We start from the raw sequence: 139,763 nt of genomic DNA, 5'->3' as shown, positions 1-139,763 counted from the left end.
CGCTCCCGACGGGCATTTCCGGAGGCGCTTTTCCCGCCTCAAATGGCCCCCGAAGCGCAGCGCTCGCCGTCCTCCCGCTGGAGGCAGCCGGGAAAGCGGCAACAATGAAGGAAAGAGACTTCTTTTTGCCTCAGAAATTGAGGAATCGACTGCTTTTTGCAGAGAAGTTGGAGAAAGCGGCTCCTTTTAGCAGAAGAATTAGGGAAAGCGAATCCTTTTTCCATGGCAATAGGGGAAGGAGAGTGCTCTGTTAGAGAAAGTGAGGAAAGGGGCTGTTATGTTCACAGAAAGTGAGGAAAGGGACTGCTTTTTCCACTTCATAATAGAAAAAGTGCGTCCTTTTTTCACAGAAATGGAGGAAAACCACTCCTTTTCAGAGAAAATGAATAAAAGAACTCCTTTTTGGGGAGAAAATGCTGAAAGCGATTTGTTTTTGTCAGAGAAATTGAGGAATCGAATGCTTTTTGCAGAGAAATTGGAGAAAATTGGAAAAATTAGCAGAAAAATTAGGGAAAATGAGTCTTTTTTCCACAGAAATGGGGGAAACAGAATGCTTTGTTAGAGAAATTGAGGAAAGGGGCTGTTTCTTTCACTGAAAGTGAGGAAAAGGGCTGTTATTTTCACAGAAAGTGAGGAAAGGGACTGCTTTTTCCACTTCATATTAGAGAAAGTGCCTCTTTTTTTTTTTTGCAGAAATGGAGGAAAGCGACTCCTTTTCAGAGAAACTGAAAAAAATAATTTCTTTTTTTGGGGAAAAATTGCTGAAAGCGACTTGTTTTTGTCAGAGAAATTGAGGAAACGACTGATTTTTGCAGAGAAATTGGAGAAAGCGGCTCATTTTTTCAGAAAAATTAGGGAAAATGAGTCCTTTTTTCACAGAAATAGGGGAAAGAGAGTGCTCTATTAGAGAAAGTGAGGAAAGGGGCTGTTATTTTCACAGAAGGTGAGGGAAGGGATTGCTTTTTCCACTTCGTATTAGAGAAAGTGCCTCCTATTTTCACAGAAATGGAGGAAAGTAACTCCTTTTCAGAGAAAATGAAAAAAAAGAACCTCTTTTTTTGGGGGGGAGAAATTGGGGAAAGTGACTGCTTTTTTTTTCTCAGAAATTGAGGAAAGGGACAGTTTTCAGAGAAATCCAGTGAAGCAACTCCTTTTTTCAGCGGAATTGGGTCGCATGAACACTCGGAATGTGGCCCACAGCCCATGGCAGCCCTCAACTGGGGCTGGACCAGGGGCTCCCGAACGCTCACTGCCAAACTCCTTGGCAGGGAACCGTACTGGTGGGAAGGTGGTGGTGACACTGTCGGTCTACCCAGAACCGATGGCCAAGGGAACAGAGAGGGGCAGCTCCGTGACACCAGAAAGCTCTCGTGTGGAGCTAGAAAGGAGCACTGGGTCATCAAGTCCAACTATTCCTCACACCCCCTAAACCGTGTCCCTCAGCACCTCATCCACCCGTCCTTTAAACACCTCCAGGGAAGGTGACACAACCATCTCCCTGGGCAGCCTGTCCCAGTGCCCAATGACCCCTTCCATGGAAAATTTTTTCCTGATGTCCAGCCTGAACCTCCTGTGGTGGAGCTTGAGGCCATTCCCCCATGTTCTGTTACCAGGAGTCCTGTTACTCTTTCAAAGACTTTGCTGAAATCCAAGAAGACTACAGGAAACACACAGGAGAATCTCTGCTACTCAAGCCATGCATGAGATAGCAGAAAGTATATCCAGGAAGCTGGAAAGGAGCAGATCTACGGAGTCGGGTGGAGGTGCACCTGCGGTTTTTTTGCAGTATAAGCAGCATGGAGCTGGAAGGAAGCAGCTCTATGAACCTCTGTGTCGGGGACAAGCCCGTCTTCTCTGGTCCTCCAACTCATTCCCAGGGTGCAGTACAGTCAGGAAGGTGGTGGCTGTGCTGGTGCTACCTCACCTTAGGCATGGGCACCTCAACAGAGACGGGTCCCCAGCAGCCGGGCACCATGGACATGGCAAGTGGCCAAGCATAGCCGGGGCCGTGCATCGTAGCATGGAGTTGCAAGGAAGCAGCTCCAGGGAAACACGGAGGAGAATCTCTGCTGCTCACGCCATGGCTGTGGGAGCAGAAAGTATATCCAGGAAGCTGGAAAGTAGCAGATCTATGGAGTTGGGTGGAGGCAGACGTGTGTGTCTTGGCAGGATAAGCAGCATGGAGCTGGAAGGAAGCACCTCTGTGAACCCAGGCAGGAGCATCCCTGCTGCTCCAGGCGTGGGCACCTTGGCATGAGATGGGTCCCCAGCAGATGAGGACCACCACCGCAGCGAGTGCCCAACCAGACGAAGAGCCATGCATCATAGGATAGTGTTTGCAGAAGGGCTGCGAGAAGCTCTGTAGCTGCCTCAAGGATTGCTGCAGACACTGCTGTGCACACCTCTTCTCCCAGCACCCGCCAGTCTCCCAGGACCCTGTGGACAACACCACCCAGACTGCGCCAAGAGGCAGGAACTCAAATTCCAGGGTCCTCCACAATCTCTGCCCAGGGTGCCCTATTATCAGGACGGTGATCACCGTGGTCGTATACGTGGACCCCACCTCAACCCCCATGACTGATAAGGGGCTGGTGGTTAATCCGGGGTCAGATCCTGGCAAACACCCTTTCGGAGTGGCCACTGGGAACAGAGGTGAGCGCATCGCTGTAGATGGGGATCACAGGGCACAGAGCCTTGGGGACATGCAGATGCCCCACAGCAGCCCCACACACAGCTCAAACCCAGGCAGGAGCATCCCTGCTGCTCCAGGCACCACGATCCCACCAGAGAGGGTCCCCAGCAGCAGGTGCCGAGGAGAAGGGCTCGTGGCCAGGGAGACACGGGGCTGGGCTGGGCAAGGAGAGTCTGGAGCCACCTCACCTCCTGCTGGAGATTCTGATGCTGCCCCTGATCTCTGCATCGTGAGGGTCAACCCCAGCCCCTCGCCTGTCTGCCTCCCCTGAACCCATCCCCATGCTGAAAATCCAGTTTCACTGAATCCCAGCCCCTCTGTGCAGACGGAATTCTACCAAAGAAAAGAAAAAACTGATTGTAATGACTATTTCTCCCTCATTTTGTTACCAGCATTTAATTAAACACATCATTAATTCAAGGCATTTGTGAACTCTTCTATTAAATCACAGAGTCATGGGATGGGTTGGGTTGGAAGTGGCCGTGGTAAGAGAGAGAAGAAGCCCCATGGTGCTTGATAGGAGCAGCTGCATGGAGTTGGGCAGTTGTGGACATGAGGATCTCAGCAGGAACAGCGTCATGGAGCTGCAAGGAAGCAGCTGCACGGATGCAGGCAGGAGCATCCCTGCTGCTCCAGGCCTGGGCACCTCAGCAGAGATAAAGAGTAGACAAACAGAAAAGAACTCACAGGAATGGTTAACAGCTTTTTCTATGTATTTAATGTGGTCTCCAAAGGTCACTGCCACACATTTGTGACCTAATGACGTGATGTCACCATGGGGACACTGCACCCATCACCCCTGACTGCCAGGTCTCAGGAACAGGGGCTCTGCCTGCCCTGTGATGTCACAAAGGAGGGCTCGGCCGGCCACAGTCAAATAGGGGCGCGTGCCCCCAGGAGCTGCAGTCGGCGCTGAGCGCTGCACCGGGCAGGTTGAAGCCTCAGCCTCTCCTGCAGCAACAGTGCTGAAGATTTAGCAAAGCTGTGGCCATGGACTGCATGAAGGACCTGAACGTGAATGATGTGATCATTACGACGATGATGGTGACCTATTTGGTCTTCCGTCGCATCGGGCGATGCCTCAGGTTTCCCTGCGTAAGTCTGCAGGTCGGTGACAGCGCTGTGGCGTGGGGTTGCATCTCGTGGCGTGGGGTGGCGTGGGGCGCTGTGGCATGGGGCCAGGACATGCTCCCATCTAACCCAGCTCCTGTGTGTTCTGCAGAGCCGGAGAAGGAACCCAAAGATGTTAGGGCGGAGAGACCAGCAGGACACCAAGAGGACGCAGAGTGGTGAGAGTGCCTGGCATGAACACCCGGAATGTGGCCAACAGCCATTGGCAGCCCTCAACTGGGGCTGGACCAGGGGCTCCCGGACGCTGACTGCCAAACTCCTTTGCAGGGAACCGTACTGGTGGGAAGGGGGTGGTGACGCTGCCGGTCCACCCAGAACCGATGGACAAGGGAATAGAGAGAGGCAGCTCTGTGCCACCGGAAAGCTCTCGTGTGGACCCAGAAAGGAATAGACGCCTGGAGATGGAAAGAAACGGCCACAAAGAAACACAGAAGAGAATCTCTGCTGTTGAAGCCATGGATATGATAGCAGAAAGCATATCCAAGAGGCTGGAAAGGAGCAGATCTACGGCATCGGGTGGAGGCGGATATGTGGAGTTTGGCCAGGTAAGCATCGTGGAGCTGAAAGGAAGCAGCTCTGTGAATCCAGGTTGAAGCCTCAGCCTCTCCTGCAGCAACAGTGCTGAAGATTTAGCAAAGCTGTGGCCATGGACTACAGGAAGGACCCGAGCGTGAATGATGTGATCATTATGACGATGATGGTGACCTATTTGGTCTTCCATCGCATTGGGCGATGGCTCAGGCTTCCCTGGGTAAGGCTGCAGGTCGGTGACTGCACTGTGGCGTGGGGTAGAATCTCGTGGCGTGGAGTGGCATCTCGTGGCGTGGAGGGGCTTGGGGCGCTGTGGCATAGGGCCAGGACATGCTCCCATCTAACCCAGCTCCTGTGTGTCTTGCAGAGCCAGAAAAGGAACCCAGAGATGATAGAGCTGAGAGACCAGCAGGACACCAAGAGGACGCAGAGTGGTGAGAGTGCCTGGCATGAACACCCGGAATGTGGCCCACAGCCCATGGCAGCCCTAAACTGGGGCTGGACCAGGGGCTCCCGGACGCTGACTGCCAAACTCCTTTGCAGGGAACCGTACTGGTGGGAAGGGGGTGGTGACGGTGATGGTCCACCCAGAACCGATGGCCAAGGGAAAAGAGAGAGGCAGCTCTGTGCCTCCAGAGAGCTCTCGTGTGGACCCAGAAAGAAGTACACGCCTGGAGATGGAAAGAAACGGCCACAAGGAAACACAGAAGAGAATCTCTGCTATTGAAGCCATGGATGTGATAGCAGAAAGCATATCCAAGAGGCTGGAAAGGAGCAGATCTACGGCACTGGCTGAAGGCAGACGTGTGAGGTTTGGCCAGATAAGCAGCGTGGAGCTGAAAGGAAGCAGCTCTGTGAATCCAGGCAGGAGCATCCCTGCTGCTCGAGGCACGGGCAGCAAGCAGCCTGGGACCACCACCACAGCGAGTGCCCAACCAGACAAAGAGCCATGCATCGTAGGACGGTGCTTGCAAATGGGCTGCGCGAAGCTCTGCAGCTGCCTCAAGAACTGCTGCAGACACTGCTGTGCACGCCTCTTCTCCCAGCACATGCCAGTCCACCAGGACCCTGTGGAGGACACTACCACGACCACTCCACCAGGCAGCAACTCAACTTCCAGGGTCCTCCCCAATCTCTGCCCAAGGTGCCCTATTATCAGGAAGGTGATCACTGTGATCATCTACATGGAACCCACCTCAACCAAAAAGACTGAGAAGGGGCTGGTGGTTAATGGGGCACCAGCTACGGGGAAGCAACCTTTTGTGGAGCGGCCACCGGGCACAGAGCTTGAGCAGATTCCTGTGGATGGGGAGCACAGGGCACACAGCCTTGGGGACAAGAAGATGCCCAGCAACAGCCTAACACACATCTCAAACGCAGGCACAAGCATCCCTGACCAGCAGGACACCAAGAGGACGCAAAGTGGTGAGAGTGCCTGGCATGAACACCCGGAATGTGGCCCGCAGCCCTGAACTGGGGCTGGACCAGGGGCTCCAAGATGCTCACTGCCAAACTCCTTTGCAGGGAACTGTACTGGTGGGAAGGGGGTGGTGATGCTGCCGGTCCACCCAGAACCAAAGGCCAAAGGAAAAGAGAGAGGCAGCTCTGTGTCTCCAGAAAGCTCTCATGTGGACCCAGAAAAGAGTATACGCCTGGAGATGGAAAGAAACGGCCACAAGGAAACAGAGAAGAGAATCTCTGCTGTTGAAGCCATGGATATGATAGCAGAAAGCATATCCAAGAGGCTGGAAAGGAGCAGATCTACGGCATCGGGTGAAGGCGCATGTGTGGGGTTTGGCCAGGTAAGCAGCGTGGAGCTGAAAGGAAGCAGCTCTGTGAATCCAGGTTGAAGCCTCAGCCTCTCCTGCAGCAACAGTGCTGAAGATTTAGCAAAGCTGTGGCCATGGACCACAAGAAGGACCCGAGCGTGAATGATGTGATCATTATGATGATGATGGTGACCTATTTGGTCTTCCGTCGCATGGGGCAATGGCTCAGGCTTCCCTGGGTAAGGCTGCGGGATGGTGACTGCGCTGTGGCGTGGGGTGGCATCTCGTGGCATCTCGTGGCTGTGGCATAGGTACAGGACATGCTCCCATCTAACCCAGCTCCTGTGTGTTCTGCAGAGCCGGAGAAGGAACCCAGAGATGTTAGGGCGGAGAGACCAGCAGGACACCAAGAGGACGCAGAGTGGTGAGAGTGCCTGGCATGAACACCCAGAATGTGGCCCACAGCCCATGGCAGCCCTCAACTGGGGCTGGACCAGGGGCTCCCGGACGCTCACTGCCAAACTCCTTTGCAGAGAACCGTACTGGTGAGAAGGTGGTGGTGACGGTGACGGTCCATCCAGAACCGATGGGTAAGGGAAAAGAGAGAGGCAGCTCTGTGCCTCCAGAAAGCTCTCGTGTGGACCCAGAAAGGAGTGGATGCCTGGAGATGGAAAAAAGCGGCGGCAAGGAAACACAGAAGAGAATCTCTGCTGTTGAAGCCATGGGTGAGATAGCAGAAAGCACATCCAAGAGGCTGGAAGGGGGCAGATCTACGGCATTGGCTGAAGGCAGACATGTGAGGTTTGGTCCGATAAGCAGCGTGGAGCTGGAAGGAAGCAGCTCTGTGAATCCAGGCAGGAGCATCCCTGCTGCTCCAGGCACCACTACCCCACCAGAGAGGGACACCCAGCAGCAGGTGCCTACAAGAAGGAATCGCGGCAAGGGAACCACGGGGCTGGGCCGGGCAAGAAGACTCTGGAGCCGCCTCACCTCCTGCTGGAGATTCTGATGCTGCCCCTGATCTCTGCATCGTGAGGGTCAACCCCAGCCCCTCGCCTGTCTGCCTCCCCTGAACCCATCCCTGTGAATTCCAGTCCCTCTCAGCAGACAGAAGAACAGATATGATAACTATTTCTCTCTAATTTTTTTTACCAGCATTTAATTAAACTTCTCATTAATCCAAGGCATTTGTGAACTCTTTCCTTAAATCACAGACTCATGGAACGGGTTGGGTTGGAAGGGGTCATGGTAACAGAGTGAAGAAGCCCCGTGGTGCTTGATAGGAGCAGCATCATGGAGTTGGGCAATAGTGGACACGAGGATGTTGGCAGGAGGAACCTCATGGAGCTGCAAGGAAGCAGCTGCATGGATGCAGGCAGGAGCATCCCTGCTGCTCCAGGCATGGGCACCTTGGCATGAGATGGGTCCCCAGCAGATGAGGACCACCACCACAGCGAGTGCCCAACCAGACGAAGAGCCATGCTTCGTAGGATAGTGTTTGCAGAAGGGCTGCGAGAAGCTCTGTAGCTGCCTCAAGGATTGCTGCAGACACTGCTGTGCACACCTCTTCTCCCAGCACCCGCCAGTCTCCCAGGACCCTGTGGAGGACACCACCCAGACCACTCCATCCAGCAGGAACTCAAATTCCGGGGTCCTCCACAATCTCTTCCCCGGGTGCACTATTATCAGGACGGTGATCACCGTGGTCGTATACGTGGACCCCACCTCAACCCCCACGACTGATAAGGGCTGGTGGTTAATCCGGGGTCAGCTCTTGCAAGGACCCTTTTGGAGTGACCACTGGGAGCAGACCAGGCTGCTCAAGGCCCCATCCATCCTGCCCTTGAGCACTTCCAGGGATGAGGTATCCACAACTTTTATCAAGCTATGTGATTCTTTAGATCTAACAGTATTGCAAGAGACTAAAACATCATCCCTCAGCCTGGCCAGAGTCTCCCCCAGTGTCGGTGACGCAGGGGTGCGATGCCCGGCCAGCGATGACACAAAGGGAACTGATAGTCACCGAGTTTGCTCCATCTGCATTAGGGAATGGCTTTAAGTTGGAAGGGGGAAGATTTAGATTGGACATTAGGAAGAAATTCTTGCTGATGAAGGTGGGGCGGCCTTGGCCCAGGTTGCCCAGAGAGGTGGAGGCTGCCTCACCCCTGGAAGTGTTGAAGGCCACGTTGGATGAGGCTTGAATTAACCTGGTCCAGTAGGAGGTGTCCGTGCCCGTGGTGGAGGGGCTGAAACTGGAAGGGCTTTAAGGTCCCTTCTAACCAAACCCATGCCATGATCCTATGATGGGCTCAGTTTTCTGGGGTCTCTGCACCCCAGGGCTCCCCAATCTCCTCCTCCACCATCCACTTGTGGTGCTCCACATCCCCGGGGCAGGACCAGGCTCCTCCACGCCTCTCCAGCCCCTCGCTAGGCAGGGAGGTGGTCAAGGACTCATCCTGCCCTTGGTGGGCTCCTGGACCACCACCATCTCCTTTCACCTCTCTGGGACACGGGTGACACCGAGCAGCCTTGATGCACTTTAATGAACCCTGGGGTCTCCACGCAGGGTCACGTCCCTGGCTTGGGGGGACAGGACCCCCACACACAGCAGGGTCAGCAGATGCTGGGCCACGTGGACCCCATGGCGGGAGGCGCAGACAGGTCCTCTCCAGAGGCATCGCGTCCCCACGCAGCCATGTGTGGTCCTGGGAGTGGAGCACACACCCGTGACGAGTTGCTCCCCGGTCTCAGCCCAGTCCTCCGCTGGTGGCAGGAGCTGGTGGTGGCCACCGCACCTCCCTGGTGTCAACGCCGAAGGGGCTGAGCACCACGCAAGTGAAGTTGGTGTGAAGGTCCCGGGCGCTGAAGGACTCGAAATAGAGGTCACGATGCAAGGCCACCACTGAACCTCGCGGTTCCTCTCTGTGGAGCCAGCAGGGAGCACTCAGCACCAACCCCTTCATCCGTGACACCCCCCGAGCCGGGGGACACCGGTTCTTTGTCCCAGCCGAGAGGTGTCCCCCCTGATCCTGGTACTCACAGCACCATCCCTTCACGCACAGCACCATCTGGATGAAGCTTCTCCACGAAGGAACCGTTCCCCAACCAGTAGAGAAGCGTGAACTCGGGGAAGCCGCTCACCGCCTCGCATGAGACGTTCACGCTTTCTCCTGGAGACAGAGGGGACACAGGGGTCAGAGGGGCTGCGAGGGTCTCTGGTGACTCCGTGGCCACAGGTCCAGCACCCCCTCACAAAGGGGGATGTCCTCCACCTCAACAGCACCCCAAAATCCTGGCTGTTGGGGATGATGTTCCTCACGTGTCCAAGGGGAATGTTCTCCCATCTCACCAGCACCCCAAAATCTTGGCTACTGGGAGGTGATGCTCCTCATTTCTCAAAGCGGAATGTCCTCCTGCTTCACCAGCACCCCTAAATCTTGGCTGCTGAGGAAGATGCTCCTCATGTGTCAAAAGGGATTGTCCTCCCATCTCACCAGCACCCCAAAATCCTGGCTGTTGGGATGATGTTCCTCATGTATCCAACGGCAATGTCCTCCCACCTCACCAGCACCCCAAAAACTTGGCTTTTGGGAGGTGATGCTCCTCGTGTATCCAAGGGGAATGTCCTCCACCTCACCAGCACCCCAAAATCTTGGCTGTTGGGGATGATGTTCCTCACGTGTCCAAGGGGAATGTCCTCCCATCTCACCAGCACCCCAAAATCTTGGCTACTGGGAGGTGATGCTCCTCATGTCCCAAAGGGGAATGTCCTCCCACCTCACCAGCACCCCAAAATCTTGGCTGTTAAAGAAGATGCTCCTCATGTGTCAAAAGGGATTGTCCTCCCATCTCACCAGCACTCCAAAATCCTGGCTGTTGGTGATGAAGTTCGTCACGTGTCCAAGGGGAATGTCCACCCATCTCACCAGCACCCCAAAATCTTGGCTACTGGGAGGTGATGCTCCTCATTTCTCAAAGGGGAATGTCCTCCTGCCTCACCAGCACCCCTAAATCTTGGCTCTTGGGGATGATGTTCCTCACGTGTCCAATGGCAATGTCCTCCCATCTCACCAGCACCCCAAAATCTTGGCTATTGGGATGATGTTCCTCACATATCCAACGGCAATGTCCTCCCACCTCACCAGCACCCCAAAAACTTGGCTTTTGGGAGGTGATGCTCCTCGTGTATCCAAGGGGAATGTCCTCCACCTCACCAGCACCCTAAAATCTCAGGTGCTTGGGGAAAATGCTCTTCATGGGTCGAAGGGCAATGTCCCCCCACTTCACCAGCACCCCAAAAACTTGGCTGTTGGGGATGATACTCCTCCTGTGTCCAAGAGGAATGTCCTCCCACCTCACCTGCACCCCTAAATCTTGGCTGTTGAGGAAGATGCTCCTCATGTGTCAAAAGGGATTGTCCTTCCACCTCATCAGCACCCCAAAAACATGGCTGGTGAGGATGATGCTCCTCCTGTGTCCATGGGGAATGTCCTCCCCCTCACCAGCACCCCAAAATCTTGACTGTTGTGAGATGATATTCCTGGTGTGTCCAAGGGGAACATCCTCCCCCTCACCAGCACCCTAAAATCTTGACTGTTGTGAGATGATATTCCTGGTGTGTCCAAGGGGAACCTCCTCCCCCTCACCAGCACCCCAAAATCTTGGCTGCTTGCCCCTGGCTGAAGTTCTGACTGCGGTCCCACCACCACCACTCCTGCCATGGACCGTGGGGGTCACTCACCCAGTCGAGGGGGGCGTTGCGGTGTCCGCAAGGCGGTGATGCTGGGGCGCTGCAGGGCCATGGCACCTGGGGGAGCAGAGCGGGGTGACGAGGGGGGACAACAGCTGCCCCCACCCCAAGGCTCCACATCTCCAGGATGGGCAGAGAAGATGAGGAGCACAGAGCCACCACCACCACCACCACCTCACTCACCTGTGGGGCAGGAGACCAGGGTCCAGCAGAGCAGGGACAGGAGGAGCCGGGTACGGGGTCCCAGGGTGCCTGTGGGCAGAGATGGGGGTGCATCAGGACCATCCCCCCCTTCAGGATGGGATGTTCCTCCCAGTGTGTCCCCCCCAGCGTCCCCCAAGCCCCAGGTGGTCCCCATACCAGTATCTCCCCCCAGCATCCCACCAGTATCCCCAACATCCCACGTGTATCCCCCAACACCAGTATCCACCCCCAGCATCCCACCAGTATCCTCCCAACACCAGTATCCCCCCAGTATCTTCCCCACCAGTATCCCACCAGTATTCCCCCAACACCAGTATCCCCGTCATCCCACCAGTATCCCCCTGTCACCAGTACCCCCCCATCATCCCACCAGTATCCTCCCCCATCAGTATCCCCATCATCCCACGTATATCTCCCATCACCAGTATCCACCCCCAGCATCCCACCAGTATCCCGCCCATCATCCCACCAGTATCCCCCCATCACCAGTACCCCCCCATCATCCCACCAGTATCCTCCCCCATCATCCCACCAGTATCCTCCCCCATCAGTATCCCCAGCATCCCACGTGTATCCCCCCAACACCAGTATCCACCCCCAGCATCCAACATCACCAGCACCCCCCCAGTATCCCATCACCAGTACCCCCCATCATCCCACCAGTATCCGCCCATCACCAGTACTCCCCCATCATCCCACCAGTATCCTCCCCCATCAGTATCCCCAGCATCCCACGTGTATCTCCCCAACACCAGTATCACCTCCATCATCCCACCAGTATTCCCCCAACACCAGTATCCCCCCGTCACCAGTACTCCCCCATTATCCCACCAGTATCCTCCCCATCAGTATCCCCAGCATCCCACATGTATCCCCCCAACACCAGTATCTCGCCACATCATCCCACCAGTATCCCTCCAACACCAGTATCCCCCCATCACCAGTACACCCCCATCATCCCAAAACCAGTATCCCCCCAACACCAGTATCCCCTCGTCATCCCACCAGTATCCCCCCATCACCAGTACCCCCCCCCATCATCCCACCAGTATCCTCCCCCATCAGTATCCCCAGCATCCCACGTGTATCCCCCCAACACCAGTATCCACCCCCAGCATCCCACATCACCAGTACCCCCCCATCATCCCACCAATATCCCCCCAACACCAGGAATCCCCTTCATTATCCCACCAGTATCCTCTCCCACCAGCATCCCACCAGTATCCCCCCATCATCCCAGCAGTAGTCCCCCAACACCAGTATCTCCTCCAGCATCCCACCAGTATCCTCCCCCACCAGTATCCCACCAGTATCCCCCAATACCAGTATCCCACCAGCATCCTCTCCCAACAGCATGCCACCAGTATCTGCCCCAGCATCCCACCAGTATCCCCCCAGTATTCCACCAGTATCCCCCATCATCCCACCAGTATCTCCACCAGCATCCCACCAGCATCCTCCCCCACCAGTATCCCACCAGTATACCCCCAGTATTCCACCAGTATGCCCCCAAAACCAGTATCCCCCAGCATCCCACCAGCATCCTCCCCCATCATCACCCCACCAGTATCCCCCCAAAACCAGTATCTCCCACAGCATCCCGCCAGTATCCCGCCCATCATCCCACCAGTGTCCCCATCATCCCACCAGTATCTCCCCCAGCATCCCACCAGCATCCTCCCCCACCAGTATCCCACCAGTATACCCCAGTATTCCACCAGTATCTCACCACCACCATTATCCCACCAGTATCCTCCCCCTTCATCATCCCAGCAGTAGCCCCCCAACACCAGTATCTCCCCCAGCATCCCACCAGCATCCTCCCCCACCAGTATCCCACCAGTATACCCCAGTATTCCACCAGTATCCCCCTCTATCATCCCACAAGTATCTCACCACCATCATTATCCCACCAGTATCCTCCCCCACTATCCCACCAGCATCCTCCCAACACCAGTATCCTCCCAGCATCCTCCCCCACCAGTATTCCCCCAGTATCCCCCTCCATCATCCCACCAGTATCCCACCACCACCAGTATCCCCACCAGTATCCCACCAGTATCCCCCCAACACCAGTATCTCCTCCAGTATCCTCCCCCACCAGCATCCCACCAGTATCCCCCCAAAACCAGTATCTCCTCCAGCATCCCACCAGTATCCTCCCCCACCAGTATCCCCACCATCATCCCAGCAGTAGCCCCCCAACACCAGTATCTCCCCCAGCATCCCACCAGTATCCTCCCACCACCAGTATCCCCCCATCATCCCACCAGTATGCCCCCAAAACCAGTATCCCCCAGCATCCCACCAGCATCCTCCCCCACCAGTATCCCACCAGTATTCCCCCAGTATCCCCCTCCATCATCCCACCAGTACCCCACCACCACCAGTATCCCCCCAGTATCCCACCAGCATCCTCCCAACACCAGTATTCCCCCAGCATCCTCCCCCATCTTCCCACCAGTATCCCCCCATTTTCCCCCCAGTATCCCCCCAACACCAGTATCTCCTCCAGCTTCCCACCAGTATCCTCCCCCACTACTATCCCACCAGTACCCCACCAGTATCCTCCCAACACCAGTATTCTCCCAGCATCTTCCCCCTCATCTTCCCACCAGTATCCCCCCAGTATCCCCCCAGCATCCCCCCAGCATCCTCCCCCACCAGCATCCCACCAGTATCCCCCCCAGCATCCCACCAGTATGCCCCCAAAATCAGTATCCCCCCAGCATCCCACCAGCATCCTCCCCCACCAGTATCCTACCAGTATCCCACCAGTATCCTCCCAAAACCAGTATTCCCCCAACACCAGTATCCCCCACCATCCCCCCAGCATCCTTCCCCACCAGTATCCCACCAGTATTCCCCCAGTATCCCCCTCCATCATCCCACCACTATCCCCCCATCACCAGTATCCCACCAGCATCCTCCCCCACCAGTATCCCACCAATATCCCACCACCACCAGTATCCTCCCCAGTATCCCACCAGTATCCCCCCCAGCATCCTCCCCCCCCAGTATCTTCCCCAGTATCCCCCCAGTACCCCCTCAGCATCCTCCCCCACCAGTATCCCCCAGTATCCCCCCAGTACCCCCTCCATCATCCCACCACCACCACCAGTATCCCCCCCAGTACCCCCCCAGCATCCTCCCCCCCAGCATCCTCCCCCCCAGTAGCCCCCCAGTACCCCCCCATTTCCCAATCCCAGTCCCTCCCAGTGCTCCCAGTCCTTACGGGCAGAGCTCGGAGCATCCATGGGGCGGCGACGCTCGGGGCGGCTCCACTTTATGGCCCGGGAGGGGCAGAGCCGTGACTCACCGGAGCCGCCCCGGGGAGGGACCCGGGATGTCCCCAATGTCCCCTGTGCCACGTCCCGTGTCCCCAGGATGTCCCCAGTGTCCCCTGTGCTCCATCCCGTGTCCCCGTGTCCCCAGGATGTCCCCAGTGTCCCCTATTCTCCATCCCATGTCCCCGTGTCCCCAGGATGTCCCCAGTGTCCCCTATACTCCATCCCATGTCCCCGTGTCCCCAGGATGTCCCCAGTGTCCCCTGTTCTCCATCCCATGTCCCCGTGTCCCCAGGATGTCCCCAATGTCCCCTATTCTCCATCCCATGTCCCCGTGTCCCCAGAATGTCCCCAGTGTCCCCTATACTCCATCCCATGTCCCCGTGTCCCCAGGATGTCCCCAGTGTCCCCTATACTCCATCCCATGTCCCCGTGTCCCCAGAATGTCCCCAGTGTCCCCTATACTCCATCCCATGTCCCTGTGTCCCCAGGATGTCCCTGTGTCCCCAGAATGTCCCCAGTGTCCCCTATACTCCATCCCATGTCCCTGTGTCCCCAGGATGTCCCTGTGTCCCCAGAATGTCCCCAGTGTCCCCTATACTCCATCCCATGTCCCTCTGTCCCCAGGATGTCCCCAGTGTCCCCTATACTCCATCCCATGTCCCCGTGTCCCCAGGATGTCCCCAATGTCCCCCGTGCTCCATCCCATGTCCCCGTGTCCCCAGGATGTCCCCACTGTCCCCTGTGCTCCATCCCATGTCCCCGTGTCCCCAGAATGTCCCCAGTGTCCCCTGTGCCACATCCCATGTCCCCGTGTCCCCAGGATGTCCCCAGTGTCCCCTGTGCTCCATCCCATGTCCCCGTGTCCCCAGAATGTCCCCAGTGTCCCCTGTTCTCCATCCCATGTCCCCAAGTCCCCAGAATGTCCCCAGTGTCCCCTGTGCTCCATCCCATGTCCCCGTGTCCCCAGGATGTCCCCAATGTCCCCCGTGCTCCATCCCATGTCCCCGTGTCCCCAGGATGTCCCCACTGTCCCCTGTGCTCCATCCCGTGTCCCTGTGTCCCCAGAATGTCCCCAATGTCCCCTATTCTCCATCCCATGTCCCCGTGTCCCCAGAATGTCCCCAGTGTCCCCTGTTCTCCATCCCATGTCCCTGTGTCCCCAGAATGTCTCCAGTGTCCCCTGTGCCACACTCCGTGTCCCCAGAATGTCCCCAGCATCTCATGAGCCCCCCCATGCCACATCCCATGTCCCCAGGACCCCAGGATATTCCCAGTGTCCCCTGTGTCCCCAAGACGCCTCCAGTGTCCCCAGTGTCCCCTGTGCCACACCCTGTGTCCCCAGGATATGCCCAGTGTCCCCTGTGCCCCCCATGCCACATCCCATGTCCCCAGGACCCCAAGATGTGCCCAGTGTCCCCCATGTCCCCCATTCTACATCCCATGCTTCAGGACACCAGGATGTCCCCTATGTCCCCTGTGTCCCCCATGCCACATCCCATGTCCCCAGGCCCCCAGGACTTGCCCAGTGTCCCCAATGTCCCCAAGATGTGCCCAGCGTCCCCTCTGTGTCCCCCATGCCACATCCCATGTCCCCTCAACCTCAGGATGTGTCCAGTGTCCCCCATGACCCCAAGACATGTCCAGTGTCTCCTGTGCCAAACCCTGTGTCCCCATGTCCCCAAGATGTGCCCAGTGTCCCCCCTGTGTCCCCATGCCACATCCCATGTCCCCAGGACCCCAGGATATTCCCAGTGTCCCCCATGTCCCCAAGATGTGCCCACTGTCCCCCCTATGTCCCCTGTGCCCCCCATGCCACACCCCATGTCCCCATGTCCCCATGATGTGCCCAGTGTCCCCCATGTCCCCAAGACATGTCCAGTGTCCCCACGTGTCCCCTGGGCCACACCCTGTGTCCCCAGGATGTGCCCAGTGTCCCCCATGTCCCTCATTCTACATCCCATGTCCCCAGGCCCCCAGGACTTGCCCAGTGTCCCCAATGTCCCCAAGATGTGCCCATTGTCCCCCCTATGTCCCCCGTGTCCTTCATGCCACACCCCATGTCCCCAGGCCCCCAGGACTTGCCCAGTGTCCCCAATGTCCCCAAGATGTGCCCATTGTCCCCCCTATGTCCCCTGTGCCCCCCATGCCACACCCCATGTCCCCGTGTCCCCAGGACATGCCCAGTGTCCCCCCTATGTCCCCTGTGCCCCCCATGCCACAGCCCATGTCCCCATGTCCCCAAGATGTGCCCATTGTCCCCCTATGTCCCCTGTGCCCCCCATGCCACATCCCATGTCCCCAGGACACCAGGACTTGCCCAATGTCCCCAAGATGTGCCCAGCGTCCCCCCCATGTCCCCTGTGTCCCCCATGCCACATCCCATGTCCTCAGAACCCCAGGACATGACCAGTGTCCCCAATGTCCCCAAGATGTGCCCATTGTCCCCCTATGTCCCCTGTGCCCCCCATGCCACACCCCATGTCCCCAGGACCCCAGGATTTGCCCAGTGTCCCCCATGTCCCCAAGATGTGCCCATTGTCCCCCCTATGTCCCCTGTGCCCCCAATGCCACAGCCCATGTCCCCAGGACCCCAGGATGTGCCCAGTGTCCCCCATGTCCCCAAGATGTGCCCAGTGTCCCCCATGCCACATCCCATGTCCCCAGGACCCCAGGATGTGCCCCGTGTCCCCCATGTCCCCAAGATGTGCCCACTGTCCCCCCTATGTCCCCTGTGCCCCCCATCTCAGGAGGATCTCAGCAGCCAAGATGGGGCTTTCCAAACCCCCTCGAGATCCAGCAGGAGAACCAGGAGAAACCCTTTGGACCATTTCCACGCCCAAACTTTGGCTTCTCGGCAGCTCCTACTGTGCCAATCCCGGCCCAGCGCTCCGTACGGAAAATCCCTGGCAAGTTTCCCGGCAGCTGGTAGCGATGATTCCCGGAAAAGCATCTGGGAAAGGCATTTGAGGACCTCACCAAGCACAACACGGCCCCTTCTTCACCAGGAGCAGAGAAGGGACTTTGGACACACCTCGAATCTGGGGGTCAGTTTTGGGCTCCTCAATCCAAGAAGGACATTGTGGGGCTGAAGAAGGTTCTGGACAGATTGGAGCCATGGGATGAGGTCAACGGGATGAGGTTCCACCATGGGATGGGAACCTCCACACCAACCCTGTGGAGCTCCAGCCCTGGGGAGGAGCATCTGGAAAGGGCTCTGGTGGAGAAGGACCTCAAGGGGTTGGTGGAGAGCGGCTGAACATGAGCCAGAGGTGGCCCAGGTGGCCAAGAAGGCCATCGGCATCTTGGCCTGGATCAGAACCAGCGTGGCCACCAGGAGAAGGGAAGGGATTGTCCACCTGGGGAGGCCACACCTCAAATCCGGGGGTCAATTTTGGGCTCCTCAATCCAAGAAGGACATTGTGGGGCTGAAGAATGTCCGGAGAAGGGAACGGAGCTGAAGAAGGTTCTGGAGAACAAAGGTTCTGAGGAGCAGCTGAGGGACCTGGAGGGGGTTTATCCTGGAGAAGAAGAGGCTGAGAGGAGACCTCAGCACTGTCTACAGCTGAAAGGAGGTTGTGGTGAGGTGGGTGTTGGTCTCCTCTTGTCCTCTCACCCATCGCTTGGGAGAAGAGCCCAACGCCCACCTCAAACTGCACCACAGCAGCTTCAGATGGGACATCAGGAGAACGTTCCGCATGGAAAGGCTTCTCCTGCCCTTGGGAGCGGCTGCCCAGGGAGGTGGTGGAGTCCCCCATCCCTGGAGGCCTTCAAAAGACGCGGAGATGAGGTCCTCATGGCTGTGGTTTCCTTGTGGAGAGGGACTGTTGGATGACCTCAACGGTCTTTTCCAACCGAATGATTCTTTGGTTCCCCCTCGGGGGGGGGAGGAACCGCGTGTCCTGGGCTCTCCGTCCGCCTTCCGGCGTCATCCCTGCTGGGCTCCCAGCTGACTCGGCTCCGGAGAAGGTCAAGCGTTCCTGAAATCGCTTCCTCATCGTCTCCGTGTGCCGGATGAGCGGTTGTTCCTTCTTCCTTCCCCTTCCCGGCTTCCCCCACTGCTCCGCTGATGGAGCTCCATCTCCTCTCCCAACTGCCTTTCCCAACTCCACCGGTGTTTCCAACCCTCTGGAATTGCTCAGATTCTCCTGGAAAAGAGCTCTTCTGCTCCACCACCACCCGTTGGTTCCACCACATCTTAACTCAGCACTTTCCTCCTTCTCCAAACCCCTCTGGTGACTCCACCAGTGTTTCCAACCCTCTGGAATTGCTCAGATTCTCCTGGAGAAGAGCTCCTCTGCTCCACCACCACCAGTTGGTTCCACCACATCATAACTCAGCACTTTCCTCCTTCTCCAAACCCCTCTGGTGACTCCACCACTGTTTCCAACCCTCTGGAATTGCTCAGATTCTCCTGGAAAAGAGCTCTTCTGGTCCAGAACCACCCGTTGGTTCCACCACATTCCAGCCCAGCACTTTCCTCCTTCTCCAAACCCCTCTGGTGACTCCACCACTGTTTCCAACCCTCTGGAATTGCTCAGATTCTCCTGGAAAAGAGCTCTTCTGCTCCATCACCACCCGTTGGTTCCACCACATTCCAGCCCAGCACTTTCCTCCTTCTCCAAACCCCTCTGGTGACTCCACCACTGTTTCCAACCCTCTGGAATTGCTCAGAATCTCCTGGAAAAGAGCTCCTCTGCTCCAGCACCACCCGTTGGTTCCACCACATCCCAACACAGCGCTTTCCTCCTTCTCCCAAAACCCCTGTGGTGACTCCACCGGTGTTTCCAACCCTCTGGAATTGCTCAGATTCTCCTGGAAAAGAGCTCCTCTGCTCCATCACCACCCGTTGGTTCCACCACATCTTAACTCAGCACTTTCCTCCTTCTCCAAACCCCTCTGGTGACTCCACCACTGTTTCCAACCCTTTGGAATTGCTCAGAATCTCCTGGAAAAGAGCTCTTCTGCTCCAGAACCACCCGTTGGTTCCACCACATCTTAACTCAGCACTTTCCTCCTTCCCAAAACCCCTCTGGTGACTCCACCACTGTTTCCAACCCTCTGGAATTGCTCAGAATCTCCTGGAAAAGAGCTCTTCTGCTCCAGCACCACCCGTTGGGTTCCACCACATCTTAACTCAGCACTTTCCTCCTTCTCCAAACCCCTCTGGTGACTCCACCACTGTTTCCAACTCTCTGGAATTGCTCAGATTCTCCTGGAAAAGAGCTCTTCTGCTCCAACACCACCCGTTGGTTCCACCACATCCCAGCTCAGCACATTCCTCCTTCTCCAAACCCCTCTGGTGACTCCATCAGTGTTTCCCACCCTCTGGAATTGCTCAGAATCCCCTGGAAAAGAGGTCTTCTGGTCCAGAACCACCAGTTGGTTCCACCACATTCCAGCCCAGCACTTTCCTCCTTCTCCAAACCCCTCTGGTGACTCCACCACTGTTTCCAACCCTCTGGAATTGCTCAGAATCCCCTGGAAAAGAGGTCTTCTGGTCCAGAACCACCAGTTGGTTCCACCACATTCCAGCCCAGCACTTTCCTCCTTCTCCAAACCCCTCTGGTGACTCCATCAGTGTTTCCAACCCTCTGGAATTGCTCAGATTCTCCTGGAAAAGAGCTCTTCTGGTCCAACACCACCCGTTGGACCAGGAGACCACGAAGGTTCCTGGAGGAACCGGGACAGCGTAAGCCATGAAGGAAAACCCCCAAACCACGTCTCTGTTTCCACGATTCCTCCTTCTCTTTGGTGACACCACCGTGACGTCGTTTCACCGGAAAAAAAGAAACCCCAGAAGGTCCCCTTGGGGACAACGTGACGCGACCACAGAGGAGCTCCTCCGGTGACGGAACCGCAGCCGAGACACCACCGCGGCCACTTCCCCACCCGCCCCCCCGTGACACGGTGACACGCAGCCCCTCGCGCCGGTGACATCAACGGGTGTCCCCTCCCTGTGTCACCCTCAGGGGACACAGTGGGACCTCCTCGATGTCCTCAAACCACCACGACCTCGTGTCCCCTCCCTGTGTCCCTCTGTCACATCACAGCCCCCTCAGAGAACCCCTGGACTCCTCGTCACCCCCAAAGTGCCACATCCTCGTGTCCCCTCCCTGTGTCCCTCTGTCACATCACGACCCCCTCAGAGACCCCCTGGACTCCTCATCACCCCCAAAGCACCACAACCTCGCGTCCCCTCCCTGTGTCCCTTTGTCACCAACAGCCCCTCAGGGGACACAGTGGGACCTCCTCAATGTCCCCAAAACACCATGTCCTCGTGTCCCCTCCCTGTGTCCCTTTGTCACCAACGGCCCCTCAGGGGACACAGTGTGACTTCCTCGATGTCCCCAAACCACCACGACCTCCTGTCCCCTCCCTGTGTCCCTTTGTCACCAAATGCCCCTCAGGGGACACAGTGTGACTTCCTCGATGTCCCCAAACCACCACGATGTCCCCAAACCACCACATCCTCATGTCCCCTCCCTGTGTCCCTTTGTCACCAACAGCCCCTCAGGGGACACAGTGGGACCTCCTCCATGTCCCCAAACCACCACGTCCTCGTGTCCCCTCCCTGTGTCCCTCTGTCACATCACGACCCCCTCAGAGACCCCCTGGACTCCTCGTCACCCCCAAACCACCACATCCTCGTGTCCCCTCCCTCTGTCCCCATGTCACATCACGACCCCCTCAGGGGACACAGTGTGACTTCCTCGATGTCCCCAAAACACCATGTCCTCGCGTCCCCTCCCTGTGTCCCTTTGTCACCAACAGCCCCTCAGGGGACACAGTGGGAACTCCTCGATGTCCCTAAACCACCACGTCCTCCTGTCCCCTCCCTGTGTCCCTTTGTCACCAATGGCCTTTTGGGGACACAGGTGTGTCCTCCTCAATGTCCCCAAACCACCTCGACCTCGTGTCCCCTCCCTGTGTCTCTTTGTCACCAACAGCCCCTCAGGGGACACAGTGGGACCTCCTCGATGTCCCCTCCCTGTGTCCCTTTGTCACCAAACGCCCCTCAGGGGACACACTGTGACTTCCTCCATGTCCCCAAATCACCATGTCCTCGTGTCCCCTCCCTGTGTCCCTCTGTCACATCACGACCCCCTCAGACACCCCCTGGACTCCTCGTCACCCCCAAACCACCACATCCTCGTGTCCCCTCCCTCTGTCCCCATGTCACATCACGACCCCCTCAGGGGACACAGTGTGACTTCCTTGATGTCCCCAAACCACCACGTCCTCCTGTCCCCTCCCTGTGTCCCTTTGTCACCAATGGCCTTTTGGGGACACAGGTGTGTCCTCCTCAATGTCCCCAAACCACCTCGACCTCATGTCCCCTCCCTGTGTCCCTTTGTCACCAAACGCCCCTCAGGGGACACAGTGGGACCTCCTCAATGTCCCCAAACCACCACGTCCTCATGTCCCCTCCCTGTGTCCCTTTGTCACCAACGGCCCCTCAGGGGACACAGTGTGACTTCCTCGATGTCCCCAAACCACCACGACCTCGCGTCCCCTCCCTGTGTCCCTGTGTCACATCACGACCCCCTCAGACATCTCCTGGACTCCTCGTCACCCCCAAAGTGCCACCTCCTCGTGTCCCCTCCCTGTGTCCCTGTGTCACATCACGACCCCCTCAGGGGACACAGTGGGACCTCCTCCATGTCCCCAAACCACCTCGACCTCATGTCCCCTCCCTGTGTCTCTTTGTCACCAACAGCCCCTCAGGGGACACAGTGGGACCTCCTCGATGTCCCCAAACCACCACCTCCTCGTGTCCCCTCCCTGTGTCCCTGTGTCACATCATGACCCCCTCAGACACCCCCTGGACTCCTCGTCACCCCCAAAGTGCCACCTCCTCGTGTCCCCTCCCTGTGTCCCTGTGTCACATCACGACCCCCTCAGGGGACACAGTGGGACCTCCTCCATGTCCCCAAACCACCTCGACCTTATGTCCCCTCCCTGTGTCCCTTTGTCACCAAACGTCCCTCAGAGGACACAGTGTGACCTCCTCCATGTCCCCAAACCAACCATGACCTCGTGTCCCCTCCCTGTGTCCCTGTGTCACATCACGACCCCCTCAGACCCCCCCTGGACTCCTCGTCACCCCCAAAGTGCCACCTCCTCGTGTCCCCTCCCTGTGTCCCTTTGTCACCAAACGCCCCTCAGGGGATACAGTGTGATCCCCTCGACATCCCCTCCCTGTGTCCCTGTGTCATCAACAGCCCCTCAGGGGACACAGTGGGACCTCCTCGATGTCCCCAAACCACCACGACCTCGTGTCCCCTCCCTGTGTCCCTTTGTCACCAACGGCCCCTCAGGGGACACAGTGTGACTTCCTCGATGTCCCCAAACCACCACGACCTCGTGTCCCCTCCCTGTGTCCCTTTGTCACCAACGGCCCCTCAGGGGACACAGTGGGACCTCCTCCATGTCCCCAAACCACCATCTCCTCGTGTCCCCTCCCTGTGTCCCTCTGTCACATCACGACCCCCTCAGACCCCCCCTGGACTCCTCGTCACCCCCAAAGTGCCACATCCTCGTGTCCCCTCCCTGTGTCCCTTTGTCACCAAACGCCCCTCAGGGGACACAGTGTGACCTCCTCAATGTCCCCAAACCACCACGTCCTCGTGTCCCCTCCCTGTGTCTCTTTGTCACCAAATGCCCCTCAGGGGACACAGTGTGACTTCCTCGATGTCCCCAAACCACCACGATGTCCCCAAATCACCACGTCCTCATGTCCCCTCCCTATGTCCCTTTGTCACCAACAGCCCCTCAGGGGACACAGTGTGACCTCCTCCATGTCCCCAAACCACCACGACCTCGTGTCCCCTCCCTGTGTCCCTCTGTCACATCACGACCCCCTCAGACACCCCCTGGACTCCTCGTCACCCCCAAAGCACCACGTCCTCGTGTCCCCTCCCGAGGAGGTCCCTGTGTCCCTTTGTCACCAACAGCCCCTCAGGGGACACAGTGGGACCTCCTCCATGTCCCCAAACCACCACGACCTCGTGTCCCCTCCCTGTGTCCCTTTGTCACCAACAGCCCCTCAGGGGACACAGTGGGACCTCCTCCATGTCCCCAAACCACCACGACCTCGTGTCCCCTCCCTGTGTCCCTTTGTCACCAACAGCCCCTCAGGGGACACAGTGGGACCTCCTCGATGTCCCCAAACCACCACGACCTCGTGTCCCCTCCCTGTGTCCCTCTGTCACATCACGACCCCCTCAGACATCTCCTGGACTCCTCGTCACCCCCAAAGCACCACATCCTCGTGTCCCCTCCCTCTGTCCCCATGTCACATCACGACCCCCTCAGGGGACACAGTGTGACTTCCTCGATGTCCCCAAACCACCATGACCTCGTGTCCCCTCCCTGTGTCCCTGTGTCACATCACGGCACCTTCAGGGGACACAGTTTGACCTCCTCGATGTCCCCAAACCACCATGACCTCATGTCCCCTCCCTGTGTCCCTGTGTCACATCACGACCCCCTCAGACCCCCCCTGGACTCCTCGTCACCCCCAAAGCTCCACGTCCCCTCCTGCCATTCCCGATGGTTCCCACCCTCTCCCATAAAATCAAGCTCCAACGGTCCCTTTGCACAAGAAGGATGGAATGACGGCTCCGCGCTCCGGTCCGGCGCGATGCCGAGGGCAGGGAAACGCCGGCACCAACCTGGCCCGTGCCCAACGCTCCATCCCATTTATTCCATTCCCAGAAGAGCCATTCCCGGCGTGACATTCCGGGTGAGGACCACCTTGGGTTGTTCTTGATGTCCCATCACCGTTAGCACACGGAGAGAACGGCTACGGCCGCCCCTTTGCCGCCTTCGGACAACGGCGCCAGGAAAAAACATGGAAAAGATGGGAGCATCCAAAAGGGCTCCATGAAGGTAGGGAGATGCCACCAGGATGGCTCCGTTCCTCCCTAAAGGATGGGGATATGGCAACCAAGAAGCCGTCCCGCGGTGCCGGGACAGCCAAGCGTTCCCGTTCCCTCTTCCAGAACGCTGAATTCCAGCTCCTCTGGGAAAAAAAGAAGGGTCCGATCCAGATCCTACGTCCCCGTATCCCTTCGTCGGCGCAGAACGTTGGGAAAAGCAGACGGAAAACATTGCCAACCGACATCTCGGCACGGTTGGGGCCGCGCGAAGCCCTTCGGAATTAAAACGGGACAAAGCGTCTCTTTCTTTTCGGGGGCTGTAATTCCAAGTTTTCGATCGGCTCCTTCAACGAATCGCTTTTCCAACCCCCAAAATCCTCGAAGGAGCGATTCCAAGGTCTTCCTCGGCCCCAACGCCGTAGTCTTTTGATGGTGGCCGAGGTCCTGAGGAGGTGATGGAGAAAAGGCAGCGTTCCCGGCTGGTTGGTGTCCCTGTCCTGGGATGGTATCCGCTGGCGGCTCCGTGGATGTCCACCAGGTGCCGTTATTCCAACCCGAGGATGTAGTTGATGCCCTGGACAAGTCCGATGATGACCGGTTGCCAGGCCACCAGGTAACGAAGCCAGTCCAGAAGTTGTCCGTAGAGGACGTGAGGCCTCTCCCAGCTGGGCAGGAAGGGGTTAAAGAGCCGTAGGGGACAAAAGCAGGAGAAGAAAAGCCACCAAAGGTGCCACCAAGGAGGAACCGGGACAACGGTTGTCCAGGAAGGAGGAGATCCAGTTTGGATGCTGCTGGGCCTCAACAAGAGTGTGGGATGGACTTGGGTGTCCCATGGGATGGGGAAGGGGTTGGGATGGAGATGGGTGTCCCATGGGATGGGGAAGGGGTTGGGATGGAGATGGGTGTCCCATGGGATGGGGAAGGGGTTGGGATGGAGACGGGTGTCCCGTGGGATGTGGTGGGTACCAGGAAGGGGTTAAAGAGCCGTAGGGACAAAAGCAGGAGAAGAAAAGCCACCAAAGGTGCCACCAAGGAGGAACCGGGACAACGGTTGTCCAGGAAGGAGTAGATCCAGTTTGGATGCTGCTGGGCCTCAACAAGAACGTGGGATGGAGACGGGTGTCCCATGGGATGGGGAAGGGGTTGGGATGGAGATGGGTGTCCCATGGGATGGGGAAGGGGTTGGGATGGAGATGGGTGTCCCATGGGATGGGGAAGGGGTTGGGATGGAGACGGGCGTCCCATGGGATGGGGAAGGGGTTGGGATGGAGACAGGTGTCCCATGGGATGGGGAAGGGGTTGGGATGGAGACGGGTGTCCCATGGGATGGCGAAGGGGTTGGGATGGAGACGGGTGTCCCATGGGATGGGGAAGGGGTTGGGATGGAGATGGGTGTCCCATGGGATGGGGAAGGGGTTGGGATGCAGCCAATTGTCCCATGGGATGTGGTGGATACCAGGAAGGAGTTAAAGAGCTGTGGGGACAAAAGCAGGAGAAGAAAAGCCACCAAAGGTGCCACCAAGGAGGAACCGGGACAACGGTTGTCCAGGAAGGAGAAGATCCAGTTTGGATGCTGCTGGGCCTCAACAAGAACGTGGGATGGAGACGGGTGTCCCATGGGATGGGGAAGGGGTTGGGATGGAGATGGGTGTCCCATGGGATGGGGAAGGGGTTGGGATGGAGACGGGTGTCCCATGGGATGGGGAAGGGGTTGGGATGGAGATGGGTGTCCCATGGGATGGGGAAGGGGTTGGGATGGAGACGGGTGTCCCATGGGATGGGGAAGGGGTTGGGATGGAGATGGGTGTCCCATGGGATGGGGAAGGGGTTGGGATGGAGACGGGTGTCCCAGGGGATGGGGAAGGGGTTGGGATGCAGCCAATTGTCCCATGGGATGTGGTGGGTACCAGGAAGGGGTTAAAGAGCCGTAGGGACAAAAGTAGGAGAAGAAAAGCCACCAAAGGTGCCACCAAGGAGGAACCGGGACAGCGGTTGTCCAGGAAGGAGGAGATCCAGTTTGGATGCTGCTGGGCCTCAACAAGAACTTGGGATGGAGACGGGTGTCCCATGGGATGGGGAAGGGGTTGGGATGGAGACGGGTGTCCCATGGGATGGGGAAGGGGTTGGGATGGAGATGAGTGTCCCATGGGATGGGGAAGGGGTTGGGATGGAGATGGGTGTCCCATGGGATGGGGAAAGGGTTGGGATGGAGACGGGTGTTCCATGGGATGGGGAAGGGGTTGGGATGGAGATGGGTGTCCCAAAGGACGTGGAAGGGGTTGGGATGCAGCCGGTTGTCCCATGGGATGTGGTGGATACCAGGAAGAAGTTAAAGAGCCGTGGGGACAAAAGCAGGAGAAGAAAAGCCACCAAAGGTGCCACCAAGGAGAAACTGGGACAACGGTTGTCCAGGAAGGAGGAGATCCAGTTTGGATGCTGCTGGGCCTCAACAAGAACGTGGGATGGAGACGGGTGTCCCATGGGATGGGGAAGGGGTTGGGATGGAGATGGGTGTTCCATGGGATGGGGAAGGGGTTGGGATGGAGATGGGTGTCCCATGGGATGGGGAAGGGGTTGGGATGGAGATGGGTGTCCCATGGGATGGGGAAGGGGTTGGGATGGAGATGGGTGTCCCAGGGGATGGGGAAGGTGTTGGGATGGAGATGGGTGTCCCATGGGATGGGGAAGGGGTTGGGATGGAGATGGGTGTCCCATGGGATGGGAAAGGGGTTGGGATGGAGACGGGTGTTCCATGGGATGGGGAAGGGGTTGGGATGGAGATGGGTGTCCCATGGGATGGGGAAGGGGTTGGGATGCAGCCAATTGTCCCATGGGATGTGGTGGGTACCAGGAAGGGGTTAAAGAGCCGTAGGGACAAAAGTAGGAGAAGAAAAGCCACCAAAGGTGCCACCAAGGAGGAACCGGGACAGCGGTTATCCAGGAAGGAGGAGATCCAGTTTGGATGCTGCTGGGCCTCAACAAGAACTTGGGATGGAGACGGGTGTCCCATGGGATGGGGAAGGGGTTGGGATGGAGACGGGTGTCCCATGGGATGGGGAAGGGGTTGGGATGGAGACGGCTGTCCCATGGGATGGGGAAGGGGTTGGGATGGAGACGGGTGTCCCATGGGATGGGGAAGGGGTTGGGATGGAGATGGGTGTCCCATGGGATGGGGAAGGGGTTGGGATGGAGACGGGTGTCCCATGGGATGGGGAAGGGGTTGGGATAGAGACGGGTGTCCCATGGGATGGGGAAGGGGTTGGGATGGAGACGGGTGTCCCATGGGATGGGGAAGGGGTTGGGATGCAGCCAATTGTCCCATGGGATGTGGTGGATACCAGGAAGGAGTTAAAGAGCCGTGGGGACAAAAGCAGGAGAAGAAAAGCCACCACAGGTGCCACCAAGGAGGAACCGGGACAACGGTTGTCCAGGAAGGAGAAGATCCAGTTTGGATGCTGCTGGGCCTCAACAAGAACGTGGGATGGAGACGGGTGTCCCATGGGATGGGGAAGGGGTTGGGATGGAGATGGGTGTCCCATGGGATGGGGAAGGGGTTGGGATGGAGATGGGTGTCCCATGGGATGGGGAAGGGGTTGGGATGGAGATGGGTGTCCCATGGGATGGGGAAGGGGTTGGGATGGAGATGGGTGTCCCATGGGATGGGGAAGGGGTTGGGATGGAGACGGGTGTCTCATGGGAAGTGGAATGGGTCGGGATGCAGCCGGTTGTCCCATGGGATGTGGTGGGTACCAGGAAGGGGTTAAAGAGCCGTGGGGACAAAAGCAGGAGAAGAAAAGCCACCAAAGGTGCCACCAAGGAGGAACCGGGACAACGGTTGTCCAGGAAGGAGGAGATCCAGTTTGGATGCTGCTGGGCCTCAAAAAGAACTTGGGATGGAGACGGGCGTCCCATGGGATGGGGAAGGGGTTGGGATGGAGACGGGTGTCCCATGGGATGGGGAAGGGGTTGGGATGGAGATGGGTGTCCCATGGGATGGGGAAGGGGTTGGGATGGGAACGGGTGTCCCATGGGATGGGGAAGGGGTTGGGATGGAGATGGGTGTCCCATGGGATGTGGAAGGGGTTGGGATGGAGATGGGTGTCCCATGGGATGTGGAAGGGGTTGGGATGGAGATGGGTGTCCCATGGGATGGGGAAGGGGTTGGGATGCAGCCGGTTGTCCCATGGGATGTGGTGGATACCAGGCAAGCCCAAAGGATCTCCTATCATCTCCAGATCCTGGTCTGGAGCCCCTCCTGCGTTCTTCCCCCCTTCTCCCTTTTGCCAAGTGTTGGATCCCCACCAGGAAAAAAGGATACGGATTACTGAACATCCTCTTGAGATCCACCTTCTCTTTGCAGTACGGACACGTCTGCTTCTTCCCGACGATGCACCAACCCCGGATGCAGAACTCGTGAAAGCTGAGGAGCACCACGTTAAGGTGGAACCACCTGAGGCTGAACGGGGTGGGGAGGACACCACCCCGGATGGAGACCATCCATCTCCATAACATCACCAAGACAACGTCCACCTCCTGCATGGGGGCAACCACGGCCCTTTCCTACCAGGACATGGAGGAAGGGCTTCCAGGAGGTGGTGGGAGAAGGACATCACGAGGGCTGTGACCATCTCAAGCGCTGATGGGACATAAACCCTTCCTGATGGTTTCTAAAGGCTACAGAGAAGCTCCTCAACAAGAGGAGAGTCAACAGAACCCTACGGAGATGCATCCAGATGGGAAATATCAGAGCTTTTGAGCACCCATGAAGGTTTCTTCAGGTCAGGAGACCTCAGGAAACTCGACCGCGTGTGTCACCGAAGCTCCTGGAAAGGTTTTCTGGGAATTAACACAACATTTAAGGAATTTCTTCCATGTGGGTTCAAACTCTGCTCCGTCACCACGTGGGAAATAAGGATTCGCCCAACTGAGCAGAGCCCGGAGAAGGCCTCAAGGAGGTGGGTGAAGCGATGAGGCGCTCTACCACAAGAGGAGCGGCTGAGGGACCTGGAGGGGGTTTATCCTGGAGAAGAAGAGGCTGAGAGGACAGGAACCGCTCCGGATCATGGATTTGCTGCTCCAATCAAGACCTGATGTCCAAGACCCACGGCAGAAGAACCCAAGAACCTCAATCCCAGAGCAGATCCAAGGCTGCCAACAACCCCGGTGACCTCGAGAGGTGACCTCGAGAGGACAGGAACCGCTCCGGATCATGGATTTGCTGCTCCAATCAAGACCTGATGTCCAAGACCAGCGGCAGAAGAACCCAAGAACCTCAACCCCAGAGCAGATCCAAGGCTGCCAACAACCCCGGTGACCTCGAGAGGACAGGAACCGCTCCGGATCATGGATTTGCTGCTCCAATCAAGACCTGATGTCCAAGACCAGCGGCAGAAGAACCCAAGAACCTCAACCCTAGAGCAGATCCAAGGCTGCCAACAACCCTGGTGACCTCGAGAGGACAGGAACCTCTCCGGATCATGGATTTGCTGCTCCAATCAAGACCTGATGTCCAAGACCAGCGGCAGAAGAACCCAAGAACCTCAACCCCAGAGCAGATCCAAGGCTGTCAACAACGCCGGTGACCTCGAGAGGACAGGAACCGCTCCGGATCATGGATTTGCTGCTCCAATCACGACCTGATGTCCAAGACCAGTGGCAGAAGAACCCAAGAACCTCAACCCTAGAGCAGATCCAAGGCTGCCAACAACCCCGGTGACCTCGAGAGGACAGGAACCGCTCCGGATCATGGATTTACTGCTCCAATCAAGACCTGATGTCCAAGACCCACGGCAGAAGAACCCAAGAACCTCAACCCCAGAGCAGATCCAAGGCTGCCAACAACCCCGGTGACCTCGAGAGGACAGGAACCGCTCCGGATCATGGATTTGCTGCTCCAATCAAGACCTGATGTCCAAGAGCAGCGGCAGAAGAACCCAAGAACCTCAACCCCAGAGCAGATCCAAGGCTGCCAACAACCCCGGTGACCTCGAGAGGACAGGAACCGCTCCGGATCATGGATTTGCTGCTCCAATCAAGACCTGATGTCCAAGACCAGTGGCAGAAGAACCCAAGAACCTCAACCCCAGAGCAGATCCAAGGCTGCCAACAACCCCGGTGACCTCGAGAGGACAGGAACCGCTCCGGATCATGGATTTACTGCTCCAATCAAGACCTGATGTCCAAGACCAGCGGCAGAAGAACCCAAGAACCTCAACCCCAGAGCAGATCCAAGGCTGCCAACAACCCCGGTGACCTCGAGAGGACAGGAACCGCTCCGGATCATGGATTTGCTGCTCCAATCAAGACCTGATGTCCAAGACCCACAGCAGAAGAACCCAAGAACCTCAACCCTAGAGCAGATCCAAGGCTGCCAACAACCCCGGTGACCTCGAGAGGACAGGAACCGCTCCGGATCATGGATTTACTGCTCCAATCACGACCTGATGTCCAAGACCAGCGGCAGAAGAACCCAAGAACCTCAACCCTAGAGCAGATCCAAGGCTGCCAACAACCCCTCAACCTCAGGACCACCACGAGCACCGAGTTCTCCAGCAGCCACAGCTCATTCCGGAGCTGCCGGAGGGTTGAGGACAACAGGATGAGGTCAACACAAACCTCCCCGATGGGTTCCAGGGAGGAGATTTAGGAAGCGGTTTTCCCAACCGTGACCTTTGTTCAGGTCCAGTTTGGAAACCACCACTCAACCAGGAACGTAAGCGATGCTGGAGGAGATGTCATCTCCAGGGTTGTCAGCACTGGGAAAAACCCCCCCTGGATGATACATCCTCGGATGGGGCTGAGCAAGACCCGAGACTTCCAGTTTCAAAATGACTCATGGCAACCAGCTGAGAAATTCCATGAAAAAGCCTCATGGAGTCACCAGAGAAGGGTTTGGGGGGGAAGGAGGAAGATGCCGAGATGGGATGTGGAGCCACCTGGTGGCATTGGATCAAGGGAGCTGTTTTCCAGGAGAATCTGAGCAATTCCAGAGGGTTGGAAACACCGGTGGAGTCACCAGAGGGGTTTTGGGAGAAGGAGGAAAGTGCTGAGTTAAGATGTGGTGGAACCAACGGGTGGTGATGGAGCAGAAGAGCTCTTCTCCAGGAGAATCTGAGCAATTCCAGAGGGTGGGAAACACCGGTGGAGTCACCAGAGGGGTTTGGAGAAGGAGGAAAGTGCTGTGCTGGAATGTGGTGGAACCAACGGGTGGTGATGGAGCAGAGGAGCTCTTTTCCAGGAGAATCTGAGCAATTCCAGAGGGTGGGAAACACCGGTGGAGTCACCAGAGGGGTTTGGAGAAGGAGGAAAGTGCTGAGTTAAGGTGTGGTGGAACCAACGGGTGGTGCTGGAGCAGAAGAGCTCTATTCCAGGAGAATCTGAGCAATTCCAGAGGGTTGGAAACAGTGGTGGAGTCACCAGAGGGGTTTGGAGAAGGAGGAAAGTGCTGCGCTGGAATGTGGTGGAACCAACGGGTGGTGCTGGAGCAGAGGAGCTCTTTTCCAGGAGATTCTGAGCAATTCCAGAGGGTGGGAAACACCGGTGGAGTCACCAGAGGGGTTTGGAGAAGGAGGAAAGTGCTGAGTTAAGATGTGGTGGAACCAATGGGTGGTGCTGGAGCAGAGGAGCTCTTTTCCAGGAGATTCTGAGCAATTCCAGAGGGTTGGGAAACACCGGTGGAGTCACCAGAGGGGTTTGGAGAAGGAGGAAAGTGCTGAGTTAAGATGTGGTGGAACCAATGGGTGGTGCTGGAGCAGAGGAGCTCTTTTCCAGGAGAATCTGAGCAATTCCAGAGGGTTGGAAACAGTGGTGGAGTCACCAGAGGGGTTTGGAGAAGGAGGAAAGTGCTGCGCTGGGATGTGGTGGAACCAACGGGTGGTTCTGGACCAGAAGAGCTCTTTTCCAGGAGAATCAGAGCAATTCCAGAGGGTTGGAAACACCGGTGGAGGGGTTTGGGGAAAGAGGAATGTGCTGAACTGGGATGTGGTGGAACCAACGGGTGGTGATGGAGCAGAAGAGCTCTTTTCCAGGAGAATCAGAGCAATTCCAGAGGGTTGGAAACACCGGTGGAGGGGTTTGGGGAAAGAGGAATGTGCTGAACTGGGATGTGGTGGAACCAACGGGTGGTGATGGAGCAGAAGAGCTCTTTTCCAGGAGAATCAGAGCAATTCCAGAGGGTTGGAAACAGTGGTGGAGTCACCAGAGGGGTTTTGGAGAAGGAGGAAAGTGCTGCGCTGGGATGTGGTGGAACCAACGGGTGGTGCTGGAGCAGAAGAGCTCTTTTCCAGGAGATTCTGAGCAATTCCTCCCCCCGAGGGGGAACCAAAGAATCATTCGGTTGGAAAAGACCGTTGAGGTCATCCAACAGTCCCTCTCCACAAGGAAACCACAGCCATGAGGACCTCATCTCCGCGTCTTTTGAAGGCCTCCAGGGATGGGGGACTCCACCACCTCCCTGGGCAGCCGCTCCCAAGGGCAGGAGAAGCCTTTCCATGCGGAACGTTCTCCTGATGTCCCATCTGAAGCTGCTGTGGTGCAGTTTGAGGTGGGCGTTGGGCTCTTCTCCCAAGCGATGGGTGAGAGGACAAGAGGAGACCAACACCCACCTCACCACAACCTCCTTTCAGCTGTAGACAGTGCTGAGGTCTCCTCTCAGCCTCTTCTTCTCCAGGATAAACCCCCTCCAGGTCCCTCAGCTGCTCCTCAGAACCTTTGTTCTCCAGAACCTTCTTCAGCTCCGTTCCCTTCTCCGGACATTCTTCAGCCCCACAATGTCCTTCTTGGATTGAGGAGCCCAAAATTGACCCCCGGATTTGAGGTGTGGCCTCTCCAGGTGGACAATCCCTTCCCTTCTCCTGGTGGCCACGCTGGTTCTGATCCAGGCCAAGATGCTGATGGCCTTCTTGGCCACCTGGACCACCATTGGCTCATGTTCAGCCGCTCTCCACCAACCCCTTGAGGTCCTTCTCCACCAGAGACCTTTCCAGATGCTCCTCCTCAGGGCTGGAGCTCCACAGGGTTGGTGTGGAGGTTCCCATCCCATGGTGGAACCTCATCCCGTTGACCTCATCCCATGGCTCCAACCTGTCCCGAACCCTCTGTAGATCCTCTCAACCCTCCAGAAGATTCCACTCAACTGAGTGTCATCTCCAAACTCACTCAATGCAGATCATGGATGGAGAGATGGAACACAATGGGATCCACCACCGAGCGCCGGAGATGAGGACGTGGGACCCAACTCCAAGCGGATGGAACCACCGTCCCCACCACCCTTTGGGCCCGTCCGTCACGCTGGGGGGGCAGGAGAAGACCTCACTCTGGAGGAGAAGGATACACGTGGTTGCAGGAGAGGCGGTAGGTGTTCTCGATGATTCCTTCCTCGTTGACGTCCACCAAGATCTGCTGACCACAAACGGCGCAGACGCTGTCGGAGAGATGCTTGGTGGGCATTCCGGAGGCGCTGTAGAACTGAGGGAGGAGAAGAAGAAGAAGAGTGACCATGAGAAGAAGGTGTCCCACCACCCATCGGTGCTGCTGAGCTTTAAGGAGGTGTCCAACCTCTGCTTTTTGGGCTTAAGAACGTCATTACAGTACTTCTCCTGATGTCCAATCTGACCTTCCCCTGATGTCCAACCTGACCTTCTCCTGATGTCCAATCTGAACCTCTCCTGATGTCCAACCTGACCCTCTCCTGATGTCCAACCTGACCTTCCCCTGATGTCCAACCTGAACTTCTCCTGATGTCCAATCTGACCTTCTCCTGATGTCCAACCTGAACCTCTCCTGATGTCCAACCTGACCTTCTTCTGATGTCCAACCTGAACCTCTCCTGTTGTCCAACCTGAACCTCTGGTGATGTCCAACCTGATCTTCTCCCGATGTCCAATCTGACCTTCCCCTGATGTCCAACCCGACCTTCTCCTGATGTCCAACCTGACCTTCCCCTGATGTCCAACCTGAACCTCTAGTGATGTCCAACCTGAACCTCTCCTGATGTCCAACCTGACCTTCCCCTGATGTCCAACCTGACCCTCTCCTGATGTCCAACCTGAACCTCTCCTGATGTCCAACCTGACCATCCCCTGATGTCCAACCTGACCCTCTCCAACCCAACCCATCCCATTCCATGATTCGAGGACACAGTTGGCTTTTTGGCCTCCAGAGAACGTTGGTGACCAACGTTCAACTCCCCAAAATCCCAAATTCCCAGATTTTGGCCTCCAGGGAAGCTGGAGAAGAGCTTTTGGTCCAATATAGGACAATGGGGAAAGGTTTGAGCTGAAAGAGATGAGATCTTGGGAAGAAACGTTCTCCTCGAAGGGTGGAGAGGCCCTGGAATGGGTTGTGAGGAGAAGCAGTGGCTGCTCCATCCCTGGAGGGGTTGAAGGCCACGTTGGATGGGGTTTAGAACCTCTGATCCAGTGGGAGGTGTCTCTGCCCATGGATCCAGATGGGCTTTGAGGTCCCTTCCAACCCAACCCATTCCAGAGGCTCCACAGATGATGTGAGGACTGGAGAACCTCCCGTAGGAGGACACGCTGGGAGAGTTGGGGTTGTTCAACCCGGAGGAGGCTCCATGGAGACCTTCCAGTGTGGAAAAGGGGCTCCAGGAAAGCTCCAAAGGGGCTCTGGATCAGGGAGGGCAGAGATGGGATGAGGGAGAATGGTTTGGAGCTTCAAGAGGAGAGATGGAGATGAGATCATGGGGAGAAATGTTCTCCTGTTTGGATGGAGAGGCCCTGGAATGGGTTGTGAGGAGAAGCAGTGGCTGCTCCATCCCTGGAGGGGTTGAAGGCCACGTTGGATGGGGTTTAGAACCTCTGATCCCGTGGGAGGTGTCTGTGCCCATGGATCTGGATGGGCTTTGAGTTCCCTTCCAACCCAACCCATTCCAGAGGCTCCACAGATGATCTGAGGACTGGAGAACCTCCCGTAGGAGGACACGCTGGGAGAGTTGGGGTTGTTCAACCCGGAGAAGGCTCCATGGAGACCTTCCAGTGTGGAAAAGGGGCTCCAGGAAAGCTCCGAAGGGGCTCTGGATCAGGGAGGGCAGAGATGGGATGAGGGAGAATGGTTTGGAGCTTCAAGAGGAGAGATGGAGATGAGACCATGGGGAGAAATGTTCTCCTGTTGGATGGAGAGGCCCTGGAATGGGTTGTGAGGAGAAGCAGTGGCTGCTCCATCCCTGGAGGGGTTGAAGGCCACGTTGGATGGAGCTCGGAGCAACCGGATCCAGTGGGAGGTGTCCATGCTCATGGATCTGGATGGGCTTTGAGGTCCTTTCCAACCCAACCCATTCCATGATTCTACGATGTCTTCCCGTGGTGCCGCTCTGATGGATCGTGGTCCCAACATCTGATGGACCTCTTAGGCTGCAGCGCCAACTGGTGGCCGTCATCATCTCAGCAGCTCTACAGAAGGTCCCACACCAACGTGGAGCTCTCCTGAGGTGTCCCACTGGGAGGAGAAGACAATTTGGACTTCCAATCCTTCCAGGGAGAACCTCCAAGGAGCAGAAGGTCAGAGAAGAAGAGGAACCACTAAATCCAAGACCCTGAAAGACCGCTGCAAAGAAGCACCGTCATCTGCTCCACCACTGTCCAACCTCATGGATTGGGTTTGGTGGAATGGGGGTTATTTTGGTACCAGGTGATGGAGCTCCAGGGTTTGGACCACCAGGACAGGCAGGAACACGACCACCGGTCCAGAAGGACACCATAAGCTGCAGTGAATCCTGGAATCTTGGACTCATTAAGGTCGGAGAAGACCTCCAAGCTCATCCAGTCCAACCATCAGCCCAACTGTGATGATGGAACCTCATCCCCAAGAGCAAAAGGCCATGAGAACCCTTCCAGTGAAGGAGCATTTTGTTCCTCATTGATGTCCACCAACATCTTCTGACCTTCTCCGGGCATTCTTCAGCCCCACAATGTCCTTCTTGGATTGAGGAGCCCAAAATTGACCCCCGGATTTGAGGTGTGGCCTCCCCAGGTGGACAATCCCTTCCCTTCTCCTGGTGGCCACGTTGGTTCTGATCCAGGCCAAGATGCCGATGGCCTTCTTGGCCACCTGGGCCACCTCTGGCTCATGTTCAGCCGCTCTCCACCAACCCCTTGAGGTCCTTCTCCACCAGAGCCCTTTCCAGATGCTCCTCCCCAGGGCTGGAGCTCCACAGGGTTGGTGTGGAGGTCCCCATCCCATGGTAGAACCTCATCCCGTTGACCTCATCCCATGGCTCCAACCTGTCCAGAACCCTCTGTAGATCCTCTCAATCCTCCAGAAGATTCCACTCAACTGAGTGTCACCTCCAAACTCACTCAATGAAGATCATGGATGGAGAGATGGAACACAATGGGATCCACCACCGAGCGCTGGAGATGAGGACGTGGGACCCAACTCCAAGCGGATGGAACCACCGTCCCCACCACCCTTTGGACCCGTCCGTCACGCTGGGGGGCAGGAGAAGACCTCACTCTGGAGGAGAAGGACACACGTGGTTGCAGGAGAGGTGGTAGGTGTTCTCGATGATTCCTTCCTTGTTGATGTCCACCAAGATCTGCTGACCTTCTCCGGACATTCTTCAGCCCCACAATGTCCTTCTTGGATTGAGGAGCCCAAAATTGACCCCCAGATTTGAGGTGTGGCCTCCCCAGGTGGACAATGCCTTCCCTTCTCCTGGTGGCCACGCTGGTTCTGATCCAGGCCAAGATGCCGATGGCCTTCTTGGCCACCTGGGCCACCTCTGGCTCATGTTCAGCCGCTCTCCACCAACCCCCTGAGGTCCTTCTCCACCAGAGACCTTTCCAGATGCTCCTCCCCAAGCCTGGAGCTCCACAGGGTTGGTGTGGAGGTCCCCATCCCATGGTAGAACCTCATCCCGTTGACCTCATCCCATGGCTCCAACCTGTCCAGAACCCTCTTTAGATCCTCTCAACCCTCCAAAAGATTCCACTCAACTGAGTGTCATCTCCAAACTCACTCCATGCAGATCATGGATGGAGAGGGGGAACACAATGGGATCCACCACCGAGCGCCGGAGATGAGGACGTGGGACCCAACTCCAAGTGGATGGAACCACCGTCCCCACCACCCTTTGGGCCCGTCCGTCACGCTGGGGGGCAGGAGAAGACCTCACTCTGGAGGAGAAGGACACACGTGGTTGCAGGAGAGAAGGTAGGTGTTCTCGATGATTCCTTCCTCGTTGACGTCCACCAAGATCTGCTGACCTTCTCCGGACATTCTTCAGCCCCACAATGTCCTTCTTGGATTGAAGAGCCCAAAACTGACCCCCAGATTTGAGGCGTGGCCTCCCCAGGTGGACAATCCCTTCCCTTCTCCTGGTGGCCACGCTGGTTCTGATCCAGGCCAAGATGCCGATGGCCTTCTTGGCCACCTGGACCACCATTGGCTCATGTTCAGCCGCTCTCCACCAACCCCTTGAGGTCCTTCTCCACCAGAGACCTTTCCAGATGCTCCTCCCCAGGGCTGGAGCTCCACAGGGTTGGTGTGGAGGTTCCCATCCCATGGTAGAACCTCATCCCATTGACCTCATCCCATGGCTCCAACCTGTCCCGAACCCTCTGTAGATCCTCTCAACCCTCCAGAAGATTCCACTCAACTGAGTGTCACCTCCAAACTCGCTCCATGCAGATCATGGATGGAGAGGGGGAACACAATGGGATCCACCACCGAGCGCTGGAGATGAGGACGTGGGACCCAACTCCAAGTGGATGGAACCACCGTCCCCACCACCCTTTGGGCCCGTCCGTCACGCTGGGGGGCAGGAGAAGACCTCACTCTGGAGGAGAAGGACAGACGTGGTTGCAGGAGAGGCGGTAGGTGTTCTCGATGATTCCTTCCTCGTTGACGTCCACCAAGATCTGCTGACCTTCTCCGGACATTCTTCAGCCCCACAATGTCCTTCTTGGATTGAAGAGCCCAAAACTGACCCCCAGATTTGAGGCGTGGCCTCCCCAGGTGGACAATCCCTTCCCTTCTCCTGGTGGCCACGCTGGTTCTGATCCAGGCCAAGATGCCGATGGCCTTCTTGGCCACCTGGACCACCATTGGCTCATGTTCAGCCGCTCTCCACCAACCCCTTGAGGTCCTTCTCCACCAGAGCCCTTTCCAGATGCTCCTCCCCAAGCCTGGAGCTCCACAGGGTTGGTGTGGAGGTTCCCATCCCATGGTAGAACCTCATCCCGTTGACCTCATCCCATGGCTCCAACCTGTCCCGAACCCTCTGTAGATCCTCTCAACCCTCCAGAAGATTCCACTCAACTGAGTGTCATCTCCAAACTCACTCCATGCAGATCATGGATGGAGAGATGGAACACAATGGGATCCACCACCGAGCGCCGGAGATGAGGACGTGGGACCCAACTCCCAAGCGGATGGAGCCACCGTCCCCACCACCCTTTGGACACCCGGAACGGGGCAGGACTTTGCGTGGGAGGACAATGCGGTGTGGACTCACCCCGATGGTGGAGGCCATGTAATCGGCGCACATCTCGGCAAAATCCCGTTCCAGCACTCCGTAGTAAAGTCCGTAGAAAAGGAGGGAGATACCAAAGTCCATCGCATCTTCGGGTTTGATTCTACAACGGAAAAGGCCAAAGGAGACGGAAAAGCGTTTTTAAGGAGGAGCGGGAAAAGACGCGGCGCCGGGAAACGGCACTTCCTGCTTTTCCAGGTGTTTATCTCGGACGCTGCTTCTGGGATGCGTCACCTCGGAATGGGAGAATCAGGGAATGGTTGGGGTGGGAAAAGACTGTAAAGCCCATTCGGTCCAACCTCCTGCCATGGGCGAAGGGGCTTCATGGAATCATGGATTGGAATGGATTGGGCTGGAAGGGACCTTAAAGCCCATCCGGTCCAACCTCCTGCCATGGGCGAAGGGGCTTCATGGAATCGTGGATTGGATTGGATTGGACTGGATTGGAGTGGAGTAGAGTGGAGTGGATTGGATTGGAATGGATTGGATTGGAGTGGATTGGATTGGAATGGATTGGATTGGATTGGATTGGAGTGGATTGGAATGGATTGGAGTGGATTGGAATGGATTGGAGTGGATTGGATTGGACTGAACTGGATTGGATTGGAGTGGATTGGACTGGATTGGAGTGGATTGGAGTGGATTGGAATGGATTGGAGTGGATTGGATTGGACTGGATTGGATTGGACTGGAAGGGACCTTAAAGCTCATCCGGTCCAATCGCCTGCCATGGGCAAAGTGGCTTCATGGAATCATGGAATGGAATGGAACGGAATGGATTAGACTGGATTGGATTGGACTGGAAGGTACCTCAAAGCCGATCCGGTTCAACTTCCCACCATGGGCAAAGTGGCTTAATAGAATCATGGAATGGATTGGATTGAACTGGGCTGGACTGGATTGGACTGGACTGGACTGGATTGGAAGGGACCTTAAAGCCCATCCGGTCCAACCTCCTGCCATGGGCAAAGTGGCTTCATGGAATCATGGAATGGAATGGAACGGAATGGATTAGATTGGACTGGATTGGAATGGATTGGACTGGAAGGGATCTTAAAGCCCATCCGGTCCAACCTCCTGCCACGGGCAAAGGGGCTTCATAGAATCATGGAATGGAATAGAATGGAATGGATGGGACTGGATTCGATTGGACTGGATTGGACTGGAAGGGACCTCAAACCCGATCCGGTTCAACCTCCTGCCATGGGCAAAGGGGCTTCAAGGAATCATGGATTGGAATGGATTGGAATGGATTGGATTGGATTTGACTGGACTGGAATGGATTGGATTGGATAGGATTGGAGTGGATTGGAATGGATTGGATTGGAGTGGATTGGATTGGACTGGATTGGACTGGATTGGAAGGGACCTTAAAGCCCATCCGGTCCAACCTCCTGCCATGGGCAAAGTGGCTTCATGGAATCATGGATTGGAATGGAATGGAACAGAATGGATTGGATTGGACTGGATTGGAATGGATTGGACTGGAAGGGATCTTAAAGCCCATCCGGTCCAACCTCCTGCCATGGGAAAAATGGCTTCATAGAATCATGGAATGGATTGGATTGGACTGGATTGGGCTGGAAGGGACCTTAAAGCCCATCCGGTCCAACGTTCTGCCATGGGCAAAGTGGCTTCATAGAATCATGGACTGGAATAGAACGGAATGGATTGGATTGCACTGGAAAGGACCTCAAAGCTCATCCGGTCCAACCTCCTGCCATGGGAAAAATGGCTTCATAGAATCATGGATTGGACTGGATTTGATTGGACTGTATTGAATTGGAATTGATTGGATTGGATTGGAATGGATTGGATTGGACTGGAAGGGACCTTAAAGCCCATCCGGCCCAACCTCCTGCCATGGGCAAAGTGGCTTCATAGAATCATGGAATGGAATAGAACGGAATGGATTGGACTGGAAGGTACCTCAAAGCCGATCCGGTTCAACTTCCCACCATGGGCAAAGTGGCTTCATAGAATCATGGAATGGATTGGATTGAACTGGGCTGGACTGGATTGGATTAGACTGGATTGTATTGGAAGGGACCTTAAAGCCCATCCGGTCCAACCTCCTGCCATGGGCAAAGTGGCTTCATGGAATCATGGAATGGAATGGAACGGAATGGATTAGATTGGACTGGATTGGAATGGATTGGACTGGAAGGGATCTTAAAGCCCATCCGGTCCAACCTCCTGCCATGGGCAAAGTGGCTTCATAGAATCATGGAATGGATTGGAGTGGAGTGGATTGGGCTGGAAGGGACCTTAAAGCCCATCCGGTCCAACGTTCTGCCATGGGCAAAGTGGCTTCATAGAATCATGGACTGGAATAGAACGGAATGGATTGGATTGGACTGGAAAGGACCTTAAAGCTCATCCGGTCCAATCTCCTGCCATGGGAAAAATGGCTTCATAGAATCATGGATTGGACTGGATTTGATTGGACTGTATTGGATTGGAATTGATTGGATTGGATTGGATTGGACTGGATTGGATTGGAATGGATTGGATTGGACTGGAAGGGACCTTAAAGCCCATCCGGTCCAACCTCCTGCCATGGGCAAAGGGGCTTCATAGAATCATGGAATGGAATAGAATGGAATGGATTGGACTGGAAGGGACCTCAAACCCGATCCGGTTCAACTTCCCACCATGGACAAAGTGGCTTCATAGAATCATGGAATGGATTGGATTGGACTGGGCTGGACTGGATTGGACTGGAATGGATTGGACTGGAATGGATTGGACTGGAAGGGACCTTAAAGCCCATCCGGTCCAACCTCCTGCCATGGGCAAAGTGGCCTCAGAGACTCATGGATTGGATTGGATTGGTTTGTAATGGAATGGATTGGATTGGAATAGATTGGATTGGAATGGAAGGGATCTTAAAGCCCATCCGGTCCAACCTCCTGCCATGGGCAAAGGGGCTTCATGGACTCATGGAATGGATTGGAATGGATTGGATTGGAGGGGACCTTAAAGCCCATCCGGTCCAACCTCCTGCCATGGGCAAAGTGGCTTCATAGAATCATGGATTGGATTGGACTGGAATGGATTGGACTGGAAGGGATCTTAAAGCCCATCCTTAAAGCCATGGGCAAAGGGGCTTCATAGAATCATGGAATGGAATGGATTGGATTGGATTGGACTGGAAGGGACCCCAAAGGCCATCGAGTTCTCCCCCCGTGCTGGGAACAGGGACATCTCCAACCAGACAGAGCTGCTCAAGGCCCCATCCAAAGTCCCCTTGAACCCCTCCAGGGATGGGACAGCCACAACTTCCCTGGACAATCGGATCCATTCCCCTCACGGTGAAGAATTTCTTCCTAACGTCTAATGGAAACCTTCTCCCCTCCAATCCAGAGCTGTTCCTTCTCATCCTATCACTCCAGACCTTTGGAAAAGGCCCTCCGCAGCTTTCCCGGAGCCCCTGGAAGCTGCTCTACGGTCTCCTCGGAGCCTTCTCCAGGCTGAACAACCCCAACCCTCTCAGCCTGTCCTCATAGCTCCAACCTTTGGATCATCTTTGAGGTCTCCTCTGGACCTCTTCCAACATCTCCATAAGGTACAACCAGATCCGGCTGCTCAAATCCCGTCCAACTTGGCTTTGGATGTTTCCAGGTATGGAGCATCTCCCACACCTCTCTGAGCTGTGGATGACATCCAAACGTCCAAACCTTGATCTCCACCACCCTCCACAACCTCTGGAAGGAGCAACCACAGGAATTCCCTCAGCTTTGCTTCCAGGAAGCCCTCAATTAACACCTCCGCATCTCCGGAGGTCACCGCTACATCCGCTCATCATTCCAGAGATGGAATTGACCTCTCCAAACACAAAGATGGTTTAGGTGAGGGTCTTCTCCTACCATCCTCCTTGTTGGGGGACCTCTTTGTCAGGGTAGGAAACCCCACTGGTGCCCAGAAGACTCAAAACTGGGGACACAGCTGAGCTGGAAACAGGATTGAGGCCCAGCGGTGGCCCAGAAGGTCAAGGAGGTCACCAGCATCCTGGCTTGGATCAGCCATGGGGTGACCACCAGGAGAAGGGAAGGGATTGTCCCCCTTGGGGAGGCCACACCTCGAATCTTGAGGTCAGTTCTGGGTCCCTCACTCCAAGAAGGACCTCGAGGGGTTGGAGAACATCAGGAGAAGGGAACGGAGCTGGAGAAGGGGCTGGAAAACAGGGGTTGTGGGAGCAGCTGAGGGACCTGCGGGTGAGTCTGGAGAAGAAGGAGACTGAGGGGAAACCACAACGTTCTCCACAGCTTCTGGAAAGGAGATTGGAGTGAGATGAGTGGTGGTGTCTTCTCCCAAGGAACAAGTGATGGATTGGGTTGGATTGGAATGGATTGGATTGGATTGGAAGGGACCTTAAAGCCCATCCGGTCCAACCTCCTACCGTGGGAAAAATGGCTTCATGGAATCATGGATTGGACTGGATTGGAAGGGACCTTAAAGCCCATCCGGTCCAACCTCCTGCCATGGGCAAAGTGGCTTCAGAGAATCATGGAATGGAATGGAATGGAATGGAATGGAATGGAATGGAATGGAGTGACGGGACAAGAGGAAACGTTCTCGAGTTGGAGGGTTTTGGTTGGATATTGGGAAAGATTCCTTCACGGAAAGGATTGTGAAGCCCCAGCAGATGCTGCTCAGGGCAGTGGTGGAGTCCCCCAATCCCTGGAAGGGTTCCAAACCCGTGTGGCCGTCACATTTGGGGACACAATTTAGTTGTCCCACTGGGAGGCTCAGCTGATGGTTGACCTGGATGAGCTCGGAGAACTTTTCCAGCCTTCCCAATTCCATGATTCTACGACCTCAGGTATCACCACCTCAACTGCGATCCTTTCAGAAGGGAGAGGACACCCCAAAATTCATCCCATTATAATTGGGTTTTTCCAGAGCCGCAACCGGCGCCTCATTCCATGGGTTGCGTCTCATCCTCAACCCATGAGGTGGACCACGAAGTTGACTCACCTGAACAATAAGTTAAGCCCGAAGAGCGTGAACATGACGGCCATGTACCCTACGATCCCCGTGGCGTAGCTGATCTTGTATATCAGCAGGAACCATTTATAAACCAACCTGGAAAGAATCCAAACATGGATTTAACGCCACCGTTTCTCTTGGAAGAAACCCAAAGGTCACTTTTCACACCCGGATAACGCTTCGGAGATACTTCACCCACCCAACGCGCGTAGATAAAGAGGTTTAAAGTTCTAATCAAGCTATGGATCCACCACCAGCGTGGGTTGTTCAATGTCCTGAACCTCCAAACTGGGAAGTTTGGGGTATCCAAAGGGTGGGAATGCTGTCGGTGAGGCCACCAACCCACTGCATCCGGTTGCTCCGAGTCCCGTCCAATTTAGCCTTCACCGGTTACGCAGGTTTGGGTTGGAAGGGACCTCAAAGCCCACTCGGTTCCATGGGAGACCTCTCACTGGATCCGGATGCTCCGAATCCCATCCAACGTGGCCTTCAAAACACATTTTAGCTCAACGTGACAATGCCAATGGTCACCACGACATAGAAATGGTGCTCTTGGCCAAGTGGTCGCCCTTCGCTTCACCACCGGAGTCGCATTTTTAAGGCAAAGAGTGACAATTTGGGGCAAAATTTTCCTGTTTTGAGAAACGCGGTGACCGTCGGTGTCACCGCTTCCACACTTTTGGGTTGGAAGGGACCTCAAAGCCCACCCGGTTCCATGGGAAACCTCTCACTGGATCCGGATCCTCTGAACCCCATCCAACGTGGCCTTCAAAACATGTTTTAGCTCAACGTGACAACGCCAATGGTCACCACGGCATAGAAATGGTGCTCTTGGCCAAGAGGTCGCCCTTCGCTTCGTCACCGGAGTCTCATTTTTAAGGCAAAGAGTGACAATTTGGGGCAAAAATGTCCTGTTTTGAGAAACGCGGTGACCGTCGGTGTCATCGGTTCCACACTTTTGGGTTGGAAGGGACCTCAAAGCCCACCCGGTTCCACGGACAGGGCCACTTCCCACTGGATGCGGTTGTTCTGAGCCCCATCCAACGTGGCCTTCAACCCCTCCAGGGATGGAGCAGCCACGACTTCTCCTGACAACCTTTTCCAGGACCTCCTCACTCCTCCCAGGAGAACATTTCTTCCCAAGATCTCACCTCAATGTCCTCTCTTTCAGCTCCAAAGCGTTCCCCTCATCCCATTCCTGACCAAGAATCTCTCCCCACCTTCTCTGGAGCCCTTTTTCCATACCAGAACCCTCTCCTTGAGGCCTTTTCTTCTCCAGGTTGGACAATCCCAACCTTCTCAACCCCTCCAGGGATGGAGCAGCCACGACTTCTCCTGACCACCTTTTCCAGGACCTCCTCACCATCCCAGAAGAACACTTCTTCCCAAGATCTCACCTCAATGTCCTCTCTTTCAGCTCCAAAGCGTTCCCCTCATCTCATTCCTGACCAAGAACCTCTCCCCACCTTCTCTGGAGCTGTTTTTCCATACCGGAACCCTCTCCCTGAGGTCTTTTCTTCTCCAGGTTGGACAATCCCAACCTTCCCAACCCCTCCAGGGATGGAGCAGCCATGACTTCTCCTGACAACCTTTCCAACCCCTTCTCACTCCTCCCAGGAGAACATTTCTTACCAAGATCTCACCTCAATGTCCTCTCATTCAGCTCCAAAGCGTTCCCCTCATCCCATTCCTGACCAAGAATCCCTCCCCACCTTCTCTGGAGCCGTTTTTCCACACCGGAACCCTCTCCTTGAGGCCTTTTCTTCTCCAGGTTGGACAATCTCAACCTTCCCAACCCCTCCAGGGATGGAGCAGCCACGACCTCTCCTGACAACCTTTTCCAGGACCTCCTCACTCCTCCCAGGAGAACATTTCTTCCCAAGATCTCACCTCAATGTCCTCTCTTTCAGCTCCAAAGCGTTCCCCTCATCCCATTCCTGACCAAGAATCTCTCCCCACCTTCTCTGGAGCCGTTTTTCCACACCGGAACCCTCTCCTTGAGGCCTTTTCTTCTCCAGGTTGGACAATCTCAACCTTCTCAACCCCTCCACGGATGGAGCAGCCACGACTTCTCCTGACAACCTTTTCCAGGACCTCCTCACTCCTCCCAGGAGAACATTTCTTCCCAAGATCTCACCTCAATGTCCTCTCTTTCAGCTCCAAAGCGTTCCCCTCATCCCATTCCTGACCAAGAATCTCTCCCCACCTTCTCTGGAGCCCTTTTTCCACACCGGAACCCTCTCCCTGAGGCCTTTTCTTCTCCAGGTTGGACAATCCCAACCTTCCCAACCCCTCCTCGGACGCTCGTGACAGGAGAACATTCGTCCTAACCTCGGTGTCGTCTGGACCAAAGCGTTCCCCTCATCCCATTCCTGACCAAGAATCCCTCCCCACCTTCTCTGGAGCCCTTTTTCCATACCGGAAGCCTCTCCTTGAGGCCTTTTCTTCTCCAGGTTGGACAATCCCAACCTTCCCAACCCCTCCAGGGATGGAGCAGCCACGACTTCTCCTGACAACCTTTTCCAGGACCTCCTCACTCCTCCCAGGAGAACATTTCTTCCCAAGATCTCACCTCAATGTCCTCTCTTTCAGCTCCAAAGCGTTCCCCTCATCCCATTCCTGACCAAGAATCTCTCCCCACCTTCTCTGGAGCCCTTTTTCCATACCGGAAGCCTCTCCTTGAGGTCTTTTCTTCTCCAGGTTGGACAATCCCAACCTTCTCAACCCCTCCAGGGATGGAGCAGCCACGACTCCTCCTGACAACCTTTTCCAGGACCTCCTCACTCCTCCCAGGAGAACATTTCTTCCCAAGATCTCACCTCAATGTCCTCTCTTTCAGCTCCAAAGCGTTCCCCTCATCCCATTCCTGACCAAGAATCCCTCCCCACCTTCTCTGGAGCTGTTTTTCCATACCGGAAGCCTCTCCTTGAGGTCTTTTCTTCTCCAGCTTGGACAATCCCAACCTTCCCAACCCCTCCTCGGACGCTCGTGACATGAGAACATTCATCCTAACGTCGGTGTCATCTGGACCAAAGGTTTCCCCTCATCCCATTCCTGACCAAAAATCTCTCCCCACCTTCTCTGGAGCCGTTTTTCCATACCGGAACCCTCTCCCTGAGGTCTTTTCTTCTCCAGGTTGGACAATCCCAACCTTCCCAACCCCTCCTCGGATGCTCGTGACAGGAGAACATTCGTTCTTACCTCGGTGTCGTCTGGACCAAAGGTTTCCCCTCATCCCATTCGTGACCAAGAATCCCTCCCCACCTTCTCTGGAGCCATTTTTCCATACCAGAACCCTCTCCTTGAGGTCTTTTCTTCTCCAGGTTGGACAATCCCAACCTTCCAACCCCTCCAGGCATGGAGCAGCCACGACTTCTCCTGACAACCTTTTCCAGGACCTCCTCACTCCTCCCAGGAGAACATTTCTTCCCAAGATCTCATCCCCAATGTCCTCTCTTTCAGCTCCAAAGCGTTCCCCTCATCCCATTCCTGACCAAGAATCTCTCCCCACCTTCTCTGGAGTTGTTTTTCCATACCGGAACCCTCTCCCTGAGGTCTTTTCTTCTCCAGGTTGGACAATCCCAACCTTCCCAACCCCTCCAGGGATGGAGCAGCCACGACTTCTCCTGACAACCTTTTCCAGGACCTCCTCACTCCTCCCAGGAGAACATTTCTTCCCAAGGTCTCACCTCAATGTCCTCTCTTTCAGCTCCAAAGGTTTCCCCTCATCCCATTCCTGACCAAGAACCTCTCCCCACCTTCTCTGGAGCCGTTTTTCCATACCGGAAGCCTCTCCTTGAGGCCTTTTCTTCTCCAGGTTGGACAATTCCAACCTTCTCAACCCCTCCTCACTCCTCCCAGGAGAACATTTCTTCCCAAGATCTCACCTCAATGTCCTCTCTTTCAGCTCCAAAGCGTTCCCCTCATCCCATTCCTGACCAAGAATCCCTCCCCACCTTCTCTGGAGCCCTTTTTCCATTCCGGAACCCTCTCCCTGAGGTCTTTTCTTCTCCAGGTTGGACAATCCCAACCTTCCCAACCCCTCCAGGGATAGAGCAGCCACGACTTCTCCTGACAACCTTTTCCAGGACCTCCTCACTCCTCCCAGGAGAACATTTCTTCCCAAGGTCTCACCTCAATGTCCTCTCTTTCAGCTCCAAAGCGTTCCCCTCATCCCATTCCTGACCAAGAATCCCTCCCCACCTTCTCTGGAGCCCTTTTTCCATACAGGAACCCTCTCCCTGAGGTCTTTTCTTCTCCAGGTTGGACAATCCCAACTTTCCCAACCCCTCCAGGGATGGAGCAGCCACGACTTCTCCTGACAACCTTTTCCAGGACCTCCTCACTCCTCCCAGGAGAACATTTCTTCCCAAGATCTCACCTCAATGTCCTCTCTTTCAGCTCCAAAGCGTTCCTCTCATCCCATTCCTGACCAAGAATCCCTCCCCACCTTCTCTGGAGCCATTTTTCCATACCGGAAGCCTCTCCTTGAGGCCTTTTCTTCTCCAGGTTGGACAATCCCAACCTTCTCAACCCCTCCAGGGATGGAGCAGCCACAACTTCTCCTGACAACCTTCTCCAGGACCTCCTCACTCCTCCCAGGAGAACATTTCTTCCCAAGATCTCACCTCAATGTCCTCTCTTTCAGCTCCAAAGCGTTCCCCTCATCCCATTCCTGACCAAGAATCTCTCCCCACCTTCTCTGGAGCCCTTTTTCCATACCGGAAGACTCTCCCTGAGGCCTTTTCTTCTCCAGGTTGGACAATCCCAACCTTCCCAACCCCTCCTCGGATGGAGCAGCCACAACTTCTCCTGACAACCTTCTCCAGGACCTCCTCACTCCTCCCAGGAGAACATTTCTTCCCAAGATCTCACCTCAATGTCCTCTCCTTCAGCTCCAAAGCGTTCCCCTCATCCCATTCCTGACCAAGAATCTCTCCCCACCTTTGGAGCCGTTTTTCCTTACTGGAAACCTCTCCTTGAAGTCTCTTCTTCTCCAGGTTGGACAATCCCAACCTTCTCAACCCCTCCAGGGATGGAGCAGCCATGACCTCTCCTGACAACCTTTTCCAGGACCTCCTCACTCCTCCCAGGAGAACATTTCTTCCCAAGATCTCACCTCAATGTCCTCTCATTCAGCTCCAAAGCGTTCCCCTCATCCCATTCCTGACCAAGAATCCCTTCCCACCTTCTCTGGAGCCCTTTTTCCATACCGGAACCCTCTCCTTGAGGCCTTTTCTTCTCCAGGTTGGACAATCCCAACCTTCTCAACCCCTCCAGGGATGGAGCAGCCACGACTTCTCCTGACAACCTTCTCCAGGACCTCCTCACTCCTCCCAGGAGAACATTTCTTCCCAAGATCTCACCTCAATGTCCTCTCCTTCAGCTCCAAAGCGTTCCCCTCATCCCATTCCTGACCAAGAATCCCTTCCCACCTTCTCTGGAGCCCTTTTTCCATACCGGAAACCTCTTCCTGAGGTCTTTTCTTCTCCAGGTTGGACAATCCCAACCTTCTCAACCCCTCCAGGGATGGAGCAGCCATGACTTCTCCTGACAACCTTTTCCAGGACCTCCTCACTCCTCCCAGGAGAACATTTCTTCCCAAGATCTCACCTCAATGTCCTCTCTTTCAGCTCCAAAGCGTTCCCCTCATCCCATTCCTGACCAAGAATCTCTCCCCACCTTCTCTGGAGCCCTTTTTCCATACCGGAAGGCTCTCCCTGAGGTCTTTTCTTCTCCAGGTTGGACAATCCCAACCTTCCCAACCCCTCCTCGGATGGAGCAGCCACGACTTCTCCTGACAACCTTCTCCAGGACCTCCTCACTCCTCCCAGGAGAACATTTCTTCCCAAGATCTCACCTCAATGTCCTCTCTTTCAGCTCCAAAGCGTTCCCCTCATCCCATTCCTGACCAAGAATCCCTTCCCACCTTCTCTGGAGCCCTTTTTCCATACCGGAAACCTCTTCCTGAGGTCTTTTCTTCTCCAGGTTGGACAATCCCAACCTTCTCAACCCCTCCAGGGATGGAGCAGCCATGACTTCTCCTGACAACCTTTTCCAGGACCTACCTTCTCACCCTCCCAGGAGAACATTTCTTCCCAAGATCTCACCTCAATGTCCTCTCTTTCAGCTCCAAAGCGTTCCCCTCATCCCATTCCTGACCAAGAATCTCTCCCCACCTTCTCTGGAGCTGTTTTTCCATACCGGAAACCTCTCCCTGAGGTCTTTTCTTCTCCAGGTTGGACAATCCCAACCTTCCCAACCCCTCCAGGCATGGAGCAGCCATGACTTCTCCTGACAACCTTTTCCAGGACCTCTTCACTCCTCCCAGGAGAACATTTCTTCCCAAGATCTCACCTCAATGTCCTCTCTTTCAGCTCCAAAGCGTTCCCCTCACCCCATTCCTGACCAAGAATCCCTCCCCACCTTCTCTGGAGCCCTTTTTCCATACCAGAACCCTCTCCCTGAGGCCTTTTCTTCTCCAGGTTGGACAATCCCAACCTTCTCAACCCCTCCTCGGATGGAGCAGCCATGACTTCTCCTGACAACCTTTTCCAGGACCTCTTCACTCCTCCCAGGAGAACATTTCTTCTAAAGATCTCACCTCAATGTCCTCTCTTTCAGCTCCAAAGCGTTCCCCTCACCCCATTCCTGACCAAGAATCCCTCCCCACCTTCTCTGGAGCCCTTTTTCCATACCAGAACCCTCTCCCTGAGGCCTTTTCTTCTCCAGGTTGGACAATCCCAACCTTCTCAACCCCTCCTCGGATGGAGCAGCCATGACTTCTCCTGACAACCTTTTCCAGGACCTCTTCACTCCTCCCAGGAGAACATTTCTTCTAAAGATCTCACCTCAATGTCCTCTCCTTCAGCTCCAAAGCGTTCCCCTCATCCCATTCCTGACCAAGAATCTCTCCCCACCTTCTCTGGAGCCCTTTTTCCATACCGGAAACCTCTCCCTGAGGTCTTTTCTTCTCCAGGTTGGACAATCCCAACCTTCCCAACCCTTCCTCGGACGCTCGTGACAGGAGAACATTCGTTCTCACCTCGGTGTCGTCTGGACCAAAGGTTTCCGAGTGGCTCTGAAGGTGATAAAAGCTGTGACCGCTGAGAAGAACACCCAAACGAGAAGAAACCTCCACCAGTAGAGCTTGATGGTGAAATAGAGGGGCACCACCCACATCTGGAAGAGGGTCACCATCTGTAGGAAGAGAAGAACGACATTTGGAGTTTGGTTTTCTGCTCCTCAGACATCAGAAATGCTCTTCGGTGGTCCTGAGGGGAATCAGAACAGGGTGAAAAAACCATGAGACCAAGGGATGAAGGTCCACCAGGTCAAGAGATGGGTCAAGAAGTTGGGATACACCAACCCCTGTGCAGCTCCAGCCTCGGAGAAGAGCGGCTGGAAAGGTCCCTGGTGGAGAAGGACCTGGAGAGGTTGGTTGAGAGTGGCTGAACGTGAGCTAACGGGTGGTCCAGGTGGCCAAGAAGGCCACCAGCATCGTGGTCTGGAGCAGAAATGAGGTGGCCAAGAGGAGCAGAGAGGGGATTGTGTCTTTGGTGAGGTCACATCTCCAATCCTGGAAGCTCAGGTTTGGGCCTCTCACTCCAAGAAGGTCATTGAGATCCTGTAGGGTGTCCAGAGAAGGGCGACAAAGCTGGTGAAGGTTCTGGAGAACATGGGCTGTGAGGAGCAACTGAGGGACCTGAGGTGGTTCAGCCTGGAGAAGAAGAGGCTGAGGGGAGACCTCAGAGAGCTGTATCTTCTGACCATCTCCAGAGCCTCCATGGCCATCCCGGCTCAGATCTCCATGAGCTGTACCTTCTGACCATCTCCAGAGCCTCCATCCCAGCTCAGATCTCCACGAGCTGTATCTTCTGACCACCTCCAGAGCCTCCATTGCCATCCCAGCTCAGAACTCCATCAGCTGTATCTTCTGACCATCTCCAGAGCCTCCATTGCAGCTCAGATCTCCATCAGCTGTATCTTCTGACCATCTCCAGAGCCTCCATCGCAGCTCAGATCTCCATCAGCTGTATCTTCTGACCATCTCCAGAGCCTCCATCGCAGCTCAGATCTCCATGAGCTGTATCTTCTGACCATCTCCAGAGCCTCCATCGCAGCTCAGATCTCCACGAGCTGTATCTTCTGACCATCTCCAGAGCCTCCATCGCAGCTCAGATCTCCATCAGCTGTATCTTCTGACCATCTCCAGAGCCTCCATCCCAGCTCAGATCTCCATCAGCTGTATCTTCCGACCATCTCCAGAGCCTCCATCCCAGCTCAGATCTCCATCAGCTGTACCTTCTGACCATCTCCAGAGCCTCCATCCCAGCTCAGATCTCCATCAGCTGTATCTTCTGACCATCTCCAGAGCCTCCATCCCAGCTCAGATCTCCATCAGCTGTACCTTCTGACCATCTCCAGAGCCTCCATCCCAGCTCAGATCTCCATCAGCTGTATCTTCTGACCATCTCCATCACCATCCCAGCTCAGATCCAACCTAAACCTCCTGTGGTGCCACCTGAGGCCGTTTCCTCTTCTCCCATCACTCGTTTCTTTAGGAGAAGACACCAACACTCACCTTTCTCCAACCTCTCTTCTGGGAGCCACGAGGTCTCCTCTCAACCTCCTCTTCTCCACACCGAACACCTCCAGATCCCTCAGATGATCCCACAACCCTTTGTTCTCCAACTCCATTCCCTTCTCTGGATGTTCTCCAACCCCTTAAGGTCCTTCTTATCCTGAGAGTTCCAAACCCAAACCCAAGATTCAAGTTGTGTCCTCCTCAGCGCCGACTCCAGAAGGACAATCCCATCCCTGTTCCCATCTTCTCCATGACTCATCCACACCACGATGCCATTGGCCATTTTTTGGCCACCTGAGCTACTCCTCACTCGCTTTTGACCACCACAACGTTCCTCAGCGACGAAATGACGACGTTCCTCAACGCTTATATCCATCCTCGGAGAGAAACTGAGGTTCCGGAGGAGGAACTTACGTTGTAGGAACGAGGATGTCTCTGTTTCCACTGCACCAGAAGAAGTTGGGCCACCACCAACGTGGCGATGAGGATGAGGACCATCTCGGCGTGCATGGCTTCGTGCCCGCGGTGTTTGGCGTGCATCCGTGCGTGCTCCACCCTGCAAGGAGAAGACGGCTGAGGAACACGCGGGCAACGTTCCCATGGAGAACACCTCCTCGTGAGGGAAAACGTTGGAGAGGTGGAACCCAACAAGGATGAAGATGGAGCATCAATCAGAAAAGTCAAGGCCACCATCATCCAGGTCCTCCTGGAGAACAAGAAGACCTCCCACCAACGTTCCTCAAGGAAGGAACGGAGATTGCGTGTCCTACAGATGACATCCAACGGCTCAAAGCGACCGTTGGACACCATGAACGTGTGTTGACCCAACGCTAAACCTTCAACCCCGTTTTAGACCACCGCTTTCCGTTCTCCTTCGCATCCACCGAAGGAAACGTCGGATGAGCGGTGGTGGGAATGGGACAGAGGGAGGAAAATCCCATCAAATGGTTTCTCCATGGGCTGAGCAGCTCCAAACGAAGTGGTTTGTGGAGTGATGCTCCACAAGAACCTGAAGGTTCTTCACAAATCAGTCCAACCTCTCCCACCGGGAATACCGCCCGGAGCAATCTCGGAGACTCACCTCCATCTCTCTTCTGGGGAGAGGTGTGAAAGATCGACCTGAGGAGAAAGCAAAGATCAAAGGCATCAACGGTGAAAGCCCGGGAGAAAGCGGAGCAGCCGAGAACGGATCAATCCATCGCCACCAACTCCCTGAGGAACGTGGTGGTGGGTTCTGAGCCCACGTGGTGGAGAGCTTTGAGGGACCTTCAGGAAGGAGAGCTTTGAGGGACCTTCAGGAAGGAGAGCTTTGAGGGACCTTCAGGAAGGAGAGCTTTGAGGGACCTTCAGGAAGGAGAGCTTTGAGGGACCTTCAGGAAACGTTGGGTTGTACCCACACCGACTGTTCCACCACAAAGAAGACGGAGATGGCACTCGGCTTCTTTCTCTCCTGGTGGCAATGGATCAGTGGTCATAACAGAAGAGTCAACTGAACGACCACCACGTGGGATCGCTCATCGGGAAAGGAAATCATGGAATCATGGAATGAGTTGGGTTGGAAGGGACCTCAAAGCTCATCCAGATCCATGGTCACAGACACCTCCCACTGGATCAGGGGTTCCAAACCCCATCCAACGCGGCCTTCAACCCCTCCAGGGATGGAGCAGCCACTGCTTCTCCTCACAACCCATTCCAGGGCTTCTCCATCCAACAGGAGAACATTTCTCCCCATGGTCTCATCTCCATCTCTCCTCTGGAAGCTCCAAACCATTCTCCCTCATCCCATCTCTGCCCTCCCTGATCCAGAGCCCCTTTGGAGCTTTCCTGGAGCCCCTTTTCCACACTGGAAGGTCTCCATGGAGCCTTCTCCGGGTTGAACAACCTCAACTCTCCCAGCGTGTCCTCCTACGGGAGGTTCTCCAGTCCTCACATCATCTGTGGAGCCTCTGGAATGGGTTGGGTTGGAAGGGACCTCAAAGCTCATCCAGATCCATGGGCACGGACACCTCCCACTCGATCCGGTTGCTCCGAGCTCCATCCAACGTGGCCTTCAACCCCTCCAGGGATGGAGCAGCCACTGCTTCTCCTGACAACCCATTCCAGGGTCTCTCCATCCAACAGGAGAACATTTCTCCCCATGGTCTCATCTCCATCTCTCCTTTGGAAGCTCCAAACCATTCTCCCTCATCCCATTCCTGTCCTCCCTGAATAAGAGGCCCTTCAGAGCTTTCCTGGAGCCTCTGGAATGGGTTGGGAGAACTTTGAGGGACCTTCAGGAAGGAGAGCTTTGAGGGACCCCCAATCCCAGGAACCCCCCAATCTCAGAGATCCCCAATCCCAGAGTCCCCCAATACCAGAGTCCCCCAATTTCAGGGCCCCCCAATCCCAGGGACCCTCAATCCCAGGGACTCCCAATCTCATGGACACCCCAATCCCAGAGACCCCCAATCCCAGGGACTCCCAATCTCAGAGACCCCCAATCTCAGACACCCCCAATCCCAGAGACCTTCAAACTCAGACACCCCCAATACCAGAGTCCCCCCAATCCCAGAGCCCCTCAATCTCAGAGACCTCCAATCCCAGACACCCCCCAATCCCAGAGTCCCCCAATTTCAGGGACCCCCAATCCCAGGGACCCTCAATCTCAGGAACTCCAATGTCAGAGACCCCCAATCCCAGAGACCCCCAATCTCATGGACACCCCAATCACAGAGATCCCCAACCCCAGAGCCCCTCAATCTCAGGGACAACCAACCCCAGAGACCCCCAATCTCAGGGAAGACCAATCCCAGGGACCCCCAATCCCAGGGACCCCCAAATCTCAGGGACCCCCAATCTCAGGGACCCCCAATCCCAGACACCCCCCAATTTCAGGGCCCCCTCAATCCCAGGGACCCTCAATCTCAGGAACTCCAATGTCAGAGACCCCCAATCTCATGGACACCCCAATCCCAGAGACCCCCAATCCCAGGGACTCCCAATATCAGGGACCCCCAGTCTCAGAGTCCCCCCAATCTCAGAGTCCCCCCAATCTCAGGACCCCCAATTTCATGGACACCCCAATCACAGAGACCCCCAATCCCAGAGCCCCTCAATCTCAGGACCCCCAATCCCAGACACACCCAATCCCAGGGACCCTCAATCTCAGGAACTCCAATCTCAGAGACCCCCAATCTCATGGACACCCCAATCCCAGAGCCCCCCAATCCCAGAGCCCCCCAATCTCAGGGACACCCTAACCCCAGACATCCCCAATCTCAGGACCCCCAATCTCAGAGACCCCCAATCCAAGGCACCCCCAATCCCAGAGCCCCCCCCAATCCCAGACACCCCCAATCTCAGACACCCCCAATCCAAGGCACCCCCAATCCCAGAGCCCCCCAATCCCAGAGCCCCCCAATCTCAGGGACACCCTAACCCCAGACATCCCCAATCTCAGGACCCCCAATCTCAGAGACCCCCAATCCAAGGCACCCCCAATCCCAGAGCCCCCCCAATCCCAGAGCCCCCCCCAATCCCAGACACCCCCAATCTCAGACACCCCCAATCCAAGGCACCCCCAATCCCAGAGCCCCCCAATCCCAGAGCCCCCCAATCTCAGGGACACCCTAACCCCAGACATCCCCAATCTCAGGACCCCCAATCTCAGAGACCCCCAATCCAAGGCACCCCCAATCCCAGAGCCCCCCCCAATCCCAGAGCCCCCCCCAATCCCAGACACCCCCAATCTCAGACACCCCCAATCCAAGGCACCCCCAATCCCAGAGCCCCCCCCAATCCCAGAGCCCCCCCCAATTCCAGACACCCCCAATCTCAGACACCCCCAATCCAAGGCACCCCCAATCCCAGAGCCCCCCAATCCCAGAGCCCCCCAATCTCAGGGACACCCTAACCCCAGACATCCCCAATCTCAGGACCCCCAATCTCAGAGACCCCCAATCCAAGGCACCCCCAATCCCAGAGCCCCCCCAATTCCAGACACCCCCAATCTCAGACACCTCCAATCCCAGACACCTCCAATCTCAGGACCTCCAATGCCAGAGACCCTCAATCTCAGGGACCCCCAATCTCAGGAACCCCAATCCCAGATACCCCCAATCCCAGACACCCCCAATCTCAGACACCCCCAATTTCAGGGCCCCCCAATCCCAAAGACCATCAATCTCAGAGACCCCCAATCTCAGACACTCCCAATCTCAGGACCCCCAACCCCAGAGATCCCCAATCCCAGAGACCTTCAATCCCAGAGACCCCCAATCTCAGGACCCCTCAATCCCGGAGACCCCCAATCTCAGAACCCCCAATCCCAGACACCCCTAATCTCAGAGAGCCCCAATCCCAGAGACCCCCAATTTCAGGGCCCCCCAATCCCCCCGTAACCTCAACCCCTCCCCTCTCACCTCCTCCACATCGCGCTCCGCGGGGCCCTCCACCTCCACCTCCAGCACCGCCGCCATTACTGTCCCCCCCCCTTCCTCCTCCCCTCTCACCGCCTTCCGCCCTTCCCGTCAACCACCGCGCGGCGACCAATGAGCAGCGGCAGGGGGCGGGGCTTAGGCCTGAGTGGGCGGGGCTTAGGTCAGAGGTGGTGGGGCTCTGCCGCGGCCTAAGGGACCGCCTGCAAATTCTCATCCCCGCACACGGACGTAAAACCGATCCCTCCGAGTGCGGTGACGCCGTTTTTTTCTCACTGAGTGATTGGATGAGGTCAATGTGCCCGAAACGGTGTTTTAAGTTGCGACGCTCCTTTTCGACCCGTTTTGGCGGTGTCGCGAAGGGGAGAGCACTTGGCAGACGGTCCCTTATAGCGCTGTGCGTGGCGAGAGGGGAGGGGCAATGGCGGAGAGGACTCCGAGTCCCAGAATGCAACACGGTGGCCAAAGAGTAATCGGGGCCGGGGGTGAGGCAGGGACTACAATTCCCGTCATGCACCGCGGCGAACAGCTATTAAAGGGGCTGTGGGAGCGGGATGGGACTACAACTCCCAGAGTGCACCGCGGCGAAGAGGTATTAATGGAGCTGTAAGGGAGGGAGGAGACTACAGCTCTCAGAATGCACCGCGGCGAAGTGGTATTAACAGGGCTGTAGAGGCGGGATAAGGACTACAACTCCCAGAATGCACCGCGGCGAACAGGTATTAATGGGGCTGTAGGGAAGGGCGGGGACTACAGCTCCCAGAATGCTCCGCGGCGAACGGGTATTAATGGGGCTGTAGAGGGGATGGGACCTGTTTGGAGGAGGTGACCCAAAGGTCACAGTGGTGACGTGTCCCCAATGAGGGTGACACGTCCCCAAAGGTCACATCGGACCTCATTTTGGGAGGTTTCTGCCTCATTTTGGGGTATTTTGCCTCGTTTTGGGCCATTTTTCCTCATTTTCGGAGGCGTTTCTCCTCAGTTTTGTTCGTTTCTACTTCATTTTGGCGCTTTTCTCCTCATTTTGGGGGATTTCTCCTCATTTTCTGGATTTTGCCCTCATTTTGAGTGGTTTCTGCCTTATTTTGGGGCATTTTGCCTCGTTTTGAGCCATTTCTTCCTCATTTTATTGGGGGTTTCTCCTCAGTTTGGGTCATTTCTACTTCATTTTGGGGGTTTTCTCCTCATTTGGGGGCATTTCTCCTCATTTTGGGGGTTTCCACCTTGTTTTGGTTTTTTTTTTGCCTCATTTTGGGGTTTTTATCCTCATTTTGAGCCATTTTTTCCTCATTTTGGAGGGGGTTTCTCCTCAGTTTGGGTCGTTTCTACTTCATTTTGGGGCTTTTCCCCTCATTTGGGGGCATTTCTGCTCATTTTGGGGGTTTTGCCTCATTTTGGGCCATTTTTCCTCATTTTTGGTGGGGTTTCTCCTCAGTTTGGGTCATTTCTACTTCATTTTGGGGCTTTTCTCTTCATTTTGGGGCTTTTTTCCTCATTTTGTGGGTTTTGCCCTCGTTTTGGGCCGTTTCTGCCCCATTTTGGGGCATTTTGCCTCATTTTGGGCCATTTTTCCTCATTTTCGGAGGTGTTTCTCCCCAGTTTGGGTCATTTCTACTTCATTTTGGGGCTTAACTCCTCGTTTTGGGGCTTTTCTCCTCATTTTGTGGATTTTGCCCTCATTTTGAGGGGTTTCTGCCTTATTTTGGGGCATTTTGCCTCGTTTTGAGCCATTTTTTCCTCATTTTATTGGGGGTTTCTCCTCAGTTTGGGTCATTTCTACTTCATTTTGGGTCTTTTCTCCTCATTTGGGGGCATTTCTCCTCATTTTGGGGGTTTCCACCTTGTTTTGGTTTTTTTTCCCCTCATTTTGGGGTGTTTATCCTCATTTTGAGCCATTTTTTCCTCATTTTTGAGGGGTTTCTCCCCAGTTTGGGTCGTTTGTACTTCATTTTGGGGGTTTTCTCCTCATTTTGGGGCTTTTCTCCTCGTTTTGGGGCATTTCTCCTCATTTTGGGGGTTTTGCCCTCGTTTTGAGGCATTTCTGCCTCATTTTGGACCATTTTTCCTCATTTTTGGAGGAGTTTCTCCTCAGTTTGGGTCATTTCTACTTCATTTTAGGGCTTTTCTCCTCATTTTTGGGGGTTTCTCCTCATTTTGTGGGTTTTGCCCTCAGTTTGGGCCGTTTCTGCCCCATTTTGGGGCATTTTGCCTCATTTTGGGCCATTTTTCCTCATTTTCGTAGGGGTTTCTCCTCGGTTTGGGTCATTTCTACTTCATTTTGGCACTTTTCTCCTTATTTTCGGGCATTTCTCCTCATTTTGTGGGGTTTGCCCTCGTTTTGGGCCTTTTCTGCCTCATTTTGGGGCATTTTGCCTCATTTTGGACCATTTTTCCTCATTTTTGGAGGGGTTTCTCCCGAGTTTGGGTCATTTCCACTTCATTTTGGGGGCTTTTCTCATTTTGGGGCATTTCTCCTAATTTTGGGGGTTTCCACTTTGTTTTGGGGGCTTTCTCCCTCATTTCGGGGTGTTTTACCTCGTTTTTTGGTATTTTTCCTTACTTTTTGGGGCTTTTCTCCTCGTTTTGGGGCATTTCTCCTCATTTTGTTTGGGTTTCAACCTCGTTTTGAGGCATTTCTGCCTCATTTTGGGTCGTTTTGCCTCGTTTTGTGCCATTATCCCTCAATTTTGGAGGGGGGTCTCCTCAGTTTGCGTCGTTTCTACTTCATTTTGGGGCATTTCTCCTAATTTTGTGGGTTTTGCCCTCATTTTGAGGAGTTTGTGCCCCATTTTGGAGCGTTTTGCCTCATTTTGGATCATTTTCCCTCATTTTTGGAGGGGTTTCTCCTCAGTTTGGGTCATTTCTACTTCATTTTGACACTTTTCTCCTCATTTTGGGGCTTTTTTCCTCATTTTGTGGGTTTTGCCCTCATTTTGGGCTGTTTCTGCCCCATTTTGGGGCATTTTGCCTCATTTTGGACCATTTTTCCTCATTTTTGGAGGGGCTTCTCCCCAGTTTGGGTCATTTCTACCTAATTTGGGGGCTTTTCTCCTCATTTTGTGCGTTTTGCCCTCGTTTTGGGCTGTTTCTGCCCCATTTGGGGGCATTTTGCCTCATTTTGGACCATTTTCCCTCATTTTTGGAGGGGTTTCTCCTCAGTTTGGGTCGTTTTTACTTCATTTGGGGCTTTTCTCATTTTGGGGCATTTCTCATTTTGTTTGGGTTTCAACCTCGTTTTGAGGCATTTCTGCCCCATTTTGGGGCATTTTGCCTCATTTTGGACCATTTTTCCTCATTTTTGGAGGAGTTTCTCCCCAGTTTGGGTCATTTCTACTTCATTTTGGGGCTTTTCTCCTCATTTTGGGGGTTTTGCTCTCGTTTTTGGGCCTTTTCTCCTCGTTTTGAGCCATTTTTCCTCATTTTCGGAGGGGTTTCTCCTCGTTTTGGGTCATTTCTACCTAATCTTGGGGCTTAACTCCTCGTTTTGGGGCATTTCTCCTCATTTTGGAGGTTTTGCCCTCGTTTTGAGGCGTTTCTGCCTCATTTTGGAGTGTTTTGCCTCATTTTGTGCCATTTTTCCTCATTTTTCAGGGGTTTCTCCTCAGTTTGGGTTGTTTCTACTTCATTTTGGGGCTTTTCTCCTCATTTTGGGGCATTTTTCCTCATTTTGTGGGTTTTGCCCTCGTTTTGAGGGGTTTCTGCCTCATTTTTGGGAATTTTGCCTCATTTTGTGCCATTTTTCCTCATTTTGGGGGGAGTCTCCTTATTTTGGGTCTTTTCTGCTTCATTTTGGGGGTTTTCTCCTCATTTTGGGGCATTTGTCCTCATTTTGGGGGTTTTGCTCTCGTTTTTGGGCCTTTTCTCCTCATTTTGGGGCGTTTTGCCTCATTTTGGACCATTTTTCCTCATTTTGAGAGGTTTCTCCTCCGTTTGGGTCATTTCTACTTCATTTTGACACTTTTCTCCTCCTTTTGGGGCTTTTCTCCTCATTTTGTGGATTTTGCCCTCATTTTGAGTGGTTTCTGCCTTATTTTGGGACATTTTGCCTCATTTTGAGCCATTTTTTTCCTCATTTTTTGGGGAGTTTCTCCTCAGTTTGGGTCATTTCTACTTCATTTTGGGGCTTTTCTCCTCATTTTGGGGCATTTCTCCTCATTTTCTGGATTTTGCCCTCATTTTGAGTGGTTTCTGCCTCGTTTTGGGGTGTTTTGCCTCATTTTGGGCCATTTTTTCCTCATTTTTTGAAGGGTTTCTCCCCAGTTTGGGTCATTTCTACTTCATTTTGAGGCTTTTCTCCTCATTTTGGGGCATTTCTCCTCATTTTGTTTGGGTTTCAACCTCGTTTTGCGGCATTTCTGCCTCATTTTGGGTCGTTTTGAGCCATTTTTCCTCATTTTTGGAGGGGTTTCTCCCCAGTTTGGGTCGTTTCTACTTCATTTTGGGGCTTTTCTCCTCATTTTGGGGCTTTTCTCCTCATTTTGTGGGTTTTGCCCTCATTTTGAGGAGTTTCTGCCCCATTTTGGGGCATTTTGCCTCATTTTGGGCCATTTTTTTCCTCATTTTCGGAAGGGTTTCTCCTCAGTTTGGGTCATTTCTACTTCATTTTGGGGCTTTTCTCCTCATTTTGGGGGATTTCTCCTCATTTTCTGGATTTTGCCCTCATTTTGAGTGGTTTCTGCCTTATTCTGGGGCATTTTGCCTCGTTTTGAGCCATTTTTCCCTCATTTTATTGGGGGTTTCTCCTCATTTTGGGTCATTTCTACTTCATTTTGGGTCTTTTCTCCTCATTTGGGTCATTTCTCCTCATTTTGGGGGTTTCCACCTTGTTTTGGGGTTTTTTTTTGCCTCATTTTGGGGTTTTTATCCTCATTTTCAGCCATTTTTTCCTCATTTTTGGAGGGGTTTCTCCCCAGTTTGGGTCGTTTCTACTTCATTTTGGGGCTTTTCTCCTCATTTTGGGGCATTTCTGCTCATTTTGGGGGTTTTGCCTCATTTTGGGCCATTTTTCCTCATTTTCAGAGGTTTTTCTCCCCAGTTTGGGTCATTTCTACTTCATTTTAGTGCTTTTCTCCTCGTTTTGGGGCTTTTTTCCTCATTTTGTGGGTTTTGCCCTCATTTTGAGGCATTTCTGCCTCATTTTGGGGCATTTTGCCTCATTTTGGACCATTTTTCCTCATTTTTGGAGGGGCTTCTCCCCAGTTTGGGTCATTTCTACCTAATTTTGGGGCTTTTCTCCTCATTTTGTGGATTTTGCCCTCATTTTGAGTGGTTTCTGCCTTATTTTGGGACATTTTGCCTCATTTTGAGCCATTTTTTTCCTCATTTTTTGGGGGGTTTCTCCTCAGTTTGGGTCATTTCTACTTCATTTTGGAGGTTTTCTCCTCATTTGGGGGCATTTCTCCTCATTTTGGGGGTTTCCACCTTGTTTTGGGGTTTTTTTTTGCCTCATTTTGGGGTTTTTATCCTCATTTTCAGCCATTTTTTCCTCATCTTTGGAGGGGTTTCTCCCCAGTTTGGGTCGTTTCTACTTCATTTTGGGGGGTTTTCTCCTCATTTTGGGGCTTTTTTCCTCATTTTGTGGGTTTTGCCCTCGTTTTGGGCCGTTTCCAACTCATTTTGGGGTGTTTTGCCTCATTTTGGGCCATTTTTCCTCATTTTGGAGGGGTTTCTCCTCAGTTTGGGTCGTTTCCACTTCATTTTGGCACTTTTCTCCTCATTTTGGGGCATTTTTCCTCATTTTGTGGGTTTTGCCCTCGTTTTGAGGGGTTTCTGCCTCATTTTGGGGTGTTTATCCTCATTTTGAGCCATTTTCCCTCATTTTTGGAGGGGTTTCTCATCAGTTTGCATCGTTTCTACTTCATTTTGGGGCTTTTCTCCTCATTTTGGGGCTTTTCTCCTCATTTTGGGGCTTTTCTCCTCATTTTGTGGGTTTTGCCCTCGTTTTGAGGGGTTTCTGCCTCATTTGGGGGAATTTTGCCTCATTTTGTGCCATTTTTCCTCATTTTGGGGGGGAGTCCCCTCAGTTTGGGTCATTTCTACTTCATTTTGGGGCTTTTCTCCTCATTTTGGGGCGTTTTTCCTCATTTTGTGGGCTTTGTCCTTGTTTTGGGCCGTTTCTGCCCCATTTTGGGGCATTTTGCCTCATTTTGGACCATTTTTCCTCATTTTTGTAGGGGTTTCTCCTCGGTTTGGGTCATTTCTACTTCATTTTGGCACTTTTCTCCTTATTTTCGGGCATTTCTCCTCATTTTGTGGGGTTTGCCCTCGTTTTGGGCCTTTTCTGCCTCATTTTGGGGCATTTTGCCTCATTTTGGGCCATTTTTCCTCATTTTCGGAGAGGTTTCTCCCCAGTTTGGGTCATTTCTACTTCATTTTGGCACTTTTCTCCTCATTTTGGGGCTTTTTTCCTCATTTTGTGGGTTTTGCCCTCATTTTGAGGGGTTTCTGCCTCATTTTGGGGTGTTTATCCTCATTTGGGGCCATTTTTCCTCATTTTCGGAGGGGTTTCTCCTCAGTTTGGGTCATTTCTACTTCATTTTGGGCCTTTTTCTCCTCATTTTGGGGCTTTTTTCCTCATTTTGTGGTTTTTGCCCTCATTTTGAGGGGTTTCTGCCTCACTTTGGGGCATTTTGCCTCCTTTTGGGCCATTTTTCCTCATTTTTTGGGGCGTTCTCCTCAGTTTGGGTCATTTCTACTTCTTTTTGGGGCTTTTCTCCTCATTTTGGGGCATTTCTCCTAATTTTGGGGGTTTCCACTTTGTTTTGGGGGATTTCTGCCTCATTTCGGGGCGTTTTACCTCGTTTTTTGGTATTTTTCCTTACTTTTTGGGGCTTTTCTCCTCATTTTGTGGGTTTTCCCCTCGTTTTGAGGCGTTTCTGCCTCATTTTGGGGCATTTTGCCTCGTTTTGAGCCATTTTTCCTCATTTTTGGAGGAGTTTCTCCCCAGTTTGGGTCATTTCTACTTCATTTTGGGGCTTTTCTCCTCATTTTGGGGGTTTTGACCTCGTTTTGGGGCGTTTCTGCCTCATTTGGGGGAATTTTGCCTCATTTTGTGCCATTTTTCCTCATTTTGGGGGGGAGTCTCCTCAGTTTGGGTCATTTCTACTTCATTTTGGGGCTTTTCTCCTCATTTTGGGGGTTTTGCCCTCGTTTTGGTGCATTTTGCCTCATTTTGGGCCATTTTTCCTCATTTTAGGGGGGAGTCTCCTCAGTTTGGGTCATTTCTACTTCATTTTGGCGCTTTTCTCCTCATTTTGGGGCATTTCTCCTCATTTTCTGGATTTTGCCCTCATTTTGAGGGGTTTCTGCCTCATTTTGGAGTGTTTTGCCTCATTTTGGGCCATTTTTCCTCATTTTAGGGGGGAGTCTCCTCAGTTTGGGTCATTTCTACTTCATTTTGGGGCTTTTCTCCTCATTTTGGGGCTTTTTTTCCTCATTGTGTGGGTTTTGCCCTCGTTTTGAGGGGTTTCTGCCCCATTTTGGAGCGTTTTGCCTCATTTTGGGCCATTTTTCCTCATTTTAGGGGGGAGTCTCCTCAGTTTGGGTCATTTCTACTTCATTTTGCGGCTTTTCTCCTCATTTTGGGGCTTTTCTCCTCATTTTGTGGGTTTTGCCCTCATTTTGAGGGGCTTCTGCCTCATTTTGGGGGCATTTTGCCTCATTTTGGGCCATTTTTCCTCATTTTTGGAGGAGTTTCTCCCCAGTTTGGGTCATTTCTACTTCATTTGGGGGCTTTTCTCCTCATTTTGGGGCATTTCTCCTCTTTTTGTTGGTTTTGCCCTCCTTTTGGGCCTTTTCTGCCCCATTTTGGGGCATTTTGCCTCATTTTGGACCATTTTTCCTCATTTTTGGAAGAGTTTCTCCCCAGTTTGGGTCATTTCTACTTCATTTTGGTGCTTTTCTCCTCGTTTTGGGGCTTTTTTCCTCATTTTGTGGGTTTTGCCCTCATTTTGAGGCATTTCTGCCTCATTTTGGGGCATTTTGCCTCATTTTGGACCATTTTTCCTCATTTTTGGAGGGGCTTCTCCCCAGTTTGGGTCATTTCTACCTAATTTTGGGACTTTTCTCCTCATTTTGTGGATTTTGCCCTCATTTTGAGTGGTTTCTGCCTTATTTTGGGACATTTTGCCTCATTTTGTGCCATTTTTCCTCATTTTTTGGGGCGTTCTCCTCAGTTTGGGTCATTTCTACTTCTTTTTGGGGCTTTTCTCCTCATTTTGGGGCATTTCTCCTAATTTTGGGGGTTTCCACTTTGTTTTGGGGGATTTCTGCCTCATTTCGGGGCGTTTTACCTCGTTTTTTGGTATTTTTCCTTACTTTTTGGGGCTTTTCTCCTCATTTTGTGGGTTTTCCCCTCGTTTTGAGGGGTTTCTGCCTCATTTGGGGGAATTTTGCCTCATTTTGTGCCATTTTTCCTCATTTTGGGGGGGAGTCCCCTCAGTTTGGGTCATTTCTACTTCATTTTGGGGCTTTTCTCCTCATTTTGGGGGTTTTGACCTTGTTTTGGGGCGTTTCTGCCTCATTTGGGGGAATTTTGCCTCATTTTGTGCCATTTTTCCTCATTTTGGGGGGGAGTCTCCTTTTTTTGGGTCGTTTCTGCTTCATTTTGGGGCTTTTCTCCTCATTTTGGGGCTTTTCTCCTCATTTTGGGGTTTTTGCTCTCGTTTTGGGGCCTTTTCTCCTCATTTTGGGGCATTTTGCCTCATTTTGAACCATTTTTCCTCTTTTTCAGAGGGGTTTCTCCTCAGTTTGGGTCATTTGTACCTCATTTTGGGGCCTTTTCTCCTCATTTTGGGGGTCTCTCCCAAAGGTCACAGCGGGGATGTGTCCCCAATGAGGCCACTGAGGCTGACGCGTTCCCCAAAGGTCACCACCACCACATGTGGTCACAGAAGCGTCTCGGGAGGAACCAAACGTGGACACCAAAACCAGGAGAAAAATACAATTTATTTACAAGTAGAAACGCTTTAAAAAGAGGACCTCCGTCCCCTTCGTCCCCTTTGTCCCCTCCTCGGAGGACACTCTGTGATGTTGGGACCTCCTGAGATGTTCAGGAGAAGCTCAAGATTGCTCAGAGGGTTCCTGGTGGCCCAGAGGGGTCGTTGGGAGGTCCTTGGGATGTGTCCCCAGCGATGGTGGCTCTGTCTGTGTCCCCTCGTGGGGGGGACATTTCTCCTCATTTTGGGGCATTTTTCCTCATTTTGTGGGTTTTGCCCTCATTTTGAGGGGTTTCTGCCTCATTTTAGGCCCGGAGGGGTCGTTGGGAGGTCCTTGGGATGTGTCCCCAGCGATGGTGGCTCTGTCTGTGTCCCCTCGTGGGGGGGACTTTTCTCCTCATTTTGGGGCATTTTTCCTCATTTTGTGGGTTTTGCCCTCATTTTGAGGGGTTTCTGCCTCATTTTAGGGTGTTTATCCTCATTTTGAGCCATTTTCCCTCATTTTCGGAGGGGTTTCTCCTCAGTTTGGGTCATTTCTACTTCATTTTGGGCCTTTTTCTCCTCATTTTGGGGCTTTTTTCCTCATTTTGTGGTTTTTGCCCTCATTTTGAGGGGTTTCTGCCTCACTTTGGGGCATTTTGCCTCCTTTTGGGCCATTTTTCCTCATTTTTTGGGGCGTTCTCCTCAGTTTGGGTCATTTCTACTTCTTTTTGGGGCTTTTCTCCTCATTTTGGGGCATTTCTCCTAATTTTGGGGGTTTCCACTTTGTTTTGGGGGATTTCTGCCTCATTTTGGGGCGTTTTACCTCGTTTTTTGGTATTTTTCCTTACTTTTTGGGGCTTTTCTCCTCATTTTGTGGGTTTTCCCCTCGTTTTGAGGCGTTTCTGCCTCATTTTGGGGCATTTTGCCTCGTTTTGAGCCATTTTTCCTCATTTTTGGAGGAGTTTCTCCCCAGTTTGGGTCATTTCTACTTCATTTTGGGGCTTTTCTCCTCATTTTGGGGGTTTTGACCTCGTTTTGGGGCGTTTCTGCCTCATTTGGGGGAATTTTGCCTCATTTTGTGCCATTTTTCCTCATTTTGGGGGGGAGTCTCCTCAGTTTGGGTCATTTCTACTTCATTTTGGGGCTTTTCTCCTCATTTTGGAGGTTTTGCCCTCGTTTTGGTGCATTTTGCCTCATTTTGGGCCATTTTTCCTCATTTTTGGAGGGGTTTCTCCCCAGTTTGGGTCATTTCTACTTCATTTTGGCGCTTTTCTCCTCATTTTGGGGCATTTCTCCTCATTTTCTTCATTTTGACCTCATTTTGAGGGGTTTCTGCCTCATTTTGGAGTGTTTTGCCTCATTTTGGGCCATTTTTCCTCATTTTAGGGGGGAGTCTCCTCAGTTTGGGTCATTTCTACTTCATTTTGGGGCTTTTCTCCTCATTTTGGGGCTTTTTTTTCCTCATTTTGTGGGTTTTGCCCTCGTTTTGAGGGGTTTCTGCCCCATTTTGGAGCGTTTTGCCTCATTTTGGATCATTTTCCCTCATTTTTGGAGGGGTTTCTCCCGAGTTTGGGTCGTTTCCACTTCATTTTGGGGGCTTTTCTCCTCATTTTGGGGCATTTCTCTTAATTTTGGGGGTTTCCACTTTGTTTTGGGGGATTTCTCCCTCATTTCGGGGCGTTTTACCTCGTTTTTTGGTATTTTTCCTTACTTTTTGGGGCTTTTCTCCTCGTTTTGGGGCATTTCTCCTCATTTTGTTTGGGTTTCAACCTCGTTTTGAGGCATTTCTGCCTCATTTTGGGTCGTTTTGCCTCGTTTTGTGCCATTATCCCTCAATTTTGGAGGGGGGTCTCCTCAGTTTGCGTCGTTTCTACTTCATTTTGGGGCATTTCTCCTAATTTTGTGGGTTTTGCCCTCGTTTTGAGGAGTTTCTGCCCCATTTTGGAGCGTTTTGCCTCATTTTGGATCATTTTCCCTCATTTTTGGAGGGGTTTCTCCTCAGTTTGGGTCGTTTATACTTCATTTTGGGGCTTTTCTCCTCATTTTGGGGCTTTTTTTCCTCATTTTGTGGGTTTTGCCCTCGTTTTGAGGCGTTTCTGCCTCATTTGGGGGAATTTTGCCTCATTTTATGCCATTTTTCCTCATTTTGGGGGGAGTCTCCTTATTTTGGGTCGTTTCTACTTCATTTTGGGGTTTTTCTCCTCATTTTGGGGCATTTCTCCTCATTTTGGGGGTTTTGCTCTCGTTTTTGGGCCTTTTCTCCTCATTTTGGGGCGTTTTGCCTCATTTTGGACCATTTTTCCTCATTTTTGAGAGGTTTCTCCTCCGTTTGGGTCATTTCTACTTCATTTTGACACTTTTCTCCTCCTTTTGGGGCTTTTATCCTCATTTTGTGGATTTTGCCCTCATTTTGAGTGGTTTCTGCCTCATTTTGGGACATTTTGCCTCATTTTGAGCCATTTTTTTCCTCATTTTTTGGGGAGTTTCTCCTCAGTTTGGGTCATTTCTACTTCATTTTGGGTCTTTTCTCCTCATTTAGGGGCATTTCTCCTCAATTTGGGGGTTTCCACCTTGTTTTGGGGTTTTTTTTGCCTCATTTTCGGGTGTTTATCATCATTTTGAGCCATTTTTCCTCATTTTCGGAGGGGTTTCTCCTCGTTTTGGGTCATTTCTACCTAATCTTGGGGCTTAACTCCTCGTTTTGGGGCTTTTCTCCTCATTTTGTGGATTTTGCCCTCATTTTAGGAGGTTTCTGCCTTATTTTGGGACATTTTGCCTCATTTTGAGCCATTTTTTTCCTCATTTTTGGGGAGTTTCTCCTCAGTTTGGGTCATTTCTACTTCATTTTGGGGCTTTTCCCCTCATTTTGGGGCATTTCTCCTCATTTTCTGGATTTTGCCCTCATTTTGAGTGGTTTCTGCCTCATTTTGGAGTGTTTTGCCTCATTTTGGGCCATTTTTTCCTCATTTTAGGGGGGAGTCTCCTCAGTTTGGGTCATTTCTACTTCATTTTGGGGCTTTTCTCCTCATTTTGGGGCTTTTGCTCTCGTTTTTGGGCCTTTTCTCCTCATTTTGGGGCGTTTTGCCTCATTTTTCCTCATTTTGAGCCATTTTTCCTCTTTTTCAGAGGGGTTTCTCCTCAGTTTGGGTCATTTGTACCTCATTTGGGGCCTTTTCTCCTCATTTTGAGCCATTTTTCTTCATTTTCAGAGGGGTTTCTCCTCAGTTTGGGTCATTTGTACCTCATTTTGGGGCCTTTTCTCCTCATTTTGGGGGTCTCTCCCAAAGGTCACAGCGGTGATGTGTCCCCAATGAGGCCACTGAGGCTGACGCGTTCCCCAAAGGTCACCACCACCACGTGCGGTCACAGAAGCATCTCGCGAGGAACCAAACGTGGACACCAAAACCAGGAGAAAAATACAATTTATTTACAAGTAGAAACGCTTTAAAAAGAGGACCTCCGTCCCCTTCGTCCCCTTTGTCCCCTCCTCGGAGGACACTCTGTGATGTTGGGACCTCCTGAGATGTTCAGGAGAAGCTCAAGATTGCTCAGAGGGTTCCTGGTGGCCCAGAGGGGTCGTTGGGAGGTCCTTGGGATGTGTCCCCAGCGATGGTGGCTCTGTCTGTGTCCCCTCGTGGGGACGTGGGACCTCGGGGACGCGGTTACTGCTCATGGTGGAAGAGGGGAGGGGACAAGGAAGGGACCCAACGTCAGGGCTGGAGCCACCTCAGAACTTGGTGTCTTTGTGCGCTCGGAGTCCAACCTGGAAGGGAGAGAGAGGAGATGGTGACGGCCAAAGAGTGGAGATGGTGGAGATGGGTCACGGCCACCTCTGAGGGTGGAGATGGGTCACATCCACCTCTGATGGTGGAGATGGGTCACATCCACCTCTGATGGTGGAGATGGGTCACAGCCACCTCTGAGGGTGGAGATGGGTCATATCCACCTCTGAGGGTGGAGATGGGTCATATCCACCTCTGATGGTGGAGATGGGTCACATCCACCTCTGATAGTGGAGATGGGTCACGGCCACCTCTGAGGGTGGAGATGGGTCATATCCACCTCTGATGGTGGAGATGGGTCACAGCCACCTCTGAGGGTGGAGATGAGTCACGGCCACCTCTGATGGTGGAGATGGGTCACGGCCACCTCTGAGGGTGGAGATGGGTCATATCCACCTCTGATGGTGGAGATGGGTCACAGCCACCTCTGATGGTGGAGATGGGTCACGGCCACCTCTGAGGGTGGAGATGGGTCACGGCCACCTCTGAGGGTGGAGATGGGTCACGGCCACCTCTGAGGGTGGAGATGGGTCATATCCACCTCTGAGGGTGGAGATGGGTCACGGCCACCTCTGAGGGTGGAGATGGGTCATATCCACCTCTGAGGGTGGAGATGGGTCATATCCACCTCTGATGGTGCTCCAGATCCCACCACAGGAGCCATGAGAAGCTCCGGATCCCACCATGGGATCCATGAGAAGCTCCAGATCCCACCACGGGATCCATGAGAAACTCCCGATCCCACCACGGGAGCCATGAGAAGCTCCAGATCCCACCACAAGAGCCATGAGAAGCTCCAGATCCCACCACGGGATCCATGAGAAGCTCCCGATACCACCATGGGATCCATGAGAAGCTCCAGATCCCACCACGGGATCCATGAGAAGCTCCGGATCCCACCATGGGATCCATGAGACGCTCCAGATCCCACCACGAGATCCATGAGAAGCTCCAGATCCCACCACGGGATCCATGAGAACCTCCAGATCCCACCACGGGAGCCATGAGAAGCTCCAGATCCCACCACGAGAGCCATGAGAAGCTCCAGATCCCACCACGAGATCCATGAGAACCTCCAGATCCCACCACGGGATCCATGAGAAGCTCCCAATACCACCACGGGATCCATGAGAAGCTCCGGATCCCACCACGGGATCCATGAGACGCTCCGGATCCCACCACGGGAGCCATGAGAAGCTCCAGATCCCACCACAGGATCCATGAGAGGCTCCAGATCCCACCACGGGATCCATGAGAAGCTCCGGATCCCACCACGAGATCCATGAGAAGCTCCAGATCCCACCACGGGATCCATGAGAACCTCCGGATCCCACCATGGGAGCCATGAGAAGCTCCAGATCCCACCACGGGATCCATGAGAACCTCCGGATCCCACCATAGGAGCCATGAGAAGCTCCGGATCCCACCACGGGATACATGAGAAGCTCCAGATCCCACCACGGGATCCATGAGAAGCTCCAGATCCCACCATGAGAGCCATGAGAAGCTCCAGATCCCACCACGGGATCCATGAGAAACTCCCGATCCCACCACGGGATCCATGAGAAGCTCCCAATACCACCACGGGATCCATGAGAAGCTCCGGATCCCACCACGGGATCCATGAGATGCTCCGGATCCCACCACGGGAGCCATGAGAAGCTCCAGATACCACCACAGGATCCATGAGAACCTCCAGATCCCACCACAGGATCCATGAGAACCTCCAGATCCCACCACGAGATCCATGAGAAGCTCCAGATCCCACCGTGGGATCCATGAGAAGCTCCAGATCCCACCACAGGATCCATGAGAAGCTCCGGATCCCACCACGGGATCCATGAGAAGCTCCGGATCCCACCACGAGAGCCTTGGAGCCATTCCAGACCCTATTCCGAGGAAGATTTGGATGGTCTCCGTCTCTCCGGTTGTTCCTACCTTTCCGCGGGGGGATTTTCCGGCGGCTCCGCGGGGTGACCGTCGCGCTCCGACTCGGGGAGAAGACTTGGATTGGTTTTTCCGGGCGACCGCTCGGCGCAATAAACTGCTCCCGATTTGCTTCGGAGTGTTGAGGATACTGAAGGCCAAGGATTGGCGCCTCTCCGCCTACGGAAAAGGTGGAGCCGTGAGGATTTGGGGAGGGGAAAAAAAAGGTCCCACTTCATCCCTTAATCCTGGTTTTTTTTCCCATCTTCTCACCGGATTGGAGGGAGTCGGCTGTTGGCTACGGCGGCGGTCGTCGCGATTCCGGGGGGTTTGGGGGCGCGGGAAGCACGCGGTCGGCTTCTTGGACTGGAAAAGAGAAGGGAAAAGGGGGATGAGAGGGAGAAAGTGGGAATGGGCGGTGCGGGAAAAAGAGGGATCGTCCGATGGGAGAAAATGGGAGTGTTCAAAGAGAGAAAGAGGGAATGTCCAATGGGGGAAAGAGGGATATTCCGATGGGAGAAAGAGGGATCATCCAATGGGGGAAAGAGGGATCGTCTGATGGGGGAAAATGGGATATTCCAATGGGAGAAAGAGGGATCATCAATGGGAGAAAGAGGGATCGTCCAATGGTGGAAAATAGGATCGTCCAATGGGAGAAAAAGGGATCACCAATGCGGGAAAGAGGGATCACCAATGGGGGAAAGAGGGATATTCCAATGGGGGAAAGAGGGATATTCCGATGGGAGAAAGAGGGATCGTCCGATGGGAGAAAATGGGATCATCAATAGGAGAAAGAGGGATCACCAATGGGAGAAAGAGAGATCGTCCAATGGGAGAAAGAGGGATCACCAATAGGAGAAAGAGGGATATTCCGATGGGAGAAAGAGGGATCAACAATGGGAGAAAGAGGGATCGTCCAATGGGGGAAAATGGGATCGTCCAATGGGAGAAAGAGAGATAATCCAATGGGAGAAAGAGGGATATTCCAATGGGAGAAAGAGCGATCATCAATGGGAGAAAGAGGGATCGTCCAATGGGAGAAAATGGGATCGTCCAATGGGAGGAAAGAGGGATCGTCCGATGGGACAAAGAGGGATATTCCAATAGGAGAAAATAGGATTGTTCAAAGGGAGAAAGAGGAATATTCCGATGGGGGAAAGAGGGATCACCGATGGGAGAAAGAGGGATATTCCAAAGGGAGAAAGAGGGATCATCCGATGGGACAAAGAGGGATATTCCAATGGGAGAAAATGGGATCGTCCGATGGGAGAAAGAGGGATATTCCAATGGGGGAAAGAGGGATATTCCAAAGGGAGAAAGAGGGATCATCCAATGGGACAAAGAGGGATATTCCGATGGGAGAAAGAGGGATCGTCCGATGGGAGAAAATGGGATCGTCCAAAGAGAGAAAGAGGGAACGTCCAATGAGGGAAAGAGGGAGATTCCAATGGGAGAAAGAGGGATTATCCATAGGGAGAAAGAGGGATCGTCTGATGGGGGAAAGAGGGATCGTCCGATGGGACAAAGAGGGATATTCCAATGGGAGAAAATAGGATTGTTCAAAGGGAGAAAGAGGAATATTCTGATGGGGGAAAGAGGGATCATCCGATGGGAGAAAGAGGGATCCATGGGAGATCCATGGGGGGATGAGGAGAGGGCTCCATGGGAGATCCATGGGGGGATGAGGAGATTGCTCCGAGGAGAGCAGATCCGGAGTTGTCCTGTGGAGAAGGTGGACCCCTCCATCCTCCCCTTCCTGAACCTCCAACTCTGCTCCGATCCCACATCTCCGTCTGCCGGTGCCGCTTTCGGAGTGACCATTCCTCCCCACAGCCCCACCTCAACATCTGGAGAACATCCGGAGGTCCTCCACAGCCATCGTAACTGCGGGATAACTGCGGAGGAGCTCCCGGTGGCCTCACCTCCGGCGTCTCGGGGCCGTGGTGGCTCTCATCCGACAGACGCTTCCGTTGCTGCCGAGTGGTGACACCTCCGGCGACGCAAGCGGTTCCGGAGGTCCTTCTCCGGGTGGTGGTGGTGGTGGTGGTGACTCCGATGGTGATCTGGGAAGGTTGAACGCTGGCGCGACGCAGCGTCTCCTTCGGATCACCCGTCTTCATCTCCTCATCCGTGATGGTTCCCAAAGAGTCGGAAGGCTGTGGAAGGAACACCAAGAGGTCATCGTGGACCTTTCAGCCTCTCCCATTCCAGGAGAAGACCGACGCTGGGAAAGGTCCACCCGTAGGGGCGTTTCCGTACCCGGATCTCCAGAGGGTAACAGGTCTTCAGGTGAGGTGGACACGAACGGTTGCGTTGTTGAAGCTCCGCGATGCGATTCCAATCGTCCAACGGCTCCGGTTCATCCTGACAGGAGGCCATGAAGATGCTGCTCCGACCTAAACGCGGAGCGGAAATGGGATAAGGAGGGATTTGGGGTGGGAAAAGGACCTCTCAAAGCCAAAGGAGAGACGTCAAAGCCAAAGGAGATCCATCAAAGCCAAAGGAGATCCATCAAAACCAAAGGAGAGACATCAAAGCCAAAGGAGAGACGTTAAAGGTAAAGGAGATCCATCAAAACCAAAGGAGAGACATCAAAGCCAAAGGAGAGACATCAAAGCCAAAGGAGATCCATCAAAGCCAAAGGAGATCCATCAAAGCCAAAGGAGAACCATCAAAGCCAAAGGAGAGACATCAAAGCCAAAGGAGAGACATCAAAGCCAAAGGAGAGACATCAAAACCAAAGGAGAACCATCAAAGCCAAAGGAGAGACATCAAAGCCAAAGGAGAGACATCAAAGCCAAAGGAGATCCATCAAAGCCAAAGGAGATCCATCAAAGCCAAAGGAGAGACATCAAAGCCAAAGGAGAGACATCAAAGCCAAAGGAGAGACATCAAAACCAAAGGGGATCCATCAAAGCCAAAGGAGATCCATCAAAGCCAAAGGAGATCCATCAAAGCCAAAGGAGATCCATCAAAGCCAAAGGGGAGACATCAAAACCAAAGGAGAGACATCAAAGCCAAAGGAGAGACATCAAAACCAAAGGAGATCCATCAAAGCCAAAGGAGATCCATCAAAGCCAAAGGAGAGACATCAAAGCCAAAGGAGAGACATCAAAGCCAAAGGAGAGACATCAAAACCAAAGGGGATCCATCAAAGCCAAAGGAGGACTGATGGGTCCTCCCAAACCCAAGACAGGTCCTCCAAAGCCTACGGAGATCCTCCTGAGGCCATGGTGGGTCCTTCCAAAGACAATAAAGATCCACCAAAGGCTATGGAGATCCTCATGAGGCCATGGTGGGTCCTCCCAAAGCCAAAGGAGATCCACCAAAGCCCACGGAGATCCTCCTCAAGCCATGGTGGGTCCTCCCGAAGCCAAGAGAGGTCCACCAAAGGCTATGGAGATCCTCCTGAGGCCATGGTGGGTCCTCCCAAAGCCAATAGAGATCCTCCAAAGCTGAGGGAGATCCACCAAAGCCTATGGAGGTCCTCCTGAGGCCATGGTGGGTCCTCCCAAAGCCAAGAGAGATCCACTAAAGCCAAGGGAGATCCTCCTCAAGCCATGATGGGTCCTCCCAAAGCCAAAGGAGATCCACCAAAGCCTACGGAGGTCCTCCTGAGGCCATGGTGGGTCCTCCTGAAGCCAAAAGAGATCCACCAAAGCCTACGGAGGTCCTCCTGAGGCCATGGTGGGTCCTCCCAAAGCCAAAGGAGATCCACAAAAGCGTACAGAGATCCTCCTCAAGCCATGGTGGGTCCTCCCAAAGCCAAGAGAGGTCCACCAAAGCCTACGGAGGTCCTCCTGAGGCCATGGTGGGTCCTCCCAAAGCCAAAGGAGATCCACAAAAGCGTACAGAGATCCTCCTCAAGCCATGGTGGGTCCTCCCAAAGCCAAGAGAGGTCCACCAAAGCCTACGGAGGTCCTCCTGAGGCCATGGTGGGTCCTCCCAAAGCCAGGAGAGATCCACTAAAGCCAAGGGAGGTTCTCCTCAAGCCATGGTGGGTCCTCCCCAAGCCCAAAGGAGGTCCACCAAAGCCTATGGAGATCCTCCTGAGGCCACGGTGGGTCCTCCCAAAGCCAAAGGAGATCCACAAAAGCCTACAGAGATCCTCCTCAAGCCATGGTGGGTCCTCCCAAAGCCAGGAGAGATCCACTAAAGCCAAGGGAGGTTCTCCTCAAGCCATGGTGGGTCCTCCCCAAGCCCAAAGGAGGTCCACCAAAGCCTATGGAGATCCTCCTCAAGCTATGGTGGGTCCTCCCAAAGCCAATAGAGATCCTCCAAAGCTGAGGGAGATCCACCAAAGCCTACGGAGATCCTCCTGAGGCCATGATGGGTCCTCCCAAAGCCAAGAGAGGTCCACCAAAGGCTACGGAGATCCTCCTGAGGCCATGATGGGTCCTCCCAAAGCCAAAGGAGATCCACCAAAGCCTACGGAGGTCCTCCTGAGGCCATGGTGGGTTGTCCCGAAGCCGCGGTGACGCACCGTCGCCGGCGCTGCCGCCATGTTGGCGCCGCACGGAGCTGCGGGTGAGCGGCCGATAACCGGGGAGACGCCGTAGAGTGGAATCGTTGGAGTTGTCCTGCGGAGAAGAAGTTTCCATCTTTCCGAGGGATTCCCGGGAAGGGAAGTGAGTGGACGCGGCCGAGCGGAGGCGACTCTTGGCGGGAGCGGCGCGAGGGGGCGGAGCCAGAGAGGTGCTGGAGAAGGAGGAGTTGGCGCTGTCGGGATCGTCCGTCTCGGGATGTGTCTGGAGAGGAGATCCAGAGGGGGAGAAGTCAGGAGGTGGTGGGATGGAGGACCTCAAAGCTCATCCAGATCCCACTCTGTGGTCCATAAATCATCTCTTGGAATCGTGGGATGAGTTGGAGGACCTCAAAGCTCATCCAGATCCCACTCTGTGGTCCATAAATCATCTCTTGGAATCATGGGATGAGTTGGAGGACCTCAAAGCTCATCCAGATCCCACTCTGTGGTCCTTGAATTGGCCTTTGGAATCATGGGATGAGTTGGAGGACCTCAAAGCTCATCCAGATCCGACTCTGTGGTCCATAAATCATCTCTTGGAATCATGGGATGAGTTGGAAGGACCTCAAAGCTCATCCAGATCCCACTCTGTGGTCCATAAATCATCTCTTGGAATCATGGGATGAGTTGGAGGACCTCAAAGCTCATCCAGATCCAACTCTGTGGTCCATAAATCATCTCTTGGAATCATGGGATGAGTTGGAGGACCTCAAAGCTCATCCAGATCCGACTCTGTGGTCCATAAATCATCTCTTGGAATCATGGGATGAGTTGAAGGACCTCAAAGCTCATCCAGATCCCACTCTGTGGTCCTTGAATTGGCCTTTGGAATCATGGGATGAGTTGGAGGACCTCAAAGCTCATCCAGATCCCACTCTGTGGTCCATAAATCATCTCTTGGAAACGTGGAATGAGTTGGAGGACCTCAAAGCTCATCCAGATCCGACTCTGTGGTCCATGAATCATCTCTTGGAATCATGGGATGAGTTGGAGGACCTCAAAGCTCATCCAGATCCCACTCTGTGGTCCATAAATCATCTCTTGGAATCATGGGATGAGTTGGGAGGACCTCAAAGCTCATCCAGATCCGACTCTGTGGTCCATAAATCATCTCATGGAATCATGGGATGAGTTGGAGGACCTCAAAGCTCATCCAGATCCCACTCTGTGATGTGTGAATCATCTCTTGGAATCATGGGATGAGTTGAAGGACCTCAAAGCTCATCCAGATCCGACTCTGTGGTCCATAAATCATTTCTTGGAATCATGGGATGAGTTGGAGGACCTCAAAGCTCATCCAGATCCCTCTTCCCCCCACAGATCCCTCTTCCCCCCACGGATCCCTTTTCCCCCCACGGATCCCTCTTCCCCCCATAGATCCCTCTTCCCCCCACGGATCCCTTTTCCCCCCACGGATCCCTCTTCCCCCCATGGATCCCTCTTCCCCCCACGGATCCCTCTTCCCCCCACGGATCCCTTTTCCCCCCACGGATCCCTCTCCTCCCCACGGATCCCTCTCCTCCCCACGGATCCCTTTCCCCCCCACGGATCCCTCTCCTCCCCACGGATCCCTTTTCCCCCCACGGATCCCTCTTCCCCCCACGGATCCCTCTTCCCCCCACGGATCCCTTTTCCCCCCACGGATCCCTCTTCCCCCCACGGATCCCTCTTCACCCCACGGATCCCTTTTCCCCCCACGGATCCCTCTTCCCCCCACGGATCCCTCTTCCCCCCACAGATCCCTCTCCTCCCCACGGATCCCTTTCCCCCCCACGGATCCCTTTTCTCTCCACGGATCCCTTTCCCCCCCACGGATCCCTTTTCTCTCCACGGATCCCTCTTCCCCCCACGGATCCCTTTTCCCCCCACGGATCCCTCTCCTCCCCACGGATCCCTCTCCTCCCCACGGATCCCTTTCCCCCCCACGGATCCCTCTTCTCCCCACGGATCCCTCTTCCCCCCCGGATCCCTTTTCCCCCCACGGATCCCTTTCCCCCCCACGGATCCCTTTTCCCCCCACGGATCCCTCTTCCCCCCACGGATCCCTTTTCCCCCACGGAACCCTCTTCACCCCACGGATCCCTTTTCCCCCCACGGATCCCTCTCCTCCCCACGGATCCCTCTTCCCCCCACGGATCCCTTTTCCCCCCACGGATCCCTCTCCTCCCCACGGATCCCTCTTCCCCCCACGGATCCCTTTTCCCCCCACGGATCCCTCTTCCCCCCACGGATCCCTTTTCCCCCCACGGATCCCTCTTCCCCCCACGGATCCCTTTTCCCCCCACGGATCCCTCTTCCCCCCACGGATCCCTCTTCCCCCCACGGATCCCTTTTCCCCCCACGGATCCCTTTTCCCCCCATGGATCCCTCTTCCCCGCACGGATCCCTTTTCCCCCCACGGATCCCTTTTCCCCCCACAGATCCGTTTCCCCCCACGGATCCCTCTTCCCCCCACGGATCCCTTTTCCCCCCACGGATCCCTTTTCCCCCCACGGATCCCTCTTCCCCCCACGGATCCCTCTTCCCCCCACGGATCCCTTTTCCCCCCATGGATCCCTCTTCCCCGCACGGATCCCTTTTCCCCCCACGGATCCCTTTTCCCCCCACAGATCCGTTTCCCCCCACGGATCCCTCTTCCCCCCACGGATCCCTTTTCCCCCCACGGATCCCTCTTCCCCCCACGGATCCCTCTTCCCCCCACGGATCCCTTTTCCCCCCACGGATCCCTTTTCCCCCCACGGATCCCTTCTCCCCCCACGGATCCCTTTTCCCCCCACGGATCCCTCTTCCCTCCACGGATCCCTCTTCCCCCCACGGATCCCTTTTCCCCCCACGGATCCCTTTTCCCCCCACGGATCCCTCTCCTCCCCACGGATCCCTCTTCCCCCCACGGATCTCTCCGCTCTCACTTTGCTCATAGTGATATTGATGGTTGTTCGGCGTTGTCCCGAACGAGTTTTACATCCGGAATCCACCGAAAGATCTTTTCCGACTCCGCTTTCCAATCGGGATCTGCTCCGACTCGGAATAGGAGTAAAGCAAAGACTCTCCAAGGATTCCACCTTCCGTGGAAGCCGTTGAGTTTCTTTGGTTCCCGACGGAACCGCCGACGTCTCCGAATGCGATCGGAGCGGTTTCCTGTGGAGGTGGGGAAAACCGGGATAACACCAGTATGGAACTGGGAAGACCGGGAATAGCCGAGGTGGGATCCGGAATGGGTTCCTGGTGGTACCTGGTGGAGTTGAGAGGTTCTGTTTCTTCGAGGCTGAGCTCAAGGCTGTCGGAGCTGAGTTCGCCGACGTTCCGGTGGGATATATCCCGGTTTTCCGATGGGTCTGTAAATCCTTGGAAGTCAGCGAGATCTCGGAGTTTTGCAAAGTCCATCTGGATTGGGAAAAGGAGAAAAAAAAGAGATGGATTCTTATCTCTATCTCATGAAAGACATAAAGGTCTTCTCCTGGATGGAAAACTGCTCCGAAGGGCGGTGGGAAACGGAATTGAATCCACGCAGAGGTGGGACACAAAAGTGATGTCCTCAAAGGGGTGGTGGGGGATGAGGTTCTCCTCAATGTCTTCATCCATGACTTCAAGGAAGGCGTTAATGAGCCGTCGGAAAGTCGGGAAGTGCTACTGAGATTGGGTGGAATTGTGGATCTACTGGAAGGACTCTCCCAAGGGATTGGAGAAAGGTTGGAGTCATGGGATGAGGTCAACGGGATGAGGGTTCCATCACGGGATGGATCCTGAGTTGGGGAGGAGAGGGTGGAGAGGTCTCCGGTGGAGAAGGACCTCACGGGGGTCAAGAAAGTCATGGGAATGGTGGTCTGGATCAGCCCCGGATGGACCACCGGGAGAAGGCCACGGATTGTCCTCCTGAGGAGGTGACAACTCCAGTTCTGGGGGGCAGTTCTGGGCTCCTCAGGACAAGAAGGACATTGAGGGGATGGAGAACGTCCGGAGAAGGGAATGGAGGTGGAGAAGGGGCTGAAGGACAGGAGAGGGGGAGAAGGTGGGAGGAGAGGAGGAGAGGAGGAGAGGAGGAGAGAAGGGGAAGAAGAGGAGAGGAGGAGGAGAGGAGGAGGAGAGGAGGAGAGGAGGAGAGGAGGAGGAGAGGAGGAGGAGAGGAGGAGAGGAGGAGAGGAGGAGGAGAGGAGGAGAGGAGGAGGAGAGGAGGAGAGGAGGAGAGGAGGAGGAGAGGAGGAGAGGAGGAGAGGAGGAGGAGAGGAGGAGAGGAGGAGGAGAGGAGGAGAGGAGGAGAGGAGGAGAGGAGGAGGAGGAGAGGAGGAGAGGAGGAGAAGGAGAGGAGGAGAGGAGGAGAGGAGGAGAGGAGGAGGGGAGACCACAATGGTGTCTACAACGGCCGTGGAGGAGATTACCTCGAGTTGCACCGGAGAAGAGGAGGAAAAGAGGAGAAGAGGAGGAGAAGAAGAGGAGGAGGGGAGGAGAAGAGGAGGAAGAGAAAATGAGGAGGAGAGGAGGAGAAGGAGAAGAAGAGGAGGAGGAAGAGAAGAGGAGGAGGAGAAGAGAAGAGGAGTGGGAGAAGAGGAGGAGAAGAGGATGAGAAGAAGAGAAGAGAAGAGAAGAGAAGAGAAGAGAAGAGAAGAGAAGAGAAGAGAAGAGAAGAGAAGAGAAGAGAAGAGGAGGAGGAAGAGAAGGGGAGGAGGAGAAGAAGAGAAGAAGAGTGGGAGAAGAGGAGGAGGAGAAGAGGAGGATGAGAAGAGGAGGATGAGAAGAGGAGGAGGAGAGGAGAGGAAGAGGAGGAGAAGAAGAAGAGGAGGAGGAGAAGAGGAGGAGAAGAGGAAGAGGAGGGGAGAAAAGGAGGAGAAGAGGAGGAAGAGGAGAAGAGAAGTGAGAGAAGAGGAGGAGAAGAAGAAGAGGAGGAAGAGGAGGGGAAGAGGAGGAGGAGAGGAGAAAAAGAGGAGGAAAAGAGGAGGAGAAGAAGAGGAGGAGGAAGAGAAGGAGAAGAAGTAGGAGAAGAAGAGGAGAAGAGGAGGAGGAAGAGAAGAGGAGGAGGAGAAGAAGAGAAGAAGAGTGGGAGAAGAGGAGGAGAAGAGGAGGAGAGGAGAAAAAGAGGAGGAAAAGAGGAGGAGGAGGAAGAGGAGGAGAAGAGAAGAGGAGTGGGAGAAGAAGAGAAGAGGAGGAGGAGATGAGGAGGAGGAGAAGAGGAGGACAAGAGGAGGGGATGAGAAGAGGAGGAGGAGAAGAGGAGAAGTGGAGGAGAAGCGGAGGAGAAGGAGAAGGAGAGGAGGCTGAGGCTGAGGCCGATGCAGACGCTGCGTCCGCGCGGTGCCCACCTGAGCCGGTGGGGTTGGTCGGGGGCCGCCGCGTCGGGGGCAGCGCCTCTCGGCCTCCTCAGCGCGAAGGACACTGCGCTGCAGCTCTTTGGCCAAACGCTGCGCCTCCACCCGCAGCTCCTCGTTGTCCTTCTGCAGCTGCTCCATCGCCTTCAGCTGCTCCACCAGATCCTCGTTCTGCTGCTTCTTCGCTTCGTAGTGAGTTTTGGCCTTTTCCATCTACGACGACAAAGAGACAAAAGGCCTCAGGAGATCCTGGAGGAGCTCCAAAGTGCTCCAGGAGATCCCTGAGGAGCTCCAAAGTGCTCCAGGAGATGTTGGAGGAGCTTCAAACTGCTCCAGGAGATCCTGGAGGAGCTCCAAAGTGCTCCAGGAGATCCCTGAGGAGCTCCAAAGTGCTCCAGGAGATCCCTGAGGAGCTTCAAACTGCTCCAGGAGATCCTGGAGGAGCTCCAAAGTGCTCCAGGAGATCCCTGAGGAGCTCCAAAGTGCTCCAGGAGATCCTGGAGGAGCTCCAAAGTGCTCCAGGAGATCCCTGAGGAGCTCCAAACTGCTCCTGGAGATCCTGGAGGAGCTCCAAACTGCTCCAGGAGATCCTGGAGGAGCTCCAAACTGCTCCAGGAGATGTTGGAGGAGCTCCAAAGTGCTCCAGGAGATCCCTGAGGAGCCCCAAAGTGCTCCAGGAGATCCTGGAGGAGCTCCAAACTGCTCCAGGAGGTGTTGGAGGAGCTCCAAAGTGCTCCAGGAGATGTTGGAGGAGCTTCAAACTGCTTCAGGAGATGTTGGAGGAGCTCCAAAGTGCTCCAGGAGATCCTGGAGGAGCTCCAAACTGCTCCAGGAGATCCTGGAGGGGCTCCAAAGTGCTCCAGGAGATCCTGGAGGAGCTCCAAACTGCTCCAGGAGATGTTGGAGGAGCTCCAAAGTGCTCCAGGAGATGTTGGAGGAGCTCAAAACTGCTCCAGGAGATCCCTGAGGAGCCCCAAAGTGCTCCAGGAGATCCCTGAGGAGCTCCAAAGTGCTTCAGGAGATCTTGGAAGAGCTCCAAACTGCTCCAAGAGATCCCTGAGGAGCTCCAAACTGCTCCAGGAGATGGTGGAGGAGCTCCAAACTGCTCCAGGAGATCCCTGAGGAGCTCCAAACTGCTCCTGGAGATCCTGGAGGAGCTCCAAACTGCTCCAGGAGATCCTGGAGGAGCTCCAAACTGCTCCAGGAGATGTTGGAGGAGCTCCAAAGTGCTCCAGGAGATCCCTGAGGAGCCCCAAAGTGCTCCAGGAGATCCTGGAGGAGCTCCAAACTGCTCCAGGAGGTGTTGGAGGAGCTCCAAAGTGCTCCAGGAGATGTTGGAGGAGCTTCAAACTGCTTCAGGAGATGTTGGAGGAGCTCCAAAGTGCTCCAGGAGATCCTGGAGGAGCTCCAAACTGCTCCAGGAGATCCTGGAGGGGCTCCAAAGTGCTCCAGGAGATCCTGGAGGAGCTCCAAACTGCTCCAGGAGATGTTGGAGGAGCTCCAAAGTGCTCCAGGAGATGTTGGAGGAGCTCAAAACTGCTCCAGGAGATCCCTGAGGAGCCCCAAAGTGCTCCAGGAGATCCCTGAGGAGCTCCAAAGTGCTTCAGGAGATCTTGGAAGAGCTCCAAACTGCTCCAAGAGATCCCTGAGGAGCTCCAAACTGCTCCAGGAGATGGTGGAGGAGCTCCAAACTGCTCCAGGAGATGGTGGAGGAGCTCCAAACTGCTCCAGGAGATGGTGGAGGAGCTCCAAACTGCTCCAGGAGATGATGGAGGAGCTCCAAACTGCTCCAGGAGATGTTGGAGGAGCTCCAAAGTGCTCCAGGAGATCCCGGAGGAGCTCCAAAGTGCTCCAGGAGATCCCGGAGGAGCTCCAAACTGCTCCAGGAGATCCCGGAGGAGCTCCAAAGTGCTCCAGGAGATCCCTGAGGAGCTCCAAAGTGCTCCAGGAGATCCCTGAGGAGCTCCAAAGTGCTCCAGGAGATCCCTGAGGAGCTCCAAACTGCTCCAGGAGATGTTGGAGGAGCTCCAAAGTGCTCCAGGAGATCCCTGAGGAGCTCCAAACTGCTCCAGGAGATGTTGGAGGAGCTCCAAACTGCTCCAGGAGATGTTGGAGGAGCTCCAAAGTGCTCCAGGAGATCCCTGAGGAGCTCCAAACTGCTCCAGGAGATGTTGGAGGAGCTCCAAACTGCTCCAGGAGATCCCTGAGGAGCTTCAAACTGCTCCAGGAGATCCCTGAGGAGCTCCAAAGTGCTCCAGGAGATGTTGGAGGAGCTCCAAAGTGCTCCAGGAGATCCTGGAGGAGCTCCAAACTGCTCCAGGAGATCCCTGAGGAGCTCCAAAGTGCTCCAGGAGATCCCGGAGGAGCTCCAAAGTGCTCCAGGAGATCCCTGAGGAGCTCCAAAGTGCTCCAGGAGATCCCGGAGGAGCTCCAAAGTGCTCCAGGAGATGTTGGAGGAGCTCCAAAGTGCTCCAGGAGATCCTGGAGGAGCTCCAAACTGCTCCAGGAGGTCCCGGAGGAGCTCCAAAGTGCTCCAGGAGGTCCTGGAGGAGCTCCAAAGTGCTCCAGGAGATGTTGGAGGAGCTCCAAACTGCTCCAGGAGATCCTGGAGGAGCTCCAAAGTGCTCCAGGAGATCCCTGAGGAGCTCCAAAGTGCTCCAGGAGATCCCTGAGGAGCTCCAAAGTGCTCCAGGAGATCCCTGAGGAGCTCCAAAGTGCTCCAGGAGATCCTGGAGGAGCTCCAAAGTGCTCCAGGAGCTCCTAGAGGAGCTCGAGGGCTGTGGTGGGTCCCCGTCCCACCTGTCCTCTGTAGTGTTCGACCGTCTGTTCCTTCTGGAGGAGCAGCGCCTGCAGCTCCGACACCTTCTGGTGGTGCCGCGTGGCCTCGGCCTTCAGCTCCACCTCCAGCGCCTGCAGACGAGGAGACACCGGGACATCAACCAACGGGGAGAGGACATCAACCAATGGGGAGAGGACATCAACCAATGGGGAGAGGACATCACCCAACTGGGAGAGGACATCAAACAATGGGGAGAGGACATCACTCAATGAGATGAGGACATCACTCAATGAGATGAGGACATCACCCAATGGGGAGAGGACATCAAACAATGGGGAGAGGACATCACTCAATGAGGAGAGGACATCAACCAATGAGGAGAGGACATCACCCAACGGGGAGAGGACATCACCCAATGAGGAGAGGACATCACTCAATGAGTTGAGGACATCACCCAATGGGGAGAGGACATCACCCAACGGGGAGAGGACATCAACCAATGGGGAGAGGACATCAACCAATGGGGAGAGGACCTCTCTGAGAGGTCCTCTCAGAGGGGGTTTTGGGGGTTTTTTGGGTCCCTCTTTACCTGAATCTTCTGCCGTTGCGTTCGGGTGTCCTTCTCGTGCTGAGTCAGCGCTTTCTGCAGCTCCTCCACCTGAAAGAGTCCCCACCACCACCGTCAGAGCAGTTCCCACCTCAAACATTTCCTCAGCGGAAACTCCTCCAGAGAAGATGTCCTTCTCCTCCTCCTTCTCCTCCTCCTTCTCCTCCTCCTTCTCCTCCAGGAGGTTCTGGAGTGGAGGTGGGACTCAGGTTGGAACCCGGAGGAGATACAGCGTTCCTCTCTTTGCTCCAGGAGATGATGGAGGACCTTCCAGTCCACCTCAAGAGATGGTGGAAGGACTTTCCAGTCCACTTCCAGGAGATTTTGGAGGAGCTTCCAACCCTTCTGGGGCTCTCCCAACTCCAGGAGATGCTGGAGGAGCTCCAAACTGCTCCAGGAGATGGTGGAGAAGCTTCAGGTCCACCTCAGGAGATGCTGGAGGAGCTTCCAGTCCACCTCCAAGAGATGGTGGAGGACCCCCAAACTCGTTGGTCTCTCCCTTCTCCAGGAGATGCTTCAGGAACCCCTCAACCCATCTCCAGGGGTTCCTGGAGGAGCCTCCAACCCTTCTGGGCTCTCCACCTCCAGGAGATGCTGGAGGAGCTCCAAACGGCTCCAGGAGATGTTGGAGGAGCTTCAGGTCCACCTCAGGAGATCTGGAGGAGCCTCCAACCCTTCTGGGCTCTCCCAACTCCAGGAGATGCTGGAGGACCCCCAAACTCGTTGGTCTCTCCCTTCTCCAGGAGATGCTTCAGGAACCCTTCAACCCATCTCCAGGGCTTCCTGGAGGAGCCCCAAACCAGATGGGCTCTTCCACCTCCAGGAGATGCTGGAGGAGCTCCAAACTGCTCCAGGAGATGTTGGAGGAGCTTCAGGTCCACCTCAGGAGATCTCGAGGAGCCTCCAACCCTTCTGGGCTCTCCCAACTCCAGGAGATGCTGGAGGACCCCCAAACTCGTTGGTCTCTCCCTTCTCCAGGAGATGCTTCAGGAACCCTTCAACCCATCTCCGGGGGTTCCTGGAGGAGCCCCAAACCAGATGGGCTCTTCCACCTCCAGGAGATGGTGGAGGAGCTTCCAGTCCACCTCCAGGAGATCTGGAGGAGCTTCCGGTCCACCTCCAGGAGATGGTGGAGGAGCCCTCTGGGCTCTCCCAACTCCAGGAGATGCTTCAGGAACCCCTCAACCCATCTCCAGAGCTTCCTGGAGGAGCCTCAACCCCTCTGAGCTCTCCACCTCCAGGAGATGCTGGAGGAGCTCCAAACGGCTCCAGGAGATCTGGAGGGGCTTCCAGTCCATCTCCAGGGGTTCCTGGAGGAGCCTCCAACCCCTCTGGGCTCTCCCAACTCCAGGAGATGGTGGAGGAGCCCCAAACTCGTTGGTCTCTCCCTTCTCCAGGAGATGCTTCAGGAACCCCTCAACCCATCTCCAGGGGTTCCTGGAGGAGCCCCAACCCTTCTGGGCTCTTCCACCTCCAGGAGATGCTGGAGGAGCTCCAAACTGCTCCGGGAGATGGTGGAGAAGCTTCAGGTCCACCTCAGGAGATGCTGGAGGAGCTTCCAGTCCATCTCCAGGAGATGGTGGAGGAGCCTCCAACCCTTCTGGGCTCTCCAACTCCAGGAGATGCTTCAGGAACCCTCAACCCATCTCCAGGGCTTCCTGGAGGAGCCCCAAACCAGATGGGCTCTCCACCTCCAGGAGATGGTGGAGGAGCTCCAAACTGTTCCACTGTTCCAGGAGATCTGGAGGGGCTTCCAGTCCATCTCCAGGGGTTCCTGGAGGAGCCTCCAACCCCTCTGGGCTCTCCCACCTCCAGGAGATGGTGGAGGAGCCCCAAACTCGTTGGTCTCTCCCTTCTCCAGGAGATGCTTCAGGAACCCCTCAACCCATCTCCAGAGCTTCCTGGAGGAGCCTCAAACCAGATGGGCTCTTCCACATCCAGGAGATGCTGGAGGAGCTCCAAACTGCTCCAGGAGATGGTGGAGGAGCTTCAGGTCCACCTCAGGAGATGCTGGAGGAGCTTCCAGTCCACCTCCAGGAGATGGTGGAGGAGCCTCCAACCCTTCTGGGCTCTCCCAACTCCAGGAGATGCTGGAGGAGCTCCAAACTGCTCCAGGAGATGGTGGAGGAGCTTCAGGTCCACCTCAGGAGATCCTGGTGGAGCTTCCAGTCCACCTCCAGGAGATCTCGAGGAGCCTCCAACCCTTCTGGGCTCTCCCAACTCCAGGAGATGGTGGAGGAGCCCCAAACTCGTTGGTCTCTCCCTTCTCGAGGAGATCTGGAGGAACCCCTCAACCCATCTCCAGAGCTTCCTGGAGGAGCCCCAAACCAGATGGGCTCTCCAACTCCAGGAGATGCTGGAGGAGCTCCAAACTGCTCCAGGAGATCCTGGAGGAGCTTCAGGTCCACCTCAGGAGATCTGGAGGAGCTTCCAGTCCACCTCCAGGAGATGGTGGAGGAGCCCTCTGGGCTCTCCCAACTCCAGGAGATGCTTCAGGAACCCCTCAACCCATCTCCAGAGCTTCCTGGAGGAGCCTCAACCCCTCTGAGCTCTCCACCTCCAGGAGATGCTGGAGGAGCTCCAAACGGCTCCAGGAGATCTGGAGGGGCTTCCAGTCCATCTCCAGGGGTTCCTGGAGGAGCCTCCAACCCCTCTGGGCTCTCCCAACTCCAGGAGATGGTGGAGGACCCCCAAACTCGTTGGTCTCTCCCTTCTCCAGGAGATGCTTCAGGAACCCTCAACCCATCTCCAGGGCTTCCTGGAGGAGCCCCAACCCAGATGGGCTCTTCCACCTCCAGGAGATGCTGGAGGAGCTCCAAACTGCTCCAGAAGATGCTGGAGAAGCTTCAGGTCCACCTCAGGAGATCTGGAGGAGCTTCCAGTCCACCTCCAGGAGATGTTGGAGGAGCCCTCTGGGCTCTCCCAACTCCAGTAGATGCTTCAGGAACCCCTCAACCCATCTCCAGAGCTTCCTGGAGGAGCCCCAAACCAGATGGGCTCTTCCACCTCCAGGAGATGCTGGAGGAGCTCCAAACTGCTCCAGGAGATCCTGGAGGAGCTTCAGGTCCACCTCAGGAGATCCTGGAGGAGCTTCCAGTCCACCTCCAGGAGATGGTGGAGGAGCCTTCTGGGCTCTCCCAACTCCAGGAGATGCTTCAGGAACCCCTCAACCCATCTCCAGAGCTTCCTGGAGGAGCCCCAAACCAGATGGGCTCTTCCACCTCCAGGAGATGGTGGAGGAGCTTCCAGTCCACCTCCAGGAGATGCTGGAGGAGCTTCCAGTCCACCTCCAGGAGCTGCTGAAGGACCGACGGAGCCACCGGAACCTCTCTGAGTGGAGAAGTTTGAGCACCAATTCCTTCTCCTGATGGAGAAGTGCCCATCCTGGAGAGCCACAACGGAGAGGAGAACCCACCCACGAGGAGAAGGTTACCTGCTTCACGTGGTCTTTCCGGAAGGTCTCCAGTTGCTCCACCTGTGAGGACAAAAGGGAGAAAGGAACGGGAATGTCATCTCCTTTCCTAAACTGAGTGGAAGTCTGGAATCTTCCAGAAGGTCGAGAAGCTCTATAGAAGGTTCTGGAGAGGTTGAAGCCATGGAATGAGGTCAACGGGATGAGGTTCCACCACGGGATGATGGATACATCAACCCTGTGGAGCTCCAGCCTTGAGGAGGAGCATCTGGAAAGGTCTCCGGTGGAGAAGGACCTCAAGGGGTTGGTGGAGAGCGGCTCAACACGACCCAGAGGTGACCCCAAGTGGCCAAGAAGCTCATGGACATCTTGGCCTGGATCAGCGTGGCCACCAGGAGAAGGGATTGTCCACCTGGTGAAGCCACACCTCCAATCCGGGGCTCAATTTAGGGTTCCTCAATCCAAGAAGGACATTGAGGTTCTGGAGAACATCTGGAGAACGGAATGGAGATGGAGAAGAAGTTGGAGAGCAGAGGGGGTGGGAGCAGCTGAGGGACCTGACGAGGGGTGGAGTTTAGAGAAGAAGACTCTGAGGGGACACCTCAACGCTCTCCACAACTGAAAGGAGGTGGTGGTGAGATGAGCGTTGAGGTCTTCTCCTGAGAGGACGCCAAGGAACGGCCTCAAACTCCACCAGAGCACCTTCAGATGGGACATCAGGAGAACATTCCCGATGGAAAGGCTTCTCCTGCCCTTGGGAGCGGCTGCCCAGGGCGGTGGTGGAGTCCCCATCCCTGAAGGCCTTCAAAAGACGCTGAGATGAGGCCCTCAGGGCTGTGGTTTCCTTCCGGAGAAGAACTTTTGGATGATCTCAACCACCTTTTTCAACCTCAACCATTGCACCATCGGCGTTTCCCTCTCCCTCTCCTCCACGGGATGAAGATTCCAAGTTTGCCGAAGACTCAATATCCCCCTTTTTGGTCTCCCTTCCCACCACCCCGGAGAGCGGAGGAACCCCTACCTGAGCCGTCAACTTCTGCTTCTCCTCCACCATCTTCTTCTTCTCCTCCAACGCCGCCGTTTTGCCGCTTTCGTACTCCTTCCTCATCTCCTCCACCTTCTCCGTCGCTTCTCGCCTGCTGGTGGCCACCAATGCCTCGGTCGCCGCCCTCAGCTTCTCCATCTCCTCGGAATGCCGCTCTTCGCTTTCCTTCAACTCAACTTCCAACTTCTTCTCCTCCAACCTTCGCTTCTCCTCCAACAACCGAAGGTTGCTTTGACGCAACGCCGCCAACCGCGACGCCTGTTCGGCCGCTTCCGCCTGCAACCGCTGCACCGTCCGCTCCTGTTCCGACGAACGCTCCCGTAAAGACCTCACCTCCGCCGTCTCCACCTGGAGACGTTCCAACTGCCCTTGAAGAACCTCCAAAGCTCTCGTTTGCTCCTCCGCTTCCTGGCGGTGACGTTTCTCCAGTGCCGTCCGCTCCGCTTGAAGCTCGTGGCAAAGCTTCTTCAACGCCGGTAATTCGCCGGCGAGCGTTTGGGCGTTGAGGAGTTCTTGACGGAGAGCGTTGAGGAGCTGCTCCTTCTGGAGGTACTTCTCCTGGGAGACCTTCACCTCCTGGCGCAGCTCCTCCTCCCGTTCGCTTTGGCCCTGACGGTCCCTCTTGAGGGCTTCGATGGTCAAACGCTGTTTCTCCATCTCTTCTTGGCACCGTTGCACCTCCACCTTCATCAGGGAACACCTTTCGGCCGCTCGCGACGCGGCGGTGGCCATTTCCGTTTGGAGAACCCTCAACCGCTCCTCTAATTTTTTGCTCTTCTCCGATTCGCCGATGATCAACCGCTTCAGCTCTTTGCTTTCGCCTTCTTTCTCCGTCACCTGACGGTGGAGGATGGACACCTCGTGCTCCAAACTCCCCATCAACGTGGTCTTCCTCTCCAGCTCTTGGACGCACTGCGCTATTTGCTCCTTCCAGCTTTCCTCCATCCGCTTTTTCTCCTGCGCTACGGAGCGCAAAGCCACCAATTCCTTCTCGGCGGCGGCCGCGGCGCTTTTACTCTCAACCAACTCTCTCCCTTTCTCCTGCAGCTCCTTCCGAAGGGCTTCCACGGTACCTTCGTGAAGCTCTTGCGCCGACCTCAACGCCTCCAACGTCTTCTGCAGCTCCAACGTTCTTTCCTTCTGCTGTGCCGCTTCCTTCTTGGAAGCTTCCAGCTCCGCTCGCTCTGTCCTCGCCGCTCGCTCCAAGGTGACCACAACCTCTTGTTGCTCCTCACACTTCTTCTCCAGCTCTTCCACGCGCCAACGAAGCCTTTGGCTCTCCGTCAGCTTCTCTTGGGGAACGCCTTCGCTCCAGGTGGATTCCCGCTCTCCGGAAGAGGTCTTCTCCTCCGAATCTTTGAAGGACACATCCTTCGAGCAGGTGGCCTCGTTCCTTTCCATCTCCTTTCTCCAGGAGACCTCGTTGTCCACCTTGGCCGCCCGTGCCGAGGCGAGTTCTCCTTCCAGCTCGCTCACCGCCTTCCGGAGGTCCCTCAACTCCTCTCCCTGCGAGACGTTCACCCTTCGGAGCTCCTCCATCTCCCGTTTCTTCTCCTCCATCACCTCCTGCCATCGGCTCAGCTCTTCCCGATGCAGCGCCCTCTCCACCCTTTGCTCGTTGAGGCAATTTTGGAGCTGCGTTTCCAACTCGGCTTTTCGAGCTCTTTCGGCTCCGCAATCGGTTTTGACTCCTTCCAATTCCCGCTTCAAACGTTCCGTTTCCTCCTCGCTCCGTTCCGAACGGCGACGGTGTTCCCGTAGCGTTTCTTCCAGTCTGGAACCCAACAAAGTCACCTCCTCGGAGAGTTTCTTCACCTCCGCTTCCCGTTCCTGTTGCCGTTGGTTACCGGCGGCGACCGCCGCGCTGAGTTCCTTCTCCGCGTTCCTCAACCGCTCTACGGTGACTTCCAACTCTTGAGATCTCAGCTTCTCCCGGGAAAGCTGTTGGGATATCCCTTCCAGGGCTTCGGTGGCTCTCCGAGCGTCCACCTCCAAGCCGGCCACGCGTTGCGCCGCCGTTTGCTCGGCGACGCTCATTTTTTCCCGCAGGGAAGCGATTTCCACCTTCAGCTTCCGCTCTTCCTCTTCTTTCTCCTCGAGCCGCGCGCGGGCGACGGATAAATCGCTTTGGAGGGCAACCGACTTCTCCTGGTGTTCCACAACGTGGGCTTCCAAGGCGGTTGTCTTCTCCTGCTCGGCTCGCAGCAGCTGCCGGGCTCTTCCGTGCTCGCGGCTCAGCGCTCGGATCTCCTCTTCCAAGCGCTCGCGTTCGCCGTCGTCGGCTCGGGATGAGAAGGAGGTTCCCAACGGCTTTTCCTCTTCCAACGTTTGACGCTTGGCCAACTGTTGCCTTTCCGCTTCCAGCTCGGCAATCCTGGCCGCGTTGACTTCCAAACTCTCGGCCGCTCGTCTCTTCTCATCCTCCAAAATACCTTCGGTATTCCGTAGGGATTCTTCCAGGAAAAGCAACCGTTCCTGTAAGCGACTGTTTTCCTTCGCCAACTTTTCCCTCTCGGCCAATCGCTGTTGGTTCTCCTTCAAACGACCTTCAAGTTCCCGGAGTTGAGCTCTCAACCCTTCGGAAGCTCCGAATTCCAAGATTTTCCCTTCCAACTCAACGATCTTTCGGCTCAGTTCGGCTTTTTCCTGCTCCGAAGCCGTACGGATGGCGTCGTGCGCTCGCGTCAGCGCCTCCGCTTGGTTGCTCAACGTGGCGTTGACTTCCTGAAGGCGTTGGAGCTCCTGGAGAGCAGAATCCCTCTCCCTGGAGGTCTTCTCCAGCCTCGTGGTGGTCTCCTCGAGCTCCCGGCTCGGCGGTGGGATGGTCTGGAGCTGTCGGATCTCCTGTAGGTCCCTTTCCAGCCGCTCGCGCGCTTGGTGGCTCTCGGAGAGGGTGGTTTGGAGGTTGGAGATGACGTTGGCCGAGTGTTGCTTTTCCGCTTGGAAGAGGTCGCGTTCTGCTTTCAGCGCCGCTTCTCGTCGGTCTCTTTCCTCTTCCAAGCGGAGGAGGGCGGCGCGAAGCTCGGAGCCTTCGGAGGAGAGGCGGGAGAGGTCCCGTTGGAGCTCCTCCAGCTGGAAAAGGAGGAGGAGGAGGAGAGAGGGAGGGGAGAGAGATGGAAAAGAGAGGAAAAAGAGAGGAGAGAGAGAGGAGAAAGAGAGGAGGAAGAGAGGAGAGAGAGAGGAGGGAGAGAGGAGGGAGAGAGGAGAAAGAGAGGAGAAAGAGAGGAGAAAGAGAGGAGAAAGAGAGGAGAAAGAGAGGAGGGAGAGAGGAGGGAGAGAGGAGGAAGAGAGGAGAGAGAGAGGAGGGAGAGAGGAGGGAGAGAGGAGGGAGAGAGGAGGGAGAGAGGAGGGAGAGAGGAGGGAGAGAGGAGGGAGAGAGGAGGAAGAGAGGAGGAAGAGAGGAGGGAGAGGAAAGAGAGAAAAGAGAGAGAGGAGGAAGAGAGGAGGGAGAGAGGAGGGAGAGAAGAGGAGAGAAGAGAAGAGAAGAGAAGAGAAGAGAAGAGAAGAGAAGAGAAGAGAAGAGAAGAAGAAGGAGAAGGAGAAGGAGAAGGAGAAGGAGAAGGAGAAGGAGAAGGAGAAGGAGGAGGAGAAGAGAACAGAAATAAACCACGTGCAATCAGAGGTGTTCCTCGAGGCCTCCCCTGGAGCTCCGAACGCCTCCCAGTGCCTCCCAGTTCCCACTTTGTCCGACCAGGCGCCTTTTCTGACCACGCAGGAGCCGTTCCCTCCACAACCAACACTGAAAGGACGGAGGGAGGAGTGACCTCTTCCCAAACCCAACGGGACCTTCAGGACATCACTGGTGACCTCTAAACCCAACGGGACCTTCAGGACATCACTGAGGACCTCTAAACCCAACGGGACCTTCAGGACATCATTGGTGACCTCTAAACCCAACGGGACCTTCAGGACATCACTGAGGACCTCTAAACCCAACGGGACCTTCAGGACATCACTGAGGACCTCTAAACCCAACGGGACCTTCAGGACATCACTGAGGACCTCTAAACCCAACGGGACCTTCAGGACATCACCGGTGACCTCTAAACCCAACGGGACCTTCAGGACATCACTGAGGACCTCTAAACCCAACGGGACCTTCAGGACATCACTGAGGACCTCTAAACCCAATGGGACCTTCAGGACATCACTGAGGACCTCTAAACCCAACGGGACCTTCAGGACATCACCGGTGACCTCTAAACCCAACGGGACCTTCAGGACATCACTGAGGACCTCTAAACCCAACGGGACCTTCAGGACATCACTGAGGACCTCTAAACCCAACGGGACCTTCAGGACATCACCGGTGACCTCTAAACCCAACGGGACCTTCAGGGCATCACTGAGGACCTCTAAACCCAACGGGACCTTCAGGGCATCACTGAGGACCTCTAAACCCAACGGGACCTTCAGGACATCACTGAGGACCTCTAAACCCAATGGGACCTTCAGGGCATCACTGAGAACCTCTAAACCCAACGGGACCTTCAGGACATCACCGGTGACCTCTAAACCCAATGGGACCTTCAGGACATCACTGAGGACCTCTAAACCCAACGGGACCTTCAGGGCATCACCGGTGACCTCTAAACCCAACGGGACCTTCAGGACATCACCGGTGACCTCTAAACCCAACGGGACCTTCAGGACATCACCGAGGACCTCTAAACCCAACGGGACCTTCAGGACATCACTGAGGACCTCTAAACCCAACGGGACCTTCAGGACATCACTGAGGACCTCTAAACCCAACGGGACCTTCAGGACATCACTGGTGACCTCTAAACCCAACGGGACCTTCAGGACATCACTGAGGACCTCTAAACCCAACGGGACCTTCAGGACATCACTGAGGACCTCTAAACCCAATGGGACCTTCAGGACATCACTGAGGACCTCTAAACCCAACGGGACCTTCAGGACATCACCGGTGACCTCTAAACCCAACGGGACCTTCAGGGCATCACTGAGGACCTCTAAACCCAACGGGACCTTCAGGGCATCACTGAGGACCTCTAAACCCAACGGGACCTTCAGGACATCACTGAGGACCTCTAAACCCAATGGGACCTTCAGGACATCACTGAGGACCTCTAAACCCAACGGGACCTTCAGGGCATCACTGAGGACCTCTAAACCCAATGGGACCTTCAGGACATCACTGAGGACCTCTAAACCCAACGGGACCTTCAGGACATCACTGAGGACCTCTAAACCCAACGGGACCTTCAGGACATCACTGAGGACCTCTAAACCCAATGGGACCTTCAGGACATCACCGGTGACCTCTAAACCCAACGGGACCTTCAGGACATCACCGGTGACCTCTAAACCCAACGAGACCTTCAGGACATCACCGGTGACCTCTAAACCCAATGGGACCTTCAGGACATCATTGGTGACCTCTAAACCCAACGGGACCTTCAGGGCATCACTGAGGACCTCTAAACCCAACGGGACCTTCAGGACATCACCGGTGACCTCTAAACCCAACGGGACCTTCAGGACATCACTGAGGACCTCTAAACCCAACGGGACCTTCAGGACATCACTGAGGACCTCTAAACCCAACGGGACCTTCAGGACATCACCGGTGACCTCTAAACCCAACGGGACCTTCAGGACATCACTGAGGACCTCTAAACCCAACGGGACCTTCAGGACATCACCGGTGACCTCTGAACCCAACGGGACCTTCAGGACATTACTGAGGACCTCTAAACCCAACGGTACCTTCAGGACGTCCCCCATGACCTCTCCCTTCTCTTGGGCGCTGTTGTCCCTCATCTTCTCCAGTTGGTCCTCCAGCAGAGAGATCTTCCCCTGGAGGATCTCGATCTTCTCTTCGGAGCATTTCTGAGAAGAAAGAGGTGGGATTGAGTCTGGAGCTTCATTCCAGGTGGCCACCAAGAAAGAGGAGTTCATTCCAAGCGTCCCAACGGCTTTTGTCTCACCACACGTGGACCTTCTCACCTCTCTTTCCATCCCATCATGGATGGAGAGAAGGTTCCTCCTCACTCAACTCTGTCCTCACCATAATGACATCAAATTAAGGGGTTGAAAAGTGTCCCTAAAGTCCAGGTGGGACCTCATCATGGATGGAGAGAAGGTTCCTCCTCACTCAACTCTGTCCTCATCGTAATGACATCAAATTAAAGGGTCATAAAGTGTCCCTAAAGTCCAGGTGGGACCTCATCATGGATGAGGAGAAGGTTCCTCCTCACTCAACTCTGTCCTCATTGTAATGACATCAAAATTAGGGGTCATAAAGTCCAGGTGGGACCTCATCGCGGATGAGGAGAAGGTTCCTCCTCACTCAACTCTGTCCTCATTGTAATGACATCAAATTAAAGGGTCATAAAGTGTCCCTAAAGTCCAGGTGGGACCTCATCATGGATGGAGAGAAGGTTCCTCCTCACTCAACTCTGTCCTCACCGTAATGACATCAAATTAAAGGGTCATAAAGTGTCCCTAAAGTCCAGGTGGGACCTCATCATGGATGAGGAGAAGGTTCCTCCTCACTCAACTCTGTCCTCATCGTAATGACATCAAATTAAGGGGTCAAAATGTGTCCCTAAAGTCCAGGTGGGACCTCATCACGGATGGAGAGAAGGTTCCTCCTCACTCAACTCTGTCCTCACCTTAATGACATCAAATTAAGGGGTTGAAAAGTGTCCCTAAAGTCCAGGTGGGACCTCATCATGGATGGACAGAAGGTTCCTCCTCACTCAACTCTGTCCTCATCATAATGACATCAAATTAAGGGGTTGTAATGAGTCCCTAAAGTCCAGGTGGGACCTCATCATGGATGGAGAGAAGGTTCCTCCTCACTCAACTCTGTCCTCATTGTAATGACATCAAAATTAGGGGTCATAAAGTCCAGGTGGGACCTCCTCACGGATGAGGAGAAGGTTCCTCCTCACTCAACTCTGTCCTCATCACAATGACATCAAATTAAAGAGTCATAAAGTGTCCCTAAAGTCCAGGTGGGACCTCATCACTGATGATGAGAAGGTCCTCGCGGTGTCCTCACCTTCTCCTGGGTGGCCTCGTGCAGATCCCTCTCCAACTGTCCCTGCTTCTCCTGCGACTGCTCCATGGCCGCGTTGTGCTCCTCCGACAGCTCGTTGAGGGCTTCTTGGAGCTGCACCATGTGACTCGCGATCTCCCGCAACTGCCACCGGAAAAAAAGCCGGAAGAGATCCATACATCACCCAGAGGTCTTCTCAACTCCTCTTTCCGACGTCCATCCCACGTTTGGAGGTCCAAATGTCACCATCACCACCCACTTCCTATCATTCCCACCACGGAATTCCTTTTGGGATGAGCTTCTGGAGCTCAACGGAAGGTCAACGCCAGAGGAGGACGTGTTGTGATGTCCACCATGGCGATGGACTCCTTCCTCCGGGTCTCCCTTCCAACGAGGGGTTCGGAAAAGATGGAAAAAGAGGTGGTGTTCCGTACCTTGAAGGAAAGATCTCCGTTCTCCTCGGAGAGTTGGTTGATTTTCCGGTCCATTTGACCTTTCTCCGTCTTCAGGTCTTGGCAGTGGCGGAGGGCGTCGTGCAAGCGGAGCGTCAGGCTGGGAGGAGAAGGAACGGCTCCCGGAATCCGCAGGGTTGGAGAAGACCTCCGAGGTCATCCAATCCCAACCCTCAGCCCAACCTTCTCCCCATGGAAATGGGGTTTTGAAGGCCTCCGGCGATGGAGATCCACCACCGTCCTGAGAAGCTTCTGCTGGAGGAGCTTCCCAACCCTTTCCATGATGGAATTTCTCCCAATATCCAACTTAAACCTCTCCTGGAGGAGCAATTTGAGGCCGATTCCTTTCATCCCATCCCTTATTCCTTGGGAGAAGACATCAAGAACCACCTCGGCACAACCTCCTCTCCAGGAGCTGCGGAGAGCGGTGAGGTCTCTCCTCATCTTCTCCAGATCAAACCTCTCCGTGTCCCTCAACCCCTCCTCTGCTTCTCCCTTCCCACCTCCGTTCTCTTCTCCGGATGTTCTCCAACCCCTCCTCTGCTTCTCCCTTCCCACCTCCGTTCCCTTCTCCAGATCTTCTCCCTTCCCACCTCCATTCCCTTCTCCGGATGTTCTCCCTTCCCACCCCCATTCCCTTCTCCGGATGTTCTCCAACCCCTCCTCTGTTTCTCCCTTCCCACCTCCATTCCCTTCTCCGGATGTCCCTCAACCCCTCCTCTGCTTCTCCCTTCCCACCTCCATTCCCTTCTCCGGATGTCCCTCAACACCTCCTCTGCTTCTCCCTTCGCACCTCCGTTCCCTTCTCCGGATCTTCTCCCTTCCCACCTCCATTCCCTTCTCCGGATCTCCTCCAACCCCTCCTCTGCTTCTCCCTTCCCACCTCCATTCCCTTCTCCGGATCTTCTCCCTTCCCACCTCCATTCCCTTCTCCGGATCTTCTCCAACCCCTCCTCTGCTTCTCCCTTCCCACCTCCATTCCCTTCTCCGGATCTTCTCCCTTCCCACCTCCATTCCCTTCACCGGACGTTCTCCAACCCCTCCTCTGCTTCTCCCTTCCCACCTCCATTCCCTTCTCCGGATCTTCTCCAACACCTCCTGTGGTTCTCCCTTCCCACCTCCATTCCCTTCTCCGGATCTTCTCCAACCCCTCCTCTGCTTCTCCCTTCCCACCTCCATTCCCTTCTCCAGATGTTCTCCCTTCCCACCTCCGTTCCCTTCTCCGGATCTTCTCCAACCCCTCCTCTGCTTCTCTCTTCCCACCTCCATTCCCTTCTCCAGATCTTCTCCAACCCTACCTCTGCTTCTCCCTTCCCACCTCCATTCCCTTCTCCGGATGTTCTCCCTTCCCACCTCCATTCCCTTTTCCGGATGTTCTCCAACCCCTCCTCTGCTTCTCCCTTCCCACCTCCGTTCCCTTCTCCGGATCTTCTCCCTTCCCACCTCCATTCCCTTCTCCGGATCTTCTCACTTCCCACCTCCATTCCCTTCTCCGGATCTTCTCCAACCCCTCCTCCGCTTCTCCCTTCCCACCTCCATTCCCTTCTCCGGATCTTCTCCCTTCCCACCTCTGTTCCCTTCTCCGGATCTTCTCCAACCCCTCCTCCACTTCTCCCTTCCCACCTCCGTTCCCTTCTCCGGATCTTCTCCCTTCCCACCTCCGTTCCCTTCTCCGGATCTTCTCCAACCCCTCCTCTGCTTCTCCAGAGGATCCTTTTGGTGGCCAAAGGTTGGATCTGGATGGGCTTTGAGATCCCTTCCAACTCAACCCATTCCATCATTCTAAGAACCTCTTTATGCCGCGGATAAGGAGGTCCACATTGCCCGGAAAGGTGGGATATACCTCTGGAATCCTTCAAATCCCGCTTGGATGGGACTCGGAGCAACTGGAGAGGTCTCTACTCAGAGCGTTGGACTTGGATGGACCTTTAAAGACCTCTTCCCACCCAAATATTCCATAATTCCACGTTGACTCCACCTCCTTCCTCGGAATACAGCGCCCGGGAAGAAGGAAAACATCGGCCTTCATCCCTATTTTATGCCTTCTTGGAGAAGACATGGACAATACGGAGCCCACGGATGGAGAAGCGACACTTCGGAGAGGACCGGAAAACCCTGGAAGATGATTTACCTCTCGTTCTTCTCCCTCAGCTCCTCCATCTCCTTCGCTTCCGGCTGATCCGCCGATGGATTTTCCCGGAGGAGCGTTAAGCGGTCGATGCGTTGTTGCATCACAGTGATTTGAGCCTCTGGAATGGGATGAGAAAAATTCCATCAAATCCCTTTTTTTTTGGTTTTGAGGTCTTCTTCAACGCTTCCAAGAGCTTCGTTCCTTCTTTTCCCAAAGATCAGGAGCTCTTCCCACCAGGAGCGGTGGGAAAATGAGAGGGAAAAGGGAAGCTGTGACCTCCACGGGAATTCGGGAAGTGCCCAACGTGGAGATCGGATGGAGAAAATCCTCCGTTTTATCGGGAAAAGGACCAAACAGGAGATGTTTGGAGGTCCTCCAACGCCGTTGGAGTCGTCTTAACTCCGATATCTAAAGTTTTCCAACTCAGGGATTTGCGTTGGATTAATGGCCATGAATTCCACCGGAAAAATGAGGAAGAGCTCATCCCAAAACTGCTTCCGAAGGCACAAAAGCACCGAAGCGGAGAGTTCAGTGCATGAGAGGGAGGGAATGATGGATCGTGGAGGTGGGAAGGGACGGATCCAGCGCGGGATGGAGCGTACGGAATGATGGGATGAGCTCAGGGATGGAGCGTACGGAATGATGGGATGAGCTCAGGGATGGACCCTACGGAATGATGGGATGAGCTCAGGGGTGGATCCTACGGAGGGATGGGATGAGCTCAGGGATGGATCCTACGGAATGATGGGATGAGCTCAGGGGTGGATCCTACGGAGGGATGGGATGAGCTCAGGGATGGATCCTACGGAGGGATGGGATGAGCTCAGGGATGGATCCTACGGAGGGATGGGATGAGCTCAGAGATGGATCCTGCGCGGGATGGACCGTACGGAATGATGGGATGAGCTCAGGGATGGATCCTACGGAGAGATGGGATGAGCTCAGGGACGGATCCTGCATGGAATGGACCGTATGGAATGATGGGATGAGCTCAGGGATGGATCCTGCATGGAATGGACCGTATGGAATGATGGGATGAGCTCAGGGATGGACCGTACGGAGGGATGGGATGAGCTCAGGGATGGATCCTACGGAGAGATGGGATGAGCTCAGGGACGGATCCTGCGTGGAATGGACCGTACGGAGGGATGGGATGAGCTCAGGGATGGATCCTGCGCGGAATAGACCGTAGGGAATGATGGGATGAGCTCAGGGATGGATCCTGCGTGGAATGGAGCGTATGGAGGGATGGGATGAGCTCAGGGATGGATCCTGCATGGAATGGACCGTACGGAGGGATGGGATGAGCTCAGGGATGGAACCTGCGCGGAATGGACCCTACGGAGGGATGGGATGAGCTCAGGGATGGATCCTACGGAGGGATGGGATGAGCTCTGGGATGGATCCTGCACGGAATGGACCGTACGGAGGGATGGGATGAGCTCAGGGATGGATCCTGCACGGAATGGACCGTACGGAGGGATGGGATGAGCTCAGGGATGGATCCTACGGAGAGATGGGATGAGCTCAGGGACGGATCCTGCGCAGGATGGACCGTATGGAATGATGGGATGAGCTCAGGGATGGATCCTGCATGGAATGGACCGTATGGAATGATGGGATGAGCTCAGGGATGGACCGTACGGAGGGATGGGATGAGCTCAGGGATGGATCCTGCGCGGAATGGACCGTACGGAGGGATGGGATGAGCTCAGGGATGGATCCTGCGCGGGATGGACCCTACGGAGGGATGGGATGAGCTCAGGGATGGATCCTGCCCGGAATGGACCGTACGGAGGGATGGGATGAGCCCAGGGATGGATCCTATGGAGGGATGGGATGAGCTCAGGGATGGATCCTGCGCGGGATGGACCGTATGGAATGATGGGATGAGCTCAGGGATGGATCCTGCGTGGGATGGACCGTACGGAGGGATGGGATGAGGTCAGGGATGGATCCTGCCCGGAATGGACCGTACGGAGGGATGGGATGAGCTCAGGGATGGATCCTGCACGGAATGCACCGTACGGAATGATGGGATGAGCTCAGGGATGGATCCTGCGCGGAATGGACCCTACGGAGGGATGGGATGAGCTCCGGGATGGATCCTACAGAGGGATGGGATGAGCTCAGGGATGGATCGTACGGAATGATGGGATGAGCTCAGGGATGGATCCTGCGCGGGATGGACCGTGCGGAGGGATGGGATGAGCTCAGGGACGGATCCTGCACGGAATGGACCCTATGGATGGATGGGATGAGCTCAGGGATGGATCCTTCACGGGATGGACCATAGGGAGGGATGGATCCCATCAGAAATCCATGGAAGCCCATCAAACCCGGAACCCCCTCCGCGGCCGCAGGATCGTTCCGTACGCCACTGACCCTTCTCCGTGAGGAGTTTGCGGTTCTCCGCCAGCTCCACCTCCAGCTCATCCCGGTTTTCCCTCTCCACAGCCAATTGCTTCTTCATCCGTCGGAGCTGGAACTGTGGCGTCTGCAGGACGTCTCCCATGGGCGACGACGGCGCTCCGGTGAAAATACTGCCGAGAGGGAAACATTGGAATTCAGGGATCCACATCCACAACATCCCCATCCCACCCCATTCCCGCTCCGCTTCCCTCATCCCAGAAGGAGATCCAGAGAAGGAGAGCTTCGACGCTCCATCTTTTCCTCCTCCTGATGGCATCAACGCCGACGTATCCAGAGGGCACAAAGCCACCACAATATCCCATGGAAAGCATCCACCACCCTTCATCCCGGAACCGGAGCTGCTTTGCCGGGAGAAATTCCCTCAGCGGAAGCAGGAGAAGCATTAATGTGGTCTTCCCGTCCCATCCAGAGCTGGAGAAGACCGGAAGGTGCCTTTGGAAGCATCCGCGCTCGTTAGGGTTGGGTAGAAGGACCTCATTAGAGCCTCGTTCCGTGGCTTCTCGTCACGCCAAGCCGAAGGCGTTGGAATCACGATGGAAAGAAGGGTTGTAGGGAGGATCCGGGGAATTCCAGGCCTGTCAGTCTGAGCTCAGTGCCGGGAAAAGTCACGGAAGAGGTGATGTTGAGTGCCATCACGAAGCACATGGGAGAGAAACGGGTGATGAGGGGCAATCAACGCGGGTTTACGGAAGGGAGATCTTCCGGATGGCCTTCCAGGATGGAATGATGGCACTCCTGGATGAGGGAAAGGCTGAGAACCACCGCCTGAGAACCCTTTCCGTGAAGGAATCTTTCCCAAGATCCAACCTAAACCTCCGCTGACACAACTTTGAAGCCGTTTCCTCTCATCCCATCCCAAGTTCTTGGGAGAAGAACGCGATCCCCACCTCATTCCAACCTCCTTTCCAGGAGCTGTGGCGGCCAATGAGGTGTCCCCTCAGCCTCGTCTTCTCCAGACCAAACCTCTCCAGCTTCTTTCATCCTTTCTCCTGTCCTCCAGCCCCTTCCCCAGCGTCGTTCCGTTCTCCGGATGCGCTCCAACCCCTCAAGGTCGTTCTTGTCTTGAGGGACCCAGAATTGAACCCAGAATTCGAGGTGTGGTCTCACCAAGGGGGACAATCCCTTCCCTGCTCCTGGTGACCACCCCATGGCTGATCCAAACCAGGTTGCTGGTGGCCTTCTTGGCCACTTGGGCCACCGCTGGCTCACGTTCAGCCGCTGTTGACCATCACCTTCAGGTCTTTTTCCATCAGGGAGATCTTCAGCTGCTCTTCCCCAAAGGGAACGGAGCTGAGGAAGGGGCTGGAGAACGTCTGGAGAAGGGAACGGAGCTGAGGAAGGGGCTGGAGAATGTCTGGAGAAGGGAATGGAGCTGAGGAAAGGGCTGGAGAACGTCTGGAGAAGGGAATGGAGCTGAGGAAGGGGCTGGAGAACGTCTGGAGAAGGGAACGGAGCTGAGGAAGGGGCTGGAGAACGTCTGGAGAAGGGAACGGAGCTGAGGAAGGGGCTGGAGAACGTCTGGAGAAGGGAATGGAGCTGAGGAAGGGGGTGGAGAACGTCTGGAGAAGGGAATGGAGCTGAGGAAGGGGCTGGAGAACGTCTGGAGAGGGGAACGGAGCTGAGGAAGGGGCTGGAGAACGTCCGGAGAAGGGAACGGAGCTGAGGAAGGGGCTGGAGAACGTCTGGAGAAGGGAATGGAGCTGAGGAAGGGGGTGGAGAGCGTCTGGAGAAGGGAACGGAGCTGAGGAAGGGGCTGGAGAAGGTCTGGAGAAGGGAATGGAGCTGAGGAAGGGGCTGGAGAACATCCGGAGAAGGGAACGGAGCTGAGGAAAGGGCTGGAGAACGTCCGGAGAAGGGAACGGAGCTGAGGAAGGGGCTGGAGAAGGTCTGGAGAAGGGAATGGAGCTGAGGAAGGGGCTGGAGAACATCCGGAGAAGGAAATGGAGCTGAGGAAGGGGCTGGAGAACGTCTGGAGAAGGGAACGGAGCTGAGGAAGGGGCTGGAGAACATCCGGAGAAGGGAACGGAGCTGAGGAAGGGGGTGGAGAACGTCTGGAGAAGGGAACAGAGCTGAGGAAGGGGGAGGAGAACGTCTGGAGAAGGGAACGGAGCTGAGGAAGGGGCTGGAGAACGTCTGGAGAAGGGAACGGAGCTGAGGAAGGGGCTGGAGAACGTCTGGAGAAGGGAACGGAGCTGAGGAAGGGGCTGGAGAACGTCTGGAGAAGGGAACGGAGCTGAGGAAGGGGCTGGAGAACATCCGGAGAAGGGAATGGAGCTGAGGAAGGGGCTGGAGAACGTCTGGAGAAGGGAACGGAGCTGAGGAAGGGGGTGGAGAACATCCGGAGAAGGGAATGGAGCTGAGGAAGGGGGTGGAGAACGTCTGGAGAAGGGAATGGAGCTGAGGAAGGGGGTGGAGAACGTCTGGAGAAGGGAATGGAGCTGAGGAAGGGGGTGGAGAACGTCTGGAGAAGGGAATGGAGCTGAGGAAGGGGGTGGAGAACGTCTGGAGAAGGGAATGGAGCTGAGGAAGGGGCTGGAGAACGTCTGGAGAAGGGAACGGAGCTGAGGAAGGGGCTGGAGAACGTCTGGAGAAGGGAACGGAGCTGAGGAAGGGGGTGGAGAACGTCTGGAGAAGGGAATGGAGCTGAGGAACGGGGTGGAGAACGTCTGGAGAAGGGAACGGAGCTGAGGAGGGGCTGGAGAACATCTGGAGAAGGGAACGGAGCTGAGGAAGGGGCTGGAGAACGTCTGGAGAAGGGAACGGAGCTGAGGAAGGGGGTGGAGAACGTCTGGAGAAGGGAATGGAGCTGAGGAAGGGGGTGGAGAACGTCTGGGGAAGGGAACGGAGCTGAGGAAGGGGCTGGAGAACGTCTGGAGAAGGGAATGGAGCTGAGGAAGGGGCTGGAGAACATCCGGAGAAGGGAACGGAGCTGAGGAAAGGGCTGGAGAACGTCCGGAGAAGGGAATGGAGCTGAGGAAGGGGCTGGAGAAGGTCTGGAGAAGGGAATGGAGCTGAGGAAGGGGCTGGAGAACGTCTGGAGAAGGGAACGGAGCTGAGGAAGGGGCTGGAGAACGTCTGGAGAAGGGAATGGAGCTGAGGAAGGGGCTGGAGAACGTCTGGAGAAGGGAACGGAGCTGAGGAAGGGGCTGGAGAACGTCTGGAGAAGGGAATGGAGCTGAGGAAGGGGCTGGAGAACGTCTGGAGAAGGGAACGGAGCTGAGGAAGGGGCTGGAGAACGTCTGGAGAAGGGAACGGAGCTGAGGAAGGGGCTGGAGAACGTCTGGAGAAGGGAACGGAGCTGAGGAAGGGGCTGGAGAACATCCGGAGAAGGGAATGGAGCTGAGGAAGGGGGTGGAGAACGTCTGGAGAAGGGAATGGAGCTGAGGAAGGGGCTGGAGAACGTCTGGAGAAGGGAATGGAGCTGAGGAAGGGGCTGGAGAGCGTCTGGAGAAGGGAATGGAGCTGAGGAAGGGGCTGGAGAACGTCCGGAGAAGGGAACGGAGCTGTGGAAGGGGCTGGAGAACGTCCGGAGAAGGGAACGGAGCTGAGGAAGGGGCTGGAGAACGTCTGGAGAAGGGAATGGAGCTGAGGAAGGGGCTGGAGAACGTCCGGAGAAGGGAACGGAGCTGTGGAAGGGGCTGGAGAACGTCCGGAGAAGGGAACGGAGCTGAGGAAGGGGCTGGAGAACGTCTGGAGAAGGGAACGGAGCTGAGGAAGGGGGTGGAGAACGTCTGGAGAAGGGAATGGAGCTGAGGAAGGGGGTGGAGAACGTCTGGGGAAGGGAATGGAGCTGAGGAAAGGGCTGGAGAACGTCTGGAGAAGGGAACGGAGCTGAGGAAGGGGCTGGAGAACGTCTGGAGAAGGGAACGGAGCTGAGGAAGGGGCTGGAGAACGTCTGGAGAAGGGAATGGAGCTGAGGAAGGGGCTGGAGAACGTCTGGAGAAGGGAACGGAGCTGAGGAAAGGGCTGGAGAACGTCTGGAGAAGGGAACGGAGCTGAGGAAGGGGGTGGAGAACGTCTGGAGAAGGGAATGGAGCTGAGGAAGGGGGTGGAGAACGTCTGGAGAAGGGAACGGAGCTGAGGAAGGGGCTGGAGAACGTCTGGAGAAGGGAACGGAGCTGAGGAAGGGGGTGGAGAACGTCTGGAGAAGGGAACGGAGCTGAGGAAAGGGGTGGAGAACGTCTGGAGAAGGGAATGGAGCTGAGGAAGGGGCTGGAGAACGTCTGGAGAAGGGAACGGAGCTGAGGAAAGGGCTGGAGAACGTCTGGAGAAGGGAACGGAGCTGAGGAAGGGGCTGGAGAACGTCTGGAGAAGGGAACGGAGCTGAGGAAGGGGGTGGAGAACGTCTGGAGAAGGGAATGGAGCTGCGGAAGGGGGTGGAGAACGTCTGGAGAAGGGAACGGAGCTGAGGAAGGGGCTGGAGAACGTCTGGAGAAGGGAACGGAGCTGAGGAAGGGGGTGGAGAACGTCTGGAGAAGGGAACGGAGCTGAGGAAGGGGCTGGAGAACGTCTGGAGAAGGGAATGGAGCTGAGGAAGGGGGTGGAGAACGTCTGGAGAAGGGAACGGAGCTGAGGAGGGGCTGGAGAACATCTGGAGAAGGGAACGGAGCTGAGGAAGGGGCTGGAGAACGTCTGGAGAAGGGAACGGAGCTGAGGAAGGGGGTGGAGAACGTCTGGAGAAGGGAACGGAGCTGAGGAAGGGGCTGGAGAATGTCTGGAGAAGGGAATGGAGCTGAGGAAGGGGCTGGAGAACATCCGGAGAAGGGAACGGAGCTGAGGAAAGGGCTGGAGAACGTCCGGAGAAGGGAATGGAGCTGAGGAAGGGGCTGGAGAACATCCGGAGAAGGGAACGGAGCTGAGGAAGGGGCTGGAGAACATCCGGAGAAGGGAACGGAGCTGAGGAAGGGGCTGGAGAACGTCTGGAGAAGGGAACGGAGCTGAGGAAGGGGCTGGAGAACGTCTGGAGAAGGGAACGGAGCTGAGGAAGGGGCTGGAGAACATCCGGAGAAGGGAATGGAGCTGAGGAAGGGGCTGGAGAACGTCTGGAGAAGGGAACGGAGCTGAGGAAGGGGGTGGAGAACGTCTGGAGAAGGGAATGGAGCTGAGGAAGGGGGTGGAGAACGTCTGGAGAAGGGAATGGAGCTGAGGAAGGGGCTGGAGAACGTCCGGAGAAGGGAACGGAGCTGAGGAAGGGGCTGGAGAACGTCCGGAGAAGGGAATGGAGCTGAGGAAGGGGCTGGAGAACGTCTGGAGAAGGGAATGGAGCTGAGGAAGGGGCTGGAGAAGGTCTGGAGAAGGGAACGGAGCTGAGGAAGGGGCTGGAGAACGTCTGGAGAAGGGAATGGAGCTGAGGAAGGGGCTGGAGAACGTCCGGAGAAGGGAACGGAGCTGTGGAAGGGGCTGGAGAACGTCCGGAGAAGGGAACGGAGCTGAGGAAGGGGCTGGAGAACGTCTGGAGAAGAGAACGGAGCTGAGGAAGGGGGTGGAGAACATCCGGAGAAGGGAATGGAGCTGAGGAAGGGGCTGGAGAACGTCTGGAGAAGGGAACGGAGCTGAGGAAGGGGGTGGAGAACGTCTGGAGAAGGGAATGGAGCTGAGGAAGGGGCTGGAGAACATCCGGAGAAGGGAATGGAGCTGAGGAAGGGGCTGGAGAACGTCTGGAGAAGGGAACGGAGCTGAGGAAGGGGGTGTAGAACGTCTGGAGAAGGGAATGGAGCTGAGGAAGGGGCTGGAGAACGTCTGGAGAAGGGAACGGAGCTGAGGAAGGGGGTGGAGAACGTCTGGAGAAGGGAACGGAGCTGAGGAAGGGGGTGGAGAACGTCTGGAGAAGGGAATGGAGCTGAGGAAGGGGGTGGAGAACGTCTGGAGAAGGGAACGGAGCTGAGGAAAGGGCTGGAGAACGTCTGGAGAAGGGAACGGAGCTGAGGAAGGGGGTGGAGAACGTCTGGAGAAGGGAATGGAGCTGAGGAAGGGGGTGGAGAACGTCTGGAGAAGGGAACGGAGCTGAGGAAGGGGCTGGAGAACGTCTGGAGAAGGGAACGGAGCTGAGGAAGGGGGTGGAGAACGTCTGGAGAAGGGAACGGAGCTGAGGAAAGGGGTGGAGAACGTCTGGAGAAGGGAACGGAGCTGAGGAAGGGGCTGGAGAACGTCTGGAGAAGGGAACGGAGCTGAGGAAAGGGCTGGAGAAGGTCTGGAGAAGGGAACGGAGCTGAGGAAGGGGCTGGAGAACGTCTGGAGAAGGGAACGGAGCTGAGGAAGGGGGTGGAGAACGTCTGGAGAAGGGAATGGAGCTGAGGAAGGGGGTGGAGAACGTCTGGAGAAGGGAATGGAGCTGAGGAAGGGGCTGGAGAACGTCTGGAGAAGGGAATGGAGCTGAGGAAGGGGCTGGAGAACGTCTGGAGAAGGGAACGGAGCTGAGGAAGGGGCTGGAGAACGTCTGGAGAAGGGAACGGAGCTGAGGAAGGGGCTGGAGAACGTCTGGAGAAGGGAACGGAGCTGAGGAAGGGGGTGGAGAACGTCTGGAGAAGGGAACGGAGCTGAGGAAGGGGGTGGAGAACGTCTGGAGAAGGGAATGGAGCTGAGGAAGGGGGTGGAGAACATCCGGAGAAGGGAACGGAGCTGAGGAAAGGGCTGGAGAACGTCCGGAGAAGGGAACGGAGCTGAGGAAGGGGGTGGAGAACGTCCGGATAAGGGAACGGAGCTGAGGAAAGGGGTGGAGAACGTCTGGAGAAGGGAATGGAGCTGAGGAAGGGGCTGGAGAACGTCTGGAGAAGGGAACAGGACTGAGGAAAGGGCTGGAGAACGTCTGGAGAAGGGAACGGAGCTGAGGAAGGGGCTGGAGAACGTCTGGAGAAGGGAACGGAGCTGAGGAAGGGGGTGGAGAACATCCGGAGAAGGGAACGGAGCTGAGGAAAGGGCTGGAGAACGTCTGGAGAAGGGAACGGAGCTGAGGAAAGGGCTGGAGAACGTCTGGAGAAGGGAAGGGAGCTGAGGAAGGGGCTGGAGAACGTCTGGAGAAGGGAACGGAGCTGAGGAAGGGGCTGGAGAACGTCTGGAGAAGGGAACGGAGCTGAGGAAGGGGGTGGAGAACGTCTGGAGAAGGGAATGGAGCTGAGGAAGGGGGTGGAGAACGTCTGGGGAAGGGAATGGAGCTGAGGAAGGGGCTGGAGAACGTCTGGAGAAGGGAATGGAGCTGAGGAAAGGGCTGGAGAACGTCTGGAGAAGGGAACGGAGCTGAGGAAGGGGGTGGAGAACGTCTGGAGAAGGGAACGGAGCTGAGGAAGGGGGAGGAGAACGTCTGGAGAAGGGAATGGAGCTGAGGAAGGGGCTGGAGAACGTCTGGAGAAGGGAATGGAGCTGAGGAAGGGGCTGGAGAACGTCTGGAGAAGGGAACAGAGCTGAGGAAGGGGGTGGAGAACGTCTGGAGAAGGGAACGGAGCTGAGGAAGGGGGTGGAGAACGTCTGGAGAAGGGAACGGAGCTGAGGAAGGGGGAGGAGAACGTCTGGAGAAGGGAACGGAGCTGAGGAAGGGGCTGGAGAACGTCTGGAGAAGGGAACGGAGCTGAGGAAGGGGGTGGAGAACATCTGGAGAAGGGAACGGAGCTGAGGAAAGGGCTGGAGAACGTCTGGAGAAGGGAACGGAGCTGAGGAAGGGGCTGGAGAACATCTGGAGAAGGGAACGGAGCTGAGGAAAGGGCTGGAGAATGTCTGGAGAAGGGAACGGAGCTGAGGAAGGGGGTGGAGAACATCTGGAGAAGGGAATGGAGCTGAGGAAGGGGGTGGAGAACATCTGGAGAAGGGAACGGAGCTGAAGAAGGGGGTGGAGAACGTCTGGAGAAGGGAACGGAGCTGAGGAAGGGGGTGGAGAATGTCTGGAGAAGGGAACGGAGCTGAAGAAGGGGGTGGAGAACGTCTGGAGAAGGGAATGGAGCTGAGGAAGGGGCTGGAGAACGTCTGGAGAAGGGAATGGAGCTGAGGAAGGGGCTGGAGAACGTCTGGAGAAGGGAACGGAGCTGAGGAAGGGGGTGGAGAATGTCTGGAGAAGGGAACGGAGCTGAGGAAGGGGCTGGAGAACGTCTGGAGAAGGGAACGGAGCTGAGGAAGGGGGTGGAGAACGTCTGGAGAAGGGAACGGAGCTGAGGAAGGGGCTGGAGAACGTCTGGAGAAGGGAACGGAGCTGAGGAAGGGGCTGGAGAACGTCTGGAGAAGGGAACGGAGCTGAGGAAGGGGGTGGAGAACGTCTGGAGAAGGGAACGGAGCTGAGGAAGGGGCTGGAGAACGTCTGGAGAAGGGAACGGAGCTGAGGAAGGGGCTGGAGAACGTCTGGAGAAGGGAACGGAGCTGAGGAAAGGGCTGGAGAACGTCCGGAGAAGGGAATGGAGCTGAGGAAGGGGCTGGAGAACGTCTGGAGAAGGGAATGGAGCTGAGGAAGGGGCTGGAGAACGTCTGGAGAAGGGAACGGAGCTGAGGAAAGGGCTGGAGAACGTCTGGAGAAGGGAACGGAGCTGAGGAAGGGGGTGGAGAACGTCTGGAGAAGGGAACGGAGCTGAGGAAGGGGCTGGAGAACGTCTGGAGAAGGGAATGGAGCTGAGGAAGGGGCTGGAGAACGTCCGGAGAAGGGAACGGAGCTGTGGAAGGGGCTGGAGAACGTCCGGAGAAGGGAACGGAGCTGAGGAAGGGGGTGGAGAACGTCTGGAGAAGAGAACGGAGCTGAGGAAGGGGGTGGAGAACATCCGGAGAAGGGAATGGAGCTGAGGAAGGGGCTGGAGAACGTCTGGAGAAGGGAACGGAGCTGAGGAAGGGGGTGGAGAACATCCGGAGAAGGGAATGGAGCTGAGGAAGGGGCTGGAGAACATCCGGAGAAGGGAATGGAGCTGAGGAAGGGGCTGGAGAACGTCTGGAGAAGGGAACGGAGCTGAGGAAGGGGGTGTAGAACGTCTGGAGAAGGGAATGGAGCTGAGGAAGGGGGTGGAGAACGTCTGGGGAAGGGAATGGAGCTGAGGAAAGGGCTGGAGAACGTCTGGAGAAGGGAACGGAGCTGAGGAAGGGGCTGGAGAACGTCTGGAGAAGGGAACGGAGCTGAGGAAGGGGGTGGAGAACGTCTGGAGAAGGGAATGGAGCTGAGGAAGGGGGTGGAGAACGTCTGGAGAAGGGAACGGAGCTGAGGAAAGGGCTGGAGAACGTCTGGAGAAGGGAACGGAGCTGAGGAAAGGGCTGGAGAACGTCTGGAGAAGGGAACGGAGCTGAGGAAGGGGGTGGAGAACGTCTGGAGAAGGGAATGGAGCTGAGGAAGGGGGTGGAGAACGTCTGGAGAAGGGAACGGAGCTGAGGAAGGGGCTGGAGAACGTCTGGAGAAGGGAACGGAGCTGAGGAAGGGGGTGGAGAACGTCTGGAGAAGGGAACGGAGCTGAGGAAAGGGGTGGAGAACGTCTGGAGAAGGGAACGGAGCTGAGGAAGGGGCTGGAGAACGTCTGGAGAAGGGAACGGAGCTGAGGAAAGGGCTGGAGAAGGTCTGGAGAAGGGAACGGAGCTGAGGAAGGGGCTGGAGAACGTCTGGAGAAGGGAACGGAGCTGAGGAAGGGGGTGGAGAACGTCTGGAGAAGGGAATGGAGCTGAGGAAGGGGGTGGAGAACGTCTGGAGAAGGGAATGGAGCTGAGGAAGGGGCTGGAGAACGTCTGGAGAAGGGAATGGAGCTGAGGAAGGGGCTGGAGAACGTCTGGAGAAGGGAACGGAGCTGAGGAAGGGGCTGGAGAACGTCTGGAGAAGGGAACGGAGCTGAGGAAGGGGCTGGAGAACGTCTGGAGAAGGGAACGGAGCTGAGGAAGGGGGTGGAGAACGTCTGGAGAAGGGAACGGAGCTGAGGAAGGGGGTGGAGAACGTCTGGAGAAGGGAATGGAGCTGAGGAAGGGGGTGGAGAACATCCGGAGAAGGGAACGGAGCTGAGGAAAGGGCTGGAGAACGTCCGGAGAAGGGAACGGAGCTGAGGAAGGGGGTGGAGAACGTCCGGATAAGGGAACGGAGCTGAGGAAAGGGGTGGAGAACGTCTGGAGAAGGGAATGGAGCTGAGGAAGGGGCTGGAGAACGTCTGGAGAAGGGAACAGGACTGAGGAAAGGGCTGGAGAACGTCTGGAGAAGGGAACGGAGCTGAGGAAGGGGCTGGAGAACGTCTGGAGAAGGGAACGGAGCTGAGGAAGGGGGTGGAGAACATCCGGAGAAGGGAACGGAGCTGAGGAAAGGGCTGGAGAACGTCTGGAGAAGGGAACGGAGCTGAGGAAAGGGCTGGAGAACGTCTGGAGAAGGGAACGGAGCTGAGGAAGGGGCTGGAGAACGTCTGGAGAAGGGAACGGAGCTGAGGAAGGGGCTGGAGAACGTCTGGAGAAGGGAACGGAACTGAGGAAGGGGGTGGAGAACGTCTGGAGAAGGGAACGGAGCTGAGGAAAGGGCTGGAGAACGTCTGGAGAAGGGAATGGAGCTGAGGAAGGGGGTGGAGAACGTCTGGGGAAGGGAATGGAGCTGAGGAAAGGGCTGGAGAACGTCTGGAGAAGGGAACGGAGCTGAGGAAGGGGCTGGAGAACGTCTGGAGAAGGGAATGGAGCTGAGGAAAGGGCTGGAGAACGTCTGGAGAAGGGAACGGAGCTGAGGAAGGGGGTGGAGAACGTCTGGAGAAGGGAACGGAGCTGAGGAAGGGGGTGGAGAACGTCTGGAGAAGGGAACAGAGCTGAGGAAGGGGGTGGAGAATGTCTGGAGAAGGGAAGGGAGCTGAGGAAGGGGCTGGAGAACGTCTGGAGAAGGGAACGGAGCTGAGGAAGGGGGTGGAGAACGTCTGGAGAAGGGAACGGAGCTGAGGAAGGGGCTGGAGAACGTCTGGAGAAGGGAATGGAGCTGAGGAAGGGGGAGGAGAACGTCTGGAGAAGGGAACGGAGCTGAGGAAGGGGCTGGAGAACGTCTGGAGAAGGGAACGGAGCTGAGGAAGGGGCTGGAGAACATCTGGAGAAGGGAACGGAGCTGAGGAAAGGGCTGGAGAATGTCTGGAGAAGGGAACGGAGCTGAGGAAGGGGGTGGAGAACATCTGGAGAAGGGAATGGAGCTGAGGAAGGGGGTGGAGAACATCTGGAGAAGGGAACGGAGCTGAAGAAGGGGGTGGAGAACGTCTGGAGAAGGGAACAGAGCTGAGGAAGGGGGTGGAGAATGTCTGGAGAAGGGAACGGAGCTGAAGAAGGGGGTGGAGAACGTCTGGAGAAGGGAACAGAGCTGAGGAAGGGGGTGGAGAATGTCTGGAGAAGGGAACGGAGCTGAGGAAGGGGGTGGAGAACGTCTGGAGAAGGGAACGGAGCTGAGGAAGGGGGTGGAGAACGTCTGGAGAAGGGAACGGAGCTGAGGAAGGGGCTGGAGAACGTCTGGAGAAGGGAACGGAGCTGAGGAAGGGGCTGGAGAACGTCTGGAGAAGGGAACGGAGCTGAGGAAGGGGGTGGAGAACGTCTGGAGAAGGGAACGGAGCTGAGGAAGGGGCTGGAGAACGTCTGGAGAAGGGAACGGAGCTGAGGAAGGGGCTGGAGAACGTCTGGAGAAGGGAACGGAGCTGAGGAAGGGGCTGGAGAACGTCTGGAGAAGGGAACGGAGCTGAGGAAGGGGCTGGAGAACGTCTGGAGAAGGGAACGGAGCTGAGGAAGGGGCTGGAGAAGGTCTGGAGAAGGGAACGGAGCTGAGGAAGGGGCTGGAGAACGTCTGGAGAAGGGAACGGAGCTGAGGAAGGGGCTGGAGAAGGTCTGGAGAAGGGAACGGAGCTGAGGAAGGGGCTGGAGAACGTCTGGAGAAGGGAACGGAGCTGAGGAAAGGGCTGGAGAACGTCCGGAGAAGGGAATGGAGCTGAGGAAGGGGCTGGAGAACGTCTGGAGAAGGGAATGGAGCTGAGGAAGGGGCTGGAGAACGTCTGGAGAAGGGAACGGAGCTGAGGAAAGGGCTGGAGAACGTCTGGAGAAGGGAACGGAGCTGAGGAAGGGGGTGGAGAACGTCTGGAGAAGGGAACGGAGCTGAGGAAGGGGCTGGAGAACGTCTGGAGAAGGGAATGGAGCTGAGGAAAGGGCTGGAGAACGTCTGGAGAAGGGAACGGAGCTGAGGAAGGGGGAGGAGAACGTCTGGAGAAGGGAATGGAGCTGAGGAAGGGGCTGGAGAACGTCTGGAGAAGGGAATGGAGCTGAGGAAGGGGCTGGAGAACGTCTGGAGAAGGGAACAGAGCTGAGGAAGGGGGTGGAGAACGTCTGGAGAAGGGAACGGAGCTGAGGAAGGGGGTGGAGAACGTCTGGAGAAGGGAACGGAGCTGAGGAAGGGGGAGGAGAACGTCTGGAGAAGGGAACGGAGCTGAGGAAGGGGCTGGAGAACGTCTGGAGAAGGGAACGGAGCTGAGGAAGGGGCTGGAGAACATCCGGAGAAGGGAACGGAGCTGAGGAAAGGGCTGGAGAATGTCTGGAGAAGGGAACGGAGCTGAGGAAGGGGGTGGAGAACATCTGGAGAAGGGAATGGAGCTGAGGAAGGGGGTGGAGAACATCTGGAGAAGGGAACGGAGCTGAAGAAGGGGGTGGAGAACGTCTGGAGAAGGGAACAGAGCTGAGGAAGGGGGTGGAGAATGTCTGGAGAAGGGAACGGAGCTGAAGAAGGGGGTGGAGAACGTCTGGAGAAGGGAACAGAGCTGAGGAAGGGGGTGGAGAATGTCTGGAGAAGGGAAGGGAGCTGAGGAAGGGGCTGGAGAACGTCTGGAGAAGGGAATGGAGCTGAGGAAGGGGCTGGAGAACGTCTGGAGAAGGGAACGGAGCTGAGGAAGGGGGTGGAGAACGTCTGGAGAAGGGAACGGAGCTGAGGAAGGGGCTGGAGAACGTCTGGAGAAGGGAACGGAGCTGAGGAAGGGGCTGGAGAACATCTGGAGAAGGGAATGGAGCTGAGGAAGGGGCTGGAGAACGTCTGGAGAAGGGAACGGAGCTGAGGAAGGGGCTGGAGAACGTCTGGAGAAGGGAATGGAGCTGAGGAAGGGGCTGGAGAAGGTCTGGAGAAGGGAACGGAGCTGAGGAAGGGGCTGGAGAACGTCTGGAGAAGGGAACGGAGCTGAGGAAGGGGCTGGAGAAGGTCTGGAGAAGGGAACGGAGCTGAGGAAGGGGCTGGAGAACGTCTGGAGAAGGGAACGGAGCTGAGGAAAGGGCTGGAGAACGTCCGGAGAAGGGAATGGAGCTGAGGAAGGGGCTGGAGAACGTCTGGAGAAGGGAATGGAGCTGAGGAAGGGGCTGGAGAACGTCTGGAGAAGGGAACGGAGCTGAGGAAAGGGCTGGAGAACGTCTGGAGAAGGGAACGGAGCTGAGGAAGGGGGTGGAGAAGGTCTGGAGAAGGGAACGGAGCTGAGGAAAGGGCTGGAGAACGTCCGGAGAAGGGAATGGAGCTGAGGAAGGGGCTGGAGAACGTCCGAAGAAGGGAATGGAGCTGAGGAAGGGGCTGGAGAACGTCCGGAGAAGGGAATGGAGCTGAGGAAGGGGCTGGAGAACGTCTGGAGAAGGGAACGGAGCTGAGGAAGGGGCTGGAGAACGTCTGGAGAAGGGAACGGAGCTGAGGAAGGGGGTGGAGAAGGTCTGGAGAAGGGAACGGAGCTGAGGAAAGGGCTGGAGAACGTCCGGAGAAGGGAATGGAGCTGAGGAAGGGGCTGGAGAACGTCCGAAGAAGGGAATGGAGCTGAGGAAGGGGCTGGAGAACGTCCGGAGAAGGGAATGGAGCTGAGGAAGGGGCTGGAGAACGTCTGGAGAAGGGAACGGAGCTGAGGAAAGGGCTGGAGAACGTCTGGAGAACGGAACGGAGCTGAGGAAGGGGCTGGAGTACGTCTGGAGAAGGGAACGGAGCTGAGGAAAGGGCTGGAGAACGTCTGGAGAAGGGAACGGAGCTGAGGAAGGGGCTGGAGAACGTCTGGAGAAGGGAACGGAGCTGAGGAAGGGGCTGGAGAACGTCTGGAGAAGGGAACGGAGCTGAGGAAGGGGCTGGAGAACGTCTGGAGAAGGGAACGGAGCTGAGGAAGGGGCTGGAGAACGTCTGGAGAAGGGAACGGAGCTGAGGAAGGGGCTGGAGAACGTCTGGAGAAGGGAACGGAGCTGAGGAAAGGGCTGGAGAACGTCCGGAGAAGGGAACGGAGCTGAGGAAGGGGCTGGAGAACGTCTGGAGAAGGGAATGGAGCTGAGGAAGGGGCTGGAGAACGTCTGGAGAAGGGAACGGAGCTGAGGAAGGGGCTGGAGAACATCCGGAGAAGGGAACGGAGCTGAGGAAGGGGCTGGAGAACGTCTGGAGAAGGGAATGGAGCTGAGGAAGGGGCTGGAGAACGCTCCGAAAGACACAGCGGGCACTGCTCCATGGGATCAACCGTGGTTCATCTTCACGCTTTCTCCTTCCCACCACGGGGAACGAACGCCTGGAGGAGTATCCGACAGATCCAGGAGGTGCCTCTTTGCGCAGGTGACGGCAGATAGCGATCTCCGGAGGTCGTTTCCCATTCCCGCTCCGTATCCGGAGGGTGTTTGTACTCCCAATAAAGGCATCGCTCTCACATTCAGAGCCACCGGGGGTTGAAACCGTTCATCTGTAGAAGGTGCCTGAAGGAGAAATCCACACCGCGGCTCCATCTGTGCTTCCAGGTGCAACGGGAACACATCCATACCTTCGGATTGAAGCTGTCGGCTTCAGCTCCGGCTTCTCCAGACTCAGTCTGAGCTCAGTGCCGGGAAAAGTCATGGAAGAGGTGATGTTGAGTGCCATCACGAAGCACATGGAAGAGAACCGGGTGATGAGGGGTAATCAACGTGGGTTTACGGAAGGGAGATCTTCCGGATGGCCTTCCAGGATGGAATGACGCCACTCCTGGATGGGGGAAAGGCTGTGGATGGAGTCTTCTTGGACTTCGGGAAAGCCCTTTGACAGAGTTTCTCACAGTATTCTCCTCCGGAAACTGTCACCTCCGACCTGGACGGGCGCACACTCTCCGGGGTGGAAAACCGCTGGGATGGCCCAGAGAGTGGTGGACAATGGAGTTCACTCCAGCGGGAGGTGGGGGCCAAGAGGGGTTCCTCAGGGCTCCGTACGGGTCCGGCTCTGTCCAAGGGCGTTATCCATGACCGGGATGAAGGCATTGAGTGCACCCTCAGCGAGTTTGCGGATGACACTACGCTGGGAGGAAGCGTGGACCTCCTGGAGGGTTTTGAGGTTCTCCAAAGGGATCTGAACAGGATGGGATGGATGGGATGAGGTTCAACGAGGCCAAATGCCGGATCCTCCCTTCGGGGCATAAAAACCTTCTGCAGTGCTCCAGACTGGGGGAAGAGTGGCCGGAGAGCCGCACGGAGGAGAAGGACCTGGGGGTGATGGTGGACAAGCAACGGACCACGAGCCTCCGGTGTGTCCAGGGGGGCCAAGAAGGCCAACGGCATCTTGGCTTGGATCAGGAACGGTGGGACCAGCAGGGCCAGGGAGGGGATTCTCCCTCTGCACTCGGCACTGGTGAGGCCACACCTTCAGTACTGAGTTCAGTTCTGGACCCCTCACCACCAGAAGGACGTTGAGGCTCCGGAGAGTGTCCAGAGAAGAGCAACGGAGCCGGAGAGGGGCTGGAGAACGTCTGACGAGGAGCGGCTGAGAGAGCTTTGAGAAGAGGAGGCGGAGGGGAGACCTCAGTGCTCTCCAACTGCCGGGAAGGAGGTTGTGGAGAGGACGGAGAGGGGCTCTGCTCCCAAGGGACAGAGGACAGGACAAGGGGGAATGGCCTCGAGCTCCACCAGGAGACGTTCAGGCTGGACATGGGGAAAACATTCTTCATGGAAAGAGTCATCGGGCACTGGAAGAGCTGCCCAGGGAGGGGGTGGAGGCGCCTTCCCTGGAGGTGTTTGAGGAAAGGGTGGATGAAGTCCTTAAGGACACAGTTTAGGGAGTGTTAGGAACGGTTGGACTCAATGATCCAATGGGTCCTTTCCAACCTGGTGATTCCATGATTCCATGATATGATTCTATGGTTTAAGGGAGCATTAGGAATGGTTGGATTCGATGATCTGGTGGGTCCTTTCCAACCTGATGATTCCATGATTCTATGATATGATTCTATGGTTTAAGGGAGTGTTAGGAAGGGTTGGACTCGAAGATCCAATGGGTCCTTTCCAACCTGGTGATTCTATGGATGATTCTATGGTTTAAGGGAGCGTTTGGAACGGTTGGACGTGATGATCCAATGGGTCCTTTCCAACCTGGTGATTCCATGATATGATTCCATGGTTTAAGGGAGTGTTTGGAACGGTTGGACGTGATGATCCAATGGGTCCTTTCCAACCTGGTGATTCCATGATATGATTCCATGGTTTAAGGGAGTGTTTGGAACGGTTGGACGTGATGATCCAATGGGTCCTTTCCAACCTGGTGATTCCATGATATGATTCCATGGTTTAAGGGAGTGTTTGGAACGGTTGGACGTGATGATCCAATGGGTCCTTTCCAACCTGGTGATTCCATGATATGATTCCATGGTTTAAGGGAGTGTTTGGAACGGTTGGACGTGATGATCCAATGGGTCCTTTCCAACCTGGTGATTCCATGACTCTATGATTTACGGGAGCGTTAGGAATGGTTGGACTCGATGATCCAATGGGTCCTTTCCAACCTGGTGATTCCATGACTCTATGATTTAAGGGAGCGTTAGGAATGGTCGGACGCGATGATCCAATGGGTCCTTTCCAACCTGGTGATTCTCTCATTCTCCACATTCCATGAGGAGCCACATTGAAGCTCAGCAGAGATGGAGCAAACCTTCACTTGGATCTCACCGTCTCCCCTCCGGGAGTTTCAAGGAATCCTTCCACTGCCATAAAGTCGCTTCCCGATCTTCCAAGAGCGCCACGGAAGGACGCGCTCCACTTATTCCCGAATTTTCTTGTCCAGGGAGGTGGTGGAGTCGCCTTCCCTGGAGGTGTTTGAGGAACGGGTGGATGAAGTCCTTAAGGACACAGTTTAGGGAGCGTTAGGAATGGTTGGACTCGATGATCCAATGGGTCCTTTCCAACCTGGTGATTCCATGATTCCATGAAAGAGGGTTCTCCGTGGAGCCGGAGCACAGCTTGACTCCATCTCCACATCCACACGGATGTTCTCATCCTTCTTCCCCGTTTCCTCCTACTTCTCCTCAAGCAGCCAAAAAAAGTTAAGGACTTACTTGTTGGTGTTGGAAGAGGACGCGATCCTCTGGAGCTCCAGGAAGCGCACTTCCCGCTTGTGGGAGAGGAGCGGAGAGTGTTCCTCGGAACTGCTGCCGCCGGATGAAGGCAGCGGCGCTGGAAAACGAAGGAGAAGGCAGTTGTGATGGTTTCGTTCCATCAGAGGGTTTCACAGGGGCTTCCCCTGATCTGGAGGAACCTCAAGGGTGAAGTTCTACGCTTGGGTTGGGACAATTCCCTGCTTTCAATCCAGGATTTGGAGGAGATGATGCGATGGAGAACAACCCCTGAGGAGAAGGACTTTGTGGTGGTGGTCCATGAGGAGCTCCACAACGTCAGCTCAGAGCCCAAAACCCAACCGTGTCCTGAGCTGCGTCGGAAGAAACGCATCCAGAAGGGATAGAGGGGATTCCACCCCTTCTGCTCCGCTCTGGAGAGACCTCATCCGGAGGATCGGGGCCACTTCTGGAATCCTCAACGTTAAGAAGGAGATGGAGCTGTTGGAACGGGTCCAGAGGAGGCTCCAAAGATGATGTGAGGGTTGAAGAACCTTCTGGGCGAGGACAAGCGGAGAGAGTTGGGGTTGATCAACCTGGAGAAGGCTCCGAGGAGACCTCAGAGTGACCTTCCAGGACCTGAAGGGGCTCCAAGAAAGCTGAGGAGGAACCGTTCATGAAGTCTTGTGGTGATGGGACGAGGTGGAACGCGGACAAACCGGAGAAGAGAAGATTTCCACTGGACTTAAGGAGGGATTTCTTCACCATGAGGTTGATGAGACCCTGGAATGGGTATTCCCGAGGAAGTTGTGGCTGTTCCACCCCTGGAGGTGTTGAAGGCCACGTTGGATGGACCTTCAACACCTCATCCATTGGAACATCTCTGCCCATCACAGAAGGATCCGAACTGGATGATCTTTAAGGTCCTTTCCAACCCTTCTCTGAGTCTAAATCCCAGCAGGAACGGCTCAACCCAACGGAGAAAGGTGGAAAACTTCCTTCCATCCCTGTCCTACCGCCTCCACCGCCCCACCCGGCTACGGGAATCCCACCAAACCGCAGCTCCACAGCTTGTGCCGTCAAATTCCAAGCGGGAAGAACCCGGTTGGAATGAGGCAACCTTGATCTCCAAGAAGAGTTTAGCGGATCCGGAAGCGATGGCGGCTTTTAGAGCTCAACAGCTTCAGCAGTACAAAAAGGGATGAAATCCCATGGATTTCTGTCATGGAAAAAAGCTCATCGGTGCCCATCCGGTGCCGCGGGAGCTGGGAAAGAAGCTTCCAGCACTCGGAATAGCAGCGCTCTACGAGGTTATGGATTCGTTGTCCCACTCCGAGGCGGCATTTGGGCACCACATCAGCGAAGATTATGGAATCATAGAATAGTTTGGGTTGGAAGAGACCTTAAAGATCATCCAATTCCACCTTCTCCCACTGGATCAGGTGCTCAAGGTCCATCCAAGGTGGCCTTCAACACCTCCAGGGGTGGAACAGCCACAACTTCCTCGGGAATACCCATTCCAGGGCCTCATCAACCTCATGGTGAAGAAATTCCTCCTGAAGTCCAGTGGAAATCTTCTCTTCTCCGGTTTGTCCTCGTTCCACCTCATCCCATCACCACAAGACTTCATGAACGGTTCCTCCTCAGCTTTCTTGGAGCCCTTCAGGTCCTGGAAGGTCACTTTAAGGTCTCCTCGGAGCCTTCTCCAGGTTGAACAACTCCAACTCTCTCCGCCTGTCCTCATCCAGAAGGTTCTTCAACCCTCACATCATCTTTGGAGCCTCCTCTGTCCGCGTTCCAACACCTCCATCTCCTTCTTCTCTTGAGGATTCCAGACCTGGATTCAATCCTCCAGATGAGGTCTCACAAGAGGTCTCCTGTGCTGTTCCCGGTGTGCCGGAGAGGAGGAAAACATTCCCGGTGGTTCCTATTCCAAGCCCGTGACCCGGGTTGGAGCCACGGCACGAGGTGGTTGCTCACCTTTCTTCTGCAGAAACATCTCCAAGTTCTCATCCAGACTTTCCTCGTTGTCCAGCACAAACCTCAGGATGGACGCCAGTTCCACCTGGGGGGGAGAAGCCAAAAAGTCAGGAGATGAGGCCATTCCCGGTGTCCCGTGGCCACCAGCTCACCCATTCCGGCCATTCCCGATATCCGGTGGCCACCAGCTCACCCATTCCGGCCATTCCCGGTGTCCCGTGGCCACCAGCTCACCCATTCCGGCCATTCCCGGTATCCGGTGGCCACCAGCTCACCCATTCCGGCCATTCCCAGTGTCCGGTGGCCACCAGCTCACCCATTCCGGCCATTCCCGGTGTCTGGTGGCCACCAGCTCACCCATTCCGGCCATTCCCGGTGTCCGGTGGCCACCAGCTCACCCATTCCGGCCATTCCCGATATCCGGTGGCCACCAGCTCACCCATTCTGGCCATTCCCGGTGTCCCGTGGCCACCAGCTCACCCATTCCGGCCATTCCCGATATCCAGTGGCCACCAGCTCACCCATTCCGGCCATTCCCGGTATCCGGTGGCCACCAGCTCACCCATTCCGGCCATTCCCAGTGTCCCGTGGCCACCAGCTCACCCATTCCGGCCATTCCCGGTGTCCCGTGGCCACCAGCTCACCCATTCCGGCCATTCCCAGTGTCCCGTGGCCACCAGCTCACCCATTCCGGCCATTCCCGATGTCCGGTGGCCACCAGCTCACCCATTCCGGCCATTCCCGGTGTCCGGTGGCCACCAGCTCACCCATTCCGGCCATTCCCGGTCTCTGGTGGCCACCAGCTCACCCATTCCGGCCATTCCCGGTGTCTGGTGGCCACCAGCTCACCCATTCCGGCCATTCCCGATATCCGGTGGCCACCAGCTCACCCATTCCGGCCATTCCCGATATCCGGTGGCCACCAGCTCACCCATTCCGGCCATTCCCGGTGTCCGGTGGCCACCAGCTCACCCATTCCGGCCATTCCCGGTGTCCGGTGGCCACCAGCTCACCCATTCCAGCCATTCCCAGTGTCTGGTGGCCACCAGCTCACCCATTCCGGCCATTCCCGGTGTCCGGTGGCCACCAGCTCACCCATTCCGGCCATTCCCGGTGTCTGGTGGCCACCAGCTCACCCATTCCGGCCATTCCCGGTGTCTGGTGGCCACCAGCTCACCCATTCCGGCCATTCCCGATATCCGGTGGCCACCAGCTCACCCATTCCGGCCATTCCCGGTGTCCGGTGGCCACCAGCTCACCCATTCCGGCCATTCCCGATATCCGGTGGCCACCAGCTCACCCATTCCGGCCATTCCCGGTGTCCGGTGGCCACCAGCTCACCCATTCCGGCCATTCCCGGTGTCCGGTGGCCACCAGCTCACCCATTCCGGCCATTCCCGATATCCGGTGGCCACCAGCTCACCCATTCCGGCCATTCCTGATGTCCAGTGGCCACCAGCTCACCCATTCCGGCCATTCCCGATATCCGGTGGCCACCAGCTCACCCATTCCGGCCATTCCTGATGTCCGGTGGCCACCAGCTCACCCATTCCGGACATTCCCGGTGTCTGGTGGCCACCAGCTCACCCATTCCGGCCATTCCTGATGTCCGGTGGCCACCAGCTCACCCATTCCGGCCATTCCCGATGTCCGGTGGCCACCAGCTCACCCATTCCGGCCATTCCCGATGTCCGGTGGCCACCAGCTCACCCATTCCGGCCATTCCCGATATCCGTTGGCCACCAGCTCTCCCATTCCGGCCATTCCTGATGTCCGGTGGCCACCAGCTCACCCATTCCGGCCATTCCCGGTGTCCCGTGGCCACCAGCTCACCCATTCCGGCCATTCCCGATATCCGGTGGCCACCAGCTCACCCATTCCGGCCATTCCCGGTGTCCCGTGGCCACCAGCTCACCCATTCCGGCCATTCCCGGTGTCCGGTGGCCACCAGCTCACCCATTCCGGCCATTCCCGGTCTCTGGTGGCCACCAGCTCACCCATTCCGGCCATTCCCGGTGTCTGGTGGCCACCAGCTCACCCATTCCGGCCATTCCCGATATCCGGTGGCCACCAGCTCACCCATTCCGGCCATTCCCGGTGTCCGGTGGCCACCAGCTCACCCATTCCGGCCATTCCCGATATCCGGTGGCCACCAGCTCACCCATTCCGGCCATTCCCGATATCCGGTGGCCACCAGCTCACCCATTCCGGCCATTCCCGGTGTCCGGTGGCCACCAGCTCACCCGTTCCGGCCATTCCCGGTGTCCGGTGGCCACCAGCTCACCCATTCCAGCCATTCCCAGTGTCTGGTGGCCACCAGCTCACCCATTCCGGCCATTCCCGGTGTCCGGTGGCCACCAGCTCACCCATTCCGGCCATTCCCGGTCTCTGGTGGCCACCAGCTCACCCATTCCGGCCATTCCCGGTGTCTGGTGGCCACCAGCTCACCCATTCCGGCCATTCCCGATATCCGGTGGCCACCAGCTCACCCATTCCGGCCATTCCCGGTGTCCGGTGGCCACCAGCTCACCCATTCCGGCCATTCCCGATATCCGGTGGCCACCAGCTCACCCATTCCGGCCATTCCCGGTGTCCGGTGGCCACCAGCTCACCCATTCCGGCCATTCCCGATATCCGGTGGCCACCAGCTCACCCATTCCGGCCATTCCTGATGTCCAGTGGCCACCAGCTCACCCATTCCGGCCATTCCCGATATCCGGTGGCCACCAGCTCACCCATTCCGGCCATTCCTGATGTCCGGTGGCCACCAGCTCACCCATTCCGGACATTCCCGGTGTCTGGTGGCCACCAGCTCACCCATTCCGGCCATTCCCAATATCTGGTGGCCACCAGCTCACCCATTCCGGACATTCCCGGTGTCTGGTGGCCACCAGCTCACCCATTCCGGCCATTCCTGATGTCCGGTGGCCACCAGCTCACCCATTCCGGCCATTCCCGATGTCCGGTGGCCACCAGCTCACCCATTCCGGCCATTCCCGGTGTCCGGTGGCCACCAGCTCACCCATTCCGGCCATTCCCGATATCCGTTGGCCACCAGCTCACCCATTCCGGCCATTCCCGATGTCCGGTGGCCACCAGCTCACCCATTCCGGCCATTCCCGGTGTCTGGTGGCCACCAGCTCACCCATTCCGGCCATTCCCGGTGTCCCGTGGCCACCAGCTCACCCATTCCGGCCATTCCCGGTGTCCGGTGGCCACCAGCTCACCCATTCCGGCCATTCCCGATATCCGTTGGCCACCAGCTCTCCCATTCCGGCCATTCCTGATGTCCGGTGGCCACCAGCTCACCCATTCCGGCCATTCCCGGTGTCCCGTGGCCACCAGCTCACCCATTCCGGCCATTCCCGATATCCGGTGGCCACCAGCTCTCCCATTCCGGCCATTCCCGGTGTCTGGTGGCCACCAGCTCACCCATTCCGGCCATTCCCAATATCCGGTGGCCACCAGCTCACCCATTCCGGCCATTCCCGGTGTCCCGTGGCCACCAGCTCACCCATTCCGGCCATTCCCAATATCCGGTGGCCACCAGCTCACCCATTCCGGCCATTCCCAGTGTCCCGTGGCCACCAGCTCACCCATTCCGGCCATCCCCGGTGTCCGGTGGCCACCAGCTCACCCATTCCGGCCATTCCCGGTGTCCGGTGGCCACCAGCTCACCCATTCCGGCCATTCCCGGTGTCCCGTGGCCACCAGCTCACCCATTCCGGCCATTCCCGATATCCGGTGGCCACCAGCTCACCCATTCCGGCCATTCCCGGTATCCGGTGGCCACCAGCTCACCCATTCCGGCCATTCCCAGTGTCCGGTGGCCACCAGCTCACCCATTCCGGCCATTCCTGGTGTCCGGTGGCCACCAGCTCACCCATTCCGGCCATTCCCGGTGTCCGGTGGCCACCAGCTCACCCATTCCGGCCATTCCCAGTGTCTGGTGGCCACCAGCTCACCCATTCCGGCCATTCCCGGTCTCTGGTGGCCACCAGCTCACCCATTCCGGCCATTCCCGGTGTCCCATGGCCACCAGCTCACCCATTCCGGCCATTCCCGATATCCAGTGGCCACCAGCTCACCCATTCCGGCCATTCCCGATATCCGGTGGCCACCAGCTCACCCATTCCGGCCATTCCCGATATCCGGTGGCCACCAGCTCACCCATTCTGGCCATTCCTGATGTCCGGTGGCCACCAGCTCACCCATTCCGGCCATTCCCGGTGTCCGGTGGCCACCAGCTCACCCATTCCGGCCATTCCTGATATCCGGTGGCCACCAGCTCACCCATTCCGGCCATTCCCGGTGTCTGGTGGCCACCAGCTCACCCATTCCGGCCATTCCTGATATCCGGTGGCCACCAGCTCACCCATTCCGGCCATTCCCGATATCCGGTGGCCACCAGCTCACCCATTCCAGCCATTCCCGGTGTCCGGTGGCCACCAGCTCACCCATTCCGGCCATTCCCGATATCCGGTGGCCACCAGCTCACCCATTCCGGCCATTCCCGGTGTCCGTTGGCCACCAGCTCACCCATTCCGGCCATTCCCAATATCCGGTGGCCACCAGCTCACCCATTCCGGCCATTCCCGATATCCGGTGGCCACCAGCTCACCCATTCCGGCCATTCCCGGTATCCGGTGGCCACCAGCTCACCCATTCCGGCCATTCCCAGTGTCCGGTGGCCACCAGCTCACCCATTCCGGCCATTCCCGGTGTCCGGTGGCCACCAGCTCACCCATTCCGGCCATTCCTGATGTCCAGTGGCCACCAGCTCACCCATTCCGGCCATTCCCGATATCCGTTGGCCACCAGCTCACCCATTCCGGTCATTCCCGGTGTCCCGTGGCCACCAGCTCACCCATTCCGGCCATTCCCGATATCTGGTGGCCACCAGCTCACCCATTCCGGCCATTCCCGGTGTCCGGTGGCCACCAGCTCACCCATTCCGGCCATTCCCGATATCCAGTGGCCACCAGCTCACCCATTCCGGCCATTCCCGATATCCAGTGGCCACCAGCTCACCCGTTCCGGCCATTCCCGGTGTCCGGTGGCCACCAGCTCACCCATTCCGGCCATTCCCGATATCCGTTGGCCACCAGGTCCATTCCTGCCCCACAATTCCCACCTCGGATCACCCCGGAGCTCCTCAGCTCTCCCCCATTCCCCCCTTCCCGAGGACCCAAAGAGTTGAAGGTATCTCAGAGAACATCCGTGAAGGCCTCTTCCGCTCTTCCCGTTATCCCTAATCCAAAGGGGGCGTTGGAAATCCAGACGGAATTTACCTGCGTCTCATAGTCAAAGGCGTTCCAATCCGTAGGACTTCGGGAACTCATGGAAGTGTGGTAGAGGAGCAGCACGGCCACCTGGAAAGAGGGAGATAAGGATCTCCAAGCGCCCCCGGATCACCGATTCCGTTTGGGAATGACGTTTATCCCTCTTACCTTGGCCAACGCCAATTCCTCTCCATCCAAGAGTTCCTGTGCCGACACCAAATTCTCCGCAGCCGATCTGTGCTTTCCCTGTTCTGCGGAACCAAACGAGATTTCCGATGACTCCGGAATTTCCAACCCTCAATCCCACTTTTCCCATTTAACCCTCCGACTCCTTCTTCTCCTCCACCACCGAATCCCATCTCCGGAAAGTGGGACACGAGGTGGGATATAGTGTTTCCCCTTCCAGCTTTCCCGCTTCCAAGATTCCCGCTTCCATTCAAGGTTTTTCCCATCGGAATTTGAGCAACTTGAGGTCAAGCGTCGGATTAAGAACGTTCCTCAACCTCCGGAGCTTCTTCCCACTAAGTTTTGGTGAAGATTCCCAACGGGAAATTTGCTTTCCCGCAAACTTCCAGAATGGGATTTGGTGGATGGAGCTGAAAGGGCTTTTATTTTTAGGGAAAAGGACAGGAATTTAGGGAATGGAGAACATCCGATTCTTACTTTGGAGGAATCCACGGATGAAGGAGATCCTCTCCGGCAGCGACTTCTCCAGGATCAACTCCACCCCCTCACTCCGATGCCTGGAAAAGAACACGGATCTCATTAACGCTTCCCTATGAGATTAAACCACCGCCTTCGGCAACACGGATACGGTTATCCCGACATCCCAATCCCGACATCCCAATCCCGACGGAGAATCCACTACGTTGGGAATAGAAGGTCCCGACAGCCCTTTGCTCTCCTCCTCATGGATTCGCCGATCAATCGGATCCCCTCGGCTCAACGTATCCCTCACGATTGTCCCTCTTATCCGGTTGCTCCGCTTCTCCGACGCCGCCGTGGAGGGAACGCCGGAGGTGATTCCGGATAATCCGAACGGAAGCAAAAAGCCGAGAGATTAACGAAGGGGGAATGAAATATATCGCAAGTGCCGACGGCTGCGGAGAGGTTCTCCTGACGCCGGGAAGGAGATCCATCCAATTCCATCCCTTTTCCCAATGGGATTTAGGTTGCTCCGAGCCCCATCCAACGTGGTCTTCAACCCCTCCAGGGATGGAGAGGCCACGGATTCGCCGGACAATCGGATCCACCGCTTTCAGTGGATCCAATTTCCAATGGAAATCATCCCCCTTCCGATTTAAAGCCGTTCCGCCTCGTGTTGTCCCTCCGGATCTTTGGGAAAAGCTTCTCCTCAGCTTTCCTGGAGGTCTTGAGGACCTCCTGGAGCCATGGGTTGGGTTGAAGGGATCTCAAAGCTCGTCCAGGACCATCTCCCATGGGATCAGGAGCTCCGAGGCCCATCCAACGTGGTCTTGAGGACCTCCTGGAGCCATGGGTTGGGTTGAAGGGATCTCAAAGCCCGTCCAGGACCACCTCCCACGGGATCAGGAGCTCTGAGGACCATCCAAGGTGGTCTTGAGGACCTCCTGGAGCCATGGGTTGGGTTGAAGGGACCTCAAAGCCCATCCAGGACCATCTCCTAAGGGATCAGGAGCTCCGAGGCCCATCCAACGTGGTCTTGAGGACCTCCTGGAGCCATGGGTTGGGTTAAAGGGATCTCAAAGCTCATCCAGGACCACCTCCCACGGGATGAGGAGCTCTAAAACTCATCCAAGGTGGCTTTAAGGACCTCCTGGAGCCATGGGTTGGGTTGAAGGGATCTCAAAGCCCGTCCAGATCCATGGGCATAGCCACCTCCCACGGGATCAGGAGCTCCGAGGCCCATCCAAGGTGGTCTTGAGGAACTCCTGGAGCCATGGGTTGGGTTGAAGGGACCTCAAAGCTCATCCAGGACCATATCCTAAGGGATCAGGAGCTCCGAGGCCCATCCAACGTGGTCTTGAGGACCTCCTGGAGCCATGGGTTGGGTTGAAGGGATCTCAAAGCCCGTCCAGGACCACCTCCCACGGGATCAGGAGCTCCAAGACTCATCCAAGGTGGTCTTGAGGACCTCCTGGAGCCATGGGTTGGGTTGAAGGGACCTCAAAGCCTGTCCAGGACCACCTCCCACGGGATCAGGAGCTCCAAGACTCATCCAACGTTGTCTTAAGGACCTCCTGGAGCCATAGGTTGGGTTGAAGGGACCTCAAAGCTCGTCCAGGACCATCTCCACGGGATCAGGAGCTCCAAGACTCATCCAAGGTGGCCTTGAGGACCTCCTGGAGCAGCGGGTTGGGTTGAAGGGATCTCAAAGCCCATCCAGATCCATGGGCAGAGCCACCTCCCACGGGATCAGGAGCTCCGAGGCCCATCCAACGTGGCCTTCAAGCCCTCCATGGATGGAGAGGCCACCGCTGCTCTGGACAACCTCTTCCAGGGTCTCCTCACCCTCATGGTGAAGAGTTTCTTCCCGATGTCCAACCTGAATCTTCTCCTTCCGGTTTGAAGCCATTCCATCCTGTCCCATCACTCCAAGCCCTTGGAGAAGGTCCTTCCTCAGCTTTCCTGGAGGTCTTTTCCCTACTGGAAGCTTCTCTCAGGTGTCCTCCAGGCTGAACGTCCCCCAACTCTCTCCGCCTGTCCTCCTACGGGAGGTTCTTCAGCCCTTTGGATCTTCTCCGTGGTCTCCTCTGGACCTTCTCCACCAATTCCATCTCCTTCTTCCGTTGGGGGAATTCCAGAACCGGACACGAGGCTCCAGGTGGAACCTCCTGAGAGTGGAGGAGAGGAGGAGAAGCCCTTCCTTTGTCCTTCTGACCACACTTCTTCTGCCACAGCCCAGGACGGCGTTGACCTTCGATGAAGACACCTTGAGGGCTCCTATTGAGGTTCTCACCTCAAATCCTTCTCCCTCTCCTCACGTTGTCCTCCGGAGATTGTCCCACCCCGAAGGGAGGACACCTGAGGAGGAACCTGAGGAGGTTCCACCTGGAGCAAAAGGGCCTTCAAGAGCTTCTAAACGACCTTTAAGCCAACGTGAAGAGTGAAGTTGATGGAAGGAGACACAACGGGAGGAGCTCCAGCGGTGGTTTTTCCCATCCAACCTTCTTGGCCACCAACTGGAGACTCCGGAATTGCTCTTTGGGATGAACGTCCCATGGGATCCCATCACCGGCGGCTCCGGAGGGACAATGATGACATCAAAGGAGGGTTTGGGGTGGGAAACCTCCTCCAGAGTTCCTCGGGATGAACGTCCCATGGGATCCCATCACCGGCGGCTCCTTACAGGAGGTTCTCCAGCCCTTTGGATCTTCTCCGTGGTCTCCTCTGGATTCACTCCACCAGTTCCATCTCCTTCCTCCATTGGGGGATTCCAGCATTGGATGTAGATGATGGAGAACCTCTCATGAGGTTCTCCAGCTCCTCTTCTCCGGCTTTTCCAGGTCCTTCTGGAGGACATCTCCTCCCTCTGGAGGACATCTCCTCCTTCTGGAGGACTTCTCCTCCCCCTGGATGACATCTCCTCCCCCTGGATGACATCTCCTCCCCCTGGAGGACATCTCCTCCCCTTGGATGACATCTCCTCCCCTTGGATGACATCTCCTCCCTCTGGAGGACATCTCCCTCTGGAGGACATCTCCTCCCTCTGGAGGACATCTCCTCCTTCTGGATGACATCTCCTCCCCCTGGAGGACATCTCCTCCCTCTGGATGACATCTCCTCCCTCTGGAGGACATCTCCTCCCTCTGGAGGACATGAAGATGGAGCCATTGAGCGCTACTCTTGGAATGAACCCATCCATCCCATTCCTCATCCATCCATCCATCCATCCATCCCTCCATCCCTCCATCCCTCCATCCCATTCCTCATCCATCCCTCCATCCATCCATCCATCCATCCCATTCCTCCTCCATCCATCCCTCCATCCATCCCCTCATCCATCCCTCCATCCATCCATCCCTCCATCCCTCCCATTCCTCCTCCATCCTCCATCCATCCATCCCTCCATCCCTCCATCCCATTCCTCCTCCATCCATCCCTCCATCCCTCCATCCCTCCATCCATCCCTCCATCCCATTCCTCCTCCATCCATCCCTCCATCCATCCCTCCATCCATCCATCCCATTCCTCATCCATCCCTCCATCCCTCCATCCATCCCATTCCTCCTCCATCCCTCCATCCATCCATCCATCCCTCCATCCATCCCATTCCTCATCCATCCCTCCATGCCATTCCTCATCCATCCCTCCATCCATCCCATTCCTCATCCATCCATCCCTCCATCCATCCCTCCATCCATCCCTCCATGCCATTCCTCATCCATCCATCCATCCCATTCCTCATCCATCCCTCCATCCCTCCATCCATCCCTCCATGCCATTCCTCATCCATCCCTCCATCCATCCATCCCTCCATCCATCCCATTCCTCATCCATCCATGCCATTCCTCATCCATCCCTCCATCCCTCCATCCATCCCTCCATGCCATTCCTCATCCATCCCTCCATCCATCCATCCCTCCATCCATCCCATTCCTCATCCATCCATGCCATTCCTCATCCATCCCTCCATCCATCCCTCCATCCATCCCATTCCTCATCCATCCGTCCCTCCATCCATCCATCCCATTCCTCATCCATCCATCCCTCCATCCCTCCATCCCATTCCTCATCCATCCATGCCATTCCTCATCCATCCATCCCTCCATCCCTCCATCCCATTCCTCATCCATCCCTCCCATTCCTCATCCATCCCTCCATCCCTCCATCCATCCCATTCCTCATCCATCTCTCCCTCCATCCGTCCATCCCATCCGTTCTCTCTCCAACTTCAAGAGGACGTTGCGATGGACCCCATCGAAGCCTTTACTCCAGTCCAGATGGATGAGGTCCGTCGGGAGCACCTCTTGGAGATGGAGATCCACCGCTTCTTCAGGATCCTGAGGCTCAGGAGAACTCCATGAGCTCTTTCCTCATCTTTTTATGGGAATAAAGAGCTTCTCGGCTTCAGCTCCGAGAAGAAGGTTGGACAGCAGTGGACATCATCCTCGAACCACAGCAACTCCAGCTCAAATCCTTCTTGGGTGGCTCCAAGAGCTCTTGGAGGGAGCGTTTTCCGGCAGATTCCGACTCCGCCACGGAAAGCGGAGCCTTCTCTTTCCTGGCAAAGCTCCGGAATGTCATCTCCATGAGGAACGTTATGAACAGAGCCACCAAAAGACCTCCTGTCTGGTGGGAATCCACCAGGAGGAACCACAAAGGTCCTCTTTCCAAACCCAACGCTTTGCCAGAACCTCATCTCCATCCAACCCCGGATCTTCCGGAGGGTGGAATATCCCAAAATTCCCATTCCCACCTCCACCTCAACCCAGAGGAGAAGCTCAGAGGTGGTGGTTTTGAGGGACAACGGCTACAGAAGACAACGTTTTCCAGTTTGGAGAGCGTTACGGGTTCCGTACTCACAGTTGGTGGATGATCCGGATGAAGATTCCGCAGTCCCGGAGCTGCGTCAGCTCCTGGAGAGGATCCGGAAAGACTTTGGTGCTGTTCACCTGCAATGGAGGGGAGATGGTCAGGAACCGAGGAACTCTGGAGGAGGTTTCCCACCCCAAACCCTCCTTTGATGTCCCACCACTGTCCCCCTCCGGAGCCGCCGGTGATGGGATCCCATGGGACGTTCATCCCGAGGAACTCTGGAGGAGGTTTCCCACCCCAAACCCTCCTTTGATGTCCCACCATTGTCCCTCTGGAGCCGCCGGTGATGGGATCCCATGGGACGTTCATCCCGAGGAACTCCGGAGGAGGTTTCCCACCCCAAACCCTCCTTTGATGTCCCACCATTGTCCCCCTATGGAGCCGCCGGTGATGGGATCCCATGGGACGTTCATCCCGAGGAACTCTGGAGGAGGTTTCCCACCTCAAACCCTCCTTTGATGTCCCACCACTGTCCCCCTCCGGAGCCGCCGGTGATGGGATCCCATGGGACGTTCATCCCGAGGAACTCTGGAGGAGGTTTCCCACCCCAAACCCTCCTTTGATGTCCCACCATTGTCCCCCTCCGGAACCGCCGGTGATGGGATCCCATGGGACGTTCATCCCGAGGAACTCTGGAGGAGGTTTCCCACCCCAAACCCTCCTTTGATGTCCCACCACTGTCCCCCTCCGGAGCAGCCGGTGATGGGATCCCATGGGACGTTCATCCCGAGGAACTCTGGAGGAGGTTTCCCACCCCAAACCCTCCTTTGATGTCCCACCACTGTCCCCCTCCGGAGCCGCCGGTGATGGGATCCCATGGGACGTTCATCCTGAGGAACTCTGGAGGAGGTTTCTCACCCCAAACCCTCCTTTGATGTCCCACCACTGTCCCTACGGAGCCGCCGGTGATGGGATCCCATGGGACGTTCATCCCGAGGAACTCTGGAGGGGGTTTCCCACCTCAAACCCTCCTTTGATGTCCCATCACTGTCCCCCTATGGAGCCGCCGGTGATGGGATCCCATGGGACGTTCATCCCGAGGAACTCTGGAGGAGGTTTCCCACCCCAAACCCTCCTTTGATGTCCCACCATTGTGTCCCTCCGGAGCCGCCGGTGATGGGATCCCATGGGACGTTCATCCCGAGGAACTCTGGAGGAGGTTTCCCTCCCAAACCCTCCTTTGATGTCCCACCAGTGTCCTCCTCCGGAGCTGCCGGTGATGGGATCCCATGGGACGTTCATCCTGAGGAACTCTGGAGGAGGTTTCCCACCCCAAACCCTCCTTTGATGTCATCACTGTCCCTATGGAGCCGCCGGTGATGGGATCCCATGGGACGTTCATCCCGAGGAACTCTGGAGGAGGTTTCCCACCTCAAACCCTCCTTTGATGTCCCACCATTGTCCCCATATGGAGCCGCCGGTGATGGGATCCCATGGGACGTTCATCCCGAGGAACTCTGGAGGAGGTTTCCCACCCCAAACCCTCCTTTGATGTCATCATTGTCCCTACGGAGCTGCTGGTGATGGGATCCCATGGGACGTTCACCCCAAGGAAGAGCAGAGAAGAAGACTTTACCCAAGCGAGGAGAGCGGTGGCTCTCGGGCCGTGGAGAGGCATTGTCCCGGGGCTTCCAGGTCGCTCTCCAGACCTACGGAGAAGAAGAAAAAGAGTAATTAACACCAACCCAACTCATTAATTAATCCACAAAGAGCAATTCCGGAGGCTCCAGTTGGTGGCCAAGAAGGTTGGATGGGAAAAACCACCGCTGGAGCTCCTCCCGTTGTGTCTCCTTCCATCAACTTCACTCTTCACGTTGGCTTAAAGGTCATTTAGAAGCTCTTGAAGGCCCTTTTGGTCCAGGTGGAACCTCCTCAGGTTCCTCCTCAGGTGTCCTCCCTTCGGGGTGGGACAATCTCCGGAGGACAACGTGAGGAGAGGGAGAAGGATTTGAGGTGAGAACTTCAATAGGAGCCCTCAAGGTGTCTTCATAGAAGGTCAACGCCGTCCTGGGCTGTGGCAGAAGAAGTGTGGTCAGAAGGACAAAGGAAGGGCTTCTCCTCCTCTCCTCCACTCTCAGGAGGTTCCACCTGGAGCCCCGTGTCCGGTTCTGGAATTCCCCCAACGGAAGAAGGAGATGGAATTGGTGGAGAAGGTCCAGAGGAGACCACGGAGAAGATCCAAAGGGCTGAAGAACCTCCCGTAGGAGGACAGGCGGAGAGAGTTGGGGGACGTTCAGCCTGGAGGACACCTGAGAGAAGCTTCCGGTAGGGAAAAGACCTCCAGGAAAGCTGAGGAAGGACCTTCTCCAAGGGCTTGGAGTGATGGGACAGGATGGAATGGCTTCAAACCGGAAGGAGAAGATTCAGGTTGGACATCGGGAAGAAATTCTTCCCCATGAGGGTGAGGAGACCCTGGAAGAGGTTGTCCAGAGCAGTGGTGGCCTCTCCATCCATGGAGGGGTTGAAGGCCACCTTGGATGGGCCTCGGAGCTCCTGATTCCGTGGGAGGTGGCTCTGCCCATGGATCTGGATGGGCTTTGAGATCCCTTCAACCCAACCCATGGCTCCAGGAGGTCCTCAAGGCCACCTTGGATGAGTCTTGGAGCTCCTGATCCCGTGGAGATGGTCCTGGACGGGCTTTGAGGTCCCTTCAACCCAACCCATGGCTCCAAGAGGTCCTCAAGGCCTCCTTGGATGGGCTGTGGAGCTCCTGATCCCGTGGGAGGTGGCTCTGCCCGTGGATCTGGATGGGCTTTGAGGTCCCTTCAACCCAACCTATGGCTCCAGGAGGTCCTCAAGTCCACGTTGGATGAGTCTTGGAGCTCCTGATCCCATGGGAGGTGGTCCTGGATGAGCTTTGAGGTCCCTTCAACTCTACCCATGGCTCCAGGAGGTCCTCAAGACTAAGTTGGATGAGTCTCGGAGCTCCTGATCCCGTGGGAGGTGGCTCTGCCCGTGGATCTGGATGGGCTTTGAGGTCCCTTCAACCCAACCCATGGCTCCAGGAGGTCCTCAAGGCCACCTTGGATGGGCCGTGGAGCTCCTGATCCCGTGGGAGGTGGTCCTGGAGGGCTTTGAGATCCCTTCAACTCAACCAATTCCTTGATGCCGTCATCCGGCTGCCGGTTCCCAGTACCACCCAGTTACCCTACTGGCCATTCCCAGTACCACCCAGTCACCCTACTCAGCATTCCCAGTGTCTCCCATTCCCAGTGCCACCCAGTCATCCTACTGGCCATTCCCAGTACCAACCAGTCATTGTCCTAGCAATTCCCAGTGCCACCCAGTCACACTGCCGGCCATTCCCAGTGCCTCCCAGTCCCAGTGCCACCCAGTACCCCCTCGGCCATTCCCAGTGCCTCCCAGTCCCCCTGTCAGCCATTCCCAGTGCCACCCAGTCACCCTACCGGCCATTCCCAGTTCCTCCCAGTCCCAGAGCCACCCAGTCATCCTTCCCGCCATTCCCAGTGCCACCCAGTCACCCTACTGGGAATTCCCAGTGCCACCCAGTCCCCCTCTCAGGCATTCCCAGTGCCGTCCAGTCATTGTCCTAGCAATTCCCAGTGCCACCCAGTCACAGTGCCGGCCATTCCCAGTGCTGCCCATTCCCAGTGCCTCCCAGTCCCCCTCCCAGCCATTCCCAGTGCCTCCCAGTCACCCTGCCATGCATTCCCAGTACCACCCAGTCAACCTATGGGCCATTCCCAGTGCCAACCAGTCATTGTCCTAGCAATTCCCAGTGTCACCCAGTCACAGTGCCATGCACTCCCAGTGCCAACCAGTCATCCTCCTCACCATTCCCAGTGCCACCCAGTCCCCCTGCCGGCCGTTCCCAGTGCTATCCAGTCCCCCTCCCAGCCATTCCCAGTGCCTCCCAGTCGCCCTTCCAGCCTTTCCCAGTGCCACCCAGTCACCCTACTGGCCGTTCCCAGTGCCAGCCAGTCACCATCCCAGCTGTTCCCAGTGCCACCCATTCCCAGTGCCACCCAGTCATGGTCCTAGCAATTCCCAGTGCCGCCCAGTCCCCCTGCCATGCATTCCCAGTACCACCCAGTTATCCTACTGGCCGTTCCCAGTGCCACCCAGTCTCCCTGCCACCCACTCCCAGTGCCTCCCATTCCCAGTGCCTCCCATTCCCAGTCTCACCCAGTCCCCCTGCCAGCATTCCCAGTGCCACCCAGTCACCCTACTGCCCATTCCCAGTTCCTCCCAGTCCCAGTGCCACCCAGTCATCCTCCGAGACATTCCCAGTGCCACCCAGTCACCCTACTGGCAATTCCCAGTGCCGCCCAGTCACCATCCCAGCCATTCCCAGTGCCAGCCAGTCACTCTGATGGGCATTCCCAGTGCCTCCCAGTCCCAGTAACACCCAGTCCCCCTCCCAGCCATTCCCAGTACCACCCAGTCATCCTACTGGCCGTTCCCAGTGCCACCCAGTCTCCCTGCCACCCACTCCCAGTGCCTCCCATTCCCAGTGCCTCCCATTCCCAGTCTCACCCAGTCCCCCTGCCATGCATTCCCAGTGCCGCCCAGTCACCTTGCTGGCAATTCCCAGTGCCACCCAGTCATTGTCCTAGCAATTCCCAGTGCCACCCAGTTCCCCTGCCATGCATTCCCAGTGTCACCCAGTTCCCCTGCCATGCATTCCCAGTGCCAACCAGTCTTCCTACTGGCCCTTCCCAGTGCCATCCAGTCACCCTGCTGCCCACTCCCAGTGCCACCCAGTCACCCTACTGGCCATTCCCAGTTCCTCCCAGTGCCACCCAGTCAGTCATCCTCCAAGACATTCCCAGTACCACCCAGTCACCCTACTGCCCATTCCCAGTTACTCCCAGTCCCAGAGCCACCCAGTCATCCTCCGAGACATTCCCAGTGCCACCCAGTCACTCTGCCGGCCATTCCCAGTGCCTCCCAGTCCCCCTGCCGGCCATTCCCAGTACCACCCAGTCATCCTACTGGCCATTCCCAGTACCAACCAGTCATTGTCCTAGCAATTCCCAGTGCCACCCAGTCACAGTGCCTCCCAGTCCCCCTCCCAGCCATTCCCAGTGCCTCCCAGTCCCCCTCCCAGCCATTCCCAGTGCCTCCCAGTCCCTCTCCGAGCCATCCCCAGTGCCTCCCAGTCCCCCTCCCAGCCACTCCCAGTGCCTCCCAGTTCCCCCTCCCAGCCATTCCCAGTGCCTCCCAGTCCCCCTCCCAGCCATTCCCAGTGCCTCCCAGTCCCCCTGCCGGCCATTCCCAGTGCCTCCCAGTTCCCCCTTCCGGCCATTCCCACTGCCTCCCAGTCCCCCTCCCAGCCATTCCCAGTGCCTCCCAGTCCCCCTCCTCCCAGCCATTCCCAGTGCCTCCCAGTCCCCCTCCTCCCAGCCATTCCCAGTGCCTCCCAGTCCCCCTCCTCCCAGCCATTCCCAGTGCCTCCCAGTCCCCCTGCCAGCCATTCCCAGTGCCTCCCAGTCCCCCTCCTCCCAGCCATTCCCAGTGCCTCCCAGTCCCCCTGCCGGCCATTCCCAGTGCCTCCCAGTCCCCCTGCCAGCCATTCCCAGTGCCTCCCAGTTCCCCCTTCCGGCCATTCCCAGTGCCTCCCAGTTGCCCCTTCCGGCCATTCCCAGTCCCCCTCCTCCCAGCCATTCCTATTGCCTCCCAGTCCCCCTCCCAGCCATTCCCAGTGCCTTCCAGTCCCCCTCCCAGCCATTCCCAGTGCCTCCCAGTCCCCCTTCCGGCCATTCCCATTCCCCTTTGGGTCCAATCCTGCCCTTCTCCCCCCCCCGGAATCGGGACGCGTCGCGCTCCGAGCGGGACCTTCTTCCCCCAAATCCACCCAATGCCGAAGGGAACATCCCAGCGGCGAAAGCCGCATCCCACTGGTGCTAAACTGGTTTCTACTGGAGCTACTGGGACACTTCCAAAGGGGCGGTGGGAAGGATCCGACCGCGGCCGTGACGGCATTGTCCTTCCCCCGCGCCCGATCCGATCAAAACACGGCGTTACGCAAGTCCGCCTTTCCCGACATGCCGAGGGGCCGGAACGCTAACTGGTGGCCTCCCAGTTAAACCAGTTCACCTAAATCCAGGGATTCCGATTGCCCGGGAAAAAGGGGGGGACCCCAAGGAGCCCCCAAAGTGGACGTAGGGCTCCATGGAAGGGGGGGAGCCAGCATCCAGCCGGGATTCCGAGCTTCCCGACATGCCGAGGGGTTGGAATGCTAACTGGTGGCCTCCCAGTTAAACCAGTTCACCTAAATCCAGGGATTCCGATTGTCCGGGAAAAAGGGGGGGACCCCAAGGAGCCCCAAAAAGGGCTCAGGAAAGGGGGGGAGCCAGCATCCAGCCGGGATTCCGAGCTTCCCGACATGCCAAAGGGGTTGGAATGCTAACTGGTGGCCTCCCAGTTAAACCAGTTCACCTAAATCCAGGGATTCTGATTGCCCGGGAAAAAGGGGGAGACCCCAAGGAGCCCCAAAAAGGGGGAGTCAGAGTCCAGCCGGGATTCCGAGCTTCCCAACGTGCCGAGGGGTTGGAATGCTAACTGGTAGTCTCCCAGTTAAACCAGTTCACCTAAATCCAGGGATTCCGACTGCCCGGGAAAAAGTGGGGGACCCCAAGGAGCCCCAAAAAGGGCTCAGGGAAGGGGGGGAGCCAGCGTCCAGCCGGGATTCCGAGCTTCCCAGCGTGCCGAGGGGTTGGAATGCTAACTGGTGGCCTCCCAGTTAAACCAGTTCACCTAAATCCAGGGATTCCGACTGCCCGGGAAAAGGGGGGACCCCAAGGAGCCCCAAAAAGGGCTCAGAGAAGGGGGGGAGCCAGCATCCAGCCGGGATTCCGAGTTTCCCGACATGCCGAGGGGTTGGAATGCTAACTGGTGGCCTCCCAGTTAAACCAGTTCACCTAAATCCAGGGATTCCAATTGCCCGGGAAAAAGGGGGGGACTCCAAGGAGCCCCAAAAAGGGCTCAGGAAAGGGGGGGAGCCAGCATCCAGCCGGGATTCCGAGCTTCCCGACATGCCGAGGGGTTGGAATGCTAACTGGTGGCCTCCCAGTTAAACCAGTTCACCTAAATCCAGGGATTCCGATAGCCCGGGAAAAAGGGGGGGGACCCCAAGGAGCCCCAAAAAGGGGGAGTCAGAGTCCAGCCGGGATTCCGAGCTCCCGGATGTTGGCGAAGCCAACTCGGCCGCTCGGTATTCCGACCCCAGTTGGGATTCGCACCTGGAGGGGGGCGTAGGGTGGGAATGGTTTTCCACGGAGCGGTGGGATTCACTTCCTCCACCTCCTTCCTCTTCCTCTTCCTCTTCCGCCGCCTTTTTCTCTTTTCAGGTCTGTTGGAAAGAAAGAAGGAAAAAGGATAAAGTCTTTGTTCGGGCGTCACCGGGAATGCGGGGATTTAATCGGGAGGTGGGGAAAAAAATCTGGGAAAGGGATGGCCACGCACAAAGGAAAAGTTGTTGGGTTTCTCCGAAGGCCGTCGGATGACGGATCCCTTCTTGGCTTTGGGCCACCAAACGTCACAGCGTCGCGGCCGCGCGCGTTAAAGGAGCCCCAACGCGGAAATCCGGCAGCGGGAAAAAGCCGATGGAAGCTGAGGGTGATGGAATCAATAGGGATCGGTATCCCAATCCGACAGCGGGAAGAGAGGAAAAAAGGGTTGGGGTTCAATGGTGGAATTCGTAGAGCCAAATCCCAGTTGGAAAGTGGGTGTGGAGATGGTGGGATTCCGCCCCCCCCATCGATTCCTGGAGACTTGGAGTCCGGAGGAGCTCTGGGATGGGCAGGATGGGATCCGCAGCCCTTGGGAATCATCCTTGGAAAGGGGCCAAATATTCCAGTTGGCCCTCAAGGAGGGATCGTTGGCCCTTGGGATCCATCCCTGGTCAGTTGGGAAGGGGCCAAGGATCACATTTGGCCCCCAAGGAGGGATCTCCAGACCATGGGATCCATCCCAGGTCAGTTGGGAAGGGGCCAAATATCCCAGTTGGCCCTCAAAGAGGGATCTTCAGCCCTTGGGATCCATCCCTGGTCAGTTGGGAAGGGGCCAAATATCCCAGTTGGCCCTCAAGGAGGGATCGTTGGCCCTTGGGATCCATCCCTGGTCAGTTGGGAAGGGGCCAAGGATCCAAGTTGGCCCCCAAGGAGGGATCTTCGGACCTTGGGATCCACCACTGGTCAGTTGGGAAAGGGCCAAAGTTCCCAGTTGGCCCCCAAGAAGGGATCTTCAGCTCTTGGGATCCATCCCTGGGCTGTTCCACAACCTCGGAAGGGGCCAAGGATCCCAGTTGGCCCTCAAGAAGGGATATTCAGCCCTTGGGAACCATTCCTGGTCAGTTGGGAAGGGGCCAAGGATCCCAGTTGGCCCCCAAGGACAGATATTCAGCCCTTGGGAATCATCCCTGGGCTGTTGGGAAGGGGCCAAGGATCCCAGTTGGACCCCAAGAAGGGATCTTCAGCCCTTGGGATCCATCCCCGGGCTGTTCCCACCACCCAGGAAAGGGCCAAGGATACCATTTTGGCCCCCAAGGAGGGATCTTCAGCCCTTGGGGTCCATCCCTGGGCTGTTCCCACCACCCCAGAAGGGGCCAAGGATCCCAGTTGGCCCCCAAGGAAGGATCTTGGGCGCTTGGGATCCATCCCTGGTCAGTTGGGAAGGGGCCAAGGATCCCGGTTGGCCCTCAAGAATGAACTTCAGCCCTTGGGAATCATCCCTG

At 56.0% G+C, this 139,763-nt stretch overlaps 3 protein-coding genes and 1 long non-coding RNA gene across 8 annotated transcripts; all 4 read right to left on the bottom strand.

Annotated features, from left to right (window-relative positions):
* Window positions 1-3,648: 3,648 nt before the first annotated feature.
* On the bottom strand, window positions 3,649-14,505 carry IL18BP (interleukin 18 binding protein). 4 transcript variants are annotated; one of them, XM_054080760.1, is made up of 6 exons: window positions 14,313-14,505; window positions 11,057-11,125; window positions 10,865-10,930; window positions 9,164-9,293; window positions 8,848-9,045; window positions 3,649-3,908 (listed from the first exon to the last, which is right to left on the bottom strand). In XM_054080760.1, exons 1-5 carry the CDS (start codon window positions 14,332-14,334, stop codon window positions 8,871-8,873), a joined length of 462 nt encoding a protein of 153 aa, XP_053936735.1. In that variant the 5' UTR covers window positions 14,335-14,505; the 3' UTR covers window positions 3,649-3,908; window positions 8,848-8,870. The 4 variants fall into 4 exon arrangements, with proteins under 4 accessions (XP_053936735.1, XP_053936714.1, XP_053936719.1 ...); XM_054080752.1 differs by lacking the exon at window positions 3,649-3,908 and adding an exon at window positions 7,586-7,721; XM_054080739.1 differs by lacking the exons at window positions 3,649-3,908; window positions 8,848-9,045 and adding an exon at window positions 7,155-7,721.
* Window positions 14,506-23,932: 9,427 nt separating this feature from the next.
* On the bottom strand, window positions 23,933-56,805 carry RNF121 (ring finger protein 121). Its single transcript, XM_054055677.1, has 9 exons — window positions 56,719-56,805; window positions 53,400-53,437; window positions 52,733-52,874; window positions 50,777-50,931; window positions 43,720-43,827; window positions 38,722-38,842; window positions 33,580-33,713; window positions 28,567-28,668; window positions 23,933-24,913 (listed from the first exon to the last, which is right to left on the bottom strand). The coding sequence occupies exons 1-9, from the start codon at window positions 56,773-56,775 to the stop codon at window positions 24,793-24,795; spliced, it is 978 nt and encodes a 325-aa protein (XP_053911652.1). The 5' UTR covers window positions 56,776-56,805; the 3' UTR covers window positions 23,933-24,792.
* Window positions 56,806-69,055: 12,250 nt separating this feature from the next.
* NUMA1 (nuclear mitotic apparatus protein 1) lies at window positions 69,056-138,650 on the bottom strand. The gene is made up of 27 exons (XM_054067270.1): window positions 138,494-138,650; window positions 138,271-138,380; window positions 132,642-132,714; window positions 131,054-131,142; window positions 126,212-126,291; window positions 125,717-125,799; window positions 125,558-125,638; window positions 120,267-120,351; window positions 118,290-118,407; window positions 101,029-101,186; window positions 98,644-98,761; window positions 96,495-96,612; window positions 96,064-96,204; window positions 94,764-94,886; window positions 89,004-92,099; window positions 88,004-88,045; window positions 84,553-84,621; window positions 83,984-84,094; window positions 81,179-81,397; window positions 79,117-79,268; window positions 78,794-79,022; window positions 75,843-76,107; window positions 73,619-73,755; window positions 73,282-73,515; window positions 71,633-71,725; window positions 71,372-71,539; window positions 69,056-69,414 (listed from the first exon to the last, which is right to left on the bottom strand). The coding sequence occupies exons 3-27, from the start codon at window positions 132,681-132,683 to the stop codon at window positions 69,379-69,381; spliced, it is 6,087 nt and encodes a 2,028-aa protein (XP_053923245.1). The 5' UTR covers window positions 132,684-132,714; window positions 138,271-138,380; window positions 138,494-138,650; the 3' UTR covers window positions 69,056-69,378.
* Window positions 84,640-87,961, bottom strand: LOC128852250 (uncharacterized). Of its 2 annotated transcripts, XR_008449974.1 has the most exons (5): window positions 87,858-87,961; window positions 87,792-87,824; window positions 86,979-87,127; window positions 85,217-85,687; window positions 84,640-84,994 (listed from the first exon to the last, which is right to left on the bottom strand). It is a non-coding gene; the product is annotated as an uncharacterized LOC128852250 (long non-coding RNA). The 2 variants fall into 2 exon arrangements; XR_008449975.1 differs by lacking the exon at window positions 84,640-84,994 and having other exon boundaries at window positions 85,180-85,687.
* Window positions 138,651-139,763: the final 1,113 nt, after the last annotated feature.

Source organism: Cuculus canorus, chromosome 1 (genome assembly GCF_017976375.1).
Source record: "Cuculus canorus isolate bCucCan1 chromosome 1, bCucCan1.pri, whole genome shotgun sequence".
In the NCBI taxonomy this organism is placed as follows: domain Eukaryota; kingdom Metazoa; phylum Chordata; class Aves; order Cuculiformes; family Cuculidae; genus Cuculus; species Cuculus canorus.
Note: the sequence above shows the minus strand (reverse complement) of the source record. Positions and strands in the feature narration are given on the sequence as shown.

Coding starts and splice junctions, on each gene's coding strand:
- IL18BP (XM_054080739.1), bottom strand. CDS start 14,334: ATGGATGCTCCGAGCTCTGCCC. Junction 9,294..10,864: donor GCAACGCCCCCCTCGACTGG/GTGAGTGACCCC, acceptor CTCTGTCTCCAG/GAGAAAGCGTGAACGTCTCA. Junction 7,722..9,163: donor GTGCGTGAAGGGATGGTGCT/GTGAGTACCAGG, acceptor TGTCCTCCACAG/GGTCCTGGGAGACTGGCGGG.
- RNF121 (XM_054055677.1), bottom strand. CDS start 56,775: ATGGCGGCGGTGCTGGAGGTGGAGGTGGAGGGCCCCGCGGAGCGCGAT. Junction 43,828..50,776: donor TTGGTCCAGACGACACCGAG/GTGAGAACGAAT, acceptor GATTCTTTCCAG/GTTGGTTTATAAATGGTTCC. Junction 33,714..38,721: donor ACATGGCCTCCACCATCGGG/GTGAGTCCACAC, acceptor CTCCTCCCTCAG/TTCTACAGCGCCTCCGGAAT.
- NUMA1 (XM_054067270.1), bottom strand. CDS start 132,683: ATGCCTCTCCACGGCCCGAGAGCCACCGCTCTCCTCGCTTGG. Junction 118,408..120,266: donor GATGTTTCTGCAGAAGAAAG/GTGAGCAACCAC, acceptor TTCGTTTTCCAG/CGCCGCTGCCTTCATCCGGC. Junction 84,095..84,552: donor CGCAACGGCAGAAGATTCAG/GTAAAGAGGGAC, acceptor CCTCGTCTGCAG/GCGCTGGAGGTGGAGCTGAA.